This window comes from Wyeomyia smithii, chromosome 3, assembly GCF_029784165.1.
Source record: "Wyeomyia smithii strain HCP4-BCI-WySm-NY-G18 chromosome 3, ASM2978416v1, whole genome shotgun sequence".
Taxonomy (NCBI): Eukaryota; Metazoa; Arthropoda; class Insecta; order Diptera; family Culicidae; genus Wyeomyia; species Wyeomyia smithii.
This window is the reverse complement of record NC_073696.1, coordinates 182,193,715-182,337,893: the sequence shown is the minus strand read 5'-3', so window position 1 is coordinate 182,337,893 and position 144,179 is coordinate 182,193,715. Positions and strand designations below refer to the sequence as shown.

General features: G+C 37.7%; 1 protein-coding gene and 2 long non-coding RNA genes across 5 annotated transcripts; 1 reads left to right on the top strand and 2 right to left on the bottom strand.

The window, feature by feature from the left end:
* Nucleotides 1-81,878: 81,878 nt before the first annotated feature.
* On the bottom strand, nucleotides 81,879-126,527 carry LOC129733076 (mitogen-activated protein kinase kinase kinase 11-like). 3 transcript variants are annotated; one of them, XM_055694640.1, is made up of 11 exons: nucleotides 125,595-126,527; nucleotides 106,172-106,334; nucleotides 105,939-106,105; nucleotides 105,637-105,812; nucleotides 105,359-105,379; nucleotides 104,534-104,731; nucleotides 104,320-104,467; nucleotides 100,499-100,678; nucleotides 86,772-87,228; nucleotides 86,346-86,683; nucleotides 81,879-85,764 (listed from the first exon to the last, which is right to left on the bottom strand). In XM_055694640.1, the coding sequence occupies exons 1-11, from the start codon at nucleotides 126,265-126,267 to the stop codon at nucleotides 84,791-84,793; spliced, it is 3,495 nt and encodes a 1,164-aa protein (XP_055550615.1). In that variant the 5' UTR covers nucleotides 126,268-126,527; the 3' UTR covers nucleotides 81,879-84,790. The 3 variants fall into 3 exon arrangements, with proteins under 3 accessions (XP_055550615.1, XP_055550617.1, XP_055550616.1); XM_055694642.1 differs by lacking the exon at nucleotides 100,499-100,678; XM_055694641.1 differs by lacking the exon at nucleotides 105,359-105,379.
* LOC129733077 (uncharacterized) lies at nucleotides 86,350-105,562 on the top strand. The gene is made up of 2 exons (XR_008729427.1): nucleotides 86,350-86,606; nucleotides 104,575-105,562. It is a non-coding gene; the product is annotated as an uncharacterized LOC129733077 (long non-coding RNA).
* A 1,449-nt stretch (nucleotides 126,528-127,976) lies between the features above and the next one.
* Nucleotides 127,977-143,339, bottom strand: LOC129729512 (uncharacterized). Its single transcript, XR_008728684.1, has 6 exons — nucleotides 143,200-143,339; nucleotides 142,968-143,145; nucleotides 128,899-129,015; nucleotides 128,586-128,827; nucleotides 128,381-128,527; nucleotides 127,977-128,326 (listed from the first exon to the last, which is right to left on the bottom strand). It is a non-coding gene; the product is annotated as an uncharacterized LOC129729512 (long non-coding RNA).
* Nucleotides 143,340-144,179: the final 840 nt, after the last annotated feature.

Below are 144,179 nucleotides of genomic sequence, written 5' to 3'. Positions count from 1 at the left end.
GACGATTACTACTTCTTCCAGCAAGATGGCGCCTCATCCCACACCACAAAGGTTGTTCAGGCGTGGTGTGAGGCAAACTTGACCGATTTCATTTCGAAGAATGAATGGCCTCCGTCGTCTCCGGATCTGAATCCACTGGATTATTCCGTGGGGGGATACATGATTTCGAAGCTGAACGACTATGAAATAACAAATTTGGAGCAATTCAAGTGAGTTATCACGAAAATCTGGGACGAGATGCCGATGAAGCACGTGCGCGCCGCTTGCGACGACTTTCCGAGACGTCTGAAGGTGGTTCGATCAGAGAAAGGTGGTGTAATTCCGAGATATCGTCTGTGAAGTATCTTTATGAGCAGACTTGGCATTTCTCTGCACCAGGTGTACCCGTCGACTCGCACGAGGAGCAGACTACTCGATTCGCGCGAAGAGAATTTTTGTCGCCCGCCGTGAACACGCATTAGTTCAGAGGTGCGCGTGTGTTATTTCTAGAGTACACGGCGGGTGCACCGTGTAGATGAATGAAACCAAACGAAAAAACTAATAACCTACGCTTTGTCTATTTTATATTGGAAAAAAAATGTTGAGTCACACATGTTGAGTAGTTGATTTTTGTGCCATAATGACTCGAAAACGAAAGTATCACAGAGATTTTACGCTGCAAAAAATGCCCACGGACCATTATTTCATCTTCACGAACAGTCTCAGTTCTATTTTGGCTTTTCGTCGATGAAAGTTGCAAAGCACTCTCCGTACAGGAACATCAGAATGTTTTATCCGAAAAATATTCTCAAATTATCTTAGTGTGGATCCCTTTTCACTGTTCCATTCCGGGTAATAAGAAGGCACTTTAGCTTAGGTGGGCGCAACAAATAGTGATATTTATGGTAGGACGCAGACTTCGCAACGACCGGCTTGTATGACCATGAATGGAGCTGGATGGTGCATCAGGATAACTATAACAGTCTCTCCCGAGCCGGGATTCGAACACGCGACGACTGATTTTTGAGACCAGCACCGTATCTCGAACTCTTTGTACATACATAAGCCTAATAACGAGCAGATACACTAAGGTCTTTTTTACGCGGATTTTGGAATTTACGCGGTTTTTTACACGGATTTCGAAATTTACACGGATTTTCCAGAACAGTCGTTTTCTACGCGGCATGTTTTTATTGATTATTCATGTTCAAATTGTTTATTTGGAGTATCCGATGAGGTTACCTAATCCATTTACTGAATATTCACTGATTTTCCCTAACGTTTTTATATTTTTCCTTGACATTCAGCTCTATTCGCATGAACTTATAATACACTGCTAATGATTTTTTTACCTTTAGCCTTTAATTACAATTTACAATTAGTTTTTGCATTTTTCTCGTCAGAGTACGCCTTTAAACTGGCAGACCTCGTCCTTCTACTACGGGTTAGACGCACATCTACTGCGAATTAGGCTCACGGATAGTAATCATTGCGTTTGTGGATTGAACTATCATGACAATGAGTACGTTTTGGTGGTGCTGAACTCCGGGGCCCAGATCGTTACTTTTGGGTACCTATCTTCCAGTTTGTGGTATCCTGGATCAAGGGAACAAGGCAAGGAAATAAGTTTCCTTCAATATTTAACCAAGAAAGACTAGTCTTCTGGGCAGGAAGAGATGGCTGACAAGTTACGGGTTAAAAGACACAATCTCACAATCTGATCCTGCCTGACGGTACTTGGAAAGCATCAAACAACAACTCGAACCGCGCGCTCATTGAAAAAGAATATGTTAGTTTTAGTTTTAGATTTAGTTCTAATTTGTTCAACCTTCATAAGACATCCTTGAAACAATATTTATCTGGTTTCTGCAGGAATTAGTAGAGTAAATTTAAAAAAAAATTTTGAAATAAGTTGCAATTGGGAATATTCAATATTGTTCTAGTGGATGAGCATCTTCCAACGTGGACCATACGTGCTAACTTCTTCGTTACTCTCACTATTTTCTTATTCATACCACCAAGTTGTCACACTGACCTCAGGATCCAAGAAAAGGACGTCTTGAACAAAATAAAAGATGTGAAGAACTGTCAAAGAAAATCTGCGATTGTTTCCAAAAGGCTGTTAAAAGCTGCAAAACTAGAGTGGCTAATTAAAGTTCAGTACCTATTTTTCATATAAACATTTATTGTCATATATCAGTTGCATTTGCGGTTAACAAGTTATGTCTGATACGCTTTGGTCAGGAAATCTCCGGGCTCGTCTCGTCAGGCAGTAAAAATGCTTGAAATATTCATTTGAATGGTGGGAAAAATTACCTTGGCTTCGGAAGTCAATCACACTAGCCATGGCAATTATATGACGGACGCCACGTGTCATCGTTCGGCTTTGCGGAGCAAAACTTTGGTTTTAGGTGTAAAACTTCGGCTTTCTCTTTTGCTGAAGTGTAAACGATTCGTTTTTCCCGTGCAAAATGCATAAGAGTGGGCAGTTGCTTGTCAGGTGTAGTGTAGATCGCGCGCGCGGAGTCCTTTGATTCCCGCGTAGTGCAAATGTAAAATACACCTTGCTCTTCGGTCGCCCGGAGGAGAATACCAAGTCTGTTTATGAGTTACTGAATAAAGCTATGAAAGCCAGATTCAGATTTTCTTCTTATTCTTTGAAATATTGAGATTTTCCTGTGTGACCGGACTTTTTTGTCACCCTGTATACGCGTTTTCGAATGGCGTTTCAGAAAAATTTACTTTGCCGTGTTTACGATTGCGGTAGGACTACTGAATCTATTTTCTTCATTATTTTTTTAAATGCTCGTTATTGAATTCCCCAGTTGTTGAATAATCATTTCTCGATATGCCGAAAAAAATATTTTTAGGCAATTAGCGCTCAAAACAAGTTTTTTTCTGGAAAAACGTTCCCGTTTACATTGAAAACAAAATGCTTATGAAAATAATCGTTCGGATACCCGGCACACTTCTGAACTAATGAAATAATATGAGTTTTTTTCATTTCAGTTGATCTGCTGGATCGCTATCGTAAACACCGCAAAACTCTTCAAAAAAGCATTTCGGGCAAACGGGTGTTACTCCACAATCAATTTGTTACTTCTTATGAACAAACGTGTTTTTTTGTTGTTGAGTAGCTGAACTTTCAGAAAATTACTACTTTTATGCAATAAAAAAGGTGCTACATGCCTAAAAACTACCTCAAAGTATACAACCCTAGGGTTGTATGAAATGGTGACGTGGGACTAAGCACTGTAATTACTGTAATTACAGACACAATAAATTCGTTTGTTCACTGATTTACGCATTATAATTCTCAGCCTTCCCTTCATTTTTTCAGAAATATATTTAATTACACTCAAAAGAACTTTATCTACACTTGGTGATGTTGTGCCTGTAGTGTTTACTTTTTGCAAACAACATTTAACAATTACAACGAAGTTAAAGTTTAAAAAGATTCATATTTGTTTTTTTTTCACTTTACAAGTTTGTTTAACTGCCAACAATTACATGCACTGTATTACGAAGACAGCTAATATAAGTATATTGTTTTATTTTTGAAGTTAAAAATAAAAAAAATATCTAACAATGTTGAAATGTAAAAAAAGATTCTGAATAGATCTTAGTAAATAGACAAAAAATTCATAGGCACTCACCGGCTCTTACTCTTCTATAAATTAATATTTTTATGGAACTTACTCGTTCGATATTATGTCGGTCACGTCGGTCATTTAGTGAATCTTATAACTGTTGCAAAAGTGTACAATTCTTGTTAAGAAATTTATGGTTTTTATGGTAATCATATTCAGTAGATAAACTTTCAATCACCATCAGTAGCAGCATTGCAGTTTTGATTGCACGCGAATAGAAGTCGTGCCCGCTACAATGATAGACGACGAGAAACTAGCGGCACTCTGCTCAACATATACTCTACGTTACTGTTGCTTTTGCCAGCATGTTTTCTTTCAAGACATCAGTTTCTATCACGCTCTAACTGCAGAGTTAGAATTTGTTCAAGAAGAGGGGTTGTTTCAAACTTTGCGAAAAACCTTTACCTTCGAGACATCAAATTAGTCTAGGTTCATGGAAGCAAACATAAATTATTGGGACGGGGAGACTGTCATTTTATTTTGGATATTGATACAGAGAATCAAGAGAGAATGGTTGGTGTCTATTCATGTCGTTTGTGCTAGGAATGCTCGCATGAGATTGGTTCATTGTTCGCGTAAATTTGTCCTTGATACTTTTTATCGATTTTTACCGCTTTGTAATGAGAAAATAATGATAACTACAAAATTGTTCGAAATTTTATCTATCCAACAACATATTGGTTATTGTTGTCCATCATGTGGTTATGCTGTTATTATCGTTTGAAATCTGACGCAACATTTGCCAGTTTCATTTCCAATTTTACAGGATGCATACCAGTATAGAGAACAAAGACGTAGTTCCACGCCAAAATCCAAACATTTTTTTTTCTCGAGCAAAAAGGTTAATAACCCCTTAAGTTAGTTTAGTTTTATAAGTGGGCGCAGTAGCTATCCAAAGTTGAAAAAAGTCAAAGTTTCACAAAGAAATCTGAGCTGATTCGGGTTAACATTGGTTCGGCGACTACAATTTACCTCTAAAAACGGAAACTCGGAAATAACAAAACCGAAATATCTCATGTGTTAAAGAGATTTACAGGATAAATTTGTTTTTTGAGAAACTTTCAGTAGTTTTCGTAGAAAATGAACCAAATAAAAAATGCATCGTGGGCCATTTGGTTTTTGCAGCCGGGAAAATAAGATGTTTCTAATTTCATAGTTTAGTTTGTTTACATGCAGAAAAGACCACAGAAATATTTTAGCCAGGATCAATGAACACCATAGAGGTGCGAAGTGTCGAGTTGAATTTGATTACAGAACAAATTTTTGGTGAGGTAAATTAATAACGAATTGTATCATAAAAGATTTATAGTATGCAGCTTACGCGAAGAATTAAATTCATTATTTAACAAAATAGCTAGAACGTTTTCAAACTCTTGCCAGTCTCAAAAGTTAACACCGGATCCATTTATCATCATCCATTTATCTTTCAATGTTCAGTTCAACAAATGCTGAAAATAAATTCCAATCCGCAGATCGGGTGACAAATAGATATGCCTCCGAGCAGAATCAGATCTCAACTCGTGGTAGAGGGAAGGAGTTTTGATATGTGACACTTAGGGGCTGAAGATAAATAATTAAGAAGAATTGAATAAAAATTAACTTTATTCAAGGGTTATCGCAAAAACGCCTCTTAACCAGCACGAACTTCTGCCTCGTATGTGGAGTAGAGGGTTACATTTAGTTTTTTTTTTTCAGAATATATCGGACTTTGAACATAATTCGAAAATACGCTTTGAAGGCAATAGATTGACCAATCCAAACTTTTTAATATTTTTCATTAGTTTATAAAATTTTATTCATTCTTGTGTTAACATTCCAAATGAATTATTTGAATTAATTTTCTTCATGGTTTAATCTAAAATTCCATTTTGTGTTTTCACTTTGCGCTTCGTTTCTTCTTCAACCAAACTGTTTTAAGTAGTTATGATGTAATTGATTGAAAAGTATCACACGAATAATCTACTGCATCATTCGATACGGTTTCACAAGCCATAGTATAATTACGTTACTTACCCATTAAGTAAGCAAGGTTTCCGTTCAAATTTCTATTTTAACTCGGCCTGAGTGCGAATACATATTGCAGATGACAGATGATCACTGCAGCAGAAGGATTTGGCTAACTCTCTTACCTATCTTTCTGCCAACATCTGCACAGCAGTATATCTCTGTAGTACATACATTCGACACCAAACCGCAGTCCTGTATCACTAACGCACAGAACACTGTGGCTAATGCATTTGTGAAATGTATCTCAAAACCAGTCGTTGGTACTGAGTGCACTCGTCAGCACACGCACGATCTCAATGACTCAACTTATATCCGCATCTCATTTCTAGCATTCTAATGCGAAAAACCTAACACTTCTTATCCCTATGCAGCGTATGTGTCATCCAACAGTATCATGTATTATCTGGCCGGCAGCCAGACCTTGCTCTAAGTGATCCGGTCAAGCTGATACTTGCCGTCAAGTAGACGGCGATTGATTGCATAGAAACATTTTCAATATTTTGAAATTATGTGAACACGGTATGCAAATTTAATGAGTGCCTGAATTGCGCCATAAGGTAGGGCAAAATTAAAACAAGCGAAGTAAGTTCACCTCACGATGCGGCAGAAGATTCCGAAAAAGTTGACTGTAGAAAGCGTCCCTTGCTTTACTTTCATTCACAGCAGGTTTCCACAGTTGCGAAGCGTTAATAATATGATAAGCAATTAATTTGCATGACGTACATGCAGCATGAGATATAGTCTATGCATTGTGGAGGTAAGTATTCGACCCACACGCTAGTCTTCTTCTGGTAGGATCGTACTATCAATCCCGAGCATGAATAGTAAGCAAATACTTGTTCAAATAGTTTATTGCAATCGAATAGAGTCTTGCTACTAATATCAATAGCTCTACTTTTTCAAATTTTTCATAAATAAGCTACATTTTCTTATGAACCACTGCAACAACAGTAATGATGATTTACAATCAGAGATCAATACTTAGTGTAACATTCTTCTCTAGCAAACGCAGAAGTAGGAATATTTGTAATAAATACCCTAAATATTAATTACATATGTTTTATTCGATATTGAATGTACATCTATGAGTCACAAGTATTTTAGTTATAGTTTTGAACTCAGGATACGACAATATAACCCAACTTCCTACCGTTCATATGCGGGTTTTATTACGTGACAAATGATTGAGGTAATCATCTGGTAAGGGTTCCTGATTGAGAAATATGATTATATTGTATGCACTATACTGGTTTATTCTCAAAATTCGTAATAGAAACAATTAAATAGAAACACGCATCGAAATAGTGATCACCTTATTCTGAGCAACTCAGTAAGTAAACAAATTGTAATTTTTTTCACGACAAGATTTTGCAACTTGTTGACAATAACAATGCGTTAGTCAATTTGCGAATTCAATGTGAACATTTACTCTTTGATAAAGTATTTTTATGGAGGTATATCTAATTTTAATTTAAGGAGTAAATGTAGTAATGAAGATAGAAAATTAAACTAACTGAAAATATGATTGTAGAAACTACGAAAAATATAGTTCAGCAGGTGGGACACGAACCCACAACTTCCAATATCCGGTCAGATGTGTTCCCGTTACACTACCGCAGAACGTTAAAGACGTAGTTCTAGAATCGAGTTTTGTATCGCTTATCCAATTCTCGCACTTCGTGCATTTACTGGAAGTTGTGGGTTCGTGTCCCACCTGCTGAACTATATTTTTCGTAGTTTCTACAATCATATTTTCAGTTAGTTTAATTTTCTATCTTCATTACTACATTTACTCCTTAAATTAAAATTAAAAATAGCATGACTTTGCTTAGAGTCGGAAAAAGAAAAGTAAAAAGGTATATCTAATAAAATATTTTCATGAAGACTTTCTATAAACAACATTTTCATAAAACTCAAACAGTTGAATTCAATATATTGACTCCCTAAAGGCTCTGCGACTGAGATTATTAAAGATGTCAACATTATTATATAAACTAAAGGTTAGAAAGAGTTTTTTTTAGCAAACTTCAATTTTATAAATCTTAAGTTCCATATGCGTGAATGTGTGGGTGCATGTATGTGTACGCATACTTCAATTCTGTGAAATCGCTCTATTTGGCGTTAAATTCCTGTCCTATCGAATCTTTACCACATAAACACACACTTCTTTTCAATAACAACATACCTCAACTTCTTCTTGAATTCGATTATTGCATTGTAAACAGCATACTTATAGCAAGTGACCACTGAATCAAGAAATGAAAAGCAGGTATACAGTAACTTGTCTTCATGCTCTCCACTTGATACTAAACCACAATCCGCAGAAACCACAACCAGAGGGCATTTGCAAGTGGTGTTTCTATATCACTTGGAAAAGTGTAAAGTATAATAAAGCCATGCCGTTTTAAACAGAACTACATAATCAAATCAGCTCCTTAAATGATTTCTACAATTTAGACATCCGAAACAGTGACATTGAGAACAAGAAGACCAAAAGTAGTTAGTTTACAATACATTTTAAAGAATCTAAACAGTTATTGTTTTGTTTTTGTAATCCAATGGAATACACACCATAAAAGGTGATTTTTCTGTGTTCTTTTGTATAAGACAAAAAACATCCATCTTGCAGAACAATTATGACACTGAATTATTATGTTAATGGAGACGCATGGTGGTTAACAAATCAAAACAGAGAAAATGTTCTGCTACAAAACATCAGATATCAGTTGTAGCCACGAACTTATGAGTTGCTGTATTTTATGCATTTTCAATAAATTTTTCACATAAAGTGTTTTTGTTCTTCATAATCAATGAGAACTTCTCAATTTAGTGGTGATTATTTACAATTGAAATACGCTGTAATTTATTCTCTTCCTTTTTTTTATGAAATATGTAGGCACCTAACTTGTAATTAAAATTTTATTAGTAATTTCAAAACATTTATAGAAATTGCTTTACTTTTTATTTGAATGCTGGTTTTTTACGAAAATTGCAAGTATGTTTAGAACGGACAAAATCTTACATTTAGCTCTGAGTTCGTTGTAATAGTGCAATTCCACAAAAAATGGGCAACCAATTTAATCGATAATTGTTTATTCCGCTGAAACTTTGCATAGACGTTTCTATAGGCAATAGATGCCATTTTGTGCCATTGCTTTAATTTTTTGGAACACGACTCAGTTTTGAGAAGCTATTGAGAAATGCTATTCTGGGAAGGTATTGATGATTAGAAATATTTTTAGGGCCAAAGCGATTTGTTTGATCGATGTGACGTCTTCGGCAAAGTTGTAAATAATAATTTTGTCTTTCTGAAAAAAATATAGGGTAATCGCTCCATTATTCATCTCAACAGCTTGGTGCACCTATATTCATCTTATTTCTCTCATTTGTCCAATTTACCGTCAAATTTCTATAAATTTTTGAAGGTAAATCTGTTTGCTTCTCGATTTTTTCAAGTGGCTGAAAGTTTTACGTTGAAAATATGGTGAAACTTGACGATAAATTGATCAAAAAGGCGTGATGAGATTAATATAGGTACTGAGATGATATAGGAGCAGTTACCCTACACTTTAAAAAAAAAATGTTTTGGGAAAAAAAAAGTAAAAAAAAAATCTAAAATTAATTATCTAAAACAGCTCATTTTTTGAAATTCAATTTTTTTTTATAAAACTACAAAAAAGATAACCTAAACAATGGTCCGATCATGGAGAAATCAAGAAAAAAAACTTATGATTTTTCGAAAAATAGATTATAGAAATACAACAACAAAATATTCTTGTTCAAGAACTTTATGAAAAAGTACTATGTTAGAGGTGTCGTTAAAACTATTTCCATCAGTGTATAAAATTCAGCCTACAATGATTGACGCAAATAAATAAATATTTATAATTCGAGAAACCAGAAGTAGCCGATACTGGCCTCTGGGCACCATCCTGGTTCAAAAAATATTCATTCTACAGTCAAATACATCTCAGAAACGAAGAGAATGATATCCATAGGATAGGGGCCATCCACATACCACGTGGACAGCTTTGGGGGGGGGGGGTTGGCTAATGTCCACGGTCCATACAATTTTTTTAGAATTTATTGTCCACGGAGGGGGAGGGGGGGGTGTTGGTTTGGTATACGAACAACAATCAATGCTACTGCAAACCATGTGATTAAAACTGATAATGATGCAATTATTGCGGAGGTCTTTCTCTCACGATTGTATCATGTGTTAGCGACAGTTATTTATAAAAATTCGTTTTAAACTTTATCGTTGTCATAAATAAAATGTGAAATTTCTTTTTTCATTTGAAGGAAGTGCTACTTTGTAAAAAGATGTACAGATAATTTTTGTTAGGGAAATATCCAGATATTTTATAATATTGAACCATGAAATTTCAAACAGGTTTCATCCTGTTATCACACTATATCACATGTTTTATCAATTAACCAAGATTAACTCTTAAGGTATATGAGTTTTGAACTTATTGATGCTATATGCGACAGCATAAGGATAAGGTTAAGTAATTTTGGATAAGCTTCACAAGTATAGAATGAACACATAACCGCTCTCTCTCTCTTTCTCTCTTTCTCTCTTTCTCTCTCTCTTTCTTTCTCTCTTTCTTTCTTTTTCTCTCTCTTTCTTTTTCTCTCTTTCTCTCTTTCTTTCTCTCTCTTTCTTTCTCTTTATCTCTTTCTTTCTCTCTCTATCTTTCTTCCACTCTCTCTCTCTCTTTCTCTCTCTCTTTTTATCTCTCTTTCTCTTTCTCTTTCTTTCTCTATCTCTCTCTTTATCTCTCTCACCCTCTTTCTTTCTTTCTCTATCTCTTTCTCTCTCTCTCTCTTTCTGTCTCTCTTCTAACTATTAATATCTTGGCAATACTCTGCTCCCGATGCGGGTAGCTTTGCAGCTCGGCAACCTATACCGTCACGTCGACGATACCGCTGTGTGCTCACTATTTCCGCATATCTCCTTCTCCCAGGCTGCAACCATTAGGGAATTCAGCGAACCTTCGCCGTCCCACGGCCCGTTCGCTCGTCTCGCTTATCGGTTCGGATCCAAATGACTTCGCTGACTGACGTACTGTCTACGCTTCGTGTTGATGGTAAAGATGGCGTAGCTTGTAGGTCGATCACTCGGAGGGCTTGCACGTGGCCAATGTACTACCCCTGCGACTAAACGATATTCCAAATTCTGGGTCCTGATTCACTATCCTCATTTCTCGCGTAATTTTTCAAGGCGACCTATCTAACATTGAGAGACTCTCTCTGTTTACTTTTTCTTCGATCAATAATTATGTTATTTTTTCCATATTTCATAACATTCAATGTAGCGGGGGCCTAGTGTGGTTGGTAACGTCTCCGCCAACCACGCTCGACGCCTGGGTTCGAATCTCACCGCCGACATAGGTGTCGATGGTTGTGAGGTGGCGTGATCCACTCACAACCAACCCAACTGATCTAGATTCAATCCTAGCCGACACCGGGAGATTTTCTAAGGCGAAAAATCTCTGGGATCACGCCTTCCATCGCATGAGGAAGTAAATTCGGTGATTGGCCACAACAGTGGCGGAACTAGACCGACGGAAAATAAGCGAGAATAAAAAAAAATAACATTCAATGCATAGTAAGCATGACAGTATTACTATCTCTCGATTAAGGGGAAGAAAGCTTAGAAAATATATATAATGAAGACGTAATTAACGGAACAAAGTGTGAGAGGAGAGAATCTGTCATTGTTACTTAGGTCCCTTTGAAAAATTACGCGAGATTTGGTCTTTGAGGTTCGCGTGCTTAAACACTAGTTTTGCCTTTCTCCTAGAAAGGTATAGCAATCACTGGGAAAACCAAAGGTATAAAAGTGGTCCCAATGGCCGAATGTCATATACCACTCGACCTCTTTCGACGAACTGAGCATTTTCTGTGTGTATGTATGTATGTGTGTATGTGTGTGTGTGTGTATGTGCAACTTTTTTTTCTCACTCATTTTTCTCAGCGATGGCTGGACCGATTTTCATAAAATTAATTGCAAATGAAAGGTCTAGTTGCGCCATAGGTTGCTATTGAATTTCATTGTAATCGGAATTTTAGTTTAGAGGTTATGTATCAAAATGTAAAAATCACGAAACATCAATATCTCAGAAACCACATAACCGATTTTAATGAAACTGGTTTCAAATGATCGTGCTGTCTCCAGAGCCCTTAACTTTTAAATTTCGTTATGATTGAACAAAGTTATGCAAAGAAAAGTTATCCTGAGGTTGTTTAAACTCACTCATTTTTCTCAGAGATGGCTGAACCGATTTTCACACAATTAGTGTCAAATGAAAGGTCTAGTTCCCCTATAGGTTGCTATTGAATTTCATTGTAATCGGATTGTAACTTTGTCCGTTGTTCATAAAAATGTGAAATCACATAATGAAAGTAAACATATTGACTTCCGCCTAACGAAGTGATCCAAAATGGCAGAAAAGTGATCCAAATGGCAGAATCTCATATACTACTTGACTCAGTTCGACGAATCGAGCATTTTCTGCATGTATGCATGTATGGGTGTATATGTTTGTGTGTGGGTGTGTACGTGTGTATGTGCACCTTTCATTCGCACTCACTGTTCTCAGGAATGGTCTGACCGATTCTTTCTACCTTGGTGTCAAATGAAGGGTCCGTTTAGGTTGCTATTGAATTTCATTGTGATTAAACTTTTAGTTTCGGCGCTGCGTCAGAATGTAAAAATCGCTCTTATATCTCAGAAGCTATGGAAATAGTTGAATTCAAATTAATGGACTTTCAAACCCTTAAACAATGAATTACATAATGTTTAAACATGTGGTTTGAAAGTTATAGAAAAAAACGTAACCCGCAGACTGTTTAAAACTATAGCTACGATCAAAATATGTCATTTAAATTTAATATTGTACTATTTCAATGTTTGCGGCCTTGCTAGTGATTGAAGTTAAAAATAAAAGCAATTTCTATCATTTCACTTTTTGCCTTTCTCCTAGAAAGGTATAGCAATCACTGCAATAAATAAAGGTATGAAAAAGCTCAAAAGGGCCGAATGTCGTATATCACTCGACTCAGTTCGACGAGCTGAGCATTTTCTGCATGTGTGTGTGTGTAACGCTCTCCCAATCTCACTCGATTTTCGCAGAGATGGCTAAACCGATTTCAATGAAATTAATTGCAAATGAATGTGGTTCAGAAGTTATGACAAGAAACGTGTTCTGGAGACTATTCAATCTTACTCATGTTTCTCAGAGATGGCTGGACCGATTTTCATAAAATCAGTGTCATATGGAAGGTCTTGTTGCCTAATAAGACCCTACTGATATTTTTGCAAACGGATTATTACTTTGTCTGTTATGTTTAAAAATGTGAAATCCAGCTATGAAAAGAAACATATTCCGAAGACTACTTGGACTCACTCACTTTTCTCAGAGATGGTTTACCCGATTTCCACATAATTAGTATCAAATGAAAGGTCTAACTGCCTCATAACACCCTATTGAATTTTGCTGTAATCGGACTTTAATTTCGTCTGTAATGTATCGAAATGTGAAAATCACGAAACTTCATTATCTTAGAAACTACACAATCGATTTGAACAATATTGATATCAGATGAACGGGCTAGTTAAGGGTTAATCGATGAATTATGATTGAACACGTGATTTCAAAGTTTGGCTGCCCTATACGTTTCCTATTCGTTTGATTGTAATCCAACTTAAGCAACCGTTATGTTTTAATTTGTAAAACAACGAAAGTCTATTATCTCAAGTATTACACGACTTTTTTTGAACACCAAGTAACAATATCAGTTCTAAGATGTACTTGAAGAAGTTTTAATTGCTTGTTTTTCAAAACAGGGCATAAATCTTATTATTCTCACAAACTGCTACAAATCAGCCGTAAAATCCTCATAAGATCAAGGAGGCCCATGCTAGAGAAGGTTCTCAAGAATAGTTCCTAAAGTTTGCTTAAAACTCTATATTTTTATCGATATGTACTTATGATAACATTCAGGAGTTGCTCACAACCATGAAAAAACTGTAAAAAATTTCGAGAGTTTTATAAATCAGGTTCGCATCTCTTCTTTCTAGCTTATTTCGCTATGAACAGAATTTATTTTTTATTTACATAGATCAATTTATGAAACAAACCCCATCGATCTACGCTTTCTCCAAAATGAATGTCATCGCAGTCGTTGAATAAAATAGGTAGATAAATCTACATGTATTTTCAAGTTCATATTTGTAAATTTTTAATTGCCACGTTTATACGTTTATACGTTATATGACAAAAAAGTTTGTAATTTTCAACGCGCCATGATATTACTGGCAAATTAGTAATTTATTTAAAAAATAAAACCTAAATTAATCCACTTAGCGGTCAGACTCAGCCTTTCTCATTCAAACTTATTATTTGTAAAAATAGATTTACATGAATGCTTAAATCCAATAAAGGGGTATATTCACTCTTTAAGTTCTAAAATATTGATGTTGTAATTAAAGCATTAAATGTGAAATTTGACGTCATGTTAGTGCTAAAGACATAGCGAAATAAAATAAATGACTCTTAATTTCGAACAATTTAATAACGAGCGATAGCGGGAACGTTCAAATAGTACGATACCACATTCAAATTATGTTGAGACCACATATATTGATCAAAGCAGGTATAGTGTTGAATAGTCTTTGAATTTCTTTTCTTTCTAAAACTTTTGAAATACATATTAAATTGTTATGAAGTTTGTTATTTGTAAATTTGAGAGATGACTCGTTTGTATGACACTGGTTATGTTCAAATTAGTCGTGTAATACTTGAGATAATAGACTTTCGTTGTTTCAACAATTTAATACATAACGGTTGCTTAAGTTTGATTACAATCAAATGAAAAGGGAACGTATAGGGCAGCCAAACTATGAAACCACGTGTTCAATCATAATTCAACAGTTAACCCTTAACTAGCCCGTTTATCTAATATCAATATTGTTCAAATCGGTTGTGTAGTTTCTAAGATAATGTAGTTTCGTAACTTTCACATTTCGATACATTACAGACGAAGTTACAGTCCGATTACGAAGCAGCTAAACCTTTTAGTTTACAATAATTTTGCGGAAATCGGTTCGACCATTTCTGAGAAAAGTGAGTGAGTCCAAGTAGTCTTCGGAATATGTTTCTTTTCATAGCAGGATTCACATTTTTAAAAATAACAGGCAAAGTAATAATCCGTTTGCAAAACAAATCAATACGGTCTTATGGGCAACAAGTCTTTCCATATGACAATGATTTTATGAAAATCGGTCCAGCCATCTCTGAGAAACATGAGTGAGATTAAATAGTCTCCAGAACACGTTTCTTTCCATAACTTCTGAACCACATATTCAATCTTCATAAAAATTCAAAAGTTAAGGGTTTTTTAGCGTTACACTCACACAAACACTCACACATACAGAAAATGCTCAGCTCGTCGAACTGAATCGAGTGATATACGACAATCGGCCCTTTTGAGCACTTTTATACCTTTAGTTTTTGCAGTGTTTGCTATACCTTTCTAGGATAAAGGCAAAAAGTGAAATGATAGAAATGGCTTTTAATTTCAACTTAAATCAGTAAGGCCGCAAACATTGAAATAGTACAATATCAAATTTAAACGATGTTGAGGCGGGTTACGTTTCTTTCTATAACTTTCGAAACCACATGTTCAAACATTATAAAATTCATTGTTTAAGGGTTTAAAAGCCTATTAATTTGAATTCAGCTACATGGCTTCTGAGATATAAGAGCGCTTTTCACATTCTGACGTAGCGCCAAAACTAAAAGTTTGATTACAATGAAATTCAATAGCAACCTAAGCGGCAAATAGACCCTTCGTTTGACACCAAGATAGAAAGAATCGGTCAGACCATCTCTGAGAGAAGTGAGTGCGAAAAAAAAGGTGCACATAAACACGTACACACCCATACTCACACACACATATACACCTATACATGCATACATGCAGAAAATGCTCGATTCGTCGAACTGAGTCGAGTAGTATATGACATTCGGCCATTTGGATCACTTTTCTACCTTTTAATTAGCCAGTGATCGTTAAGAGAAGGTCAATATGTTTACTTTCGTTATGTGATTTCACATTTTTATGAACAACGGACAAAGTTACAATCCGATTACAATAAAATTCAATAGCAACTTATGGGGCAACTAGACCTTTGAACTTTGACACTAATTTTGTAAAAATCGGTTCAGCCACCTCTGAGAAAAATGAGTGAGTTTAAACAACCTCAGGATAACTTTTCTTTACATAACTTTAGAACCATATGTTCAATCATAACGAAATTTAAAAGTTAAGGATTTTGGAGACAGCCCGATCATTTGCATCCAGTTTTATTGAAATCGGTTGTGTGGTTTCTAAGATATTGATGTTTCGTTATTTTTACATTTTGATACATAACCTCTAAACTAAAAATCCGATTACAATGAAATTCAATAGCAACCTATGGCGCAACTAAACCTTTCATTTGCAATTAATTTTATGAGAAAAAAAAAGTTGCACATACACACACACACACACACACACACACACACACACACACACACACACATACATACAGAAAATGCTCAGTTCGTTGAAAGGGGTCGAGTGGTATATGACATTCGGCCATTGGGACCACTTTTATTCCTTTGGTTTTTCCAGTGATTGCTATACCTTTCTAGGAGAAAGGCAATAATATATCTGAATTTTCGTTAAGTTCGGGTTTGTTGGACTACGGAACATTTTACTAAATTTTGTGTTCAGCATGGTCAACATTCACTACTGAACTGCCAGAATTATTAGTAGCATTAAGAATCTCGGCCTTTTTTACCGTTTAATTACAAACGGCTCTTATTTTGACGTAGTTAATCACAGTCTGTTCGCCATATTTGTCGTTGGTTTTATTTTTTTCCCTCATAAGATGGCTTCTAACTAAAACTTCTTGAGCAAGACTAACAAGATTTTTTGAATCGAGATACTAATATCTCGACAAGTTGGCATTTACTTGTTGCATTCACGGAGAAGAATACTTGCGCTTGAATAAAACTTGCTTGAACTTTTCAAGACAAACAAATTTTATCTAAGATAGCCCCCTCTCCCGTTTGACAACTGTTTGTTTACAGTCAAGCACCATTTTTGTGATCATTGCTGTTGGAAAAATGTTACTTGTAGCGATTTTTGAACAAGAAACAATAAATGGTTTAGAATAAATATCTGGTGTATTTTATAATTAGGGCCTAAACAAGAGCAAAATGAAGAAATGCAACATATTGCGTGAAGCAGGGGAATGAATACCATTTCTTTGTCATTCTCAGGTACAAGTCGGACTCGATTATCCGGAATTTCATTTTTTCGGTGATCGTTTTAATTTTTATTTCGAAATTTTGCCTTTACCACCCCTTCTGGCATATTTGTTACCATTTATGTCATTTCCGGCATGTTTGGGGAATGTTCGATTTAACTGAAAATAATCAATGTCCAATTTATTCTTTTTGCTTCTCAAGATATAATTTCTAGTTACGCCACTGCATCATACACGTAAAATAAAAAAAGGAAATACCTATTTATTTATGTTCGTTAATCGCAAATTTCAATATGATTCTGTGATTCGATTATCCGGAAAATCAGATTATCCGGAATAAAAAATGTTTTTGTAATCGAGTCCGACCTGTATTGAAATTTCTACCATCTTATATTTCATGTCCGTTAGTGAGTATTGAGTTTTTGCTGTTTTTAACACCATAGGTGTCGATGGTTGTGAGGTGGCGTGATCCACTCACAACCAACCCAACTGGTCTAGATTCAATCCTAGCCGACACCGGGAGATTTTCTGAGGCGAAAAATCTCTGGGATCACGCCTTCCATCGCATGAGGAAGTAAAGCCGTTGGCGCCGGTCCGTTAATAAACGGGTCGTGAGTTAGGGTCCTGGGTGTGGAGTCGCCTCCCTGGGCGTCGGTGATTGGCCACAACAGTGGCGGAACTAGACCGACGGAAAATAAGCGAGAAAAAAAACACCAAAAGTAATATACCCTTAAATGACTTGATTTAGTATGAGTTAGTTGCTTGAATGAGCTAAAAATTTACTTTTGTTTATTCTAGATCCTTTTCTTTCACCAATTTTTTTGCTCTTTCATGAGACAAAATGAGTTTAAGGAAATTTTATGGGCACTTTTTCAAGATAGATTCATCTCAAAGATAAGTACCATAAAACCATCGTAAAACTCTAATGAAGTTTCATGGAAGTTTCTCATAGGTATTTTGAAAGGGATATTGAGTGCGTTTCAAAACCGGTCCTCAGGCTTATTACACTTATTGATGAAGGAGTTTTATGTAGGACTCTTCAAGTGTTCTTTAATTACTCTTGGGAACTGTTGATAAATAAAAACCACAAGTACTTAAATAAATTTATGATAAAACTCGATAGATTTAGTAATGTTTTGATAAAACTTCTATAAAATATAAATAAAACTAAATCGTCTTTGGATTGTCACTTGGGTAGTGTCATACAAACGAGTCATCTCTCAAACTTACAAATAACAAACTTCATAACAATTGGATATGCTGTTCAAAAGTTTTGGAAAGAAAAGGAATTCAAAGACTATTCAACACTATACCTGCTTTGATCAATATAAATGGCCTCAACATGATTTGAATGTGGTATCGTACTATCTGAACGTTCCCGGTATCGCTCGTGATTAAATTGTTCGAAATTAGGAGTCATTTCTTATATTTCGCTATTTCTTAAACACTAACATTACGTCAAATTTCATATTTAATACTTTAATTACAACATCAATATTTTAGAACTTTAAGAGTGAATATACCCCTTTATTGGATTTAAGTATTCATGTAAATCTATTTTTACAAACAATAAGTTTCAATGAGAAAGGCTGAGTCTGACCGCTAGGTGGATTAATTTAGGTTTTTTCTAGGCTTTTCTGGTTTTTAATTAAACTGAACTCAACTCATCAAGCGATTCATTTGCAATGGCTGACGATAGCTCGCCAAAATCGGATGTGCTTGATGATCTGCTGATCTTCGACACTGCTTTGGGTTATGGTTATAGCATCGCTGTTCTAAATCTAGGTGTTACGGCAGGCCCGTTGAGAGCGTTGAAGATTTTCCTGGTAGTTACGCAAAATCAATTCGCGACGTGGCTTTTCGGGTAACGGCATGTTTTTCAACTTTCGACACACTGGCAACGATAAAAACACAGTGCAACCAATACACTCCAAACTACTTCTATCCAAGTTTCAAGGTGAAATACCGAATTGGTTATTTACTACAGTGTTTTTCCCTTGATGCATTTTGATGTGGGACACACTTCAAGCCACTCCGATGTAGAGGGACCATCGCAAAGTTATTGGCAAGATCACTTTTTCTCTAGTTTAAAAATTGATTAGAAAAATTAATATGATTAGAAAAAATAATAGGGGAACTGCTCCATGATTCATCTTAGCCCATATATTCATCTCATACAACATGAAAACACAATTGAAAGTATCATCAATCAGCTAATCCATGGAATGGATTCTTCTTGGTTCACTTTAGATTCCTAACAAACTATAATCCTCAAAAACTCACTTAAAAGCACTAAATGTGATATTATAGTCGGGCATCTGCACTCGAAACTCATTAAATTCAATCACCTATCTCAGAAAATAAAATCCGCGCATTGTTCTATACGGCTACAACAGGACTCGTTGAGCAGCCAACCAAAGTTTTCTCATCACTAGCGGACCATTTTTTATTTTATATACTAAACAGAAACACTCACTACACTAAAAATACGTTAATCTTTGAAATGTGCACTTCAAATTTCCTAAAACAAGCTTGAATTAGCAGAAATATATGAGATAAATTTCTACAATTCCTAAATTTCAACTGTAATTATTTTCATCTATTTTCACTGCGTTGAAGGAAATCAAAAGTTGCCAAATCAGTTTCTGTTAATACGAACAAATCATACGAAAAATGTTGATTTATTCTAGGTGACCTACTACGACGGGCTGCGGCTACGTTCATTCATGATAATGTGATTCATTCATGATTAACAGTGTGATGAATATGGGGGCGTCGTGAGATGTATAATTGAGCAGTGATTCAAGTTTTGAGATGGATATGGAAGCGTTGGTTCGTTTTACAAACCTCAGGATTAATCTAGCTAATTTTACTAAATATACAATGCTGAACGATTCCATAAGAGCACGTAAGCATATTTAGTTTATTTGTTCAATGATTTCGTAAAAATGTGGTGTTTAATCCGTGCATTCTTCGTGAATATCGGCCTAATGAGGTAAATAATGGAGCAGTTCCCCTATGTTTAGGATAATAAGACTCAATAGAGTCAGAAGGCAAATAGATGAATCCCATTCGATTTTGATAAAAAAAAACCTGACCTTCGAAGTTTCACTACCTGTCATATGTTTAGAATGGTTTCACGGAGTATTGCCAGTTCGAATATTGCAGGAACCTGGAATAGCTTAACATAACGTACAATGGGCAGAATTATGGAACTCTATCTTGTGATTTCGACAACTTAGAGAGTTATGGTCTTCAACAAAGTTGTTCAGGAGATCAAGGGCTTATGGCTGGCGAACAGTATGGTTCAGAATTTAGCCACAATGCTAGTGTGCATGTAGTTTTGATTATTTTGAGTTGATAAAGAGCACAACTTTCTAGGAAGCAAGACTCGCGGGATAATTTAAAATCAACATTCGAACATTCGAGTTAGCAACTTTCTAGGAAGTGGAAATTGTGAGTAAACTATGGTCAAAATACAAAGAATTGCCACACAGCCATGGGATTCCGTATTGAACAGTCCAGATGGCCTTAAGCTTCTAACAACTTTGGTGAAGACCGCACCTTTCTAGGAGTTAGGAATAGTAAGTAAGCTGATACTTACGAAACAATTGCAAGCACAATAGCAGTAGAATTTTGTTCTAACCTGTCCGCTATTTAGAAGCCATTCTGAACAACTTTGGCGAAGGACGCAGCCCTTTGAGAGGAATCGTAAGTATATAAGTTTAGGTCTGTTCCGGAATAGCAGAGTTGTATGAGGAACCGAGTTCTTTTTATCAGCACGCAGTTTTTTAGCGAATTCAGCTTTTAGCTGTGAAATATTTATATTTAGTTGATTTTTTTAATATAATCTAATGAGACTTACATAAACGGTCTTTCCTACAGTAATACAGTCAAATTCTGCTTTTCTCCACTTGGCGGTAATCTCTGCTCAGACACAGTTTGTTAGGTTAGATTTTATTTTAAATGACTTATTTTTACTTACGTATTCGTACTCAGTCCTATTTTTAATCTACTTTAATTCTATTATGTGACTAATTTTTCTAAACAAATTTTAATTTATCTTTAGCTGTAATTCATTGTTTAAATTTTGACAATAAGTTGTGGTTCGCAAATTCACTCTTTCACTCGACGTGTATGCAGTTGGTCTCTGACAGCTCCACTTTCGTTTTGGGTAACAACTTCACTATCGGAGATATTGGTAGCTGGCATAGCAACAGAGCCAACAAGGTCAAAATACTAAAAATTGCACACTAGCGCCGCGTAGTAGAGTTTGCAATATTCCCGGAAATCGATTTCCCGGAAAACGGGATTGAAAAATCTCATTTCACGGGAACTGGGAATGACAAATTTCTCAGCAAAAATGAGATTCAAAATAAAATTTGTTTATTGTATCGTTCATAATTTCATTATGAAATTATGAACGATACAATCAAATCATGCAAATATTTGCAAAGAGGAGGTTTCAGGGGTATCGTGTCGTCAAACAATCGCATTAGATCTGGTGACAATTTGCCGATAAACTCAAATAATGTAATTTCCTTCCGTAAAACTTTGCTTAAGTCTGCTGAATCACTCTGGTGTTTGATTTCTAGAATACTTCCAGCTCATGCTTAGACAAAGCAAATATTTGTTATATTTGATATTGACTTTTTTGGCAAAATATTTCTTCATACTAATATTATTTCTATATTATTACATTATAGCAAATATTTGCTCAAAACTCTGTTTGCTTGAGCGGTAGCAAATCCTCTTCGCTCATTTTTTATGAAATATATTTGCTCTCGCATTACACGATGCGAATTAGTTTCAATAAATAAACTGCGTAAAGCAATTATTCACCCAGTAGTGACCTAACTAGCAAAAAACGACATAAGATAAGACAAATATTTGCCTAACTTTTCGTTTACTGAATAAGACAGCAGAGATTTTTGACAAATGATTAATAGCAAATATTGACACGGCAAACAAATATTGACCGACATTTCAACCAAATATTTGCTTACTTAAGTATTGCTATGCATATTGACGACGTCAATATCGTTTCGATAAAGCATTAAGTTGTATTGCACTATTGGAAAATATAATAAATCTTGCCGAAATTTTCCAAGAAACTCGGGATTCTGGGAATGAATATGTCTGTTCCCGGGACTCGGGAATACCGGGAAAAGGTATTTCCCGGGAAATCGTTCCCGGGATTGCAAACCCTAGCCGCGTAGCAGTGGGATTCCGAACTAAACTGTCCACCATCCAAAAGCCTTAGACAAGTTTGCCTGAGACCGCAACTTTTCGAAAGTCGGAATCGTGAGATAACTCAAAGTTAAATTAGAATGAATTTTATGCTACCTAGCGCCACGTAGCAGTGGTATGGATAGTGGACCACAAGTTACTAGGTCACCGGAAACACGAGATATTAACCTATACCAGGTGATGCTAAGCTTTTTTAAGAGTGCTGCAATATTAAAAGTGGGTGTTGCAATACTCAGAGAAGCGATTCCAAGCTTATGGTGGGTAGTGTATATTAGGACGCCAATGAAAAAAAATACCTTCGAATTTCGTTCAGCGATAGAGCAAAAGTTTTGAAAAGTCCGACATCAACAATTTCATTAACTGCGATTCTCCATCAGTCAAAAAAATGAAACTTTGACCGCTTTGAGGCACGTGTTCGCGAAGTCCGATTGGCTGAAATTTTGCAAGGAGCCTTTTTTCAAGAAGGCGAAACTTTTAAACCCTACCGCTAAACGAAATTCGAAAAATCTATTTTTATTGGCACCCTACTGTACCTATACGCAACGACATTGATTATTTAATTCGACTTCAGCTTTAGTAGGATAATCGCTCTTGTATCGATCTCAAGACCTAGATTCATCCATCGCTCTTATTTGTTCAATTTACCATTCAATTTTACTGAGTTGTTCCACTTAGAGCAGCATTTCTGGAAAATTTTTATAACTCTTGATGCGCTTCATGTGCCGTTTTCTTCGAATGAAATGAAAAAAGTAACACTTCCTGCAAATGATGATTATTTGGCACAAAATCAGACATTTCTACATAACTGAAAGTATCAGACGCCACAAAAAATACTAACGTGTCAAAACGGTTTGTTTACCATATACCGGAACTGGATTCATCGCGCTTTCGGTATGTCAAAATCGACCAGCATTCTCTACTGACGCCATCTATTGACTAACGAGAGCTTAGCTGCATATCTATTATTTTTATAGGGTATCACTCCTATTACCGTCAGAGGTCAAATGATATCTTCGAACTTCAAGTTCTTGCATGATGGTTTTTTATATGACGAAGTAGAATAATTCTGTATGACTTCATTAACTCTTCTGACGATAATAGAACTGATACCCTACTTGTATTTCTAATAAAAACAAGATACTCCGAAAAAGGACAAGAAAAATGCGAATTCGATAAAACTTTATATATAAGATAGAGAAATCGAAAGTAACTTATCCTGCCCAACCGAAAACAAAAACGGTGTTGGTTGTTCGAAACATAACATATAACAAAACGACATGATCTGGCAGCCAATTGGCAACAAACATGCACAAAAAACACCTGGCTTGTGAACATTCGCCCAGGCAGAGAACCGATTGTCTCTAGTAGTGAACGAAAAAGCAAGTCACTATATCAACCTTCTACAGTTATAAATTTGACATTATAAATTTGACTTTTCGCCTTGTCATAGAGACGGTCCTAGTATAATATCCTGTTCTAGTGCTATGCTTACGAAGCGTCTGTTCACATATGTTTTCCAGTAGATCACACATGTATGCTCAATAAAAAAATCGAATACGACAGTCATTTCATTCATCCATTCGCAGACACCAGGACAGTCACGTGGTGAAAGAGATTTTGTTTAACTTTCTCTACGCATAGAGGCATAAGCAAAAACAAATGAAATTACACATTATTATAACTGCAGACCCAAATAATGGAATCCTTTTTCTTAACATTGAAGAAGCTAAACCAGCAAAACCCACTCCGTGCAACGATATTTATAAAAAGGATCCACGCGTGGGATTCACAGGTAAAAAACACACTCCGACCGAAGATTATTCCCGGTATTGTTTTGTAAATACCCATTCAAGCATTTTCGGTCGTGTTCAAAGTGATGACGGAAAATGTTTAACGACGATTGTGATACAATTGTGATACAAAATTTGGTTCATTTGAAGGTTTCCTGCGCTGCAGTAAAAACATAAAGTTGTTTATATTGACCTTTTCTGTATTTGTAATATAAGTAGGTTTTAGTTGAAACTAAACGTGGCAACATTATATGATAACGATCAGAAGGCGCCGTCATTGTATTGCGCAATCATGCTATAAAGCTTATACGAATGATAAATTTACTTTCGTCGTTACGCCGACATTCTTCTAAAGCGTTATTCAAATGAGTTTCTATGCCTAAAAGCCAATAAAAATACAATGTAAGTCCTCAAGCTCGAAACGAGCCGAGGAAACCTCTAGTTGACAATTTGGCTCTCAATATTTTTACACCGCACGGGTTTTATTGTACGCGGAGAGCAGCGGAGTCAGCAAGTCGGTTCGTAACCCAAATCGTTTCTGTTACCAACCGTACAAATTGAATGTCGATTTCATGCGAATGAGGTAAATTACTGCCTAAACGTGCTTGTCGTGTTTATTTTTTGCCTCTGGCACGAGACTCAATCTAACCAAAAACGTTTAGGTACCGTTTCTGTTCCGTCAGCACTTTTTCGCAAACAAAATAAGACAAAAGCGACATACGTAGAAAGTCACCATCAAATATTCATGGCCTTAATCTCCGCCTGCATACCGGTGAAATCGCACACATTTTGAAGCAGACGCAACAGGAAAAATCAATGAAACATCTTTGAAGAACTGATTGCTCGAAAAGTAGAGAGATGGCAGAAGGTTGTGAAACTTTTGGGTACACAAACTCTCCCAGGGCTCTTTGAAATCGAAATTGAAAAGTTCAAAAGACCACCCGATGTAAGTTTAAGTGGATTCCAACCGAAACTTCCATTCATTTAGGCTTAATTAATATACCCAGGCCCGGGCACTGTTAAATCGAAGTGGAACATCGAATCAGCCTCGTGTGAAATAGCTTAACACAAGCAAAGAACCCCATAATCGGATTTTCGCAATACACATTAGGGGCCATCCATCCACGTGGACAGATTTTAAACGATTTTGAACCCCCCCTCCTCCAACCCGTGGATAACTGCTCATATAAATTTTAAAAATTTTATATGGACCGTGGACATTACACATACATCCCCCCCCCCCCCCGAAAGCTGTCCACGTGGTATGTGGATTGGCTCCTTACGTACTTTACACATATAAATTTCTCCCCTCTATGCAAGATTTTAATTTAAGGTAATTAATCTTCAACTCGTTAATTATATTTTATAAAGCTTAATAAACTCAGTATGCAAACCATCGTTATTGGTCACGTATTAGAAAAATCCACTATAACATAAAGATTTTTACCGTTTCACTGTTAACACTGTGTTTGACTTAAATACTTGTACTAGTAATACTGAAAGTTTCGAGCATGCCTCTATCGCTAGCTGACTTGATTGTAACTTAAATATGTCGTTCCAACCTATTTTATTTAGACCGTTGTTTGTCAGATAACATAATAAATTGATGATTTGGACAGAAGAAATGATTCCGGTCACTGATACATTGTTTTGTTTTAGCACAGAACAGTACTAAAGTATACTTAGTTCAATATTTTATCAAGTGTAGAATAAAAAACCGCCCTATAAGTAGGGGATAGTGTGAATTTGGAGACACACACCATCGATGTCAATATGATTAAATTCCCGTTCACCTTCACCAAGGCTTGATCAAGCAAATAAATTTGATTGGCTGCAAAAATTCAATTTAGTTGAAAACGAAAGCTTCTATTTCCCTCGAACAGTAAACAACCATGGGCAAGCTTGAATAAATAATACCCCATCCGAGATTATTTGAAAATATTTGGATTCATCGGTAAACACGTAGACCTACGCAAGCTGGCATTCAGTCGCATGTCTCATGATATACCGCCAGAACAAACAGGATGATAGCCTGGTTTGCGGCAATATATTTATCATTTCATTTCCCCGCAATCTACATCGGTCGTTAACAACTCGCTACTCAGTACACTACATTTGGGGAATATATATGTTCCCGTTTACTATATGTAATAGGAAAGTTCATAAAGCATGAAACCAATATTTTGTGCAGACAGGAAAACATTGACAATCATATTTTTTAAACATACGAGTTTATTTCATTCTTATCCATTTTTTATTGAATAAAAATGCATTTCGTTAGTACTCTAATTACTTTAGAGCAAAACCTATTTACAATCGATGTACATATCGATGGTACTGCTAATTACTTAATTTTATTCTGTTTATTCACTTTCGCGGAAATCGTTTTCTGAATGACAAGTGAACTTGCTGTTTCGAAATGATTGTTAGGCCTTAGTTGTAGCGTTCTATAAACACGAATTGATAGATACTGTAGACTATCGTGAATCATTGTGGGAAAAAGTTTACTGGGTCTCACAGCTTCTTGTTCATACACGGCGATGGAGAAGTAAACTCTTCTCACTAAATTTCCTGAAGGAAATATACAAACTCGAAAAAATTCGTTGTTCAAGCATGGCATGGCATTATCTTAATTAGCGAAGTCGGATTCTCGAAGCTTCAGTTGTAAGCGGTCTTCACATATAGTGCTACAAAACTTTCCAAATATTACAGGACATATGGTTGAATAGCCTGTGTATGATACCGATTATCTTGACAGATGTAGATGGACCGACAGCAACTTGACCTCAATTCGGATGATAGTGTGTTAAAAAAAATAAGTTAAATAAAGCAACAATTTGATTTGTTAATCTATTTTTGTATGTTTTCTAGCTTTAGAGCAGTTACAGTAATATGATATTTACATGAATAATTTTTAGATTTTCACTTACGGTGTATAAAAACGATGAAAACAGTGGAACAGCTTTGCAGCCGCAAAGTTTCAGAGTCCGCTTTGACGTCATGGGTTTGAATTCAGTAGAATCAAGCCGTTCGATGTCAAAAGATTTAAACATGGGATTCCTCCACACGAAAACTTTTCTCCAGACTATTTAAAACTCTAGTTCTAAGCCTTCGAAAATTTTATCGACCCATTGTACGTTGAAGGTATCTCTCGAAAACTTGCTTGCGGCGATGATAAGATCGATGAAAAAGATAAGAGGAAAGTAAGTCGGGGGAATATAACCCTATAATACGTAGCAAGTATCTTCTCAATAAGTAGGGGAACTCCATTATTCATCTCATTAAGCCGATATTCACGAAGAATGCACGGATTAAACACCAAATTTTCACGAAATCATTGAACAAATAAGCTAAACATGCTTACGTACTCTTATGGAATCGTTTAGCATTGTATATTAAGTAAAATTAGCTAGATTTATCCTGAATTTTGTAAAACAAACCATTTTTCACAACGCTTCCATATCCATCTCAAAACTTGAATCACTGCTCAATTATTCATCTCACGATGCCCCCATATTCATCACACTGTTAATCATGAATGAATCACATCATTATGAATGACCGTAGCCGCAGCCCGTCGTAGTAGTTACCTAGATATCCGCTGCAGTTGTTTACGTGCAAAATAGGTAACCTAGGTAACCACTACAGTGCTGTAGATTTATGTCATTTATGTCGGAATAATTCAACATTTTCAGTATGATTTTTTCGTATTAACAGAAACTGATTTGGCAACTATTGATTTGCTTCAACGCAGTGAAAACTATATTTTTCACCAACTCAGTGCGAAGTATGGTGAAACTCAACTGGGATGCCTTAGTATCCAAAATATCGCAACTCGTATGGATGCATAGCATGCGTTCTCTAAATTTGCAGCAGAAAATTATTCTGCTGAACACCTTCATCACGTCGAAGGTATGGTATATTTCGCAAGTGATTCCACCACAATGTGCGCACACAGCAAAGCTGACAGCGAGAATGGGAACTTTCTTATTTCGTGGGCTGCCAGCACGAGTTCCTATGCATCAGTTGGCGCGCGACAGAGAGCAGGGTGGTTTGAAACTTCAGCTACAGGCAATCAAATGTAAAGCGCTGCTGATCAACCGTCACCTGAAAGAAATCGTTTCCCTTCCCTTCTATAATACCCTACTGACTCAAAATATCCCTACTCCGGCGGACCTACCGTGCCTCAAAATAATTGCTCAACAAGTTCCGTTGCTTCCACAGCAGATCCAACAAAACCCCTCCAGCGATGAAATTCATCGCTTCTACCTGGATCGAACCGGATTACCAAGGGTTGAACAAAATCAACCAAACATAAACTGGAGGAAAATATGAACAAATATCTCTTCAAGAAGACTCAACTCTCACTACCGAAGCGACCTATATTTGCTGGTCAATGAAAAAACAGAACATCGCCGTCTGATGCATATAATCGGTCGGGCCAACGATCCTAACTGTCAGCACTGCACGGTAGGCATAGAATCGATTCAACACAAATTCTCCGAGTGCACCCGAGTGGCTGAAGCGTGGGCGTATATACAACGGAGAATGGCGACGATGTTGGGAGGGTGGTATAGGCCGTCCTTCGATGATTTACTGCGCCCAACCCTGGAAAACTTACCGATGACCACACGAAACGGAATATTACACGCAAAAGTTGGATGGTGTAAAACCAGTACAAAATTGTGCGTTTTCAGCGCAAAAGTTGGTGTAATTTGGAACCAGTACAATGATTGCGTGTTGGGCATAACGCAATTACTGCTCTAGCGTTTTTTCAATGTATTTGGCAGCTCCCAACTATTACACTTAAACAGTTTCAACTGGTATCAAGCAGCATTGCAAAGCGAGCGAGAAGCAAAACCTTTCTCCTCATTTCTGCTCGAGAACGAGACATATGCTACGCTTCTCAAGTCTTTTGCACACACGCTTTCGAGATACTCTTTCTTCTTCATGCATTCCCCGCAGCAAGCACGCACCGCCAGTATGAGTGACACTAACACCACTGGTATCATGTATATACAGCACGGGTATCTTGCTCATTTCGTAAAGCGACGAGACCTTGCGCGTCGCAATACGAACCGAAAGAGAATCGAAAGAGCAACCAGCAAATTTCTAGTCTTGTCGCACGTAAATGGAAATTCTACGAGCGAGAGAGAAATTTCTCTCGTCGCTTGAGAAAAAAGCGCGTGCAAAGGATGACAAATAATACTTATTCACAATTTACAAGTGTTGCCATAAAAAAATCGGCAACGCTTTTGTGGCTTGATTACTGTGGGTTGATTACAAAATGTTGTTAACATAATTTTGTTTCGTTTTTTTTTTTGCAAATCATTCAATGGTACTTTTTAATGACCAAATCCATCGAGATAAATCGTTCGAGTTTTATAGCTATTTAAATCTAGTGAGTTCACAAGTCGTTGTTTGCTGCTTGCACTGCTCCATGAGTAGCAGTCACTAATACACTCGACGTGAAAAATAAAGTGTCGGTATATGATACATATTCTGATTTCATTCCTTGTCAATGTATTCGCAGTACAACTGTTGCGTTATGCATTTCACACATTTATTGTGCGATTTCTGTGCAACATTTGTGCGAATCGGGAAGACACAATGATTGTACAAGACTTCAACTTTTGCGTGTAGAAGCTTAAGTTAAATACATCAACTTCATTAATACTGTTAATAATAGAATCGATGTAAGCGAACTAGAATTCATATTAAATATAACTATTTAATTGTTTTACAATATTTGATGTAATATTTACAAACAAGGATAAATAAACCATATTATATAAAAAAAAACAGATGAGAATACATACATTTGAAATTTAGGAATTGTAAAAATTCATCTCATATATTTCTGCTAATTCAAGCTTGTGTTAGGAAATTTGAGATGAACATTTCAAAGATTAAGATAAACTTAGTGTAGTGAGTGATTTTGTTTAGTGATTAAAATAAAAAGTGATGAAAAAAACTTTGGTTGGCTGCTGAACGAGTCCCGTTGTAGCTGATAGAACGATGCGCGGATTGTGTTTTCTGAGATAAGTGATTGAATTAAATGAGTTTTCGCAGATGTCCGACTATAATATCAAATTTAGTGCTCTTAAGTGAGTTTTTGGGGATTATACTTTATGAGGAATCTAAAGTGAACTAAGGAGAATCCATTTCATGGATTATCAGATTGGTTTAAGAAAAAATATGCGTTTTTTTCCTGTTTTCAATTGTGTTTACATGTTGAATGAGATGAACATACGGGCTGAGATGAATAATGGAGCAGTTCCCCTAGGCTGACGTTGAACGGAAAAGTCAATTTTTAACCATCCCCGTGTTTTCACCATTTTGTACCGAGTCCATCCACTCTTTAAAAAAATTCTGATATTTGCATAACAATTTTTCGAAGTGAAATAAAACTTTTTAAGCAACCAGAAATTTGTTAATATTAGGTACTGAGTACACTTTGTGCATTTCTGGCCGTAACGCGCCACTGGAAAGGACATTTTTGATCGTGAACGATATATGTATTGAAGAAAAAGTCGCATTTGCACGTTGAAACCATGAGAGCCATGATAATCACTGGTCGACAAAATGAAAAAAAAGTGCATTCCATAAGCTTTTGGAACCAGAAAAAATAAAAGATTGTATATTCAACCATTCCTATGAATTTTGGTGCCCCTAGCCATTACCAAACTCCCCAGCTGGTCTCGAGGTACGATACTGGCCTAACAAGCTAGTCGTCGTAGGTTCGAGTCCCGGCTCGGGAGAGACTGTTTGTGTCAGTAGGATCGTAGCGCTAGCCCCGCAATTGTCCTGTACACTTAACGGTTGGCTGCGAAGTCTGTGTATAGTAAACAGAAGGTCAAATTTCGAAGCGGAATGTTGCACCAAGGCTTTGCTTTGCTTTTTTAGCCATTACCGAAACGCGTCAACTTACGCGAGAGTGTCGCATCCAAATTGCTCGCCGGGTTCGTCGCTTCAACGTTATGTTTACGATGAAACTCATTTCAGTCTCTGAAAAAAAACGGTAATGGCTACGAACACCAAAATTCACTGGAATGGTTGAATAGCTATAATCTTTTTTTTCGATTTGAGCTTTTGGAGCACACTTGTGTTAACCAGTGAATCGTTAGACAACGTTTTGATTTTCCATGCGACGAACTTCACGACCCTGTTGCCACACTCTAATATGTACAATACCATGAAACATTTAATATTTTACAACTTTTGACATTTTTACGATATGTTTAAAAACCAGTCCCTTATTTTCTTTCAATTATGTCTACAATTATATTGTATGAACAAAACTGAAATATTATTTTTAAAGAAAATTAGTCGAGTAATCTAACAAGAAAATCTCTAACCGTCGAAATCAGTCCCAGTTTTGCCAGATATATTCTTTTTTCATATGAAAAATTCAATTGCATTTTTCGGCAAATGAGTACAATTTGACTTCAAATTTGATAATTTCATCGTGTTCCTGAGAAAATTTCACAGCGTAAAACTGTTATCCCTCTGAGGTACAGTGGGCAAAACTCGAGTTACAGCATTTTTAAGAAATAAAGTTAAATTTTTGAGAAAATATTTATCATATGAATCACACTGTTAATCATGAATGAACCACATTACCATGAATGAACGTAGCCGCAGCCCGTCGTAGTAGATTACCTAGATATCCGCTGTAGTTGTTTATGTGCAAAATTGGTAACCTAGGTAACCACTGCAGTGCTGTCAATTTATGTCAATTATGTTGGAATAATTTAACATTTTCAGTATAATTTTTTCGTATTAACAGAAACTGATTTGGCAAGTTTTGATTTTCTTCAACGCAGTGAAAACAAATGAAAATACATACAGTTTAAATTTAGGAATTGTAGAAATTCATCTAATATATTTCTGCTAATTTAAGCTTGTTCTTGGAAATTCGAGGTGAACATTTCAATTAAAATAAAAACGCTAGGTCCGCTAATGATAAAAAAAAACTTTGGTTGGCTGCTGAACGAGTCCTGTTGTAGCCAGCCGTATAGAACAATGTCCGGATTTTGTTTTCTGAGGTAGGTGATTGAATTAAATGAGTTTTCGAGTGCAGATGCCCGACTATAATATCAAATTTAGAGCTTTTAGGTGCCATCCACATACCACGTGACAGCTTTGGGGGGGGGGGGGGGGGGTGAGTTATGTGTAATGTCCACGGTCCATACAAATTTTTTAGAACTTATATGAGCAGTTGTCCACGGGGGGGGGGGGTAAAAATCGTTTAAAATCTGTCCACGTGGTATGTGGACGGCCCCTTAGGTGAGTTTTTGAAGATTCTACTTTATGAGAAATAAGTGAACTAAAAAGAATTAATTCCATTGATTAGCAGATTGGTTTAGTTTGAAAATATGCGTTTTTTACTGTTTTCAACAGAGTAGGCAGTGTGACTTTGCCCTCGTATCCAAGTGAGTTTTAAAACTTGCTTGCACATTTATTTTCGGTTTGCACGTAAACCCTACTAAAAGTGCATTACACTTGAGTTGGATTTGAGTTTTAATCCTGCATAACAACAATTGCATAAAAATCGAAATGCGATGATATTCGCGCCGCGTCTGCTGCAACAGTTTATTGCATTGTCCTTTGAAAGCATAAATTCGCTCTAAAAACAAAACTCATCGCGTTACATCATCGCCTGCATCGCTGGATACATCGTGCACTGCATGCATTGCACGCATTTAAACTCAATCGATCAGTGTGTGCGGTGCAAAAAAACTCAAACTATCGAGAGGAAGCAGATTCAAGTTGGATTCAAATCTGGAAAAGTGTTACTCAGTTCAACTTTGCACGAGTTCATGCCATCACTGGTTTTCAATTGTATTTTCATGCTGTATGAGATGAATATATGGGCTGAGACGAATAATGCAGCAGTTCCTTTATTCGTATATCCATTCAGCTGGAGATCACTGTCAATTGTGAGTGACCGGTTAAGGTCCAAGCGACACCAGGTTTAGCGCGCCGCTTCGCAATACAATGCGGCGTCATTGTGCCTGTCGGTAGAACGGCAGCTATAAAAGACGCATCTGCGACAGCGCCAGAACTAGTGTCCATTCTTTAGTTTATTATATACCACCCTTGCGGCTGGTCGCTGTGCCAGTCGGCCGTAAACCAGCTCACTGACTGTCGCGATCGTTTCCCTCCGTAGCCAAAGAAAAAACCCGAGACACTCTAGAACCAGTATTTAATACAGTATTTAATTGTCCTCTTTGACGGTCATTCCGGATCTTTTGGTGGGTGGAGAGTATTTTTTGGACTATGTCTTTTACTAGATAAACACTTAAACGTTTCTGGTTCCAAACCCACGTTAATTCGGAAATTCGTAAAATTTTTTTTGAATTAGCGCGGTATCGCGTAAAAAAAACCGCGTCAATTCAAAAATCCGCGTAAAAAAACCGCGTAATTCAAAAATCCGCGTAAAAATAACCACGTCAATTCAAAAATCCGCGTAAAAAACCTCGTAAAAAAACCGCGTATAAAAAACCGCGTAAAAAAAACCTGACTGTATACGCATAGCAACACGATACGACGTGTCTAGACAGATGGCACGAAGGGCGAAACTTGAAACACTGCAGCCAGTTCCAGTGTTATCGATCACCGGTGCCTCAAGCTTCGGCAAACAATGTGAAGGAATAATATCAACGTTTCGCTTCGCATAAGGCCTAGCATATGATAAACATTTTTTCAAAATCACTTCTTAAATGATACATAAAAACTGATATAGCTTTAAGACTAATTTTAAACAGACTAACAAATCTGGTGCTGTTCATGTTTTGAAGCAAAAATTGCAGCAAGACGACAAAATAACAGATTCTATTACCATGGTATTCGACATTATATTATATTCGACTAAATAGGGTCTTGCTTCGAGAGGACACAGAGAGAACATGAAGTCCAATAAGAGAGACAATTTTTCGAAACTTTCCCAATCTTTTGTCAAATATTATATCTGTACAGTTTAACCGTAAAATAAATCATACAATCATTCAATATGAGGTAATAAAAATTGTAGCGTCAGAAATCAAACACAATCGCGAAAGTAGACGTGTATAGCGCTATTGTTGATGAAGCCAGATATTTTAAAGAAGAGCAAATGGCGATAGTTTCGCGCTATCCGGATGGATTTAGCTTCAAAGAAAGTTTCATTTGCTTCGTTGACTGTTCTACAGCTAGAAATGCTGCCAATTTAGCAGATACTATTCAGCGAGTTTTAACTAAGCTAGGCATTATTGTGGCTGTGCGAAGTGCGCGAGGTAATTAAATGGTGTACAGAAGCTGATAACAGATTTACATTCTGAATCCATTTCTGCCATAATTATGTTCATAGGTTGAACTTGATCTTCCAAAATGCTTGCAATATTATTGAATCAATTTATATTCATTATACTAAACCAAGCACTCACGCCGCTTTCGTTGAAATTCAAAAAAAAACTTGACTTGGAGGTTAAAGAAATCGGGAGTCTAAGTACCTACCACGAGATGGGATTGTCAGTACTCGAATTGTTGATATTCGAATTGTCGGTGCCTCATCGAAAATTTTGAGACAGTAAACCAAGCGTTGAAGAAAGAAGTTTATGATGCCGCTGACAAAGATGCCGTTGCAGCAAATGGTATTCTAAGGCGATTTACAAAGCCAGATTTCATCATTCTTTCAGTTCTTGTGACCATGAATGTACTTTCAATCTGTTTCCCAAAAGCTGACTCAACGCTTGGAGGATCAGCTAGGTTGCTTACAGGAACCTTTGCGAGTTTAAAAAAACAAATAGAGGAGATCGACGAGATCTGACTGGAAATTACAGCTTTTTTAGATAAGTGCGAGAGCGGCTGCAATCGAATGAACATTTACGCTCCAAAATTAGGTATCAATATTGTTGATTTAGAATCAAAAATGCGAGCTAAAGAAAACTTTCTTCGGTCACTGAAATCTGAAACAGACTGGGATGCGGAATTTATATATGTCCCATAAAAAAAATGCGAAAATCCACATCCCAGTTTCAAATAATTTTTTTTCATAGAAAATAATAAAAAATCATAATTTTATTCAGGAATCATTTATTACGCCTGTGGTCCCCGTACTTCTGTGGTTGCGATGTCGGTCGGCTAGCTCTCCCACACGGTTGTGATATTGGGTTCGATTCCCGATCAGGTCGAGGAACTTTTCGAACTGGAAATTTTCTACTCGACTCGACACTGGGGCACGGTGTATCGTTGTACTTATCCTACAACATGCAAAATGTGCCGAAAACAATATTGATAACGAATTCTCTCAACTAATCTAGTTGTTCGAGACCACATCAGCCCTCAGGCTATCGTGCGATATTGTTGTTGTTATTACGCCTTTCATGATTACATTACTCTATGCCCACCATTTTACGCGATCACCTTCTCCAAACAGGGACGGAATCGAGACCATCCCATCTCAATGTATGAGTCAGTTATCGAGTTTCATGCCTTGGTTATGGAAGCTTTCTGGCGTCCTGAAACCCTGGGGTGGGAACGTTCACAGGACTCAGCCTGAACAAATATTGAGTAATCCAAAGGAATGAAGTCCAGGCTGCTAGGAGGTCAAATGTCCTTTGGCCTAAATTCCATGTTTTCCCTCAGCCACGCTTGAATCCTTCTTGAGGTATGGCACGGTGCTCTGTCCTGTTGAAAAATGATGGGTTGGCGTGCTCCAAAGTTGGCTTTCATCTATGGTAGAACGTGGTCCTTCAAAATGTTCATGCAAACCTCAGTATTAACTTTGAATCCAGCTTTGATAAATACTGGAGGCATTTTCAAGCCATTGGACGCAACTGCCTCTAAAACCATGACTCCGGCCGGCCCACAGTGTTTTAAGAGCGGAAATTTGTGAACTTAATTATTTTGTGACGTTTGTGTGCATTTAAGCCTTTCGGTTTGTTCTGATGACTTTTAACATTTTTGATTTCACAACTTATGGAATATTCGCCATTTTGTTTTTTAAGGTGAAACTGTATTTAGAAAAATTAACTTTTTTATTTGAACCGATGGCAAATAAATGTCTTCTACAATAAAACAAACAACTTTGCTGTAGACACTTATTCGTTTAGATCTCATCTGTAGAAGATACTATGATTTTTATGTTAAAAAGGGCTCTTTTCAAAATGTTATTACTAAGTAAGCTGCAAACGGTTGCACTTGCAATAAGTTTCGTCTGATAGCTCGAAGTTTAGTCTTTAATAATTGTGAAGATACTCAGTGGTCTGAATTATGTGGTGGTTTTTAGTTTATTACGATTGTTGATTCCAAAAATCAGTTTTTCAGGTTTTTCCTTATTTCATCTACGTAATACCACTTGGGTATGTTCAGCAAAGTTTTAGATAATATTAAAATAGGCAACTTCTAAACCTGTCTGTACGTGTGTTAGATACGGGATCGATGGTGAACATTTTCTCATCGGAGAATACAATGATGGTATGCTTCTTTTTAATGCTGATACCAAATGTTTCGGGCGCTCTAGCCATAGTTGTTCAATTTGGTTCGTTAAAAGGTGGCACTTTTCTTTTGCCCTGGACGAACATTTCAAATCATCTTTGACCAACCGCTTTGCATGGTACAGTCAGATGAATACATACACGCATCAAAACAGTAAAAATAATGTTTAAAGCTACCCAAAAACGAGTATTGAAAACTTTCGCATTTTTTTCTGGGACGTACTGTAAAATATTTGTGTTCTAATGTTTTTGACATTGTTCAAGTATATAGCTAACTCTAAAATTAATATTCAACTTGCTCATTCTTAATTGCCAGAAGAGATGAGAAGCACTCCATCAAAAGCCCTAGATGCAATACTTCACCTACTTTCACTTCATCAGGTGGTTCAACTAGAAGCGGAAAAAGTGTTCTAAGGCTAAATCGACAGTACAACCTAAAAGAAGGAGATCTAACAGTGCACCTGAGAATACTGAAAGACTTCCAAATGAATAATCTAATAAAAAATGAAGAGGATGGGCTGGAGAGGAAACCAAATTTCGAAATTCCCTACAGTATATTAGAGATAGAACGAGAAAGTTGGCAACAAGGTGGACCCACAATTCGGAACGGCTAACTTTGCTTCTACACAGACGGTTCTAATATGAATGGCTCCGCGGGTGCGGGATTCACAGGACCAGGAATTAATAAATTTTTCCCATGGGACTGGCCAACAGTAACTGGTATAAATGTGCAATGTAGCAAGGACATCAACAAACAGTGATGAACCTGCTCGTACGCACTTAGAGTAAGTTGGAGCATACCACAACAGATCAAAAAATAATCGCAATGGTTCAGTCTTCTACAAGGGGAAAAAATGCCAGAAATAGTTTTCCAAACCTCTATAGAATGCAATAAATTTCGTTGACGATTCCCGTGAGCTAGGCAAGTGCGGAAAGAAGCTTCTCAGCAATACTACGATTGAAAACGTGGCTTCGTACGATCAGCACGATTCTTAAACCTAGCTCTCCTCAATAATAAATCAACGCTGCTTGGCGTTGGCGTTGATGCTGCGGTCAAGATATTCAATACATCTCTTCGGAGATTTAATCCCGATTTAAGTAAGTTTTTCTACTGTTATGACTTAATTTTATACGTTATTAAAGCGCATTTTAACTTCCCCTAGGTATTTTCCTTAGTTGCGCCCGTGGAAGAAAGTACTAGTTAATTCTATATATATATATATATATATATATATATATATATATATATATATATATATATATATATATATATATATATATATATATATATATATATATATATATATATATATATATATATATATATATATATATATATATATATATATATATATATATATATATATATATATATATATATATATATATATATATATATATATATATATATATATATATATATATATATATATATATATATATATATATATATATATATATATATATATATATACATATATATATTTTGCCTAGTGTGTAGATACAACAGCGTTAACATTCAATGTCCGCACGATTTAGAAGTGAGATGTTGGAATGTGCCTTGAAGTAACCTTGTGTTCATAAACTTTGTCCGCCCTATTTTTGCTGCCCTATTTCACTGCTCGCATAATTCATCACGAGAAAAATAACTCATTATAATTTTTGTTTTAGGTACAATTGCCCATTATACACGTTGGTTGTTATATGAAGTTTAGCTTGTATTTCACTACTTATACTCATTAACTTGTGAATAAACAAAATAACTAATCGAGATAATCGATGGCTTTGTTGTATCGTACCATTTTGAATACTGTTTCAACTTCTAAACCACACGAGAGTGGTCTAGTAGAACACCCATGCTTTGTTTGCTTCAAGTAAGCCTTCTCTGCTTTGTAATGTGGGATTAGTCTAGCTAAAAGAACTTTTCTGATAATGTTGGCTGAGCGCATACCAAGATCCTTTGACATACAAAAGAGGCAATTTCTACTTCGTTTCCGTTTTCTAGCTAGCTTAGTCGACCTTCCCGTTATGTTGGCAATCCCGTTATATATTTCTGCGAGGTCAAGGAAACGCTTGTTATTTGTGCGCACTGATCTGAAACGGGTTTCTTCACACATTGGAACTCGATGTTTTTGTTTTCGCAAAAACCGAAATTACAAAAATGAATTCTCTAATATTATTTTCAAAACAAGGTCGATACAAATTTAAAATTGTTTTTATGTTCAAAGTTATCAAAGTAAGCCCAGGCGGGTAACATAATCAACACCGAGAAGAGAATAAAAGAAATACTTTCAATAAAAATTTTCATGTATGCAAATTAGTGTTGAAAAATAGCACAACAAGTGCAGTGCGAAACAGAAGGAAATATATCACTTTATGCATGTTTTGCCAAATGAACATATTAGTTGTTGGAAAACTAGTAAAAATAGCATAACAGCTTGGATTTTTCAATCTCCTTTCCACTTTCAACATTTTTGAAGAGAAAGGGGGTGACAGATAATGAAAATAAAATTTGTGAAGACCTAACTTATGAGATTATTATATCAATATAAAGGTGTTTAACTAGGCTTTCAAAAAAACCTGGTTGAATTCTTGCTTGTAACAAAAAAATGAGTAAAAAATTGAGATTTTAACTTTATTGGTCGGCATCTTTCAACTCCGGTCGGATCCCGGATCAAGGTCGAATTCCGGATTTTTGTTCAAATTCAAGAGACATAATAATCATCACTTATCTGATAAAACGACTAATCAGCAATATTATTGTGCGTTTTAAGATCGATCGAAAAAAGTGCTCTTCCACTAGGACAACGCTCCCGCTCATTCTCCTCGCGATATGACCGATAAATTCAAAAAAAAAAAGGTTAGTGGGCCGCACTCTAGGTAACCCGAAACAGTTTTGTCATACATTTTTTTATTAAATTTTTATTCTTTCATAAGCAGGCCAGAAAATTCTCAACTCATATAACAAATTTTTCTGTCCCAAAATTTTGTGTATTCAGCTATCCAGATAAACATTTAAACCAGCTAATAGTATTTTACTTCTGCTCCGCTCAACGTTACATTAGAATGCAGAAAATTTAATATATAGTTAAAACGTCGAATGAATCGACAAAAAATGTTTTGAAAAATAATCTGATGATGACTGTTTGAACATGTTTTTTATACTTTGCCCGAGCAACTGCAAATATTAGGGATCTAATCTTTAAATAGCATCTTCAGAGACACAGTATTCGCTATCGGAGTAGTCCTATAAAAACATTTTAAACCAAAAAAAAATGTATGAGTAAAATTACTGGAACGCGATTTTTATTCAATTATACTGTATTCCAGCCTACCTTTTATTTTATCGCAACCATATGTTTTGCTCCACATCCGCATTGTATCAATGGTAAATGGTAAACTATTTGAACAAAAAGTTAGTTGCAGATACTATTACCCCAATCCTACTCCATGCGGCAGTTATGGATAGTCTAAACATGTCATATTTTTACCACCGATTGTATGACAGCTGAGGCAATCGATTTGGTCGAAAACCGTCACACAACACAAAATGATGACGGATGATTTGCTATTCACGGTAAAGCTCACATTATTCATTCGGATGATAGCGTGTTTCTAACTGACGACCACAGAGGATCATCATGTGATTGATGGCGCAATTATATCACTGTAATTCAGCAACGAAATAATATACAATTGCATAAAAAGTTAAACAAACGGTTGAGTAGTGTTATCTGATTCGTAAATTTCTTCTTACGTTGCGGAATACATTTCAGAAAAAAAAACCCACACGGTGCGATTCAAACATCATCGCTCGCGTGATTAATTTCATAACTAAAATTTCTGTTTATTCAACTGTTTAAACTTCACGAATCCCTTTGTTATGTTATTCAAAACTATGTTTATCCGATACGTTCACGCACGGATTTCACACAGGTAAACAGTGAAAATAATTGGATAACACGTAAGGCTGTCGAAACATTGCCGAATGCAGAAATGACAAACATGAGCCGAAATTGTGTGCAGTCGACCGAATTTTCCGTTCGGCCGTGGCCGTACAATAATGACACTTTTATTCCATCCGATATGGTTTGATTCAGAATTCGACACAATCATTGCGCATTCTATGAGGAACCCGACGGAACCATTGTCGGACCACCAGGAAGCGTTTGTACAGCTGTTACTCCACAAATCCAGCCCCAAACTGCACTCGCTAGGCTGATGAATTTGCAGAGCACAACAATATATACCCATATATGTATATCGGCAATGCAAATGTTTTCTCTCACAAGATCAGAGTTTTCAATCACATGTGAGCCGGCCTTCCCTGATGAAATTGTACAATATAACGCCCCCAGAATCATTGCAGTGTTTGGAAATGAAGGGGATCAACTACAATTCAATTTATTGCATGGCAATACTGTAGCATATATGCAATAGGCCTCCTTTGGACAGTGGGTATAAATATCAGTAGCATAAAATTGCAGTAAAACTTATTTGTGTGAATGTCTTACCATGACGCGGTTCAGAAGTGTATACAAGAGAAATGGAAAATCCACGAAACAAGTTCAATCAGTTTGCTGCATGAAATCGGTTACTCCATTATTTATTTAGGCCCCATGAAAGAGAAATTTCCATCATGACTTGTATCGATTCGTTAGTTAATGTTGCGAAAATCGAGCGTATCCCAATCGGTTTTATTGAATTAGAACACACTGGCGGGTGGAGAATTGATTAACCATTGAGTAGGGAAAGGAACTCTGCACTCCACATACCGGTTTCGTGTAGTACCCTCATCAAGCTAACCCACGTTAATCCGAGGACCTAATTGGGGGTGGAGGATTCATGTTGATTGCATGAAGTATTGTTTGTCTGCGACTGGCATAGATTTTATAAACAGATCCTTGTAAAAATAATAGAAACGGAGATTGACAGTGGCTTTCTAGTGAGTAATCCGTTCACCATAAAATGTGCGAGTAAATTTAAGGTCTACGTATCCCGTTACACTCGTCGGATTAAAGCTAGATTAGGGACTTGTATTGTTGTCTTAGCTTTAGAAAAAGGGTTTTCAGTTGACATGTCGATATTCATTAACAAATCAGTTCTATAAATTTATCATTCAAGCAGGTGCTCCTTCAGTATATTTCATCTTGTTTGGAAGATACATTACAAAAAATCATGATTACTATGGGTACCAGCTTCCTACTCTGGATTAGCATCGCAACTGCTTTATATATAGAACTCAACTCGCTCAGGTAACCAGTTTGGGTAAATTGAACACAAACATGAATTAGTGTGACAGCTACTGTCCCTAATGACAAGTAAAAATAAGTTCTACAGCTGGATGAAAAACTTCAAATCTCTTTGTTGGATCTATGTATATGAATTTGATAATCCACATCACTAAACTTGTTATGATCATGCATGGTCAATCCCGAAATAAAGTGAACATACAATCTTTGTCGTTTTGACATATCGGTATAGGATGGTATTTCATGGTTTGATAAACCATTGGACAAGTAATACGTAGCATAAGTAGTACTCGTAAATGCAAAATGAAACTCATTTTAAATGATGAAAAATAAAACGTCCGCATCTAACCTTTGGCAGAATAATTTACCTCATCAAAATATTAACACCGGACTTTCTTGAGATTGCGTCTTTTCCCCTTCGAGCAGCCTAGCCATGAGGACACAAAAAGGAAGGATCTACTTCATGCCGGATGATTCCGCCCAGGGGATTAACAAACCCTTCTCGTATTGCATGTAAGCTCACTTTCGAAATTGTTTGTAGGTACGTAATAGCAACCGAGATCAATATTTACCCTCAACTTTGCAGGGACCTTCTGCATTCTCTACAGGATTGCCTAGGAAATCTAAAGTATTAGGGTGACCATTTATCCTCATTTGCACGAAGTTTCTTAAATTGAGTTAGAAAAGCCCTGCGGAAAAGATTATTTTCCAAACAAGTACGTAACAACTGGTCGGCTTGCGACCAGACCGAGCCAAGCGTCTTTTTTTTTAAATTGAGTTCATAACACCAGTGGATGTTAAAATTATTAATCTATCTCTCATGAAAAAACGAAATTATTTGAACAGTAAATAATGGTATTATAATAAAAATATTCTGTAGCAGCTTGCGGGAAATATACGGGATGGGCAAACTTTGAACGCCGATTACTTGAAATAATGTTTTTGGCGCTCGGTTCGGCTTGGCTACACGCCGACCACTGTGATGTTCCACAAGGAAGCAGCCTGAACTCGCTGCCTCTTTTCAAATGTTTGTGAAGTGTTGATTAGTACCATTAGATGGTAAGTGTGTTAAAAGAAATTCAACTGAGATATTGTTCGATGTTGTTCTGAATCGCATTACCTTAGTAGAATTAAACTGGTCATCCTAAAAGTAAAGCAAATTTGCAATACATTTCGTTTGCGAAAACTAACACAGGCACAAGTTGCATCATACGCAGCACTGCAGTAATTATTTAATTGTTACGCGAGAGATACGCAGCTTGTGAAAATATCAAGTTGAAACCACATCTGTATAAGTTCTGAAATTCGCAAAAAAAAAGTGCGAAAATTCTAAAATCAGTCGACAAATTTAAACTTTTAAAACTGTGAAACTGCGAGCGAAATTGATAACATTCCAACGGTGAAACTTTCTTCAGCTACGATGCGACGGATGTAAGATCAACCAAAAGGTTTTTTTGCCTATTTGAACAGCTCATACATCCAATTTAATATTTCGGGAGAGACACAACAACTAAACTACTTACTTTCCTGATGAAACATCCCTCAGTTTTTCACCCGCGTCACAATGTCACAAAGGGCCTAGTGCCTTCATGTCAATTAGTGTTCACTTTAAAAAATCTTTCACGTTATTCATTCGCAAAGCCACAGTTTGTGGAATTGAAGCAGCACAGGACTGGTTTAGTGGTTTCTATCACAATAATTTCAAATTTCTGACCCAGTGAGGGATGAAATTGGTTTTATAGAATAAATCTCGCTTGATGGAAATGTACTCCCTTGATCAATTTTGCAAGTTTTGTTGATACATTCAAATCGGAAAAATCAGCGAACGTCCCGCCTGAAATAAATTGGTACTAAATAAAGCATATTCCCAGTAGGAATCAAAATGGAACCGGAATAAAGTCCAATCGAAATGCAATCAGGTTCTCGGAACGAACCGAAACGGAGTGTTCCGGAACAGGTAATGAACCGAGTGACGCTTCCGGGTTCTGCATTAGTCAGGTTCAATTTAGTCAATTTGCGCGTTCAATTCAGCGCTCTCCCACAATTTTATTGAACTGTCTGGGCCAGCGAAGAAAAAAAATCACCTCTAGCGATTAATGAATAGACATAAAACAAGCCTAAGATACGTTGAAATCGTCGTCAGTATGCGAAAAACAAAGTATCGGTGCTGGTGCACTCTCTTTGCTTTCCTCTTTACGATATATTTCTATTCATAAGTGTACACCACAATACGTGGTTCTCTGTGCACAACTCGGTATATGAAGTTATTCGTCTCTGTTACACAGAGGGATCAAAACTTGTTATATCCTTATTCATTTGACTCATGAATATGATTTTTTGACAGAAAAAGAAAGAAAATGACAGTGTATGCTCTCCTACTCTCGCTTAAACTCAACCGCTGCCGAAGTAGTTCCTTCCCCCACACATTCCCTCTCACCGCACCACACCTCTGCTGCTGTTCAGGCGACATGATTTTCTCCTGTTGCTATCCTTTCTTCCCCTAACTACCGGCCTATGGAGAGACAAACGCAACGATCGAATCGCTTCTCAGAGCTGATGTAGTCTAGTCATGTGTTTTTTTCTCCCAGAAACCTATGCACCATATCATTATTTCATTATGGGTTGAGAGGAATCAAGTTTAGTCCCGGCCTGTACACTTCGTGAAGTGCACAAGTGATGAATAAACGACGATTGCATCATATTCGTTTCGTTTCCATCACTGGTCTGGGCTAGAAAAAATGAAAGAATGAATATTTCAAGTGAAATACTGTGGCTGTATTTAATACAAAAAGTAAAAAGGTTATAATAATAATAATACAAAGGTTGCGGTTTTCTTTAAAAATCTAAAATCTCAATAAGATACCGATTATTTCTTCACTTTTTTGAAGCAATTCTGAGAATATTGCATCTACACTTGCTACGCCACTTTTAACGTAGGACTACGTCTTTGTTTTCTATACTAGATTACACTTTGTGAAATTGAAAATGAAACTGGCAAATGTTGAGTCAGATTTCAAACGATTATAGCGAACGAACGACTCAATGCATCTTAGTCATTTATATGTTGGTGGGAATTTATGTAATATATGCAACAGTCATACCTTGACCTTTTGGGATCGTAGCAAGCTGTGATCAAAAACGGACGTGAAAATGTTCCTCTTCGGAATTTTTCATCGTTTTTTCAAGTTTCTATAAGATTTATTTTCTATCCGGAAAAGGGATGTGTCTACGTTTATTGAATGAAGGCCGCTGTTGTTTCGGTGTGAATTCCAAGTGTTTGATTTAAATCGCGATGAAGTGTTCCGAGGGTTGTCGTGTACGGTTGAGTTGAGGATAGTGCAATAATGTCGACGTATTTTATTTGGCCTTCCCGTCGCGTAATCGTTATATTTTAAGTGCAAAGGGTGGAGTAAAAGGTAATACGAAATGTGGCGGTTTCGTATTATCGGTGTTAGTGACGTCAATGTTGAAATCCGTGAATGATTCGTGCAATTTTGTGACTAATTTGTGAGAGCTGCATTTCTTTTTCGGTGGCGGAGCACGTTTCCCGCTAGCCCTTGCCTTGCCATAAGAGTGTGTGAGTAAGTGCAAGGTTGCTCTTGCGTGCGGCACGTTCTCGCACCAGCATGATGGTTCAGAGAGGACGCGAGAATTAAAAGATAAGTATTAGTGTTGGTGACGTTTTGCCTGTGTTTTTTTGTTTGATTTGCATGGCAAAAGGGAACCAATGTTTTTTTTCTGCTTTTCACAATTCCTTTTGTGGGGATGCTACATTTCTGTATATTGAACATCGAGAATGTTTAACAGATTTCCAGTATAAAAGTCTGTATAAAAATTTGTAAATTTCGTAGAAAATCGTAGGAATCTATATGGCTTTACAAATCTGCAAACTGTAAACTGTATGGATGAGAAATTTGTAATTCACAGATAAATTTAAATTTACATATGTGGCATCTCTGATTGTTATCGCGGTTTCTTAGTTGCCGGTTTTGGAATTTTCTCACTCAATCGTTTACAGTAGGTACAGTGCGTACTGGGGCCGATGCTGTTCGGGTGACTGCGTCGAAACAGTTCGGGATGTGTTTTAACGCGCGTCAGTTTTCATTGTTGTTTTTTCTTCTCTCGTGAGAAAGGACGCATTTGCAGTGTGGCGTCGGCCTAACATCGGCCTGTATTTTGAAGGGCGCGTTTGCAGTTCTGTATGTACATATACTTGTGTGGGAATTTTGTTTTGCACAGATTGGTCTGTGTTTGTGGCATCCCTGCTTGTGACCGCGGCATCGTGGAAGCCGGTTTTGAATTTTTTTAATCTACCGATTGGGCCAATGCGGCGCTAACTGCGTCGAAGCCGTTGCGCGTCAGTCTTCATTGTTGATATTATTTCCTCAGGTGAACGGAGACGCTGTCACGAAAATTTTGAGCAGTTTTATGCCCTTGTTTTATAATTTTTCTAGCTTTTGAGTAAATACTGAAACACATAGACAATTTTTAATTTGATTAAGTAGAAATCTTGTCGGTCAGCATGGCAAATAAATTTTGATTGCGATTGTTTTGGCATTTTGTTAAATCTAATTAGCAACCGGTCTTGTTAGATATGCATATTTGCATTTTTAAAAATTTTCTAGCTATGAATGCATGAAACTTTGCCAGTTTTTCATACTCAGTAGGTATCTTCGCTTTATTATTCAAGAAGTAAGTGGTAATCAACGCGAAATACCGTGTCTCCGCGCGTATGCGTCGGTAAGAGGGAATAGAGCGGTTGCGCATAACTTTCCGGGGTAAACGTGTTTTCGACCCAGGTGAGCTTTGCTGAAATATAGATTTTTGGTGTGTTGTGACTTCCGAGGTGTACCAAACCATTTATTCGCAGACTGTCCACCCGTAGGTTCTATTACAGCACGCAGAGATTCAGAGTAGGTTCCGTTCGTTCGATAAATATCGTAAATAATTAATCGCGACAAAACATGGTAGGTAATCGCCACCAAATATCGCAATTATTTGCAATTAATATCAGGATTATACGCGACTCGTCTGTCAACGCACACATCTTTATTTTTTCTTTTTCTTTTTTTTTCGTTCGATTCGAACGGCGATGGCCAAGCAAATAGGCCGTTTTTGAAGCTCTCTTGCTGACCGCTTGCAGTATGTGTTGAGGGTCTATATATTTACTTTTTTCTTGTTTTTGGTAATGCATATCTGGTTGCTTCGTAACATTGTGTAGTCAGCTGAGATAAATCAATGAGAGATACGTTTCGGTAGTTGCATATTGACTTCATAAACATATTTTCGAATATTGGAATCTGTCTTGATTAGGTTATAGGTCCGGTATCCTCGCGTGCGCTTTATTTTTGCGGTGTTACATCATCAACCGGAATGAGTTCGGATCGCGTTATGATTTCCGTAGAAGATATAATAAACTCGTACGCGCGCTATTTGTTATTATGAACCCGGTATTAGAACTCAGCGCATCGTTTACCAAAACAAAACCTGCTGCAAACCTTACCCTTTTCTCCAACATCCCAGTGATTTCTCGTGGAAGTGCAGAGGTGTTCTCGGCTTCCAATAAAGCGAGTATCACGTCAACATATTCCCATACACACTCCTTCTTTGACCTGCATTCGGATGCGGCCGGCGCTGGTATTGCCTAATATAAAGATTAAGGTCACCAGTTTTTACACATTGAGGATGAATGTTAATCCCAAGCATCATCCATTGGTTCTCTGTGTAATTACAGCTGATCTGGCAATAACGGAGTAGCAACCGCGGGCGGTCAATCATGCTCATGCTCATGCTCATGCTCATGCTTAGTCATTTATATGTCGGTGGATAAATAAAATGTGTAACAATTTTTTGATATAATGTTCAATATTGTTGCTTTACTGCTTAATAGTGGAAAAAGGTGAAAAGTTCCAAAGTCAATCTTTCCCATATATTTCCCTTGTTATAAGCTTGCTTCCCGAGCACAGATAACAATAACATGGACGAAATAAATTCCACTGCCTACATATTTTGACTCAACAAAGTGTTTTGGTTTGTTCCTCTTTCTCTAAGCTGTGTGGCCACAATATTGTATTGACGTTGGGTGACTTTAACCTTCCTAGTTTGAGGTGGCAATTGGACGACGAGGTTAACGGTTACATTCCTTCAAATATCTCTACCGATCATGAAAAATTTCTTCTGGACACGATGTTTACATGTGGCTCCCATCAAGTCAATTGTTTTGCTAACAGTAATGTAAATCTCCTTGATCTTGCATTCACAAATTCACCAGAGCACCTGGACTTAATTGAACCGCCCACGCCACTGTCACGGCTTGATCCCCTGCACATGTCATTTATATTACTGCTTGACGTAAGCCCCGACAATTGCATTATGCTTGAAGACTGTTTAGACAATTTCAGTTTTGACTTTAATGCGTGTGATTATGATTAAGTGAAGCTGGCGTTAAATGAGATTAACTGGGATTCTGTACTGCAAGCCGATTTAGTTGACAGCGCTTTAACATCTTTCTACGACCAGCTCTACGCAGTTCGTAACGATCTCGTTCCACGGACAAAACGATTGTTTAATTCGACTTTTAATCAATTTTAATTCAAACTTAGAAAAGCACGCCACAGTTTCTTTCTAACGAAATCTGACAGCGACAGACTAAAACTGCACGATGTTGAATCTTTGTACAAAACGGTTCTACAGGCCACTTAGGATAATTATATATCAAGGATCCAGGCCAGTGTGAAACAGGATCCCTCACGCTTTTGGGATTTTGTTAAGAAGCGAAAATCATCTTCTCGCATTCCATTCAACGTATATCTCAACGATGTGCAGTCCAGCTCTAACTTGGAAGCAGCAAACCTTTTCGACCTTTACTTCGAAAGTGTTTTCAGCAAGTCATCACCAGTACCACGTCACAGCCGTTTCGCCCACATTCCCTCACAAGACATCAACCTTCCCTTAATCCAGTTCACATCGGATGAAGTGAAAATTGCCATCGACAACCTCGACTGCAAAAAAGAACCCGGAACTGATAGCATTCCACCGCTGTTCTTGAAAAAATGCTGTGCTGAACTGTTAGCTCCAATTATATCTTTGTTCAGCCGATTGCTACGCGAAAGGACGTTCCCGGAAATGTGGAAAACTGCATCTGTCACTCCAATTTACAAGTCCGGCAACGTAAATCGAGTAACAAACTACCGTGGTGTCTCCATTTTGTGTTGTTTGGGCAAAGTCTTTGAGAAACTTATGCACAACGTGCTGTATACAGCATCAGCACCTCTCATATCCGACAGCCAGCACGGTTTTAGAAGACATCGTTCAACTACAACAAACTTTATGTACTATGTTACTACACTATCACGGAAAATGGAAATGAGGAGGCAAATCGAAATGGTGTACGTTGATTTTGCGAAAGCATTCGATACCGTTCCTCACAACCATGTCATCGAAAAAATGAAGCATATTGGCTTTCTAGGATGGATTTTGGACTGGATTCTGTCATACTTATCCGACCGCACCTCACATGTTGTAGTCAACTCAGCTCGATCCCGCACATTTTGTATTACGTCTGGCGTGCCCCAAGGTAGTGTTCCTGGGCCGCTGTTATTCAACATCTACGTGAATGATCTGTACCTGCTCATATCCTCGTTCAAACTCTCTTTCGCCGACGACCTGAAGGTATTTCGGGTAGTTGCGTCTACGGATGACCACACTGCCCTTCAGGAAGATATCAACATTCTACTGATTTGGTGTGATGATAGTGGTATGCGTGTCAACAGTACGAAATGCAAAATTATATCTTTTACTCGCTCTGCCAATCCAGTTCATCACCAGAACAGTATAGGAACTGAAGCGCTCCAACGTGTCTCGTCTATCTGCGATCTCGGTGTGACCATTGACGAAAAGCTCAACTTCAATGACCATATCGGAATTATGACTGCCAAAGCTTTTTCTGTACTTGGGTTTATTCGTCGTCACGCTTCTGAGTTCACGGACATTTTTGCTATAAAGTCCCTTTATTGCACGTTAGTTCGCAGCATTCTGGAGTACGCCTCGCCTGTTTGGTCTCCGCACTGCCTAGGACAAAACCTCGAGGTTGAGCGCGTGCAGAAGAAATTTGTACGATTTGCGTTACGGTCACTCCCTTGGAACGACCCGCTCGAGCTTACCTCTTACCCTGATAGATGTCAACTTATATGTTTGGAGTCGCTGTCAGCCAGACGTGATAAAGCGCGGTGTCCCCTCGTTTTTGATGTGCTCCAAGGGGTGATTGACTGCCCTGCGTTACTCGAGCAAATGCAGATAAATGTCCCTCCTCGTCGTTTCCGAAACTATACTCTACTGGCTACCCGCTACCACAGAACCAATTATGGATACTACAATCCCTTGGAGAAATGCATTCGCTTGTTCAACGAAATGTACGACAAATTCGACTTCAACATGGCTAGAAATGTTTTTAAAAACCGCACTATTAGACTAGGTTAGTTGGTAGGATATTATAGAATAAGTTTACAGTCTGTGCGATATTTTTGTCGAAGACGGTGATGTTAAATAAAAGGTTTGTGAACCACCAGTTAAAAATCACTGTGCAATTTTGCAGCATTCTCAATTCATTGCCTAGCAATAGAACATGAGAAACGTATGAAAATAAAAACATCCTTTATTGTACCTGATTGCCACACCTTCTAAGGCGTCGTACACAAATTACGTAACGCATGAAGGGGGGGAGGGGGGTTGAGTCTGCGTTACTTATCGTTACGTAGGGGGGAGGGGGTAGTAGAGATAGTTACGTAACTGTGATGTTTGCTTGAAATTGAATATTTTGGAGGGGAGTCAGGTTGTTCAGCGTTACGTAGTTTCAGGGGGGACCTATCGTTCCATAGGGGGGAGGAGGCCGGAAATCTAGATTTTTAGCGTTACGTTATTTGTGTACGACGCCCAATGTGTTATGTTGCTTGTTCGTTTGGCTCAGATTGGACTTGTTCGTTTGGCTCACAACTTTCTCTCCGCATATCTCTTCCTCTGAGTATTGCTAGTTGAGATGATAGCCCTTGAAGCATAGCACGATGTCAGCTACCAGGTAAAACTGAGTAAAATTTCGGGTTAAATTAGTTTAGAGAGCAATATTCACATGTGAAAAGTTTTGTCACAATGTGCCAAGTGGTTATCGAGATAGCTCTCAAGCAAAAAGTGCTTTGACAAAAAAATACCATTCGAGAGCCAGGTGACCCCTCGCTGCTGGCAGTGGAAGACGACTAACCCCGTGAAGGCGAGGAAGTCCTGCGCCAAGAAGCGGTACCGCGAGTGTCTGGTGCTGCAGAAATACATTGTAATGGAGACGTAAAGCGGATGCCAAGCAGATCCCCGTCTTGGAGTTATTTACAGCAAGTATCGCCTGGATGTTTCGAAGAAGTTCCAGAAGAAGAAGGTCGACAAAAGTACTTGGTGTGGCAGCAATCAATTCAGCAATCCGTACTCAACGACCAGCACCATCAACGGTCATATATATATAACAAAAATGTCTCCAGAAGCACCTGTGACCTTTCGTCCGGTTCCACAAAGGTTACACTCTGTTTTGGCCGTATCTAAGCATCATGTCGAAGGAGGTAAATTCGCCAAACTCGCCAAAACTTCCACACCTGTCTCATAAAAAGCAAAAAGCAAAGCTCAGGTACTACATTCCGATTTGGAACTTGACCTACTGTTTAGTATACACAGGCTTAGCAGCTATCTGTTTAATTTACAAAACAATCGTGGGGCTAGTGCTACCACAGGCTCTTCCGAGCCGAAATTCAAACCTACGACAACTGGCTTGATAGGCATAGTACCCCAAGACCAAATGGAAGGGGTCTACACCTGTCTCATACAACTCCCAACACAATCACACCTCATACAGTTTCAAAAAAGCTGATCACCAGCTGTTCAGCATTACCAGAATTTTTGCCGCTATCGATTGGTTCGGTGTTCCCGATGGCTGTGATGCCATCAACGTTACGCCGACCAGGGCTCTACATTTTCGAAACAAAACAATGAAACTGATATACTCGCGCTGTCATTTCGCTTCGAACAGTTTCGTTTTCACTTGATTCCTTCCGACTACTATCAACGAATCAATTCTTTCTCTCTTTCTTCTTCCGGATCATTTCAAATGAAACTAATGACTATTTCAATCGACGGAGAGAGTGACGGAGGGAGAGACTCTTTCCTTTCCTTCAGCGTCTCAATTGAAATTAGCACTGCATCGCGTCGTTTGATGGTAGTTTCCTAATACCGCAAGCCGTAGCTAAAACGGCAATGGCATCCAATAAAAACGTTACGCAAATTCCGATCAATATGTCCTTCCTCTTTTCTATATACATGCGTGAAGTACTGTATGGAAGCCTTCTGTTTCCGTCAGCGCTCATTGCCATTTTCAATTGGTAATCGTCATTTGAGAGTGATGGGGATAATCTCCGCTTTCAATTGAAAAGCGTTTGTATCAATTCCAAGCCCTTTAGTTGTCAGAATCACCGCAAGAGCTTTCGACTGTGTGTCATGTAACTCACGAAGTGCTCGAAAATGATACAAAAGCTTTCCAATTGAAAGCGACGGGTCAAAGCGTCACTATAACCTGATAATTGTCAATTGAAAATGACTTTGTCAGGCTCTGACGCCGACTTTATCGCACATAATCATGCAGTTGACCGACATGTTCCCAAGACAGTTTGTTCATTCGATAGTTAGCCTTGGATGATCTGCGAACTCCCTTTGTTGAATACCCAAAAAGGCTGCGCTCAGCGCTTATTTCAGGTTTGGTGCGGCTTTGCAGCGCGAGCACTACAAAAAGTTGAACACAGCGTACAAGATGAAATGAATGAAAATCACTTCTATGGTGGATGCAATCTGCCTCCTTCACCTTTGACACCTTCATGAATTGGTGCAATCTGAACTGCATGCTTGTAAATCTTGAGAAACACTCTGAAATTTCATTCGCTCGTATTCATCATCCTGTCATCTTAAACTATAAGCTACATAACTATGTAAAAGATATCGGCGTTATCTTGGATAGCCAACCATCGTTTGAACGACATGTTTCCTAGATAGTAGATAAGGACTCACGGATGCTAGATTTCTCTTGCCTCAAGGCATTATATTGTTCGCTCGTCCGTTCCACTCTCGAATATTGTTCCGCTGTTTGGAACCCATAATACCAGATCGGGATGATAAGGATTAAATCGATTCAACGCCGCAGTTTTGTTTACCGAGTCATTAGAGCCGATGGCGACTAATTTACGTGGAGACTCTCCAAGCACAACGAAACATCGCAAGCGTTTTATTTGCTGCCGATACGTTGCAAGGAAAAAAACTGTTGTCCTTCTTTTTCAAAGGCAATCAATCTGAACGTACGATCCACAGCTCTCTAGAATAATGCTATTCCCTTTCAACGCACTAACTACACACGGAACCAAGCCACAGTTATACATTAAGAAATTTGCTGTCAACTTGACGCAGCCATTAAAACTGCACATGAAGAACATAACCGTAAAATAGAACATCGAATCAAGTCTTGCCCTTAGAGCTACGTAAAAACCAAACTAAAAAGTAACAACTTTCCATCACGAATGCATCTTGACAGTAACGTAGGACAAACTAGTAATGAAATATGTAGTCGTATTGCCACTTTTTTCCAAGAAATATACGCCCCATTTGAAGAAACAGATCGCGAACGCGAATATTTCTCGTATTTTCCTGAATTTTCGAATTCCTTATCTGTGAATCAAATATCTGAATTCGAAATTCAGAACGCATTCAAAAATTTAAACGCTACGAAAGGTCCTGACAGAATAGCTCCAATTTTTCTCAAAAACTGAGCTGTGTACACCTTTACAACACCTCTTTAATATGTCTCTGAAGAATGGAATTTTTCCACTCTGGAAAACTTCATACTTAGTGCTAATTTTCAAATCTGGCACTAAATCTGACATTCGTGATTATCGTGGATTTGTCATTATTTCATGCATTCCAAAATTATTTGAATCAATAATTAATGAAAAAATCCTTCAGCAAGTAAAAAACCAAATTACAACTCAACAGCACGGTTTTTATGAAGGCCGATCAACTACCACAAATCTTTTGGAATTCATAACTTTCACTTTGACTGTAAAGGACAACGGCAACCACGTAGAAGCTCTTTATACGAACTTTAGCAAGGCATTTGACAGAATCGACATACCTTTATTACTCCTAAAGCTCCAAAAATGCGGAATTGAAACAAATTTTTTGGAATGGCTGCAGTCATACTTAACAAAACGAACAAAAATAGTTCGCTTTCAGAATTCCTTTTCAAACCCAATAGAAGTAACTCCCGGAGTTCCTCAAGGTTCTCACCTGGACCCTCTTCTTTTTATATTATACGTGAGCGACATTTCCTTTCTTCCTAAATCAATACATGTGCTTGTATATGCTGACAAGACATGAAGCTCTTTATAGAAATAATCAATGCAGAAGACTTCGAAATATTCCAGAATGAAACTAATGTATTCTACACTTGGTGCAACAAAAGTCTATTGCAACTCAACGTTAAAAAATGTAATTCAATAGCCTTTAGCAGAAAAACAGTAACACCACCAACAGACATTTTCTTAGGAAATCAACCAGTAGAAAAAAGCAAAATCGCAAGGGACCTAGGCGTAGTCTTAGACTCCAAACTTGCATTCATAGAACATTATAACACAATAATCAATAAAGCAAATAGTATGTTGGGCTTCATAAAACGTTTCGGCCATAATTTTTAAGACCCATATACAATCAAACTATTATATATTACACACGTCCGACCAATTCTGGAATACTTTAGCATTGTATGAAATCCCTATATTGTAACACATGAAGAACGCATTGAATCTGTCAAAAAACAATTTCTTTTGTACGCGCTTCGTAAGCTAAATTGGACAGCATTTCCCTTACCATCATATGAAGCACGCTGCATGCTTATATACAAACAAGCACTTAAAGAATGCCGCGAACTTCCAAAGCTTTATTTTATCAAAGACATTATTTCTCAACGCGTGCAATCTTCTAAATAATTATCGTAATGAAATTATTATGCACCCAGTCGTCAATTAAGAAATCGTAAAATACTTTCGGAAAACTTCCACAGAACTAACTACTCAAAAAATGGCCCAATAAATCGCATGATGCGTCACTATAATCAGCACTGCGAAAATATCGACATCACTATGGGCAGAAATCAAATCAAAAAACGACTAACTACTGGAAATAATGTATAGAATATAAGAAAACATTGTATTGTTATAACTGTACTGTACATTTGCTTGACGAAATAAATAAATAAATCAAAGTTCGGAAATCGTATTTCCGAATTCCGAGCTTTCTTCCGAGTTTACAAACACTTGGAACAATTGCGTATTCACACAACATGAACTGCCTGAATAATTTCAATGTATTTGTTTTTGTAGACTCGACAGACAGCGCTTTGGCGACTGAGATGGTTGCAGTGTTGCGAGAACAACAAAAAACCTCGGAAGTGAACATGACTGCCAGTGCCAGTATATCAGCGACGTTTTGATAATTTTTATTCAAATAGGGTATCGGCTCTATCATCGTCAGGTTTTACCTATTATCGTCAGGGCGGTAAATGATCCAATAAAAACGTTACGCAAATTCCGATCAATATGTCCTTCCTCTTTTCTATATACATGCGTGAAGTACTGTATGGAAGCCTTCTGTTTCCGTCAGCGCTCATTGCCATTTTCAATTGGTAATCGTCATTTGAGAGTGATGGGGATAATCTCCGCTTTCAATTGAAAAGCGTTTGTATCAATTCCAAGCCCTTTAGTTGTCAGAATCACCGCAAGAGCTTTCGACTGTGTGTCATGTAACTCACGAAGTGCTCGAAAATGATACAAAAGCTTTCCAATTGAAAGCGACGGGTCAAAGCGTCACTATAACCTGATAATTGTCAATTGAAAATGACTTTGTCAGGCTCTGACGCCGACTTTATCGCACATAATCATGCAGTTGACCGACATGTTCCCAAGACAGTTTGTTCATTCGATAGTTAGCCTTGGATGATCTGCGAACTCCCTTTGTTGAATACCCAAAAAGGCTGCGCTCAGCGCTTATTTCAGGTTTGGTGCGGCTTTGCAGCGCGAGCACTACAAAAAGTTGAACACAGCGTACAAGATGAAATGAATGAAAATCACTTCTATGGTGGATGCAATCTGCCTCCTTCACCTTTGACACCTTCATGAATTGGTGCAATCTGAACTGCATGCTTGTAAATCTTGAGAAACACTCTGAAATTTCATTCGCTCGTATTCATCATCCTGTCATCTTAAACTATAAGCTACATAACTATGTAAAAGATATCGGCGTTATCTTGGATAGCCAACCATCGTTTGAACGACATGTTTCCTAGATAGTAGATAAGGACTCACGGATGCTAGATTTCTCTTGCCTCAAGGCATTATATTGTTCGCTCGTCCGTTCCACTCTCGAATATTGTTCCGCTGTTTGGAACCCATAATACCAGATCGGGATGATAAGGATTAAATCGATTCAACGCCGCAGTTTTGTTTACCGAGTCATTAGAGCCGATGGCGACTAATTTACGTGGAGACTCTCCAAGCACAACGAAACATCGCAAGCGTTTTATTTGCTGCCGATACGTTGCAAGGAAAAAAACTGTTGTCCTTCTTTTTCAAAGGCAATCAATCTGAACGTACGATCCACAGCTCTCTAGAATAATGCTATTCCCTTTCAACGCACTAACTACACACGGAACCAAGCCACAGTTATACATTAAGAAATTTGCTGTCAACTTGACGCAGCCATTAAAACTGCACATGAAGAACATAACCGTAAAATAGAACATCGAATCAAGTCTTGCCCTTAGAGCTACGTAAAAACCAAACTAAAAAGTAACAACTTTCCATCACGAATGCATCTTGACAGTAACGTAGGACAAACTAGTAATGAAATATGTAGTCGTATTGCCACTTTTTTCCAAGAAATATACGCCCCATTTGAAGAAACAGATCGCGAACGCGAATATTTCTCGTATTTTCCTGAATTTTCGAATTCCTTATCTGTGAATCAAATATCTGAATTCGAAATTCAGAACGCATTCAAAAATTTAAACGCTACGAAAGGTCCTGACAGAATAGCTCCAATTTTTCTCAAAAACTGAGCTGTGTACACCTTTACAACACCTCTTTAATATGTCTCTGAAGAATGGAATTTTTCCACTCTGGAAAACTTCATACTTAGTGCTAATTTTCAAATCTGGCACTAAATCTGACATTCGTGATTATCGTGGATTTGTCATTATTTCATGCATTCCAAAATTATTTGAATCAATAATTAATGAAAAAATCCTTCAGCAAGTAAAAAACCAAATTACAACTCAACAGCACGGTTTTTATGAAGGCCGATCAACTACCACAAATCTTTTGGAATTCATAACTTTCACTTTGACTGTAAAGGACAACGGCAACCACGTAGAAGCTCTTTATACGAACTTTAGCAAGGCATTTGACAGAATCGACATACCTTTATTACTCCTAAAGCTCCAAAAATGCGGAATTGAAACAAATTTTTTGGAATGGCTGCAGTCATACTTAACAAAACGAACAAAAATAGTTCGCTTTCAGAATTCCTTTTCAAACCCAATAGAAGTAACTCCCGGAGTTCCTCAAGGTTCTCACCTGGACCCTCTTCTTTTTATATTATACGTGAGCGACATTTCCTTTCTTCCTAAATCAATACATGTGCTTGTATATGCTGACAAGACATGAAGCTCTTTATAGAAATAATCAATGCAGAAGACTTCGAAATATTCCAGAATGAAACTAATGTATTCTACACTTGGTGCAACAAAAGTCTATTGCAACTCAACGTTAAAAAATGTAATTCAATAGCCTTTAGCAGAAAAACAGTAACACCACCAACAGACATTTTCTTAGGAAATCAACCAGTAGAAAAAAGCAAAATCGCAAGGGACCTAGGCGTAGTCTTAGACTCCAAACTTGCATTCATAGAACATTATAACACAATAATCAATAAAGCAAATAGTATGTTGGGCTTCATAAAACGTTTCGGCCATAATTTTTAAGACCCATATACAATCAAACTATTATATATTACACACGTCCGACCAATTCTGGAATACTTTAGCATTGTATGAAATCCCTATATTGTAACACATGAAGAACGCATTGAATCTGTCAAAAAACAATTTCTTTTGTACGCGCTTCGTAAGCTAAATTGGACAGCATTTCCCTTACCATCATATGAAGCACGCTGCATGCTTATATACAAACAAGCACTTAAAGAATGCCGCGAACTTCCAAAGCTTTATTTTATCAAAGACATTATTTCTCAACGCGTGCAATCTTCTAAATAATTATCGTAATGAAATTATTATGCACCCAGTCGTCAATTAAGAAATCGTAAAATACTTTCGGAAAACTTCCACAGAACTAACTACTCAAAAAATGGCCCAATAAATCGCATGATGCGTCACTATAATCAGCACTGCGAAAATATCGACATCACTATGGGCAGAAATCAAATCAAAAAACGACTAACTACTGGAAATAATGTATAGAATATAAGAAAACATTGTATTGTTATAACTGTACTGTACATTTGCTTGACGAAATAAATAAATAAATCAAAGTTCGGAAATCGTATTTCCGAATTCCGAGCTTTCTTCCGAGTTTACAAACACTTGGAACAATTGCGTATTCACACAACATGAACTGCCTGAATAATTTCAATGTATTTGTTTTTGTAGACTCGACAGACAGCGCTTTGGCGACTGAGATGGTTGCAGTGTTGCGAGAACAACAAAAAACCTCGGAAGTGAACATGACTGCCAGTGCCAGTATATCAGCGACGTTTTGATAATTTTTATTCAAATAGGGTATCGGCTCTATCATCGTCAGGTTTTACCTATTATCGTCAGGGCGGTAAATGATATCCAAGATCGTTAATTTCTTGCATGATAGTTCTTCATAATGTAGAGTACCTCTCTGCAAAATATTAGTTCTCTATGACTTCATTAACCCCCCGGACGATAATTGGTAAAACCTGACGATAATAGAGCCAATACCCTACATCATACTATCCGCAGTGGCTTTCCACTGTTTTTTTGCTAGTAACGAATAAGGAAATTGTTATTGTATTATTTTATGTTGTATTGTATTGAAGCGATCGTTACTGTTTTTTGTTCAAGTTACTTTATCATCATTGGGACATCTGTTGTCTGGTGATGTAGATTTCATATGAATCAAGTCGAAATCTGTCTGAATATGGTGGCAAACTGTCGGGATTTCTCTAAAATAGATTTATCAGTGCCAGACGAACACGTTTGATTCTAAAACTCCACAAAACCTGATGCGGTTGCCACACGGTTAACACATTTTCTAAAATTGGACGGACGAGAGCACAATACAATGACTTCCAGCAGTAAGGTTCTTAAAAATCTTACGCAATCTTTGGTACAAAACCTAACTGCCGCGTTGCTTCGAAAATGATTACCACTCGGTGTGAGCCAAAACTCTTTCTGAAATCCAATTTAACTTTGGTGACTCTGGAAAGATTTTCTCCAATATTATAGTTGAACAAAATTGAATGTGATGTGCGGTGAAACGATATGGCTTAACCTTTATTAACACTAATTAGGTACTAGTTTATTCCAACGGCATCGATCAGCAAACGCAGTAAGCGGTCAAAATTTCCCAGCAACAAACGCGTACTGTATTTATATAAGCAATGTGTCGTACGCAAATTACATAAAATATGAAGGGGGAGGAGTTTGGCTTTGCGTTACTCATTGTTACATATGAGGTGGAAGATAGTCACGTAATTGTGATATTTTTGACGTTGGACTAACGTCTATATCGAAGTTAGGTACCTGAATTTGAAAAATTAGTAATTCAACCAGGGAAAACCAGGGAAAAGTGGTCAGGTTTTGAGCGCTTATATATCAGCCATTTCTTTTCAGAATTTCGAGGTTTTGGCATCAACCCATCAGAAATTCTTTTACGGTTGAATTTATGTAACAAAAATAACCTATTGTTCGAGATACACTATTGAAAAATTGATAAATCACATCGATTGTCTAAATCATACCGAGCAGCCAATCACCACTTCTCTTCACAAGCACAGTCGACACTAACGGATACAACCGATCTGATTTTGTAAACAGTCTCGCAGCTTTCAACCAATAAGGAGCTCGCTTTCGGTAGCTGCAACAGGTGTTTCAACACCGTTTTGAAATGCTTCTTTTATCATTACCACTGAACAGATTCTAAACACCAATAGCCTTATTGATAGGGGATTTATTGTGCAAGATTGTCATATAATAATTTAAATATGTTTTCGATACTAAACTAGCTAAAAGTTGTGTTAGAAGTCGTGCACATTCAACCAATCACAAGCTCGCTTCTCCTTTGCTCGCGGATGGATTTTTGCTTTGGGCTATATAATAGCCTGCGTCGTCTCATAGCAGTCATTAGGGACGAATGACCGTTTGGGGTTAAAGTCCCTTCAAAAGCAATCAATCAATCAAATCATAGCAGTCATCAGTTAACAAGTGGAAGGCCACTAGAACGGTACTGAATAATCAGCAGCGGTGGCTGATTCTAGTGGCGAAACTGAGCTGCAGCAGAACCAGAGCGGTGGTATCAGGCAGCAGCGGCGGAGGTAGTGGGCAGCTGCATTTCTTCATTCAGTTCGGTTCCCCTTCGATCTGAGTTGGACCCCACCAGCGGTAAACCAATTCAGATATCGTTGGGTGAAAACAGCCAGAAACTGCACGAGCCAGCACCGCCACTAGGAAAGCTACCGCCATTTAGTGTGTGTGCAGTGTGCACATATAGCGTATGTGCATCTCGTGCATCTGCATAGCTATGACATTTGCGATGATAGGGATGATAGCTAACCAACCCATATGTATCGATAGCTAGAGCTGCTGCGCGTGTATGGCTAGCTATAGCGTGTGTAAGACATAGCATGTGTAGCATATTATGGCTATTGCGTGTATATCTTCAGCGTGTGTACGGATGGTTATAGCGTGTGTGTGGATAGCTGCTGCGTGTGTAATGATTAGTTATAGCGTATGTATGGATAGTAATAGCACATGGTTGGATAGCTTATGCGTGTGTATAGATAGTTGTATCGGATGTATGGATAGGAATAGCGTCTGTATGGATAGCATTAGCATGTGTGTAAAAAACTATAGTGACAGCGTGTGTATGAATAGTTTTAACGTGTGTATAGATAGTTATAGCATGTGTGTGGATAACTATAGCGGGTGTTTATCGAAGATTATTATTGTCATTAAAAATATTAAAACGTCTTAAGGAACACAGTTGTGAATTTGATTTTACAGCAGCGATTTTAACTTCTTCAGCCAGTCTTTATTCATCGAGGAAAAATTACTGCCTATGAACGATCAACACTTTTTTACTAGAAATTTCATTTAGATCAAAAAAGGTTCATTTGAGTATCATAAATTATTGGTAAAAAGAGTTGCAAGTTTTTTCAATGAACATTCATTAAATTTTCGTTTTCGTTTATCGGTGCGCGGTTTTGATTTTGTTTCTCGCACACAGATAAAGAAACAAACTTGTCGCTAACGTGAAAAATAACAAAACAATTAGAAATGCTCTAAATCACAATTGAAGAAGTTAAGATATTTTCCTGTCACTCGCCAAAACCTTGATAACAACTACCGAAAAACGTGTAATTGAGCTCTTGCTATATTAGGTTATTTTTTTTACGTATTTTTTTTTTTTTTTTGAATACATGAAGTTATATGCTGGGCTGGAGCTAAAATAGCATGAGTTTTATCGATTTGATGTCAAACAATTTTTAAATTTAAAATTTTCGTTTGAATCATTCTGGGCTCCAATTTCAGATAGTTTCGTTAAGTTTGCTTTTTGCTTAGATAGGAAAATTTTACCAATTCGCTCAATTAAATGATTGTCTTAGTAGTGCAGCTATGAACAAAGGTTTGATTCGAATATGTATGAAATGACAGCGATCAAAAAAAGATATCCATTCTTGTAGTATATATTATTATTTATAACGTTTTAACGTCTCAGCATTCATAAATGCACTGTTAGATAAAATTGCAGCAAATACTAGAGTTGCAATTCTCTCTATTATTTGTTTTAATGGAATATAAGAATACCGTATTCCAACGTCATGCGGTCGTGTCTTGAATACCACCCTCCTACTTTTTAAATCGAAAAAAAATGTTTGTTTAGCGTTACGTAATTTTAGAGATGGGGAGTCAGATTAAGCTTTACTTATCGTTACATTAGCGGGAGGAGGAGGTGGTCTGAAAATCAGATTTTTGGTGCTACGTAATTTGTGTCCGATGCCTAGATAGAATTAAACATTCTTATAATCTTATGTTTTGTAATTATTAGTTTTTGACTTCAGATCCTTCAGTTGGAGCCTTTTCAGTAATAACGTCAAATTTAGCGTGCATTCAAAAATATTAATGCAGCTTAATCATATTTAGCAAATTACCAGTTAAAAATTTAACTTTATTTGAAAGTTTATTTCTATTTCAGCTGAACAACATAACAACCAAAATGCAAACGTTAATTTTAACATACAACAAGTTTTCAAGGAAAGGTTTCAAATCACATACGTGTATTTTATAAAGATTCAAAACTAATGGCACTAGAAAACATTCAATATTAAACATTATTAAATATTGCATTAGTGCCTTTAAAAAAAAATCCAAAACGGCAGTACGTGCGAATTAGTCTGTGCGCCAGTCACGAACTTAAGCTCACATGTATGCAAATATTTCATTCGCCCAATAACGAAACTCAACAGTTTTTTTTTGTTTACTTTTTCCTACCATAATTGCACAATTCAGCTGAATCACACCATGGTTATAAAATCAGCCATTGTGTTTGTGTTCGCTACTCATCTCAACCACGAACTACGAAAAAATATCACTTAATTTTGGTTCCATTATAGCACTCCGAAAACAGCACTGATGGTATGCGCAAATGAGTTTGGTTTACCGGTCCCGTGTGACAAAATTTGCAACATCCGACAACGGCGTGAAGGCGAAATTAATGTGCTAATTGTGTGTGGCTCTTCATTTAGAAATTTAATTAAAAGTTGAATATGCCTGAGTCATTATAGCTAATGTGGTTCGCTCTCTCACTCTCACTCTCTGTCTCTCTTCCATTTGGTCCCTACATGATAATGTCTGTAACAGCACGCGGCTACTGTCCTACACTTCCTATTGATTTGAACCTGCTGACTATGTTGTTCAATCCTAATTGAGGTTATTTTTATATTCCAAAAAATGCCTCATTAGAATGCCTTACTGTTGCTTGCAACGTTTTCAGTTTTGAAACAAAATTGTGTGTTATTTCAGCCAAAATGGGATTTTATCGATTTGATAAACAAATGTTGAGTCATATTCCGTTGCATAAAATATTGGGTGTGGTTTACAAATAAATTTTTGCTGCTCATTATATCACATGCAGTGTAAATTTTTTATCTCGAAACATAGCCGCGTAAAATACCGTAAAAAGTGACTTTATTGTATTATGATATTTTTTCAAGACACAGCAAGTAACTTTCGAGCAAGATTCTGTCCAAAACCTAAAAACATTTAATGAAAATAAATATCAAAAACAAGAGAAGACTGACAAAAGGCGCTCATAAAACCTCACATAAAATGTATCGGATAGATTATCTCATACCGAAATAGGTCATATCGTCTTTCTTCTCGCCGTTTTACGCCTAGTTGAGGGAATAGGAAAAAACAATTTGCAAGTTCGGTATAGTGGAACTCAAATTTCATATAATCAAAAATCACGCGCCCACATATCCAAGTTATGCCTTTATGCATAATCGAATATAATATCGTAATCACTGATAAACACTCCAAATACAAACTTCAATCAGTGTCATATATAGAATAATACTTCCACAACATTAACATCAATAGCCTGCAAACAAATAATATGATAGTTACGTTATTCCATATGAATAACCACATACACAGAAGTAACACCCTCATCCACACTGGCCGTAGGAGGAAAGTTGAAACTTTTGCTCCGTAGGCGTATTCACAACTGTTTAACACGGAAATGTGGAAGTGGTAAAAAATTTGCATACCTATTATTTGCGAGCAGGAAAATGTCGAAGAAAACATTTTACAACCACGAAACACTCGAAAACAAGTACCTGCAAAATGCGGTTACTTTGGCCATAAAGTATGATTATTTACAGCATTTTTTGAAGTGCAGACTCATGTTGGCCGCTCGTACATAATGTCGGGGTGATATGTGCGGCGAGAACGGAAAAGAAAACCATCATGTGGTGCGATTACACTTATGGACTATTGCTCTCTACTGTCAAAGAGTGTGTGGGTGGTTAGTTGAAGAGGCATTTCGTTGCCAGCGTTTTCCGTACATGGGCGATCTTACACGTTACACGAAACCACCGCAGAAAAACTCATCCGGCTCTGGAGATGAATTTTGAACAGAGAACAACTAATGATTATCTTTATGATAATTGATCACATTAAAAAACGCAACATGTTTCTTAGAATTTTGGCAGACAAAAGTGAACAAAGTTTTCTTATTGCTCGGTTAGAAGTATTTGCACTTCAGAAAGAAGAAATGCTTTACTTCTTTAGTATATTAGCAGCAAACAGAGTACGTGAAATAAATCAACTCTGCGCTCCAACAAATGACGTCAAGCACAATTTTCACCATTAATCTTCTCCCGTTTCCCAGCGGCACCGGATAGTTTTCCACACATAACATATTCCCAGCTAAGCGTTCATTCAAAATACGATAACTTATACGAGTTTCCGGAAAAACCATCAAAGTCAATATTGACCATTGTTCATTTGACGTACGAAAGAAAACCTGGAGCTGTTTTACGACCGCACAGATAAGCTCCAGCTACATACTAAATTAAGGCAATTGCGAATAAGAAGCTTCGGCCGTTTGCTACTCGGTGATGATTTTTTGGACATTATTCATGTGTAAATAATTGCCAGTTGCGATAGCTATTTAAAGTTTTTCCTGCTTAGGTCTTCCCATTTTTCCACACCGGATGTGTTATAAGCCAAAGAAATTGCTGGCAGAATGGTAATGAACCACAACTAATAGATTCGGTAGCCAAATATCCATGTCCAACTTTTTTAGCACCGTCCCAACGTTTTCGTCAGTAGAATTTTATGAGGCGGAAAATCTACATCTACAACCAACTTTTTCTTTTCTTGTGCGCGAATAAAGTATGCTACGCTGTGTTTTTTTTTTGTATGATAATTGACGATTGGTTGTAACATGCACGTGGATGAAAAACATGTAAATTTGGTTGATAACGCATTTACTTGACGCTTGAAAAATCATGAAATTATTGAATTTTCCATTAGGCTAAAAGGAAAATAAAACAAAAAAGTTAAAATATTGTAACAGCTTTTTTGCTTTTAATGCTGCGAAACTACATCGGTGTTGCTTTGTGATCGAGTGATATTTTTTTTTTTTTACTGAGTTATCGTTTCTTTGATTGAAACATACTATAAAATCAACTCGAGTACCGGGTGATGCAAAACTGGTTCTCTGCATTGTGTTACATTGTAGTTCTTGTACATACTGGGTAAAACCCCAATTTTTTGTGTGCTCAGGTGACAATTTATGGGCAGGCGACGACAGAGGTGGCAATTAATTGTCAATTAAACCACGTTTGATGCCACATCAGCCAAATTTGGTTGACGAGCGCACTTTTACGCAAAACGAAAGACACTCCGGACATGTCAGCTGACATTGAACCCAAATGAGATTTACTCATTCTTTAGTTTTGAAAACGCTAATGAAAACATTTACCAACAGCACGATACAGAAAACAAAAAGTAAAGCATAATGCTCCAAATGCCTAATGATACGAAATAATGTTGGTTTCTGTTTCGCCAAAAAGTGCGTATTATTTCACATCAGCAAGCACTGACAGATGATTGTTAATGAAGTATGATTTTGTCGCATCATCAGCGAATATGAGCGTTTTATCAAAGAGAAAGCCATTAACTCTAGCAGCTGATGAAACTCAATGAGAATATAGCTGATACACAATTGGTCAACTATCTAACTCAAACACAACAGATTTCTTCATTTACACCATTGGTTCATCAACCTTCTTTAGTTTTTATTCATGTTCATGTCGGTTTTTCGCTGTTTTAAGGTAATCTATTTGGTGAGTGTACTTATTTTCTGCCTGTTGAAAGCTTTTTAAGTTGAGCAAAAATATTGCAATGCATTAGGACTGTGAGGTGCTTTAATATGAAATAATGTTTGGTCTCAAATGGCGTAATACTACATAACTTAAAGGTCTTTGGCCGGACACAGAGATGGCGTCGCAAACCTTTGGAGTTATCCAACCATAACTAGAATGCTGTCAAAACTTCATGACCGGATTCTCGAGTTAGGTTTCTCGAGTAGCTTTCGAAGTGTTTTCGTGTTTAATGACGCATTGCTTCTCGATGAGCAAAAACTAATTTAACCATCAATTATTGGTTTGTTCAATTTCATTGTTACCGTACCTCTACAACCGATGCACTACTCTCCAGTAGAAGCTAGTATTTTAGGGAATTCACAAAGCGTATTTTTCATCGACTAGCTTGAATATAGTCAAACTAAGCTTGCCGGAGAGCCACATTTTCAACCGGAGAAACAGGAAAGATGGCTTCAATACAGTTTCACCTTAAAATCAAGTCGAAACGACAGCATATGGCGAAAAAATAAATACTCTTTCACCAAGACAACGCTTCCGTTCGTTCTGTTCGCAATACGACCAATGAATCGAACGAGTTGCACTACAAAATGGCTCCCCCATCCCTCCGTATTCGCCAGATTTAACCTCGAGCAACTGTTTCCTGTTTCTCCGGTTGAAAATGTGGCTTTCCGGCAAACGCTTCCAGTCGAATAAAGAGGTATACTGCCGGTAACCGCAAGTCAGTCCCATCTGTGATTTTGTAAATTTTTTGTTAGCATCGGATTTTGGCCTATCTTTGAGTGTATTTTCAGATGTACCGATAAAAAATTATGGTTTGTTCAACATAAGTGGGAATCAATACCATGTCGAATTGTCCCATTATCAAAAGTAACCGAAAGTCAGTCGCAGAGGAAAAATAATCGACAGTCAGTCCCAGTTTAAAAAAAAACATGCATTAGATTATGGATGGGGAGTGGAGAAGAGAAGTTTGATATGACCGTTTATATGAAAATAAGTTATCTAGTAACAATTATCAATTGTTGGGATAATTTTTTAGTTTGAATTGGTGATGAATTTATGTGCAGCAATTTCTTGCTAATACGAATCCAAGTCCATTTTATTCTTGGTTCACTTCTTCGTGGATCTATCTGGAAAATCTCCAGTAACGAAAAAAACTTTCATCAGAATTCAGGGAATCGTTCCAAGATATCTCCAAAGGTGACATTTGTTGTCGGATGAACCAACTGCAATCCCGGCTTCAGTTTCTTCATCCGAATCCTCACCGGATGAGCTTTCAACGATTCCGTACATCAAGAGCTTTTACAATGTTGACATTTTTTAAACTGTTCTCATGGACATACAACTGTTCTCATGGACTTTTCACGGTAACGAATAACAACTCATCAACACGCACTATAACATGCACACGGCAATGTAACTGACTTGCAGTTATTTTTCTGTTCGGTGTAGAATGTAACGGCAAGTCAGTCACACTCAAGGTTTTTGTCATGTCAATGATTTCAGTGGTTTTACAACCTTATTAGTGCAGGCTAGTATGCAAACTATATTTTAGCATTAATATTGTTAAAATAAGTCATCTTAAATAAGTGATAACTGAGCATAAATAAAATATCTTTCGAAGCTGTTTTCTCGATTTCATATTTCTACAGATGGGACTGACTTGCAGTTCCCGGCGGTATAGTATGATACAAACGACTATTCTGAAGGACTTGACGCGCAGTGGCGAACGAAGAGTTTTTTGAGTCACAGAGTCTGGAAAAGCAGTTTCGAAGTTCGATTCGATTTCGAACAGAATCGAAACAAAGCTGTTCGGACCTGGTAATACTTTCATCGGAAGTGTACAGTGAAAATCAGACACAACTTGTGATTATAATCACAAGCAGCACATTCACATTGCAAGTTTCATTATTTGCATTTTTTGTAAGTTTTGTAAGTCAATTGACAAAAGACAAATTTAAATGACATTTTTTAAAGTAAATATTTATCAAACATTTCCGAAAACTATGCTCGTTTTCCTGTGCTGACAAAAGGAAAAACTGCTGTGGAAAAAGGGAAAGAAACGGGTTTTAAGTATGTAATAACCTTGAAAAAAAAATTGGTTTCAATCTAAGGAAAATCAAGCGTAAGGTAAGTTATCCTATAGTGTACCACTTTTCAATTGTGAACCATCCGCCATAATAACTCAATTTATTCAAAATTTCGAGGAATTTTCATAAAACTTCCATCGGAAAACATTTAATCCAGCCAATATGCATTACAAACATTCATAAATTCCAATTTGTGTTGAGAGAAATTTAGTTAATCTGACAGGTACTACAGGTCCACTGTAGTTTAATAAAGCAAAGGGGTTCATTATGGGTTAATTTACCCTATTATCCAGCTTGCGAATGTAAAAATGTTGTTTTGAGAAAACTGCATTTGGAGATTCTATAGTACATTAATCTATATCATTATATCTCTTTTTACGCAACGGAACGTAGCACGTAAAAAGACACAAAATTTGTAAAAAAAAAACAGTGTAGGGTAATTAACCTATAGTGGACCCTTTTCCTGTAGTGGACCACCCGCCAGATTGTCTTAATTTAGGCGAAAGTTTGAGAGGATTTCAGAAAGCTTCCACCGGACACATCTTATCCAGCCAATCTGCATCACAAATATTTATAAATTCCGATTTTCGTTAAGAGAAATTAAGTTAATCTGAAGGGTCGTCCATTATAGGTTGATAAAGCAAAGGGATCCACTATAGGACAATTTATCCTAATGATGTAAAAAATTTCATTTGTGAAATGTTTTTGTTCATGTCTGCCGAATACCTACTTTCGAAATAGACAACAAAATTGTGTTATTTCCACCAGCGAATCAAGATGAAAATCAAAAAGGAGGAGGTTGTATCCAAGACACGACCACATAACTGACGTAGAACTACGCACACTATTACCAAATGCATTGTTGTAGATGTTTCATTAATGAGTAGAGACAGTGGTAATTCGCGGCAAAAAAATTGAAAATTCGCAGGGGACAAAATAGAAAATATTCAAAATTCGCGGTAATTTCGCGCTAACCTTTCTCCTCAGCGGATACTACAGAGGTGATTTTTTTTGGTAGAAACAAGAAACAAATGTTTTATTTAATTTATTACACGGTCATTTAACCGTACGATCCATGATTTCTTTGTATTACTGACTAAAAGTACATAGTGTGTCAAATTGACTTCAGTCATATTTTGGTATCTATAGTTTCCGGAAAACGATTGCTAACCGGAAAAGTACAGGAAAACGTCCACGATTCGAATACCCAGCAATTTAATAATACCAATCTCCTTGTCAGGTATTGCTTGTTTGTACTTTGTTGATCTTGCATCTTCGATTCGACTGCACACTCTGGAATTCTGTCGTGCAGGTCACAACCGTAAGCGAACCGTCCGAAGACAATTCAACCCAGGCTGACAAATTCGCATTGTAAGAGAGTAGTAGTACTGTTTCATCTCCTTGGTTACGTAGGAAAAGGCTTCCCGTTGTCATCGAGATGCCCATTAATCTTCAGTTTTGTGTGTATTGCTGGTTACTATGAATTTCGCAGGTTTCAAATTGGTATGTTTCATGATGAACATAAATTGTTGTTGTTTATCATTACTTTCGCGGCATTTTGCTACTTTTGTAAATTTCGCGGCCGATGCTGGATTTCGCGGGATTCGCGGCTTCCGCGAAATCGCGATTTACCACTGTCCCTATTAATGAGTCATAAAATCTACTATTGCTTGCTTTGTGCTGCCTCAACAGTGGGGGAATAAAGACACTGAAAACACGAGCTGTAAAAGCTGTTTCACATTCTGTAAATTAGACGGCTGCTACAGATTTAAATTGCTACTATCCAGCACAGATCGCTCGCTTGAGTTGTCAAAAAATTATTAACCTTCAAATATTTGATTATTTGCCTTGAGAAAGGCATTTTGCTGCTCAAAATTGGATTTTCTGATGGCAACCTTTATGCTGCCTCAGCCTACGCTGAGAAGCGAGAAGAACCGCGCTGCTCCTGAGATATGGTGACCAACCACCGGGCAAGTGATTTGTTTGATTTAAAGGCAGCACCAGGCGCAACCCGCTGCTATCCACTGCAATCTGCTGTGCTGCCACAACAGTGGGGGAACTAACTAAATAGAGTAAAAATTAGACAACTACAACAGAATTCGACTGCTAGGATCCCGCACAGAATGACTGCTTCTGTTGATGCCAGAAAATTATTAACCTTCAATAGCTTGTTTATTTGCCTTGAATTTATTTGCCTTGGCATTTTGCTTTTCCAAATCGGATATGCTGATGAGGGAATAACGGCAATCTAACCACACACATTGAGAGGTAACGAACTGCTACTTCTATAACCGAAGGGTGCTTAGAAATAAGCCACGCCTTTCTGTTCAGTTGTCTAATTCTCTAATATTCTTTAGACGAACTATTCCAGTTGATGTCAGAAAATTATCAACTTTCAATTATTTGTTTATTTGTCTTGAAAAAGGCATTTTGCTGTTCAAAATCGGTTACTGCTCTCACAGTGGGGGAATTAAGATACACGGACAACATGCACTGTGGAAGCTATTCCACATTTAGTAAATTAGACGGCCACGACAGATTTGCTAGGATTTAGCACAGAACGTTTGTTTGCATTGTAATAATTATTAATATTCAATGACTTGTTTATTTGCCTTGAAAAAGGCATTTTGCTGTTCAAAATTGGATTTGATGATGGCAATCTGCCCCAACAGTTGGGATAATGGCAGTCTGGCGACACACGCTGAGAAGAACCGCGCTCCGGACCGGACCGGACGGTCCAGCCAGCTTACCTTCCGACTAATGAATGTAGCTGATTTTACCAGGAACACTTTTTATAGCCGAAAATTGCTACGAAAAAGGCCACGCCTTTCTGTTCAGTTTCAGTATACCCAGCAAATAAACACCGATGGTGCTCTCATGCACGCAACGATTTTAACCCGTATCGTATTACGGCTTGTAATCAAGCAAGCGATTTCGTTTGCTCGCTGTTGCGTGTTGCATCATGTTGTAACTGGACAACTGGTATACGACGAAATTCTATTCATGCTGATTGATTGAATCGACTACATATCAATTCTGTATAGTCTAATTAACGCCTTTGAAAATGCGTTCTAACAGTGCAGTTTGTTGCTTAAAATCGGTTATGCTGACCGCAGCTTCTGTGCTGCAGTGGGGAGGATTAGGTAAATAAATAAGGGGCCATCCACTTCCACGTGGACAGATGTTTAACGATTATTAAACCCCCTCCCCCCCCCCCCCCCCCCCGGTGACTAATGCCCATATAAATTCTTTTTTTTTTAAGGGACCGTGGACATTCCACAACCCCTCCCCCGAAGCTGTCCACGTGGTATGTGGATGGCCCCTAAAGTAACTTTTTTACCGCGACAGAATTTGATTGCTAGAATCCAGCATAGCATGATTGTGTTATTGTCAAAAATTATTAACCTTCAATTACTTGATTATTCGCCTTGAGAAAGGCAGCATAATAAGACAGCCGCGACAGATTGTGTTTTTTTTGGTATCTGCACAGAATGTGCTGTTGCCAAGATAAAGCAAAACCTAATTGCGAGCAGAAGGCCGAAGCCCTTAACTGGCAAATCGAGACGTTTGGTGCTACCTTGCTGCTGCTGTGTACTGTGATTTGTGTACTGGCGCAACCCGCTACTGCAGCTAACTAGTTATACTATTCTGTCGACCTTTTTAGGGAAAGGCAGCGAGTGACCAATCAGAGAACATAATTTTCGTTTAAACAAGGCTTCACAATTATAAATAGTACAATAGTTTGCATAATCAATCAACAATTTTCTACATTAGGGTAGATGCATGTATATTTTTCCAAACAATTGTTGCAAAAATGAAGGAAATCGCTTGAAAACAAACCGATTTATAAGCATTTAAAAAGGGACATATTTCGTCCCCCTTTCGTTAATAGTTTTCCTATTTACATCCCTATGTGGTAGGCTAAAGAAGAATCAGAGAAAAATCACCCGACACACTCATTAAACGATTTGAAAATGAAAAACCATTAAAAACAACTTCCGAAAATCCGCGTAACTTTAGTGTACAATATAGAGTAGAAACTGGATTTCTAGGGTAAATTAACCTATAGTGGACCTATGGATCACGAGCCGGGGGTGCAGTAGTACATAGCTGTACCATAAACATCGCACGAAAACTACCCGACAGCTGCTCCGTATTATCATCAGAAGTAGCAGCCATATTAGTGGCAATCGAGAACACCGATAAGCAAGACAACCCAATCATCATACTGTCTGACATCCACGTACAAACATTACGTACACCTGGCTTTCAGGTCATTGCGGCATCAGAGGGAATGAAGAAGCGGACAGACTCGGAAACCAAGGACGAAATGCTCAAATATGGTGGCGCAACGTACCTAGTGCTGACATCAGGATATACATACGGAGAGAAGTACAACAGGCATGGAGCGTAAGTGGTATACAGAAGACAACCTCTTCACACGAAAAATAAAAGGGAGATATTGAAGTGGACGGACAGGTAAAACCACAAGGAATAACGAATTTTGTCCAGACTCCGAGTTAGCCACACAATAGTGACTTACCCCCACTATATATCGTCAGCACCGAAACAGAAGTGTACGCCTGCCGAAAATAACCTGCTTTCATTTGGTCGGTGTTTAGTCAGACCGGACCAAGTGACATTTTGATCATTTCGAGAAATACGAATTTAAAGTTTGTTGTTCTGTGAATTTCGAAGTTTTGAATATTACTACGCAATTTTAATGTTATAGGTTAGAGATACTCTTTAACTGTATCATGTGATGTGACAATTAAAAAAAAACGAACGTTATGAGTTCAACAGAGACAATTTTATAACTGGTTAGGTGAACTTGGTTCACTCTGACTGAACCAAGGAAGAATCTATATTGACTTGGTCCATTATGACTGAACAATTGAAAAAATAATTTTAGGCAATTCATCGTCGAACAGTCCAGAGTTTTGAAATTGTATCATTAGCTTCTGCGACCCTATCCATGCGAAGAGAAATCTATGTCTGCCTTCAGACTCTTATTACTCATCAACTATATGTACACTTGTCACGAACTGTATTGCGTATTAAAGATCAATCTGTTCTCTAAGCGTACTGAATAGATTCATCGTGCAAATTTTCAAGTGTAATTGTTAAACTTAAATCAAAGTTTAAATGTCAGGTGATGCCATATGGCATCTAACTTGTTTCTGAAATTGTGGAATTATGCATCACCCACACTAAAGATTGACATTTCTTAGTTATGTGTTCAGTCAGAACGGACCAAGTACATTTTTTTCATTTACTGGTAAAGTATACTTATTATGTTAACGGGTTTTGGGGCTTTTCGATAAGTTACATGGAAGCTTCAAAATCAACTTATGCTGACTTTACACTAATGCCGAAAATTCCCGTAATAACCACGTTTTTGTATTTGACACATGGTCCACTCTGTCTGCACAATATGAGGCATGTTATCTGGTCAGTCAAGTGATAACAATAAAACACCAAAAACACATTTAAATAGACGGCAAAATGTTAAACTCACCAGATTCCGACGATAGATAGAAGGAAGAGTCCTCTGATACAAAAAATCTGTAAAATCACTTGAGAGTTCTTCCATTTTTCTTGCTTGTATCAACGCGTGAACGATTTGCAATCGCATAAGCGCGAATACTTGGTTCATTCTGACTGGTTACTATAATCACTTTTCTTCGATCGTTCAGAAAAAAGTTATACCGTTATTGCTGTTGTTTCTGAGATAAACGAAATCTGACTGATGTGTAATATAGCGTAAGAAAATCTTGGTCCAATGCTATCACTAACTCGTTTTTTTCATTTTTGTGACTTGGTCCGGTCTGACTTAACACCGACCATTACTAAAACAAACAAGTTCTTACAACGAAATCTTTTCTTCTTTTCCCTTAGAGGCGAACCAGCCAAAAGCTGAAAGCCTCTATAATAACCCAATTTCTCCTAACATTTCTCGGAATTTATAAATGTTTCTCGTGATTTTGATTCAAATTGGTTGGATAATTGGAATTCGATGCCTTCTACTATTAAACTCTCGACTATGGAAGTAAATTTCAAGAGGCTGTTGACAATTGATCAGGTCCAGGGCCTTTCGATTCAACAATTGTTTGAAGCTTTAGCAGGACTTTATTTGATAAATGCCCGAGGCATGTTCAGATCATATTGCGGTATACTGGTCAGGTGTGTTTCAGTCACAGGTGGTATGTTATTACTTGGAGCACTCTAGAGGCACTCTTTCCATGATAGTTTTGTTATAAGTGGAACTTATTTTTGTTAGGAGGAAAGTCAACAGAGGACAGAGGTACTATAAAATTCAACTTCATTCCAAGAAGGAATGAGCTTTAGAATAAACCCATTTTTATGTCGGGGCGCTCTGTTTGCACCAACTTATTAGAGTTCACGTCATCGTGAATTTCGCGAATGAAACAGAAAGCTCAGGTAGATGCGATTTACACCGATATCAAAGCTGCTTTTGATCGTTTGGACCATACAATACTCCTGTGTAGAATCTCGCGCTTAGGTGCTCCCCATCAGTTCGTTGACTGGCTCAGCTCATATCTTCGTGGAAGAGTTCTACGCGTAGAGCTCGGATCAAGTATATCATCGCAATTCACTAACAAGTCAGGAGTTCCCCAAGGAAGTAACATGGGGCCCTTTTTATTTGCATTGTTTTTCAATGACGTGACTGCTAGGTGACGGCTGCAAGCTGGTGTATGCAGATGATTTGAAATTGTTTTTGGAAGTTCGGACTATCGAAGACTGCCGCCGTTCACAAGAATTCTTGAATGTGTTTTCCTACTGGTGTCAAAAGAACTGGCTCGTGGTTAGTATTTCTAAATGCGAACTTATAACTTTCCGTCATATCCTAAAACCGGTTATCTTCAACTATCGCATCGACGGTTTGGAACTGAAGAGGGTCGATCTTGTGAAAGACCTTGGTGTTCTACTTGACAGTAGACTTACATTCCACCTGCATCACGCTACTATTATTTCAAAAGCTACACGCCAGCTCGGCTTCATTTCTAAAATCGCCCGTGATTTCAAAGATCCACACTGCTTAAAGGCCCTGTACTGTTCATTAGTGCGTTCACTGATTGAGATTTATAACTTGGTTTGGTTTCCCTACCAGCTAACCTGGAACCTGTGGATTGAAACGATTCGTCCGCATTGCATTACGTGAGCTTCCTTGGCTTGATCCCGCTAATTTACCACCGTATCCAGACCGCCGCCGTTTGATTGGTATTGATACTCTCGAGCACCGCCGGAGATTGCATCAAGCGGTGTTCATAGCCAAACCAAACCTGTCTGTGGAAAAATCGACTCACCGAAGCTTTTGTCTCTTGTGAACTTTTGAGCTTCACAACGCGCTCTGCGTTCAATTGGATTTCTGCAGACCCCATTCCATCGTACATCGTTTGGCTATAATGAGCCCGTCACCACTTGTATCTGAACTTTTACTCGTGTTGAGCATCTATTCGACTTCAACGAACCCTTGGATAAATTCGTGCAGAAGGTTAATAGAACGAACATTTTATAAACTTAACACTCAAACATTATTATATTGATTAAGACTTTGGTCATATAAATTATAGGAAATAAACAAATAAATAAATAAGGTGTTTTGATCCCTGTATTTCTTGCTTCTTCAGTATCACGAAGTTATCGATTTTTTTTAGAAAATTTCCTGAGTTTTCTCTCATCGATATGTTCTCTCCATGTTAGTAACCTTTTTATTTATCGTTTCGTGACTTTGTGTTTTCTTAGTTTCTTATTTTCGTTATTTTCCCAGTATACCAAATTTAAAATTTTCTAAGATTTTTTATATTTGTATTTCTATGTAAACTCACTGTTTTCACAGATTTCAGATTTTTTTTTATATGTTCAGTTTTTGGAGAAATTTATATTTTATTCAATTTTTTGAAGATATTTTATCTGAAATCTATTTCAAGAACAAAAATTTATTTTACTTCATTCTGACGACCGCACCTATTGTAGTTGCACTTCCGTGATTGATCTAAACTAGTGAGGTTGCACAGAGTACTGCATCAAATTTCGAACATTTATGTGATTAAAAAATCAATGGAAAAGGTTGTTTCTTGTTGATCTTGAAACTTAAGCTTCTTGATCATTTCAGTGTTGTTGCAAAAAAATACTATTAATATAGATTGAAACATGCTTTGTACACGAAAATAAGAAGTATTTAGAATTCAGTTTCGATCAAATTCCAAACAATATTTCGCTTGTGATTCAAATTCATTTCTGAAAACTTTTGTCTCAAACTCAGAAGCAGGTACCAAAAAAAGAAAAATTATAGCTATTTAATGTTTCCTGTGAATTTAGGTGCCCCTAGCAATTAGTTACGCGACAAAAGCTCCCACCCACTCCAACGCGAACGTTAATCGTGCACCCTCTTTCACTGTTGAATCGATGGAGACGCCATGTACATCGTTCTAGGGAACGAGTTCAGAAGAAAATTTGGATAGTAAGCTCGATAGCAATATTCTAGAGCAAATCTTTTTTTTTTTAGTTATTGCATATGATAAGAATACTCACTCCATTTCACAGCCATTTCAAAAAAAACGCGTCAAACGCTCCCAGACAATCAAACGAGAACGTTAATTGTGCACCTCCTTTCACTTTTAAATCGATGGAGCCGCCCGTGCATCGTTTTGAAAACGACTTTAGGGGGAAATTTGGAAGTAGAGCTCGATTGTTATATTCTAGTGAAAAACTTTCTTCTACAAAGTTGTGATGAGTCGGTTATTTTTATGTTTTCACGAAATAGAGTAATTTTCTTTCAAATCAGATATCTAACTTTCGTTTCTTTGTAGACAGAATTGAAGATTGTTCTCAAGGCTTCTCAAGGTATACCTCTGGTATAGTTGACAAACGAAAGAATTCACAATGTTTGCAGGATCGTAGCATCAACCAGAAAATTTTCTTGCTTAACCCTCCATTGCCCAAGTTAATTTTCAGACGGACTTCGAAAAAATCAATATGAAACTTCATAATTTTTTTCAAATATTGATTGAAGTTTTTTAGAGGTTTCATTGAAGACCGTCTAAAGGTGGCACTAGAGGGTTAAACCGTAAATAGTTCCAGATTCGTTGGATTGTTCAAATCTTAAGTAAGAGAAAAAGTAAGAATATGTGTTTAAATAAGACGCACAAGTAGAAATTTATTCAATGTGTTTACTGTTAAATTCATTTGAATTTCTTATTAACAGTTAAATAGATTTAGGCGAGGACGTTAGATGGTCACAACTTATTATTGATTTGAACCTATGGTTCGTTTAAAAGTTACGAAAAAAATGTAGATTATTATAATAGCACAATTGCATCAACAACGGCTGAACTGAACGATATTGGTTGCATTTAAAAGGTGTTTACAATATATATTAACTTTTCAGTTGGATGTACAGTTTGAAGATTTCATGAACAAGGAATACCTAATACGACTATGGAGGCGCAAGGACAATCAGATTGATTTTGTGTGATAAGAGGCATGCATTTACTGAAGTGATTCTACATGTTTTTTTATATCTTTGATTTTGAGGGGAATGGTCGGTGCTACGATCCTGCAAACATTGTGAATTCAGTTGGTGTTAATTATACCATAAGTATACCTTGAATCGACTGCACGAATATTCTTGACAATAGTGGCACACAGGTTCTAAAGGAAAATAGTTACATAAGTTTTTCAGGAAACGTGAGATAAAATCGATAGAAGAAAAAAATTGTTCCTTTTTAAATTAAACAATGTATTGTACTTAAAATTCATAACGGCAAAAATAGTTCCATGGTCACCGTGTTATGATTTATGAATTATAAAGTATCTCTAAGTCGGTTGTTTAGAAAGATAGAAAAAAACTTTTTCTACAAAGTTGCTTTGAAGTAACGGAACAGCAACATTGCAGAACAATTTTCGTTTCTATCTACGAAGATACGAAAACTAGATATCTGATTTGATAGAAAATTTTGGTCACTCTAATTTGTGATAACATAAAAATAACCGCCTCATCATATGTAACAACTTTGTAGAATTTTTTTTTCTCTAGAATATTACTATCGAGCACGGGAATGAGTGAATAGTTGAAATCTTTGGTTTATTCCAGTTTGAGCTTAAGGGCCGCATCCGTAATTTTCTTGTTGTGATTTAGTAAAACTGCTTTATACCGGTTAATTAGAAAATAGAAAAAAAACTTTGTTCTACAAAGTTATGCAAAATTGACGAGGCTACAACATTATAGAACATCGCTTAACTCTATCCGCAAAGATAAGAATGTTAGATGGTGGATTACATAAAAAAAACTTCGGGTCACCCTAATGTGTGATTACGGTAAAATGAGCGCTCCATTATATGTAACAAGTTTGTAGAAAAAGTTCATCTCTAGAATATTACTATCGAGCCCTAAAATTTTCCGCTAAGCTCATTCCCTAGAAGGCTATCGAATAATTAACTTAGCGTCTCCACCGATTTAACAGTGGAAGGAGACGCACGGTAAACGTTCGCGTTGGAGTGGATGAAAGCTTTTATCGCGTAAGGAACCATACTTAAATGACGTAGCATAATGGGGGTGGGAGGGGGGATATCGTCGTTTGTGACAAGCTGAGAAAAAGGGGAGGGGGGAGGGTTGGATTAAAATCGACGTAGCAATTATTTTGAAAGACCAGTTTATTTCGCAGGAAAAATGCATATAAAAAAATACACTACAACATTACACAAAATTTGCAGCGAGCGCTGTCGAAATCTTTCTATCTGTGGCATACTGAAATTTAGTGTAAACACACAATCTGTTTTGAGAACAAAAATCGTTGGTTCTTTGTGGTTTTAATAGTTAAAATTACAAGATACTCATTTCTGTTCTAAGCTGGTAAGAGCAGCGGTTAGTTTATTTCGCGAATTTCGGAATATTTTCTGTGTTTTTTACAGACATAGATCATACGAAGTTGTATAAACATCTTTCCTCCTCGTACCAAAACACAATCTCTTTGAAGCAGAAAACATTAATCCATAGCGAAGTTAATATCCAAAGGAATGCTGTTTCCAGTGTATAAGTGATAAATAAATTGAATTATACGCGGTGTTTTTTTTTCAATTTTTTTTTTATGTTGTCACTCGTATTTTTGTGTTTTCTCAAAACCGGGGGGGAGGGCTAATCGAGTGCTACGTTTTTTTCAGGGGGGAGTTGAAGTTTTGTGACCAAATGCTACGAGGGGGGAGGGGGGTTTGAAAATCATGAAAAAAATGCTACGTCATTTAAGTATGTTCCCTTACTGAAATGACTAGGAACACCACAATTCACAGGAATGGTTAAATAGTTATATTCTATATTCTATATTCTATATAGGGAAAAATCTGTGTTGACCAGTTTTACCTTTAACACGTTACTAACGGTATTAGTTTTGACCAGCATCAAAACACACACGATTATACACTGTGTCGACCTCGCTTTGCTAAGCAGCAGCCATTTAAGTCACCGTTATATAGTCGAGTGATTTTCATATTTAGGATAGACATATTGGAGTTTCGTTTTTGTAACCGTTATTTTTATTCACTTATGAGAATCATCATGCATGTTATTAATCGGAACAGCAGCAACATTTCGTTGTTCATGAGAGAGGGATGGCAATTATTTAAGCCTTTTGCACTTGGAAATGGTTGTCATTTTATAGAATTTAGTTCACTTTGTCGCCCTTATTTTGTTTATCACGATAGGCATATTCTTATTTCCTCTTTGTAACCGTCACTATATTGTTTACAATTAATAACACCGCGAAAAATAATAGCACCGAGAGGAAAAAAAGGAAGATCCTTAATAAAAGTTTGGGGCCATCCACATACCACGTGGACAGATTTTTGACGATTTAAAAAAAAAAGGTTGCCGCGAAATTACCGCGAGTTTTGAATATTTTCCATTTTGCCACCCGCGAATTTTCAACGACACTCTCAACTGTAATTGGACTTGCTTGTTGCTAAATTAAGCATATACGCTGCCGATAACCAACAAAAATTTGCAAAACGGCTTGAACTTTTTTCCCTTTTTAATTTTCAAGATTTTTGAAGGGGGTAAACATAAAATGAAAATAAAGTTTGCAACGGCCTTAGGCCTCGTACACAAATTACGTAGCGCATTAAAGGCGGAAGGTTAAGTTTGCGTTACTTATTGTTACGTAGGGGTTAGGGAGGGGGGGGGGCTTGTGTGTTAGTTGAGAAAGTTACGTAACTGTGATGTTTGCTTGAAATTGAAAATTTCGGAGCAGAGGCTGAACAGCGTTACGTAATTTTAAGGGGCGGAGTCATGTCGAACGGGGTGAGGGATTCTGAAATTAGGATTTTTAGCGTTACGTAATTTGTGTACGACGCCTTATTATATGTTATGACCGTGAACCACCATGAGTCTCCATTGCTACACAGACTTGTTGTTCAATTGTATTACGTATTGAAAACAAGAAAAAATCTAATAAGAACAAAAAAAAGTTTTCAAGTGCAAAAAAGAAGCCGTCACCGGCAGATTACCGAGGAGAAAAATATCTGGAACCATGCCTTCTATCGCATAAGAAAGCCGTACTTAGGGACCTGGGCGGAGTCGCTTGTTCGCGTGCCGATGATTGGCACAACAGGAAACAAGCAAGATCGAAAAAAAAAATATATGGATGATGAAGGCAACACGAAATTGTTTTTGACGAGAATATATTTAAGATAGCAAAATTCACACGAATTCCGTAATAGCATTGACCTCCAAGAATTCAGATAAACTTTTTTGGTACCTATCAAGACTCAAAATAATTAAGCACAGTATACAATTTTTCTTTCACTCTTTTCTAGAAGCACATTCGGAAAACGTCACACGAATTATCAAGTCAATATAAATAAATGAAATTAAAGCATTTCACCACTGATGAAAAGCGAAAACATTACGCTGTTCGGCCCATTTCTTTCCGTTACGCTGCGTTTTACCATGTGAATTGACCAGAATTGAATAAAATGGTAAATAATAAATAGCATCGATGATAAATGTTGAACAATTTAATTGCGAGGAAAAACTGTTGATTCTTATGTATTTTTGTCATAATAGTCACTTTACCGTGTTTGCATACTTACCACGTTGGTAGCTGGTGCCAGTAATTGAACACCAATATTGGCCATGCCTCAACGACTCGTCAGCCTAATTGAAAAACCACCTCATTATGTGGGCTTTATTGATATCAACTCTCATTAATTAGCGTCAATAGATAATCTGTGCTACACTATTAAGTACAGTTAAGCTTGCGGTGTCCTACAGTATCTCCTATATGTAAGTGTCGAACCTGGTTTTCGAAAGCTTACAGCGAAAACACAAACCAGTGCTAATCCAAAACAGAGCTTCTTACCGCTGACGCTCACGACAAATTGCCGACAATATTTCAACCAACCGTACTGAACTGCCGAGGGATAATTAATATAATCGTTTCGTAATTCCACGCTGCTCAACAAGTTCAGGAGATGTCATTGACGAGGCGGTCCATATTTTAGGATAGAATTTGCGACAACAACCATAGCGGGTATATATTATACCGCACATGCCAGAAACTACTAGGAGAAATGTCTCTTATAGCTTTGCAATTAATTACGAGTACAACAAAGAAGGGAGAAATATCAATAGCAGGAAGGAAGCATGGTTCAACGAACAGTATAATTATCGGGAAATTTATGTGACAGAATATACAGTCTTCGCTGATCCAAAACCATTTTTTTGCTGGAGAGTCAAGAGAAATAAAACTCAGGATATAATTCATTATCAATTTATTTCATTTTCTGCAGGATTACAATCATCGCATTCATTGATGGAGGCTGGCTAAACTGCTCTTGGTGTTTTTTTCGCTACCATTCGCTGCAATTGCTGGTATAGCAACGTAAAATGCAATATAAAATCTATATAAAAGATTTTGGACCTAGCCTTCCTAATGACAATAAATATAAATTAATTAAAAACCAAAAAATACTGCTACCAAACTTTAAACGACTAGAGTAAGTGCTTTTTTGCTTCATTGACCTCTCCCGCCTACGACTTTCCTATTTGTAAGCATATAGCGTTCACTATTCGTCTCCACTTAGTGCCCGCTAGAATCGAATTTAATTGGATAAAACTAATTACCAGCGGTTCTTCTTGTGTTCATTCATAGGTGTATGTACTAGTATGTTTTGTGTAACACGTGTGCACGGTCGTTTTCTGTAATGGCTAATATAGAAGTCGGCAAATTGCAATAAATCTGCAAAAAAAGCTGCATTCTGTGTCACCGTAAAGCGTCCCCGGCGGATTAGTTGCCGACACTGGACTAAGCTGCCGTAAAATGTCGCATTCTAACCAGTGCCACCTTCCCTGGCAGAGTTCCAGGTTGGTTTGAAGCGCTTAAAAGGCGCTTTGTAGAAATGAGGAAAAGGAAATATGGTTGGAAGTTAACAGACTTATTCAATGAAGCCAATTATGTTATTTCAAATGGTCAATCACTATTCTGTGTCGCTCAATAATTTTTGAAATAAATCAAGAAAACTAGAATGAAAAAAAACTTGTAATTTGAAAAAGTTAAATTTGACATATAACTATTTATAAACGCGTGTTTGTTAGATGAATTAGTTTAATAAATGAATATAATAAAAAGTTTAATAAAATATGAAACCATACTAAAAGCAAAACTTTATCTAAAAAATATATAAAAAACATTTATTTCAAATCTGAGACAGTTCGAACAGAGAAACGCAAATAAATATAACACATAACTAAATAAAATAAATCATTGGAGAATGTTTCCAATGGTTCACACTGGATATAAATACTTCAAAGGTATCGAATAAGTCTGTAAAAAACATTCAAATAAAAACTTACTATCCCGTTCATTTCTTATTTCACAGTGGATGATAAGCGAAACCAACATCCCTCTCTCAAGGCATATACATTCTGTAACGCAACTTTGTAACAGCATTACATTTCTTCCAACATGATTTTGCACATTGTCATTTGGTTAGAGTTTTTACCTCGAGATTAAGTAAAACAGATTAATTTAAGTAACTCAAAATACAGCATTGAAAATTTGATGATTCATTTCGTTATTCAATTTTATGTAATTATTCATGGTCCAAATATATTTAGATAGAAATTTGAAAAACAAATCTTGCATGCAAAAGCTACTCAAAAAGCTTATGAAGTGAAACAAAAATATAAATACCGTTGAGGTGATAATTATAAAATGTACAATAATACGTGATTTCAAAACATTGTGAGGTTTTGATAGGGTGTGGGACTACTTCGGGAGGGGTTTTCTTCGGCATATATTTCTCATTACAATGAAGCAAAAATTATGACGAAGAAAACCCCTGACGAACTAGTCCCACACCCTATACGAGTTCTTCGCCCCCTCATCGATATTTTCGTTGAAAGTTGCACTACAGAAAAAGAAGACGTAGTCCTACGTTGAAAGTTATAGCTTGGTTGGCCTTTCTCATTTTAATTACTATCGGCCTATGAATTTAATACCAACCAAGTAAAAGCAAAAACAAAAAAAAACTTTCGCTTCAAATCATCTCAATTGAAAAATAAACAGCACCGCAGATACGGATCAGGGCAAGAACTGCAAATACGCCATGCCAAGTGTGTTTGCAATTCGCTAGCACCCGAAGCTGACCCGGCTAAAATATAAATACGAACCGTTGTTGCTGGCAGTATCAAGTTTCTCATCTGGACTTTTCCGCGTATCACATGTCATCATGGCATCGTTCTCAAATAGAATGGAAACCACGGAATAAGCAACCGAAGAAAACAAGTTTTCAGAGTGGCCAACAGCACGTAGCACCATTAAATCCATAAAACAAAAGTGAAACGAAGCTTAAAAGGGCTTCCGTCTGTCCGCTGGTTTGCACTTCTCCTTCTTCCATTCACAGTGCCAAAGCGTGACGCCGATGAACGGTTCGTGTCATGTAACAATGCAAAGTTATCAAATACTTTGACGGCGAAGGAAACGTGTTTTAACTAATTTGTTGATTACAAATGAAAACAGTTGCAGTTTGCCTAAAAATGTTATCGGGTACAATTATGCTTTGCATTTCATTGAATTATTTCTTTAACATCATTTCACCAGTCTGGTCTCATTGGAACTCACCTTGCAAAAGCCAAAGCCAGAAGCCTCAAGATAAGTGTAACATTGTAGAGCATTCGCAAACAGCAAATACTAATGAATAAGTTTAGATAAGTTGAGTTGCGTACTTAGTTGGGATGAGTGTTATATAACCTCCACAAGGGGTAACCGAAACATGAAACGAACGGGACAGCAACTCTGCACGTAAGACTCACAAAAGACAAAGATGAATGTGAATTGAACTTGTAGCTCTGAGTGGGTGAAAGCTGCGCTGCACGACTTCTCACAGAAAGCTCAAGTGATACCGCAATATTGTCGAGTATTATACGTTTGTATGCTTCAAATTATTATGGCCTTTTTTCGAGTATTAGCGTTGTTTTCCTTTGAATACTGCAATGAAAACGGTAAGAACACAATCTCCTCTGTCTGTTGGAAGCGATATTGCTCCATCTCTCTATTGTAGCATTTAATCTGCTTATTACCCTCCGCCCTGGCCGTAAAGAGTGCGCGGATCAATAAGTGCACCAAGGAGAAAATCGAAAGTTACACCATGTAGGTTTTAACGTAATGCTAGGATTGCCCAGATTCACCCATGTTCGAATGCCGTCCGGTTGCGAGTGAAGCACTACTAGGGGAAGTTGTTACCCCGGTTGGGCCACCGGATGATTTACGTCCAAGTGGCACGTGTGAGATAATTTCATGCGCGGAACCATGCCCCATTTGTACATGATGCGATGACTGGTTCTGGCGTTGTTGCATGTCCAGGAGCAGTTCAGGAGTAAATCGTACGCGGCTCTGCGACGACATCGAAGATGAGTTGTCCTTTGCACTCAGATAAGAGCTGTCATCGCTGGTCAAACTATCCGGTGGCGTGGGATTAGTTGTTACGGGTGTACCACAGCTTCCACTCGAACCAGTGCTGTACTTATTTTGCTGTTGCTGCGTCTGCGATTGTTGTTGCTGTTGTGTATTATATTTCTTCAAACTAGATCGTAACCTAAACTGGCTACCCGTCGCGGGGGCTGGCAACCCGCCATGCTCTAAACCTATGCTAGCAGGCCGTTCATGATTGCTGATATTGATAAATTCATTAGAAAAATGACCCGAATAGCCTGCGTTTAGACTAGTTTGCCTCTTAAAGTAATTTGGAATGTTTTCGTACTCGTGAATGCGATTGGAAATTATGCTACTTTCCGGCACTTTCACAGCATTTTGGTTGTTATTAATGTAGAAATGGTTCAGATTATAAATGGCATCGTCCACCAGATCGACGTCCTCGCTATCAAAATGAAACCCTTGATTGATATTGCTCGCCGTTGTTGATACGTTCGATAGCGTCCTTCTGTGGCCGGCTGCATTAACACCCATCGTGGGCACACGGGGAGCGCTAAATCGATTGCTCATATTACTACCCTCGTAGGCGTAGTCATGATAAGAAGCACTATCGTAGTGGTGATCCTCGTACACCGGCTCGCCACCGTACGACTTTGTATCGCGCTCGAAAGCGAAGTTGATCTCCGGTCGATATGGGAAGTAGTTGGAACCTGTGGAAAGTAGACACAAAACAGAAAGCACTGTGTGAATGATTTGTCATCTTTACGTGTGAAAGGACTAAAGCACTAGCAAAGGAAATGTTTAATACGAGCATTACAAGATTATAACCCTGGATAAATGATATTGAAATAACATTTTGCTAATATAATGGATACCAATCTATTGGCTGTTAAAAATATTTGTTCTCGTCAGGAGTAACTTTTCAAAGATATGTATTGGGAAAAAAAATTTTTTTTCTAAAAATTTTAATGTGAGATCATTTTTTATCTTATAAATGAAATTCATAAATTTGAATCTATCTATCAATATTATTTATCTCACAGATAAAATTTAAGTTTTTTTAATCTTCTTTTTGAATACATACGCTTTTTTGAAAAGTTATTTTCGACGAAAAAATCGTGCAATGGATTATACCAGAAATCTTTTTATCCCCAATGAAACTGCAAAAAACACGTATTGTCATCTTCCACAAGCTTCCCAAGAATTGTACAAAAATAAATAAATATAGTTTCCGCAGCTTTGCTCACAAACACCGAAACACTAAAATTTTAACTTTTTTTTTCACACTTACCAAAATAACCGGCACTGGTTCCGATGGCAAACATGGCATTGTTCTGTTGTGGATAATTGGTATAATCGCCAGGCACATAGAGTCCAGCTCTACTTTCCTGCTCCTCCGGTAGTTCGCCATAGTCGATGAAAGAAGTAGTGCTTGATTTTCGTCGCGGTGACGGTGTCGGGGGTTGCGTTCCCGCTCCGCCGCTCAGCGAAGAGCTTGGACCGGAGGGTGTATAATTGGATCCCAAACCGCTGGTTGTCGACATCGTGGAAGGTAAATAGTGCTGAGGTGAATCGGTAAATCGTAAAGGACGGTCATCCTGTCTGGGACTAATTGAAGACAATTGCGTCCTGGGAAATAGAAAAAGGTCGCATTAGTCGTCCGGTTTTCAACGGGCTCGTGTGCTGCTAACCAGGGCACCCGCAGTCAATTACTCACCTGTTCTGCTTTACCGGTCCGTGGTAGGTGTTGTGAGCGTGAAGCCTTTCGTTATACACATCCGTGTATTCTTGATCTACATTACTATCTAAATGCTGTGGCAAAGGTAAAAGTGGCTGTGACGGGTGATGTAGCTGGTGGTAAGGACTAGGCTGGAGCTGATATACGTCACTCATTGCTGATGTCGGATGAAAACGGGGGTGGAGGGGTGTGACGTTCGATACTCGAACGTCGTACCCAGAGGCGACGCCCGCCAACATCGAGGCAATATTGTACAACACTAATTCTATAATCGATAACTTTGGTTTGCGCTGTCCTTCGGAAGCATACAGTGTCGGCATCGGTACCGTACTAGGGAGTCCTCCGAACCTTGTTAAACTTGTGCAAAGTGGCGTATTCAGCGACGTGTCACCAGAAACACCCAGATTTGGCGGGTACCACTCATCAGTGTCGTAATCTAGATCAAACATGTTGCCACATATTACAAGAGTGTTATTGTTCACTCGTAATCTATTTTCATTCACTACTGGGTTAAGGAGCTACAGAGGAAATTATTATATAGCAGAGAAGTTGGGTAACAGAAAAAGCATACACAAAAACTACAAAAGCGCTTAATCAAAGTCAAAGAAGTTGCCAAATATTGCAGGGGGGAAGGTAAATCTTACAGCACGACTAGTGATTAAATTTATGGCATACAAGATAAGGTTGAGCTAATTAGTAGTTCAACATGCTTTTGCTGTGTTAATTGGAATCATTAGAGGGATAATAGAGAGAAAAAAAGTGTGTTCTCACGTCTTCACAGAACCGGATGGCCATTCATTTCTAGCAAATGATTCGTCTTATGTGAGCACGTTCACTTAAACTGTAGAAAACAGCTGATGCCATCCCATACACAGGTACTCCGGTGTGATAGATTGCCCTAATCCTCTGAAATGACAACAGAATACTCCTTTCTATTCTTCTGCGCGAGATGCCACCTGAATTGACCCCCCGATGGGAGAGACCGTCAGTAGAACTTGTTTGCAGCATTACATACATTACAAGCGTGACACGTGGGATTTCGGCGCTTGTTATCAGTATTACCGCAACTGACAGAAACGCAGGCGGTCATTTAACAATGGGATGTTTGATCCTGTCCGAATATGATGTGCAGTTTTCGCTTCACGGTGAATCTTTTGAATTGTTCAAACATGTTATTTCTTACTCTAGAAACTGCCTAATTCGTACATACAAAAGAAACACACATTTTGGATTAAAATTTGACACGAAGGATGATCTTTGTACTGGAAATGGATACTATTTTATCCGATTATTGATTTGTTGTTGCATTTTTTCGATTACGAGATATTTCCAATTAGTTTTTTCTAAACAAAAAAATGAGACACAAGCTTTATTGTGTCTATTTTTTCCAATTTGAACGCACTGTGCATTGAACGCTCAATGGAATGGTAAATTCGAGTTTTTACAGAATTAATACGGTAGATATGCACAATGCAAAAAATAGCATACATTGCACAATATTTTTCGTTGATAAATAATATGCCTAATCGGAAAAATATTCAACAACTTTTTATTAAAAAAGTATAATTTTATTCACCTCATAAGAGAAAAAAATTAAGATTTACCATGGAACGGGGTGAAATTGATCAATTTTTATAATATTTTCCAATTAACTACCCGGACAAACACATACGATTCGCATAGATTCTCTGAGATTCCTCACATTGGATTCGTGAGCGTCCTTGAAAAGGATTCCTGAAAAAAGAATTCGGGAATGCCCTGTATATGGCTCTAGGATTTTTGAATAAGAATCCTGAGTGGGAATCCTCCGGATCGTGTTTGCGATTCCTTTCACGATTCCGTCACCGAGTTAAAGGTATCCTGGGGATTCTTACTCAGGATTCTCTGCGTGTTAGTAAGGGTAGCTTCATGTATATTTTTCCCGAAATAGTATGTGTTTAAAACAAGTACTCATATATGCTCTAGAAAACCTCTATGGCTATTGGTGAAATTTCTATCGTCTACTTCATGAAATAAATTCTAGAATTTAATAAGGTACTATGAGATGAATCGGGGCGAAACTGATCCCCTTGAGATCCATACATTCTATTGGAAATGTGCTTTTTTTATATGTTCATGATAAATGATGATTTCTGAACTAAAAAATATGAATCACAGCTAGTTTGGAAACGAAAATAACGATATTTCAGGTTCAAATTTATTCATTTTGGTTCACGAGCATTTAGCAAACTAAAATTTGCTCTCATTTGATCTTCGTTAGATCGATTTCAATTTGGTTTGTTGCAAAAGCTTAAAAACTAACTCTGAAATTGAAATCTTTGTGGTTTCCTGCGAATTCATCAGTATTACTTTAATTGTATGGAATAATCATTGTTGAAAATTATATTTTTTTAGCTTTTATCAAGCTTTACTCACTTCTACAAATTTAACGTAATTAACACTTAGTTAAGATTATTTTAAGGAAATTCAATACCTTTTTTTTTTGTTATTTGAAAACTTGTTTGATCAAATTTGATTGAGTTTTGACTGAGTTAGAAGAATTTTTCGACAGTATGTAAAACTCCACTCCGTTCACCTACAGTAGGTGTTCCAAGATCTTTTGCTTGGTGAAGCACTTTTTGAAACCAAAATTTCCGCAAGAATGAGTAAATTGATTCAAAAGTGCAGGTTGATTATCAAATTTGATAAGTGTAAATCAAGGTACCACTGCGACCTGTCTTTAACGAGAACCTTTTAATCCTAATCTCTTCGGGGTGCGAAGGGTATTCCGAGTAACAGTAACCTTGGGGAAAATCGGGTCTTGATTCCAGAGGGAATATTGGTAGTATGCTAACTGAGAAGAGTTTCCGTTATCATTTGTTTTTCCATATTGGGCGGCGTATAACTGCATCTGGGTTGGCAAATGGTTGGACACGTGTAACTTGAGACCCGAATGTGGTCATTCACCTCTGTCCAGCAATTCCTTTCCCAACCTCAACGAGGTGCCGACCGGGATACAAGAACCTTAGCGGAGATCAGGTATCCAACCCCCGGTGGAAACTATGGTCGTATGCTGATTGGGAAGGGGGTCATGCGCGGCTGTATCCCCATATTAGGGGCGGCGTACAACAGCGTCTGACTCGGAGCTGGCGGCTGAATTATGGAATGCTGTATCCCGCCAGCTACACCTAAGATGGCAGCCCCATCAGCAGGATGTAGGTATCGCGACCCTGGTAAGGTAGCATACCGAAACCTTTTTTTTTTCAACCACGAACGAAATTAGAATTACGGAACGGATCAATCGGCAAAGACCTAGGCTATGAACACGGAAAGAGATTAAGGTAAACGATTGTAACTTGGGTACTTGGAACGTCCGATCTCTCAATGAACCGGCACGGGCTGGTTTGCTTGCTCGAGAGCTACAGCGGCAGGAAGTCGAAATCGTAGCGATTCAGGAGGTTCGGTGGCCAAATTTTTATTTTGATCTCGATTATTTTTCAACTGGTTCTTTATATTTTGGCCGTTTCTAAAAAGTGAAAAAAAAACGAGCTTTCAAAATATAGAGGTATGTCTATAGATTTTATTTATATGTAATGAGCAGTTTTGAAATAAATAAGAAGGTTTATATTTTTGGGGAAAACCAGCAAGCGACCAATCAGCTAAAAAATCTAAAATCGGCTAAAAACAAAACCGGCTAAGGATTTAAAAGGGACAAATTTCGTCCTCTTTCCGTTAATAGATTTTCAATTTACACCCCTGAGCGGTAGGCTAAAGAATATCGTAGTTCTACGTAAAAACCGGCGCCAACAAGTGTATTTATATAAGAATTACTTCGATTTACGTTTTTTTTTATGTCATCTACACAACTGTGCGCTCCGGTTTAATCGATATAAAAAAAAATCGACACCGCAAATTGCATACTTTTTTTCAATAGTTCACTTGACCACTTTTAGGCACGACTTCCGAAAGTCGGATTCTCAGGGCTAGTGGTGGGCACCGCTAACCGAAAATTTAGCGCCGCTAATCGCTTAGCCGCTAACCGGAAAATTTAGCTCGATAATCGCTAAACGCTAAACGCTAAACCCACATTAGCGGAACTTTCGCTAATCGCTAATCGCTAACTTCCCAAGGAACCAAATTTGTTTCAATTCGAGCTTTGTGAATCACAGCAAGAAATTATTATGTAGTTTCACAGTAGTTGCAGCTACGTCTTAGTTTCTTATACAATGACAAAAAAGCGCAGGAGGTGGAGCCAATTCATTTTCGTTGTTTCATCACAAGTTTCAAGAATGAAACAACAATGTATATGAACTTATGCGCGGAATTTGATAACAACATGGTGAATGCTGCATGGTCAAATTGCAGCAACGAAGGTGTATCGTAGCTGCAACTATGGTGATATAGCAACTACATGGCGTTGTAATAAGATTGTCAAATGGCAAATGGTCAGAATGGAAAAATATTGTCTGTATAGCGATTTATCTTTGATTATTTCCAAAAATTTGATTAGGATTCAACCCCAGTTATCAATGTTTATTCAATTTTCTCGTTTTTACTCGTCATTTGCTGTAGAAACACTTGCAAGTTTATGACTCAGTTTTCAATTTTGCTTCCCTTATAATGCTCATGCTCATTCTCAGTTTTATATTTTGCTTCTTTAATTCATCAGCACCTCAGCGTGATAATGAAATTCAAAGCAATTTATTTAATTTCGTTTTAGAGACCCCCACTGCTTGGACAACTTCTAATCCCAGTATCCAAAAGTTACAACGCAGTAAATAACCTTTGACAAAAACAAATATAAGGCAAACGATCGAACAAAAGTTGCTGTTACATTCAAATGCCGTTTACACGTTTCAACAACAAATCCAACCTCGCGAATTACGTTGTTGGTGTGAAGTTTTTTGAAGCAGCGATGCAACTTTAGTTGTTGCTTGTATCTTTACAATTTAATCGTAGTAATTAAAAATGTTACTGAAAACCTCGGAATTTAATAAGTGCAACAAATAATCACAATTTATCTTTTTATTATGTTTCAATTGTTGCCTGGGTTATTAATATGTAAATAGTCATATCGCTACTTTCAATGCTCATGTTTTGTAAAATCTGGACCACTTTGATCTTCTGTGGTAAAAAAACGAAAACAAATACTGTTTAGAGCTGTTTACAATAAGAGAGTTCATGGTGTGCCGAAAATTCGATCTAGACCTCGAACCTTGATAAACTGGACTCCATTCTTGAGTAAAAAGACTGACTTGCACTTGTGTCGTGAAGAGAGGAACTCTAGATAATTAAAACAATTGAACGTTGTTTGAATGAAACACACGTTCCAAAAGTAACTTTCGCAGTAAAGTATGTTCATCTTTCGAAGCAATTTACGTACGCCATCAGTTCTATCTCAACACAATATAGCGAATTAGCGATTAGCGTTTCGAAGGCCAGAATTTTAGCGACGCTAACAGTTTCGCTAACCAGCTCAAAAATTAGCGGAATCGCTAAACCGGTAACTGAATGTTAGCGTCGCTAATTAGCGATTAGCGAATTAGCGGAATGGTGCCCACCACTGCTCAGGACTAATTTATTTTTTAGGACGCTCTTCCAGGGACTTAAAATACATAAGTCTCCGTACGTGCGGAGAAAATAACGACCGCCCAGAATGAAATCTGTTGCTAGATTGATTTTAATAAACAAATACTGCTTTAACATAACCAACTGAATTCACGGAGATAAATATTTCTCTTTTCCGAGTCGCCTCTCTGTCGTTTTCTACCTTTTTAATTGGCTTGGCTTTGTACCTGAAAATTTTATCTTGCCTACTGATTTCGCTGTCTACGGCCGTCGCTGTTTCTCCCACGAGAAACAAGGTGCCTGATATCAGCACTTTATTCAAACGAAGGAATGCCCTTACTAACACGCAGAGAATCCTGAGTAAGAATCCCCAGGATACCGATTAACAGGTGACGGAATCGTGGAAGGAATCGCAAACACGATCCGGAGGATTCCCACTCACGATTCTTATTCAAGAATCCTGGAGCCATATGCAGGGCATTCTAGAGGATTCTTTTTTTAGGAATCCTTTTCAAGGACGCTCACGAATCCAATGTGAGGAATCCTAGAGAATCTATGCGAATTGTATGTGTTCGTCCGGATGTCGGAAAATATACTATTTCAGACTATACATTGAATGTCTGTCTGTCTTTGAAAATGGAGTTTTGTGTCTATTCCTAGTTCTGAGAAAGAGGCGGCTGCACGATTGAGCAATAATATTGCATGGGAACTTTCTCGAGAAAACAAAGCTTTTGAGGCTTACCGTTGGGCGAAATTTGAAAACAAAAATTGACACTTCACTGTTTATGTATTGCGATAAACAACAACTCGATTGAGCGCGATAGGATTTGTATAGACAGGAGCGTAGTAATCGACGGAGATGAACTCGAGGTGGTGGAGGAATTTGTGTACCTCGGATCTTTGGTAACGTCAGACAACAATTGCAGCAAACGTATAGTAGCCGTCGTGCTAAGCAGCGATGGAAAAAACTCAACCTCTAGCGATTATGAATACATATAAACCAAGCCTATGATGCGTTGACATCGCCGTCAGTATGCGAGTAAATATGTATCGGTGTTGGTGCGCTATCTTTGCCTTCCTTCTTACGATATATTTCTTGTTGTTGGTGCACACCACAAAATGTGGTTCTCAATATGCACAAGTCGGTATATAAAGTTATTCGGAAAATGTACTTCTAACGAATTAACCCGAGCAACTCGTAACCATTTGGCTGATGATCGTGATTTGTTTTGTCAAAAAAGAGAGTAAATGAGAGCGTGTGTTCTCCTACTCTCACTGAACTCAATCGCAGGTTGCGATTCGCAGCCGAAGTAGTTGCTTCCACCACTCTTTTCCTCTCACCACACACACCACAACCTCAAATGCTGCTTAGTCAGCATTATATTCTTCTGTTTCTATCTTTTCTCCCCCTAACGACGGGCCACGTATAGGGATGGGAAATATCGACTAAAATGGCTATCGATAATTATCGATAAATCCCATAATATCATCGATAACTATCGATAATTATCGATAGCTTGACAACTAGAACCAGATGAAGAAAAACAACAAAATGTTGCTCCCGTTGTGGACAGGAACAATATTTAAAAGTTTATTCACACATATAATTCGCACTTAGGCGAAATCTTGTCGTTGTCCGTATAAGGTAGGGATGGGAAACCTATCGATAATTATCGATAGTATCGATAGTTGCTGGCTATCGATAGGATTGTTAAGCTTTCCGCGTTATCGATAGTTATTGATATTTTCCTCGCATTGGCATTTATACTCCACAATGATGCCAGAACTGAAAAAATATATTGGCCTAGACTTTGTTTACAGAGAATTCGATGATTGTTTGCTTTCACATGAAATCCTCTTTAAAATTGTTAGAAAATTGAGGGATACTCATTTTCGCTCACTCTACCTTATACGGACAACGACAAGATTTCGCCTAAGTGCGAATTATATGTGTGAATAAACTTTTAAATATTGTTCCTGTCCACAACGGGAGCAACATTTTGTTGTTTTTCTTCATCTGGTTCTAGTTGTCAAGCTATCGATAATTATCGATAGTTATCGATGATATTATGGGATTTATCGATAATTATCGATAGCCATTTTAGTCGATATTTCCCATCCCTACGTATAAGGTAGAGTGAGCGAAAATGAGTATCCCTCAATTTTCTAACAATTTTAAAGAGGATTTCATGTGAAAGCAAACAATCATCGAATTCTCTGTAAACAAAGTCTAGGCCAATATATTTTTTTAGTTCTGGCATCATTGTGGAGTATAAATGCCAATGCGAGGAAAATATCAATAACTATCGATAACGCGGAAAGCTTAACAATCCTATCGATAGCCAGCAACTATCGATACTATCGATAATTATCGATAGGTTTCCCATCCCTAGCCACGTATGGAGAGGCAACCACAGCGAGCGAGATACTTCGCGTCGACCTCGACTTCGCTGGCTAATATAGTCTACTCATGTATCCGTTTTCTTCGAGAAATAATGCGACAAACAAGTATTTCGTTACGGATATAGAGAATTCAAGTTTATTCGTAATGTGAAAGCCGAAAATAAAACGACGGTTGAATCTTCATCGTCCCATTTCCATCACTGGCCTTCAGGTTTAGTAAGCTTCGCCCCCGTATCAAGTGCAACATGTAGGTACAAGACGCGTGTAAGACCGGTTGTCCTCTATGGATACGGAACATGGACAATGCTTGAGGAGGACTTGCAAGCACTGGCCGTTTTCGAACAACGAGTGCTTGGGACCATTTCCGGCGGAGAGTGTGAGGATGGCCTATGGAGGCCAAGAATGAATCACGAGCTAGCGCAACTGTACGGCGAATCCAATATCCAGAAAATCGCTGAAGCTGGAAGGGTACAATGGGCTGGACATATTGTGAGAGGTGAAATTCTGAGGTATGTTTCACCTGGAAAATGAGCATCATACAGTCGAATGCCCCTTAGAAACAAATGGAATAGTATCAAGATTAACTACGCTATATAGTTTCGCATTTATCTATAATAAAATGATAAGCTTCATTGAGATCTATGAGGAAATTTGATTAAAATATTGAAAAATGTTTAGTTAGTCGGCAAACTCCATGGTCTGAACGTAAAGACGCTTGAAGCACGATTGCCTAGCCTTTACTGAAAGATAAAACAACAACAACGGTGTAAATTTCTATTTTCAACAACGGCTTTTACCCGTCAACATTCAAGTTCATTGAGCAGACAATGTGTGCAGTAGGGAAAGCGAAAAATAAGCGAACTGGAAATATGATACGGATTTGGAAAAATATACCGCATCCCGACGGGACTTGAACCCGCAATTTCCTTATCTCCGGCATGGTGTTTTGACCAATGGTAGTGTTCCACAACCTATATGCGTATCACATTCCACTGCCCACTTATTCTATTGCTCATCCCTAACTACACACACTGCTGTGCCAGCGTTATTTATAGACTGAAAGGAATGTCTCATCACACACAGAAGAGTCAGCTGCTGCTGATAACTCTTATAGACCTGTGTGATCGAGACCAAAGTCAGTCTGAGTCGTGCTTACAAGTGCAAGTTTGGTATCGATCACACAGTTCTAAAGAGTTATCAGCATCAGCTAATGCCAATGAGCAGTCAGAGAAATAGGTTTGGGATCAGGCTTGTAAATGATCACGGTAGAACAACTTTTTATTGCGATAATTGTCTTCTTTTTAGAATTACTAGACCAGTGGTTCCCAACTGGGGATCTGCGGCCGGCAGGGGAGCCGCGAAGCTTTTGGTAAATTTGACAAGTGATTAAAATTTCTTCCTAGATAATTCAGTCAGAGCGGATGTTCAACTCTTCTGCGTATTAGGACCAAGACGTGAAACAAATTAGATTTGCATGACGATATAAGACTGGAAAAGGCAGCCTCGTATTATAAAACTTGTATCTGATATTTTTTTTAGGTGCTTCGCAAAGAGGGCCGCGGAACTCTTTGTGTTAAGCAAAAGAGGCCGCGCGTAGCCAAAAAGGTTGGGAACCACTGTACTAGACGAACATGTATTGTCATTCACTACCTAAATTCTTTTGATAGTCCTTTAACACGGCTGTAATTTCCATGATTAATTCGTATTATCAGCTCAGAAACAATGACTACGCTTTGTTCTAAATATCCCAGCACTACATTATTGAACATCATACTTCGTAGTCTGTCGAATCCTTTCGCTTTTTGCGTTTGAATGAATGGCCATCCATGGTGTGAACCTAGGCTACAGGAGAAAAGAAAAGGATAAAGCAAATACTATTACACACACACATAAAAAAAACTAAACCAAATTTTACTTACTAAAACGCCAATCGTACTATGAATAGCGAAGCTCTATTCACCAAATAAATATATGCAACCAAAGGAACGCTACAACTTACTGAACCTAACGAAACAGCAAATACCAAAATGGACTTGTTTCAAACAGATAAATGCTAGGAACACAAATAAAAGGACAATTTGCTTTTTCTCTCTGCTTTTCGTTTTATTGTAAATGAAATTAGGTGTACGGCTTGAAATAATCTTTTTTTTTTGTTTGGAATTTTCATCTATGATGTCAAAACTATTTAAAACAAACATACAATCAAACTGAAGTAAAATCAAGCTTACGGTTAAATCGTAACTGAAATTAAATATTTAAATAAAATCTATCGTTTTCATCTAGAACTGAATGACATTCATATAGCTACTATCGATCTCGACAAACAAAAATATTTTGAACAATCTAATCCATCAATGTAGTGTTATGATGCAATATTCTCTGTTCTTTCATATTTTTTTCACAGAATATGGATCAAGCAAATATTACAAAATTTGATGGGTGATCTACACACTGAATTATACTGAGCATCAGATCTATATGTATTCAGTAGACAATGATTGCTTTTATCGATGTTTGTTCCTATATCAATTGAGTACGGGGGGATGTTTGGAAATTAAGAGATATGGCATTCCTTCCTCCATCACCGCATTAATTTAACTCGTTTAGTTTTAAAATATAGTTGCTATAGCGATACGTTTAGGACTTTCAATCGCAAGATTACCATCCTCAATGACTTTCGATTGTTATTTACAAAAACTCCTGGCAAACCATCCGACTTCATGGACATAATGGATATGAATGATTTGAGGGGTAGTACTTTTACTCAATTAATTAGCGGTTAGGTAGGCCAATTAGAGGATAAGTATAGATAATGCATAAAATGCTGCCATCGAAAAGCTCGTTCTAGTTTGCAAATTGCTAATCGTACAGCTTTTCACCGGATCTCGTAGCTCAGGAAAACCAAGGAACGACGATAGCTAAATATCACAGTACCAGGCGACGTTCGGACCGACTTACTTCTATGTGGCTTTACGATGTACGTGTATTCGAATGGAGAAAAAAAAAAGGCAAAAACTAATTAGCATGAACAGAGGGAGCTTAGCATTCGCATTCGTTAAATCAGTAGGGACGTTCAGAGAGAAAGACAAAAAATAAAACAACCGGCACCAACTGATTCAACTAGGCCAGCATTGTGTTTCCAGAATGCATCTGAAATTAAATGAAATGATGCCGTTTCTTGGCAGCTCTATTGATATTATCTAGCCACGCACCCAAACGAAATCTCAGTTTGTGCATGCTAAAAAAATAATTATACTAAATCTTCTACCGCACGTTTAAATGTTTCTTTTTTCCTGAGACTAGTTTTTGTGTTGCACTACACTTTATATGAGTGATCTTTTTTTTAGAATTATTTGTTTTTATATATTTAATAGAAGAAAAAATGCAATACAAATATCCGTTATGAATGCATCGAGTGCAGCTTTTAGCTGGAGAAGTATAACCCAAAACGATGCCTTAAAACTCACAAACGCTGAAATTCTGAAAGTTTCACAGAGCGATTCTAGATATTTTCTCACAAATGGTGTATAGGATACGAATAATGTAAGGTCAATATGCGACACAATCGATATTGCGGGGAATGAGTAATAAGTAGCATATTGCGCAAAATGTAGCCGTAGTAAATTGAAATAATGATTTTATGATGAAACTTTAGGATTAAAGAAATCTATTGTAGAACTAGTCATGTGGTTTTATAATCGAATCGGTTTCTACATGAAATGAAAGAATACACACTTTTGGCGTAAATTCACAGGTTCACAAATTATTACAGGCAGTGTCAAATTCTTCTGTTGTACAGTTCAACATGCTTCGCAATAATTGTAAAATACAGCGTTACCAATATGAAAGCTATTACAATATATAGTTGTTTTTCATTTTGGTCAATATGTTAGAGACTGTTTTCAGCACAACACTTTTAGACAAAATCGGACTTTTCTCCATCGATAAATGAGTCACATCAAAATAATCAAAAGTTGATGAGTTGGAAACCATCTTGCTGCTTACTGAAACGCCATTACTTGCGCCCATTCCACAGAAAAAAACTCATTTGAAATAATTCAAATTTCTTTTTTGTTAAATTTTCGTTTGCGTTTGAGAGTACTCAACTCCAATGTGTTTACTCCGTACAGCCCATCATACGAGAGGTCATCGCGCTCTTTAACGTTGCACATTAAGGTGAAACTGTATTGAAGCCACAAATGGCCGACTTCGAGCGAATTTTCAAAGACACATAAATTTCTAGAAAACACCATATTCTGCAAAATGAGGTGAACTGTATCAACTCATAAATAACGCCTGAAATTTGCATCCAGAGCAGTTTCGTTTTACCCAAAAAACTGCTTCTATCCAGGAACATTCATTAAGTTTTCTGCGAGCAAGAGAATCCTCAAAAACCACACAAAAAACATTCACTGCACAAGCGATCCTACAGATACACACACACACATTGAGAAACGAACAGTAAATAAAACTGGAGTTAAACATTTCAGCAAGATATTTTCCAACACCCTGCCACTTAAGGATGAAGGGTAGAAATGAACAAAAAAGGCAAAAACAACCTATGTACTTTCAACTTTTTGCCCCTGCTCGTATCATACCACTGCACAATATTCAGCAATCAGAAGCTTCTCAACTGCATGTATGCACCTCGTTGTGCAGAAGTAATGCAATTCGGCTTATTTCAAAACCTCGGACTTGCAGATTGCAATCCGATTAAAAGTGCAACGAATGAGAAGCAGGATACTTCAGAGGGAAACTTTGTTAGGAATCAAATGTATCGTTATTTTCTACTATTAAATAGTTTTTCGTTCTTCTTATCCTAGCATATGGCGATTCGTTCTCAATCACATTACTATCCGGTTCACCCACCAGCAATCGTTCACGTTCGCTATGACTTCCGGAGTTTCGTTTCAGATAAATACTATTTGTGTGCTGGACCAATTTGCGAGATTTTATCTTTCCCTTTTCTTTCTTCGAACCGAACAGCTTGGTGAGCTTAAACTTTCGCTTGGTCCGATCAAGTTTGCTGCGGAATGAGTTGGATCTGATAGAGGCATTAGTATTCGAGTCATACTCTAGCATTGCCGTGCTGTAGTCACTGTAAATTTCCGACGGACGAAAGAGTGGCGTCTCGGGGCACAGATGGTCGTAGTCACACTTAACATCGACCTCCGTACGGAATGTGACAGAACTTTTCCTGGAGGAACCGACATCATTGCTGGACTCACTAAGCTCCATATTGGAGAAACTTTCATGCAAATCGCTGTGAATATCTGTGCTAGTGCTGTGACTATCGTCCACTGATTTGGACTGGGACACCAAAAAGCATTCACGTTTAAACTTGGACTCGGCCGAACCGAACCGATGGAATTTGTAATCTGTGTCTTCCACTATGGTGGAATCAGATCGACTACTGGCATACATTGTGAGGTTATCACTGGACTTTGAGCTACTAATGCAGGAAACTTGCTCATCAAGCTCGCTTCCCCTGGAGAAGATATCATCCAAACTTTTTTGAATCGTACGGTAGAACACGCGATCGTACACGATCTCCCTAAGGTCGGTTTGCTCTGGAACGTCGCTGGTACGTGGAGTTTTGCTATCTAAACTATGGTTACGCTTATCGCTAGTACGGCTCGAGATTGAGGAATTGGTACTATTACTACTAACGTAATTTTTAAGATTAGGAGTACAGGAAGTGGTTTGCTGATAGTGTTTACTGTTATTGATAATGTTCAAGCCATCATGACTTTTACCTAGTATTTCGTTACGCGACGAACTGGCGGAGATCGCCATGCGAGATTTGTCCAGATTCGGTGCACTTTTACTGAAATGCGGCGTCCGGACCGTCGTACGCAGGGCTGTCAAGTGACCTCGCTCGCGCTGATGCAGAGTCGACGGTCCCCAGGTTTTACCTTTCATGCCATCGGCCGGAACTGTATTGGTTGATTCAAATATGCGTTGTTTTACTTATTTATGATTATCTCACATTCGGGATGAGTGATATGATAGTGTTAATTGATGAGTCATGTATTGATGATTACAGCTAATTATCGAGATTTATGATTATCTTTCGTTTTTGATTTTCTTTCCACACCGGTCATTTGATAGAGGTGACAATTGTTTGTAGAAAAACGAATAAATAATAAAGGAAGTAAAAATTGCAACGGAAAATCAATTTCGTACAATCGTGGAATTCTTTTACTACGTATGAAACAAAGATCAAGGAGCTAGAACATAATTGTAAAAAAATTCTTTAACACAGCAATCGTTGGCTTCAAAACGTTCATTAATATCATTTCTAACTGCTCTGGTACAACAATGTTTATTGAATTATCTGTATTATCTGTAATTTGTGAGAAATTTTGGCTAGTTTAGGTTTAAACGGAAAACTCTACTGATAACTTCTAATAGATAGTAACATAATATGTATCTGTATGCATGATTTCGTGATATAATTCTCATTCCTATCAAATCACTGAGCTTTATCCTATACAGGCCCGGATTTGAGGGGGGGCAAAGGGGGCGAATGCACCGGGCCTCCCGATTCAAGGGACCCCCCTAATCCTGAGGCGACCTTTTTTTTTGCTCGTCACCTTCCAGAACGTTACCTCTAAATATTTTAAGAAAAGAGGGCCTCACAGACAAATTTGCCCCGGGCCTCCCAGCGTCTGAATCCGGCCCTGATCTTATACATCCGTTCTTTATTTTAAAGGGCTACAGTCGCTTACACTACAACAAAATAATGTTTCATTATTGTTCACACTCTTTCATGCATTATTATCCATATAGGTATTGTTGTATCTTATACTCTTAATAATTTAACACACTCAGTCAGTCTACTGATGGATTTTACATCCTATTTTAACCATTAATATTCTGTACAAGTTTATAAATCAGCAATAACAATTATTGTTAATCATTTATCTTGCGCCTTTTGACGACACTCTCGCTGTCACTGGACTTGTTTGTTGCTAAATTTAGCATATACGCTGTCGAAGAACCAATAATATCAACAAAACGGGCTTTAGACGGGCTTCAATAAAATCACTATGAATCTATAATAAATACTTAAAAAATGTTTATAAAGATTTATAGTGAATTAACCGAAGTCCATCTGAAGGTGGGCTTAGGTACCTGCATTGACCTTTTTAAACGCAAAACATATCATTTTTTCTCGCTTAACTTTAGTTAAAATCAAATTTATCTGATATATTGGATACTACTATAGATGGGTGAAAACTTTATATTAAGGATTTTTTTTATTGAAATCGCATGATGCTTAAAACTTTAAACTGTCAAACTTTGAAAAATCTGTCAGTGTCATTTGCAAACCAATCGCCTAAATGAGGATTTCAATTCGTAAAACAATCGCGTAACTTTATAAAAGGACATTGAGAGACTCTATTTGTTAGCTTTTCCTTTGATCGATGACTAAGTTATTTATTCATTATTCATGATACTTCTCGCATACTGGGCTAGGCAATACTATGAACTTCCGATTTGTGACAAGAAATCGTTGATAACTTTTTAATGACACCGTAATAAACGAAACGTTAACTCATAATTGTAGAGTGGCTGTAAATATCCAAGTTCATTAAGCAGACAATGTGTGCAGCAGGGAAAGCAAAATAAGCGAACTGGAAATATGATACAGATTTGAAAAAATATACCGCATGTCGGCGGGACTTGAACCCGCAATCTCCCTGTCTCCGGCATGGTGTTTTGACAAACTAAACTACGGGGGACGGTTGTAGTGTTTCACAATCTATATGCGTATCACATTCCACTGCCGACTTATTCTATTGCTCATCCCTAACTACACACACTGCTGTGCAAGCGTTATTTAAACGACTGGGAGGAATGTCTCATACACACAGAAGAATCAGCTGATGCTGATAACTCTTACTCCTGTGTGATCGAGACCAAAATCAGTCTGAGTAGTGCTTGCAAGTGCGACACAACAACGGTAGGGCTAAATTATTTCAAACTAAATTTCTATTTTTAACAACGGCTTTTACCCGTTATCATTCAAGTTCATTAAGCAAACAATGTGTGCAGCAGGGAAAGCGAACTGGAAATATGATACAGATTTGGAAAATTATACCGCATCTCGACGGGACTTGAGCCCGCAATCTCCCTGTCTCCGGTTGTGACCCGGCTGTAAACATGTACATTTATTTTCTACCAACTTATACTTCAATATAATTTAGTTTTAATTCTGCTAGTTTGCGAAGAACTTCGAATAACTCACGATAAAGGTGTATTTTCATAAAATAACTTAAATTTTCCAACCTAATCTAGAAATATCTCAAAAACAGTTGCATTTAGAAAGTAACTTGCCTAAAGTAACTTGCCTATAAATAATTTCTAAGTGAATAACACCCACACAAACCGGTTAAATAAGCAAAACACAGGATAATGTTACTAGATTTACCTAATTAGATGAAATGCCTACAAATTTAAGAACAAAAAATCCTACTTTCAACACAGAGATGAGTTTGCACGTTTCTACGCTTTGACGATTTGGTTTCTATGTCCTTTATTTAAATTTTTAGCGCATCTTTAGTTATTCTCGGATCATCTTATAAAAAGTTTATGATTTTCTGACTAGTTCTGACTAGTAAGTGCCTGCTTGACAATTTCAACGTGTTAAATTCTTTTCAACGCTGCAATTGTAAAGAATTCAACTGCTTTTTATGTTTGCAATAAACTATGAGAAATTACAAAAAAAAATATTTTTAAGCCTAATTGTAGGCCTGTATTTTTTCCTATTTTCTATTTTATCTAACTGGTATCTACATTTTATGTTTTGTTTTATTCTTCTTAGTCCGAATTTAATTTATTTCTGTTTAGTGTTTTTGTTTTGCTTTTTCTCTTTTTGGCTATTAGCCCCACGACGAAATTTCAGAAATTGCTCTGACTCAACCGTTAATCTCATTTAAACATTATTGAAACTATTTCCTAATCCTAAAGATATGTGAATTTCTAACTACTAGCGTCCTGATAAATTCGTGGTTTGTTGACACGCTGTTTACTTTTCAGTATTATTTTTGCATCTATTGCTTCTTTGTAACGACTTTAACCCAACAATTGCAGTGATTTTCTCAACAAATCATACCGAATGTCATGTTCTATTTCTTGATCTTTTCAAACACAAATACTCAAAACGTCAGAGAGACAAATGAACGAGAAAAAATCCAAATCACAAAGAGAACTGATATCACACTATTCGTAAATTAGGAAAGGGAATAACGCGAATCGATTCAAAGAGCAATAAATCTATATACGTGATTACTGTAGAAAAAGCATGCATACTCGTTGGCAATTGAAAACTGTTCTGTCTGAGGTTCACGTAACCTGGAACCGTCAGTACTATGGAAAAATTTAAAACGTGTTTAAAAGTAGCTCTAGAAATATTTTGCAAGTAGTGTGTTCGCAAATCTTTGTCGGTGTATAACACTAAGAAAACAAATGGAACTGTAATTGAATCGAAAATAATGATAACTGTGATCATAAAGGATAACACAATGTAAAACAAGGAACACATTGTCAAAAAGCAAATCCATGTACTCACGTGCGATGGCTCTCAGTCGGGTGGCGGGCGAACCAGGAGGAGTATCCGTGTGCTGTCGAGATTCGTCACGAACGGTAGTGTGTTTCACAGTTATCGTGTGACGAAAATCGAGTGGTGACGAAATCTGTCCCGGTTCCCGCTTCAGTAGCTGAAAAGAGCACACAAACAATATGAGAATGAATGTACAGCAGCTACATGTAATCTAGATGCATACCTTTAATTTACTTTTACTGAACTTTCCTTTCCTCTTTTTAGGGGTTGGCGTAGTCTGAGTTATCATGATATTCAACTCACGTCCTAAGAGTTCAATTTCACGTGCGTCCAGTTCCTGCTCACGTTTGGCTAAATCTTCCTCCTTGCATCGCTGTTCACGCTGTACTCGGCTAAGTTCTTCTTCTTTGCTGCGTAATTCCTGTTAAAATGAACAGAGGACATTGTTTGATTACAAGAGCGAACTAATCTACTGTAGAATTTTTTTCTAGCGTAATAGTGAAAAATCTGTTAGCATGAGCAAATTAAAAAAAACTGTTCAAATTTTGTTTCTTGACATCTCGTTTGCTCGAGTATTTTTAAGACACCCTTTTGTAACACACATAAATACCCCGAGTGATTATTTAACTGGAAAAATACTACGCAATAGTAAATTGAAAATTTAGGCAAACTGATATTTTTACTTGACATCCAAAGAAACCTAAAACATGACACATGATAGCACACATTATTTTGATCAAACTACTACAAACTATGCAAAGTGATAAAGCACAGCGATGTTTGTCCTTGAAGTTTTTTATCAGAATTACGAAAATAATTGATTCCCGCAGGTATTGATAAAACAATGTTACATACGGTTTATCGCAAGCTCAGATTTTATCAAACCCATTAGAAATCGGTACAACTATCACTAGGCAGTTCAACACGTACGAAAAAATAAATGCAAGCTGGCGAGAAACCAGGCAAAATAAAACCGAAATGCAACCAAACGTTAACGCACGCTGTCAATCAGAAAAAAATCATATTAGGATTCTTTTTTAGATCTTACCTCTTCAAAAGACTTAAATGCCTATTAACAGTGAAAGGCGGCCAAATGATGATGAAAAAGAACAGAAACAATTAGGATAAATGAAAGGGAACATCAGCGCGGAAGGGAGAGTCGATAGAATTATGTAAACACATTCAACGTTCTGCCCGATTAGCTTCCTGCTGTACAGTAGCAATAAACACCTACTAGATAGTTTTTCTATTATAGCTATTGTAATTAACGAGAAAAGTTTGCCACATTGTGTCCCAAAAGAAACTATATTCAACACCCCAACTCACCTTTTCCTTTTTACGCAGTTCCTGAAGAACCTCTGCGATTTCCTTTTTCCAGCCATCTTGCATCGTATGGAATGATTCGTGAGGTGTTTGCGCAAATCCAGATCGAGTGATAATATCTAAATCCTTTTCAATATCTCTAAACGAAGGCCGCCGATGGGGATCCAATTCCCAGCAGGCTAATTATGTTGTGGGGGAAAAACGATAAAAAACAAATGTAGTTTATTGTTGCCATATAGAATAATTCCACATTCGGCTGCCAAACTTCCGCAGCCTATCGCGATAAGCAACAAAAGGAAACCTACATTTCATTAACTTTCCCCAAGCTTCCGGGCAAGTCTTGGGTATCGGCAGGGCGAGTGTGTTGACGGCAACCCCATACGCGACCATCAGGGAATCAAATCCTTTATAAGGCGTTTCACCGGTAAGCAATTCCCACAGAAGCACACCGTAACTCCACACGTCCGAAGCTCTGCAATGAATAAATAGTTAGCTTGAGTACTAATCGATCCCAAGCGGGATGAAAATAATCGCTCACTTCGAGTATGTTCCAGACTTGATGACTTCCGGTGGCATCCAAGCAAAGGTACCGGCAGCGGACATTCGTGTCGTTTTGTAAGCCTCCCGAGCAAGGCCAAAGTCGGTTATCTTTAGCGTTTTGGCTTTTAGATTGTTGTTTAAAATCTTCTCGCTAATGAGAACTGAAAAGAAAGGATAAATATTTATACTCAAACTTGAAATAAGTAGTATTTAAAGCACTTTTAATTTGATATAATTTTTTGACAAATCGTATTTTTTTAATACCAGTTTCATCCGAACGCGTAGTGCATGTATTTTAGCAATTATTGGTTGAAAATTGCTCAGCACCTCATAATAAATTTATTCTATATTATCAAATTATACAAGTCATATACAATCAAAATATGCATACCGTCCTGGTGAAGCACAACATTTATGCTTCATCAGAATGATGTGACGATTTTACTGAATTTTCGATAATTTTATGATTGACTTTCGAAATATGAAAACATTCTGGCTTTTATAAATACTCGCGTGACATTATGACATATCAATTCGATAGATTGATAGTAAATTAGTTGAATGTTCATTTTAAGTTGTTGTCATTAACATTATCTAACTACCATCAGTTGAAACGATTTAAAAGAAATATTTGTCAAAATTTTTGAGAATTTGTAGTAGCGATCTGGTAACCACCCGTCAAATAAAATCATTCAATAATCTCCGTCATCAAGAGCCATAGGAGACTGTTTGTCCCATTTCATCTCCAGCAGAGTCAATTGAAGCCACTAGATCGTTTGACCTAAACGATAATGTAAATTTGTTTTCTGTCAGCAGCTTAGGCACCAATCAGGCCGTTAACAAACCGAACGGTCTTGAATATGGCAAATTGATTTCGGTATCAAGAATAAATCCTGTATATTACAGGATTTTTTTAATATTGTGCATTTTTTACAATTAAAGTTAAAAACAAATAATTTACCTGTCACCGCCGCGCTTTTTTTATAATTTTCCCATGTTCATTCTAATATCGTCAGTTGAAGTCAATACTGGCACAACTCAAAATTTTGCAGTTTTGAGTTATTGATGGCAAGCGATGCCAAATATTATAAAGTTTCATCCCACAAAGACCCGTTTCAAAATTCACATTAATTCCAGAAATATAAGTAGATGTGCCTTCATAGCACAAATCTGAAATATCCCTAAAAGGACGGAAAAATAAGGTTACAACTCTCTTAACTTGCTTATTTCATGCATATGATAGACCCAAACAAGTTCAATAAAAAAGGGAGGTCTTACAATTCGAATATTTTCACGAAAATGAAAAAAGAAATTTTTAACGCAAATTTTCGAACGCGTTTTTCTCGAAACTATGAATTTTGAGTTGTGCCAGTACTGAATTCAACTGACGATATGTATTTAACAATACACTTTTTATAAGGAGACATACCACAATATATCTAACTAATGGTAGCAGTGGTCATAGGCTCCTACAGGAAAGGAGACATTTTTTATTAATTTTGATCAAGAATGATGAATGTGAAAATAATTAAATCATGGTAGATAGGGGACCATTCATTAATGATGTCACGCGTTTAGGGGGGGGGGGGTGGTTTCAATTATTGTGACATTTTGAGACATACGGTGGAGGGGGGGTTAGCTTGAGTGTGACATCCTATTTCAACTCAAAAAAAAACAATAAATAAATAAAAAAGTCACATACCTAACCATTACGATATTTGCATCATTCATTTATAGTTCTACGATCCCTTTTTTGCTTGAGATTTGCGTTAGATAAAATGAATGACAATTTATTTCACGCTGAAAAAGCATAATGTTCGTTAATTCTGTTCTACCGTGCATGTTCATTAGGGTGGGACAAAAAATAAATATTAGCTCTCATGCACTTTTCGTGTTTCTTATGGGTCCCATAACAACTGTGTAACTTTTCAGATCGATCGGTGAAACGCTCGATTTGCGTCCGATTTTTAAAGTTTCCATACGATTTTATATGGGAAAATCCACTTTTTCAATACTTATTCTCTGGAGATGTCCAGTTGGCTGTTAAAAATATATCAATACATTTCCTGGGAAAAACTCTTCTGAAGACCGTAAGGCGCTACGATGCTTGTAGAAACAGCTATTCACCCCAAACTGATTGAATGTCTGACGGACGGCTCACCTTTGAAATTTTCCAGCAACACTGATACAGCATGCTGCTATTGCAAACTTGCTTAAGTATGAGAAATAATTTCGCGTGGAATTAATTTTCAAAGTGTGATTTTTGCTAATAGTATCTTCGGGGAAGCCTCCAAGATAAATTTAAGCGATATCATTTCTCGTCACATGGTTGAATTTGCAACAGCAGCATGCTGCAGCAGTATTGTTAGTAAAATTCAATGGTGAGCCGTTCGTCAGATATTCAATCAGTCTTGGGTGAATATTATTTTTCACAAGCAAGGTAGCGCCTTGCAGTCTTCAGAAGAGTTTTTCCCACGAAAATTTCCTATAAATATCGTGTATTGATATATATATTTAGGAGCCAACTGGACATCTCAATAGAAAAAGTTTTGAAAAAGTGGTTTTTCCCATATAAAATCGTATGGAAGCTTTAAAAATCGGGCGCAAATCGGGCGTTTCACCGATCGATCTGAAAAGTTACACAGTTGTTATAGGACCCATAAGGAACACGAAAAGTGCATGGGAGCTAAAAAATAACACCATCGCTATTTTCCCATATAACCGTGTCCCAGTCTAATGTTCATTTAGGAATGACAGCGCAATTTCATTTATTTTTTGTGTCTCTCAATCAATACAAAAATTGTGACAAAACGTAAATAAAAATGCTTGGCTATTGTGACATGTGGAAAAGATTTGGATTGCGAATTGATTGAAGAAGGGGGACTGAATATTGATGGTCTTTCAAATATCAGCAATGATGCTGCAGTTACTGTCTTGGCCTTCTATGTCGTCGATATGCGACTCCATCAGCAGCATTCTTGGACTCAGAAGTAAATGCCTTTTATAGTTATCTTCGATAATTTTCTTTTCCTATTATTTTCAGTTTTTCTTTCAGTAAAATCGTTTTTTTTAAGAAAAAATGCATTCCTAACAAATTTCTCGATTTTCAATCAATTATTATCAAAGAAGGGGAAGGGAGGTATAAAAACGTGACGTAATTAAGTGGGGTTGGGTCAAGGAAGTTGTGACAGCTTGTGACAAGGGGGAGGGGGAGAGTTAATTTTGTCCAAGTTTTGCGTGACATCATTAATGGATCGTCCCTAGGTAGAAATAATCATCATGAAAAAGTTGGTTTACCTTTCAGGTTATTGGACACTGACTTTGGAGTCAACTATTTGTATGCAAGCCAATTGCAAGGCTAACGTTACAACTTTGCTAAGACCTACAGTCACATCGGAGCTGGGATTGATACAAAAAACTAAAGATAATGGGAATTCTCTCAAAATTAAAGTTAACTATAAGTTTAGTAAAGCGGGCAATGTATGTAGTTTCGCGGGAATGCGAAGATGAACGGGAATAAAAGGTGTGACTAGAATTAGAAAAATTTTTCCCTCGTCCAGACGGGACTCGAACCCGCAATCTCCGTTGTCTCCGGCAAGGTGTTTTGGCCAATTAAACTACTGGGTAAGGGTAACTCTTCCTAAGACCAATGTCGAATCACCCTCTACTATTGTGTTCCCGCATCTCAGCACGCCGCGATGAAACTGCACACACTGCCCTGTGGAGTTTATTTCTGTCAACTGAGAGAGTGGTCTCTTTACGCACACTATGTATAATGACTTATTATATCTACAGCGGCGCAAGCGATGAGACACGTCAGCATTCCCGCGAAACTACATACATTGCCCGCTTTACTAAACTTAAAATGTAAGTCAATATGACAAAAAATGAAATTAGTTCGTAAAGTAAAGTTAACTATGCTACCATGTATCTAGAAGGTAACTAAGCTTCGAGAGTTTTAAAAAAGCCAAAACATTCCGATTCGAAGTTCGACCTTCTCTTTATTTATACACAGACTTCGCAGCCAGTAGTTCAAGTGTACAGTACAGGACAATTGCGGGCAAGCGCTACGAGACACTAACAGTCTCTACCGAGCCGAGGCTCGAACCCACGACGACTGGCATGTTAGGCCAGCATCGTACCTCGAAACCATCTGGAAGAGTAGTTGTTTATGCACACTATTGTGCATCGTATTATATATTTAATGATACTTTGTGATATTAGATATTGCGTAAAAGCTTCTAAAAACGTAGAAATGCTTAGAGCCTATCGGAATACCCTGCACAAAAATTTGACCAACAGAATTTTTTTTAAAATATGATAGTTTTTAAGAATATTCAGTTTTGGTAACTTTAATAGATTGCCAATGTAAAGATAAGTTGTCAATGTGCTATTATGCATAAAAAAGAAATCGGTAAGAGGACATACACTTTCCACGTGGCCAGTTTTTTTACGATTTTGACTTTCCCTTCACCTTCGTGGACAATCGCTTGAATATATCAAAGAAATTATATGGACCGAAGACACTTCTCTACGCACCATAGACCCCCCTCCCCCCCCCCCCCCCCCACCTCCGGCCCTTTTAGTCGTGCACGTGGAGTGTGGTTTTTAATACTTAATACTGATTTGTCATGAAAAAAGAATTATCAAAATGGCCGCCATTTTGGCAATTTTTGAAATTTTCAAAACCGGCTATGTAGCAAGTTAGACAACCCATTTCTACATGCTGAAACAAAAATTCAGTCATATCGGTCCTGTAGTTGCTGAGAAAAATTTACCACCAGTTAGGTACTGATTAAGAAGAGCATCAGCTTACTACTCACTATATTTGCATCCTAAACATGCTAAATACATCTTCAAACATACCTTAATGAATAGGCAAAAATTCCGAACACTTCACTTTACTCTAAAACTTAATTTCAATGCTTAAATTAGTTTGCGATTTGACCACAAAGGTTACACTATGATGCCAACTTCTTTCTCTCACACGCTAGCGGTGTGCGGTCTTTGACAAAGTTGTAGATGGGTTGGAGATGTTGGAAAAAAGTTGGAGATTTTTTTGTGATAATACTATTTGTTTACTTGAATCAATTTCCTAAAAAAATTCTCGATCCTTCCCTCCAATCTTGTCTACCGAGTATAGAAGTTTTTAGGTAGTTAAATAAAGCTGTGACACAAAATTTGAAAAAATACACAGTTTTGTAGATTAGTTATCTTTTTTATTAGCAAGTATTAACAAACCATGTTTTTTTTAGATTGTCCATAGGAAAGTCTTCATTCTCTGAAGTTTTGGAAGATGTGTTTTCTGTGGGTTGGTTAATGACTGGACCAAAGGCGCATAAGAGTTCCCACTAGTGAACCTCAGCCTTCCAGCTACCGTACCCCTACCTTCTCGTGGTACCAACTGATGTGCGAGTAACCAGTGGAAAGATCGGGTAGCCAATACTGGTGGGACTGCTGGTCGCATGCTGACAGGGGGCAGGGCTTCCTTCCTCGGAAGGGAGTTTCCTGTGATCGACACCAACAGAAGCGTTCTAAGTAACGCAGTGTCCTTCTCAAGTCCTGGTAGTGCCCGGGACACTAAACAACGGCACTACGATGGCCCTCCTGCGACATAGTGGGGTTGGTCGCTGGCCTTGCAAGCCCGCACCATTAAAACACTACAGCAACGAACGCAATAACGTTAAGTACGGACCGGAACAATCGGCTAGGACCTAGGCAACGAAAAAGGACTAACGATTGGATTCTCGGAACATGGAACTGCCGATCTCTCAACTTCCTAGGAAGTACCCGCGTGCTTTCCGAGGAATTGAAGACCTGCAAGTTCAACATCGTAGCGCTGCAGGAGGTATGCTGGAAGGGGACGATGGTGCGCTCGACGTGGACGCTCGAAGCTGCACTGCCAGAAGAAGGAGAGCTTGAAGAAGCCCCTCTAGGGGATCGCTGGAATGCCGTGAAAACAGCTATCAGCAGTGCTGCGGAGAAAGTCCTGGGACACGTGCAACCGAATCGACGTAACGAGTGGTTCGACGAAGAATGTCGGCAGATTTTGGACGAGAAGAACGCAGCGCGGGCAACAATGCTGCGTAGAGCCACCCGTTAGAATGTGGAGCGATATAGACTGAAACGGAGGCAGCAAGTCCAACTCTTCAAGGAAAAAAAGCGTCGCCAGGAAGGGGAGGAATGTGAAGAACTCGAGCAGCTGCACCGCACACACGAAACACGAAAGTTCTACCAAAAAATCAACGGATCCCGCAGAGGCTCTGTCCCACGAGCCGAAATGTGTAGGGATAAGAATGGAGGCATTTTGACGGATGATCGTGAGGTGATCGAAAGGTGGAAGCAGCACTACGATGAACACCTGAATGGCGTGCAAGCAGGAGACCATAACAGGAGCGGAGAAGACGTGGTCGGAGCAACGAACGACGAAGATGTGCCACCCCCAACAATAAGCGAAGTTAAGGATGCGATCTGGCAGCTCAAGAACAACAAAGCGGCCGGAAAAGACGGCATCGGAGCTGAGCTTATTAAGATGGGCCCCGACAAACTGGCTAGCTCGCTGCATCGGCTGATCGTCGAGATCTGGGAAACAGAACAGCTACCGGAGGAGTGGAAAGAAGGGGTTATCTGCCCCATATACAAAAAGGGGGGTATTATCAGTGGAAGTCGTGCCTACTATGGGCTCCATAAAAAACTACGGTCGCATAATCCGAGTCTTCGCACCAAGTGTATCCTGTACAAAACGCTAATAAGACCGGTCGTTCTCTACGGGCATGAGACGTGGACAATGCTCGAGGAGGACTTGCGAGCACTCGAAGTTTTTGAACGTCGGGTGCTAAGAACCATTTTTGGCGGTGTGCAGGAGAACGGAGTGTGGAGGCGTAGGATGAACCACGAGCTTGCGCGTCTCTACGGTGAACCCAGTATTGAGAAAGTGGCTAAAGCTGGAGGGATACGCTGGGCAGGGCATGCCGGATAGCTACCTTGCGAAATTGGTGTTCGCTTCAAATCCGGCGGGAACGAGAAGGCGAGGGGCGCAACGAGCGAGATGGGTGGACCAGATGGAGCACGATCTGCAAAGTACCGAGTGCCCGCGGAACTGGAGGCAGGCAGCCATGGACCGAGTGAATTGGCGGAACCACGTTATGCAGGCCATGTCTTAGGACGTACGGCCATCTAAGTAAGTAAGTAAGTAAGTAAATTTTCTGTGTTTATGTGATCCTATTTCAATTTGAATTCAGTCATAGGTTTTATGTAAAACTTTGTCTATTACATAGGCCAGTACTCTATCCAACGGATTTCCAGTCTTCAGCAACGTTTCTCGGTGTATAGTACGGGGTCCAGTTTGATGCTTACTGTAGTACGTGATTTGGCCACAAAGATGGAGCTTCGACGTCAGTTTTTCTTTCTTATATGATAGAGATTTGCAGTTTTTAACAAAGTTGTAGAACATAAAATTTTAAGAAATTTTGTCGCATGCACGAGATTTCAGATCTTGGAAATATGCAAGAATTAGTAAAATTTGGTTTTCTTAGCACCTGTTATTTGAAAAATCGTCGGTTTCGATATCGGGTTCGATTCCCGATCAGGTCGAGGATCTTTTAGAGCTGAAAATTTTCTCGACTCAGCACTGGGGCACGGTGCATCGTAGTACTTTCCTACAGCATGCAAAATGTGCCAAAAACAATAACAATAACGAAATCTCTTAACTAACCACTAGTTGATAGAGACCGCTATTATCCCCACAGACCAGCGTGCGATATTGTTGTTGTTGTTGTTGCAAGCTTTGACTTTTCTGCAAAATTTCTTGACATTTCATGATCTACAACTTTATTGGAAACTGTAAAGCTAGCATGTAAGAGGTAAAAGTTGAAGAGAACAAAAAACCATATGTGTTTTACGTTATATAATACGAAAAAAAAACAATATTGGACAAAATATGCGGATACATTTCAAAAGTACTCGCATATGTCATCCCATCACATATAAATTCAACCAACAACCGGCGGTATCACCGGCAACGTAAATTGTACTACAGTGAAACAACATTATTAGTCTAGTTAATCGAATAACATACTTCTACATTCTATTACGAAAATTGAGTTACCTACTAGACTGTTGAAACACAAAGTTTCGAACTCTAAATGTAGGAAGTTCGAACTAGTATTATTCTTAAGTGCATTGCCGATGAACATGACACTTATCAACACAGATGTTCTCCAAAAACTCAAACCGGAAAAAAATGAAAGATTATAGCTATTCAACCTTTCCTGTGAATTTGGTGTCTCTAGTCATTACCGTTTTTTTAAAGACTTAAATGAGGTTCCTCGTAAACATAAGCGACGAACCCGGCGAGCAATTTCTATACGACACTCTTGCGTAAGGTGACGTGTTTTGGTAATGACTAGGGGCACCAAAATTCATAGGAATGGTTGAATAACTATAATCTTCCATTTTTTCCGGTTTGAGCATTCGGAATACACTTTTTTCATTTTGTCAACCAGTGAATCCATCTGCTGAAGTGTTGATATTTAAGTTAATCCAAAGACGCCATTATGAAATCCAAGCTATTCCGGTTTAAAACAAACCGGTTAAAGCGGCCAAATAATATCAAATATAAGTATTTTCATGGTCGCGTTGATACTCAAAAATCAGGAGCAGAATCCAGACATCATTTTGAAATCCAAGATGGCGACTTCCTGTTACTGGAAAACGGCCTGGGAAGGCTGAATGAACCATTTTGGATTTCAACCAAGCTGGTTAAATAGGCAGTAAACATTAACAAATTGATTCTAAAATCTTTCTGAGTATGTTCCACTAGCTATCAATAAAATAAAATTATATATGAAAAGTAGGGATACCATCTGGTCAGAGGTAAAAATCAGGACATCTATTTTTTCGGCACAAATTTGATCCAAATTTTTTTTTATTCTGGTTTAAACTGGTGGTATGTGATTTGCACTTCAAAATGCTATTCGGTTCAACATGTATCTCGAACGATCCAATTTTATCAAGCAAATTACGTAACGAGACGAGCAATTTGTCTCGCCTAGAGTCACTGACGAGTAAATTGTTGTATTAGGAAACGCGAGTGAAACTTGGCTGGTGACAGCTGAGTGAAGCAGTTTCGCAGACGAGCTACTCGTCCGAGATCCAGCCGACTCACCATTTGTTATATATAAATTGATCAGGCGAGTAACTCGCTGCTCACCTCGTTGACTGTAATAGGCCTCTTTATTTCATTTAGCCTGTAAAACGGTCATCACTTCAAATTTTACAATTTTACTTCATAAAATGTTACTTTAAGATTTTTACTGGGCAATCCAACAATTTCTAATATCAGGCGAAATTCCCGTTTCTGTTAAAAACTTACCGACTTGTGCCTTGCAATATGAGCTTGGTGATTGAAGATAACTGCATGTCTTATAAAAATCAGGACAAATGCTAGAATATGGAAAATAAATCAGGACGCCCAAATATGATCTCAAAATCAGGACATGTCCTGCTAAATCAGGATGGATGGTATCCCTAATGAAAAGGAACGAATTGTCACTAAACCGAAATGATGTCAATGATAATTTGTGTTGTTAGTTAAGATACGATTAACGTCAATTGAGGTAACCGTGTGCCACACAGGAAACTTTATTGTCAAAATTTGTATTCACAAAACTTCCTACATGGAAATATTTCAATCTTCAAATCATCAATAACATTGATAATACGATAAATATTGTCAATAACTGCTCTTGTACCCCGCAAGCCTTCTGTAGGGGTTTTTTAACGAAAAACTTATTTAAGACTTTCAATAGAGCACAAATTAACTAACCAGAACCACCAATCTGATTAACAACATTCGTTATCCACACGGTCACACACACAAACATACACAAATCCGCACACACAATTATGTTCTACAACGTCTCCTAAAACACCATATGTTTATAATTATCCGATATACAGTAATCTGGAGCAAGGTTATAGGTTCGCAGTTTGTACCACTATACAGTGGGACTGTAATGTGGGTACTTTCACCATGGGACAAACACTAATTGGTATTTTTTCCATGTTTTCCCATACAAAAATATCACCTTCAGTTTTTTTTTGCGGAAAATATGATAACAATTAAGTCGATTCCCGGTGCTAACTCAAAAGTGCTAAAAATCAATTTTGGACAGTTATGCGGGTACCGGCAGCATGGTTGTATTCAAATTGAAGGATTTTGTGCCAATTCAACCAGATGTTGGCAGCACTTCCTCAGAATTCAATAAAACTTTGTGATTGTGTAGGCCTTACTGCCTAAACATATTTGCTTTTTTTGAAGTTATCTGTACTAACATTCAAAAAGAGCTGAAATATTTAATAAATCGATATTTTTGAATAATGGCAAACAAAAAGATCTCCTAACTGGTATCGAGATACGATGCTGGCCCAAGAAGCCAGTCATCGTACGTTCGAGTTTCGGCTCGGGAAAGACTATTAGTGTCAGTAGGATGGAATGTACACGCAAAAGTTCAAGCTTACATCAACCGATGTGTCCTCTCAAAACGCACATTAAATGCTCTGGCTTTGCACAACAAATGTGTCAAAAGGATAACGCAACAGTTGCGTAATGAATACATTGCATTAACAGAGATCGAAATCAGAATATATATATATATATATATATATATATATATATATATATATATATATATATATATATATATATATATATATATATATATATATATATATATATATATATATATATATATATATATATAATACGCACAAAATCGTAGTGTTTCGGTAGACTTCGGGTTTGGGCAAACGATCAGTTTTAGGGCGCTCAAAAATGCGCTGGTTACTTTCGCGGGTCGGTGCGTATCATATGCATCTCTAATCACCGTCAGCAACCGAAATAGCCAATAGCGAGCCTCGTTGCAACAGAATTTACTGACGCTGGTGCTAGTAACATGGAAACGAATGCATATGAATGAAACCAGAATCGTCGTTAAATGCCAAATGTTTTAAACAAATCCAATGTCTTTTTAATTGTTATTGATTCGATGATATTGACGTAGAACTACGTTTTTCTTTAGCCTACCACATAGGGATGTAAATAGGAAAACTTTTAACGAAAAGGGGACGAAATATGTCCCTTTTTAAATGCTTATAAATCGGTTTGTTTTCAACCGATTTCCTTCATTTTTGCAGCAATTGTTTGGAAAACTATACACGCATGCACCCAAATGTAGAAAATTGTTTATTGATTATGCAAACTATTGTACTATTGATAATTGTCAAGCTTTGTTTAAACGAAAATTACGTCCTCTGATTGGCCACTCGCTGCCTTTCCCTAAAAGGTCGACAGAATAGTATAACTAATTAGCTGCAGTAGCGGGTTGCGCCAGTACACAAATCACAGTACACAGCAGCAGCAAGGTAGCACCAAACGTCTCGATTTGCCAGTTAAGGGCTTCGGCCTTCTGCCCGCAAAAAAAGTATTGCTTTATCTTGGCAACAGCACATTCTGTGCTGAATCCAAGAAAACACTATCTGTCGCGATCGTCTTATTTACTGAATGCGGAAACAGCTTTTACAGAGTTTGAACAGCGAAATGGCTTTCTCAAGGCGAATAATCAAGTAATTGGAAGGTTAATAATTTTTGGCAATAACACAATCATGCTGTGCTGGATTCTAGCAATCAAATTCTGTCGCGGTAAAAAAATTATTTTATTTATTTACCTAATCCTCCCCACTGTTGGGGCTGCACAGAGGCTGCGATCAGCATAACCGATTTTAAGCAACAAACTGCACTGTTAGAACGCATTTTCAAAGGCAGTTAATTCGACTATGCAGAACTGATATGAAGTCGATTCAATCAATGAGCATGGAGAGAATTTCGTCGTCTCCCAGCTGCTTAGTTGCAACATGATGCAACACGCAACAGCGAGCAAACGAAATCGCTTGATGTTAGAAACCGCAACACGATACGGGTTAAAATCGTTACGTGTGTGAGAGCACCATCGGTGTTTATTCGCTGGAAACAAATATCGAATGCGAATTGTGGAATAATTCGTCTGGAGAATATTAGAGAATTAGACAACTGAACTGAAAGGCGTGGCCTATTTCTAAGCATCCTACGGTTATAAAAGAGTGTTTCTGGTAAAACTAGCTACATTTTTGAGTCGGAAGGCGAACCGGATGGACAGTCTACACAACATTGACTGATACTAGCGGCAGCAGTAGCAGCTGCAGCGGGTTGCGCTAGTAGCTGGGTTTCCGAATTTGCATTCGGATTGAACATACTACTTGAACGGTTGGTCACATGTCTCTGTAGCAGTTCGTTACCTCTCAACGTGTGTGGTCAGAGTGCCGTTAATCCCCCATCAGCATATCCGATTTGGAAAAGCAAAATGCCTTTTTCAAGGCAAATAAACAAGTAATTAAAAGGTAATATTTTTATAAAACACAAGCCAGCATTCTGTGCTGGATCTAAACAATCAAATTTCTTCGCGGCCTTCTATTTTACTGAATGTGAAAACAGCTTGTTGCGTGTTGTCAGAGTGCCTTATTCCCCATTATCAGAACAGCACAAAGGTTGCGATCAGCAATCGATTTGGAACAGCAAAATGCCTTTTTCAAGACAAGTGAACAAGTGATTGAAGGTTAATACTTTTCTGGCATCAACACAAGCAGACATTCTGTGCGGGATCCTAGCAATCGAATTCTGTTGTAGTTGTCTGATTTTTACTCTATTTAGTTAGTTACCCCGCTGTTGTGGCAGCACAAAGGCTGCGATCAGCATGATCAATTTTGAACAACAAACTGCCCTGTTCTGTTTGAACTCCTTAACAAAGGTGATTAATTCGACTTTACAGGAATAAATTGAAGTCGACTCAATCAATCAGCATGAACAGAATTTCATCGTCTCCCAGCTGCTCAGTTGCAAGACGATGCAACACGCAACAGCGAGCAAACGAAATCGCTTGATGGATACAAACCGCAACACGATACGGGTTAAAATAGTTGCGTGTGTGAGAGCACGATCGGTGTTTATTCGCGGTGTACAAAAATCAATAAAACTGAACAGAAAGGCGTGGCGTATTTCGTAGCAACCTTCGGTTATAAAAGAGTGTTTCTGGTAAAATCAGCTACTACATTCATTAGTCGGAAGGTGAGTTTGCTAGTTGTCAGCAGTAGCAGCAGATATCAGCACTCAGTAACAGCGGATTGCAGTGGATAGCAGCGGGTTGCGCCTGTGGCTGCCTTTAAATCAAACAAATCACTTGCCCGGTGGTTGGTCACCATATCTCAGGACCAGCGCGGTTCTTCTCGCTTCTCAGCGTGTGTCGTCAGACTGCCGTTATTACCCCACTACTGAGGCAGCAAAAAAGGTTGCCATCAGCAAATCCAGTTTTGAGCAGCAAAATGCCTTTCTCAAAGCAAATAAACAAATATTTGAAGGTTGATAATTTTTTGACAACTCAAGCGAGCAATCTGTGCTGGATAGTAGCAATTTAAATCTGTAGCAGCCGCATAATTTACAGAATGTGAAGCAGCTTTTCCAGCTCGTGTATTCAGTGTCTTTATTCCCCCACTGTTGAGGCAGCACGAAGCAAGCACTAGTAGACTTTATGACTCATTAATGAAACACCTACAATAATGCATTTGTTAATAGTGTACGTAGTTCTACGTCAGTCATGCGGTCGTGTCTTGGATACAACCTCCTACTTTTTCTGAATGACCGGATTCATGATAGTGAATCGATCAGTTCATATTTGAATTAACCTAGTCAGAACTAAGATCATCAGTATTGATTATTGCTTGCACTGCTTTAACGATAGCAGCATTCTGAAAAATATTACCAATACCAGTACAAATCATCATGGCAATACTAGCACCGGTTAATACTTCAAAAGTGTATTGATTTTGAGCCGTCCAATATATTGAACATTCGCAGAGCACCAAATGCGTCATGAACAACACACATTTGTTGTACTGGTTCCGAAACAGTACAAAAGATGCTCTGGAAAGGCGCAATATTGATGTGGTTACGCACAGTCCAACTTTAGCGTGTAGCACCAAGTTTTGCTTTACTTAATTTTTTTTTGTGTGTTTGTGATATTTCAACTGAAGGATGTCGCGTCAACTTCACTGAGGGGCTAGCAGCATCCTATCAGAATTCATCGAAACTTTGTGGGTGTGTAGGTCTCTAAAAGTCAGCTTTCAAAAAAAAATCACAATTTTTGGTGTAAATACTCAAAATTTAAAATATTGCATTTTGGTCTCTAAATTGGCCTTTATCATATTCAAACGAGGTTTAAACGTTTTAGGACGGTTTTCATTGTCATATTTGCAACTCAAAAAAGTCGTTTTTTACGCGGGCCCATACAAATTTGGAACGCATCCCCCGCGTAAAAAACGACCTTAGTGTATATGATTCCACGTTACTGGCACCAGCGTCACTAAGTTCTCCCACATGGATCGCTGAAGGTTGCTTTGGCTGCAGAGTATTATTTGGGATGAGTAAGTCATTCTTAAGAACCGGCGCACGAAAATGAAGCACGATTTTTCGAGCGCCCCAAAATGATCGTTCGCCCGAAACTAAAGTTTATCGGAACATCACGGTTCTCGTGTATATATTCTGATTTCAATCTATGTCAATGTATTCGCAGTACGACTGTTGCGTTATGCATTTCACACATTCATTATGCGATTTTTGTGCAAAATTTGTGCGAATCACATATTGATTGTACAAGACTTGAACTTTTGCGTGTATGAAACGGTTTGCTTCGTATTTATGATGGCATCGTCCTAAGAAAGAGGAGAAACGAAAGAGTGCGAGTCCAATATCATCGATGACAGTCGCAACTGATCAGCAGCTGTCAACAGCGCAGGCCAAATCAACAGGACATCCTCAAAATGAACAAACAAGACTGTCATGTCCAAACAAACAGAATACATGCCCAAGAATGAGCTGTCGTGTGCAACACAAGACGACTTCGTTGCCTTGTGTGAGCTTCAGCTTTACGTCACGCAAATTTTGATTAAATTTCTTCCATGTCCATTGTAATTTTTATGCAACAACTCGAGCTCGTCAGACTATTGATGCCAATTGTACAAATTGTTCTGGAACCGTATAGATTTTTTCGTTTTTCTTTTTGGTACAGATTCTGTACTATTTTTTTACTATTTTTTACAGATTTTTGTTAAAAAGTACTGATAAGTACAGATTTTTCAAATGACTAGAAAAGGTTAGACGAACCTGACTCCAGAGACCAGAGAATAGCTTCCTTAAAACAATGAACAAATGTCGTTAAAGTCGTTTTCTTCACAGGTTCACAAAATAAACAACTATGTTCGCAGCTCCCAGTACAGATGAAAATGTGGCAACACTGCGTCAGACACGTGCGGAGTCAGGACTTTCTGCTGATACCTCAAGGCAACCAGTTTCAGCAGAATTTTCTTGTTGTTTTTCTGTCTAATTAGTTTCAGTTTGATTGTTATTCAAAAGGAAGTGAATAAAAAGAGGTACAGTCGAATCCCTTTATAGCGACATCGCAAGGGACTGTCGTTATAGCGAAATGTCGCAATAAAACGAAGGATTTTAGTATAAAACAGAAGGGACTGTTGAGAATGTCGCTATAGCGAGATTTGTCGCTCTGAGAAGTGTCGTTATAGAGGGATTTGAATGTATACTATACAATATTTTTAGTCAATTTTTTAATTTTGAATATTTTTCATGTTGTCACCCAAAAATATACTCCTTCTCCCTCCTACGTCACAAATCCTCACGATTTTCTTAACCCGTACTTTATGGATGTCGGCAAAAAGAGTCGTCAGTATAGACCTTATAATTCAAGACGGCGATTTTCGGTTTTGGGTAACAAGCGTAAAATTTAATAAAATGTTGAGGCGAATGACCATCGGTTAAAACCTCAATAAATAAAATAAAGAAATAAATAAATAAAATGTAAGATGTTCAAATACCTTTCAATATTGGTACCTATTTCTTAAACCATAAGAAATGATGCACTCGAGACACCACCTCACTGCATAGTGTGGCGACTTCATACAAAGGCTGGCCAAGCAAACAAGTATCGATAAATGCAACAAAAATATAGTATTTTTATAATTTAGAGGTGCTGAACACGAATCCGGCATCCATTTTTGTGTTGGGCCGTTGATAAAGCGTGCGTTTGCGTTTTTTGGCTAACGGACCGTTCACCGGTCTAGGGCCGAACGAATTAGAGATGTCCAACTTCTTCTGTCTTGGGCAGCCGTTCTCCAGTCTCCCCGTACACCAGCAGATCGTACATCTTCTTCCACCGCGCACATCCACCGCGTGCGAGGCCTACCACGGAGTCGACGGCCTCTTCCTGGTTCTCTACTTAAAATAGTTTTGGCGGCTCTCTCGTCAGGCATCCTGGCTACGTGTCCAGCCCACTGAAGCCTGCCCCGCTGTATTACCTTCACTATATCAGCATGTTTGTATACCTGGTACCACTCGTGATTCTTGCGTCTGCGCCACACTCCACCTTCCAATATACCGCCAAGTATCGATCGCAGAACTTTACGCTCAAAAACTCCGAGCACTCGTCAATCAGCTTCCTTCAGTGTCCATGCTTCATGTCCGTAAAGGGCCACCGGGAGTATCAGCGTCCTATACAGCGCTAGTTTTGTGCGAGTTTGCAAACTACGGGACCTTAGCTGGTTACGCAGTCCGTAGAAAGCCCTGTTCGCAGCTGCAACTCGTTTTTTTACTTCACGGGTCATATCGTTGTCACATGTCACAAGCGTACCAAGATAAACGAATTCGTCAACCACTTCAAATCGTTCCCCATCTATCTCCACCTCAGCACCAACACCACGGGGACTCCCACGCTCTCTGCCAGCTACCATGTACTTCGTTTTAGCAGAGTTAATGACAAGTCCCAATCTCGCTGCTTCTCTCTTAAAAGGTACGAAAGCCTCCTCCACGGCCTTACGGTTGATACCGATGATATCGACGTCGTCCGCAAAGCCAAGAAGCATGTGAGATCTCGTGATGATCGTACCGTTTCTTTGGACGTTTGCTCTTCGTACTGCACCCTCAAGAGCGATGTTAAACAGTAGGTTGGAGAGCGCATCCCCCTGCTTCAGTCCATCCAACGTTACGAACGCGGCTGATGTCTCGCCAGCTATCCGCACGCACGATTTTGATCCCTCCAGTGTCATACGACTCAGCTTTATTAGTTTCGTAGGGAAACCGAGTTCCAGCATGATCTGCCACAGCTCGTTTCTTTTCACTGAGTCGTATGCTGCCCTGAAGTCCACAAACAGATGGTGAGTCGGTAAGTTATACTCCCGGAACTTATCGAGGATCTGTCGCAGGGTGAAGATTTGATCCGTCGTGGAACGCCCTTGTCAAAAACCAGCCTGGTATTCGCCAACAAAGGATTCCGTTAACGGTCTCAATCTGAAGAACAGGATACGGGAGAGCACTTTATATGCGGAGTTGAGCAACGTTATCCCTCGATAGTTGCCACAATCCAATCGATGGCCCTTCTTATAGATAGGGCATATGAGGCCTTCCAACCAGTCGTTCGACATTTGTTCGTCCGCCCAGGTTCTTAGTATTATCTGGTGGATCGCATAGTCCGTTGATAAAGCACGTGACCTAATTTTATATGATTTTTTGACACTTTCTCCCTCTACTATTTTATATTATTAAATAGAATTATATGATCTTTCACCACAACCACCGCCACATGACGTCCTCCTTACTGAAAAAGATTACGTAGTTTTTGCACGACCCTTCAAATCAACCAAATTTTGCGAAAAACATGTTTTTTCATTAAAATTAAAACAACACAGCTAATATAAACTAATTCCAAACCAAAACAATAATCATTTTCTACTCCTTCATCATCTTCCTCTTCTTTTTCTTCTTTTTTATAACTGTAATCAGATTCATTATCAGCTTTTCCTGATTCAACAATTGTTTTCTTCAATAGAAATATTACTTCATTTGGAAGTTTTTTCACGGTTACTTTTCACCTTTCCAACATAAGTTTCAACTATTGAATCTGTGGAAATAAAAAGGTGATTGAATGTATTATGATCAGTATTTTATAGACTATTTTTGCGAGTGAAATATTCTCGGGCAAACATAATTGTTTAAGAATCCTTCTCTCGAGCCTCTACGGTCATCCTTCCTATAGATAATATTGCGGTTTGATTGATATTGCTGACCTGAAACATCGATTTGATCTAACCTGATTTTTTTGGTAGTTTCATACTGTATTTTGAACCCAGATTTTCGACAGCGCTTGAATCCCAACCGATATGAAATAAAAAACATGCACTCAGACTAACGCATCCAATCATGAAGCGAAGATATTCCGTAGTTCAAATAATCTACGTGATGTTCACATCTTTTCAATTCAATTAAACAACGATATTGTAGCTTTACAAGCATAACAACGTTAAGCAGAAGTTGTACTTGTTAAGGAATTGAGGCATTTGCATTAATCATTGGACGAAAGAATGACAACACATTACCACAAAAGATCAAAACAATGGTCGCAGTGGTCCAAATCTTACAAAAATAAAACGACAACACGAATTTTAATATATTATATTAAATTTTATATTTATGGATAAAAGTCGACCACGCAAATTTTTATCGATGGAGTATTATGTGTTAGATAAAATTTAATTCCAGATAAAATTTCAAGTTTAAAAAAAAATAATAAGAAAATCTGCTATCGTTTTTTCACCGAAGCGACAATTTGCGCAGTTTTACGCTACAGCGGACAGTATCAACTACAGTCACAACCGCGGCATACTGCGGAAACAAAACTTTTAAGTTGCTTTTATACAAAAAATCACTTGTGCTACATTCCGATTCGGACTTGATCTTCTGTTTATTTATACACAGACTTCGCAGCCAACTGTTCCGTGTACAGGACAATTGCGGGGCTAGCGCTACAATCCTACTGACACTAACAGTCTTTCCCGAGCCGAGACTCGAACTCACGACGACTGGCTTGCTAGGCCAGTGTTGTACCTCGAGACCGTCTGGGAGATATAGCTTTTATTCTACATATGCAAAATTTAAAAAAAAGTGATTTTTTTAAGTTAACCGATAACAAATTCTAATAAATTAAACTGGAAAAATCGTTCAATAAACGTAACAACGTTCACTTGATTTGCGAAACCAAATCCAATTGGTACGTACAACTTCGATCTAGAAACTCGAATAATTTTCGACCAACGGAAAAAACAAAAGCGTAGTATCAAAAAACTGTATCAATAACGCTTTACGTTCGATATTGTTCGAAAATTTTATATCATTGTTCAACTGAACTGTTTGCACTGGTTACCTAAACCCCGATAAAAACCCGTCATGAAAAACAATAAAAGCAACTTGAACAATAAATATAAAATCTTACCATTCGAACTTTTTAAATCCCTATGGATAACCGAAATGGGAGCCTCGCAGTGCAAGTACTTCATTCCACGAGCTATTTGCACCGCCCAGTCTACCAACACATCCGGAGGAATTTTCTTGCCAGCCAGTATCCGATTCAGTGGTCCTCCCCGGGCGTATTCCATCACAAGACACATAACTTTCGGATTCAAACACACCCCCCGCAGGGCCACTATGTTAGGATGCTTCAGGGACCAAAAAAGTTTAGCCTCCTGCAGAACATTTTCACGTGTCACATCGATATCCTCATTCGGCAGGGAGGCTTTGACGGCGACCTCTTCACCTTTGAGAAAGGCACGGTGAACTTTACTGAAACCTCCCGATCCGATTACCTCCTTCATATCAAGCTCTTCATACTCGATCTCAACTGGCTGCACATTGAGTACCCCTGGGTCTTCATTGGTGACGAAATTAGATGGGAAAATCCCAACTCTATCGCCAATCTTGCCCGTCCACCACCCCTCATCACCTGAGATACTGCTGTCCATCGACAGGACGTAGACGATTTGGCCAACGCGCAGCGAGAGCTCATCGTCACCCTGAGCCTGATAGTCATACCTAGCAGTCCACAGTGCCGACATTACGGTCAAATTTCCCGGATTATTTTGATTCCGTCTACCCGTAACCATCAACATTCATTCGACAATTTTTTTATGTTTTTGCGACACCGATCAAAACAATGTAAGCATCACATAAACGCTTCCCACGCACAACACCGCCATCCAATTGAAAGGATTTGATTTGCACTTGCAATAACACACAAGATGTACCGATACACAATTTAAACTGTTGAAATAAGCGGAAATTAGCACTTTATTTGACTAAAACTACATCATTTGCAATATTTTTCTTGTTTTTAGCTGCCATTCATGACACCAGTGGTGCCATATTCTTTAATACCGAAGAGTGAGGATAATTCAGTTTTTGTGCTACCTACATTATGTTCTTGATGAAACCTTTCCTATAATATAACAAACACAATGCATATGAAGCATATTCTTTAATATGTTCAAATAATTAAAAGAGCAAAATAGCATTACCTGCATTGCGAAAATATGAATTATATTAAACTTAGTAAATACAGTGTGAAATGGCTACACTTCTGCATGTTGACAGCAAGTTTTCGCTCTAGCAGTTGGCAATTCTGACTTTTTTTGCAAATTAGCAGAGATGCCAGATATACAGACAAATTTGTATTATACAGACTTTCTGTGTTGCGATACAGACACGCATAAGCCTACAGATTTTATACAGACATTTAGTATAATACAGATATAACACAGACATCTGATATTCTACATAATGGTTTTACCAGTATACACAAAAAAACGAACACAAAAACCAAAAGTCACTGTAGCCGTTGCTGGAAAAAGTGAACTAGGAACTGAACACTTCGCTGAACATATTAATCTTGCGTTTTTGAGAGTGAAATCATGACAACGGGAATCGAGTCAGGCTATCAGGGTTTTTATCGGCCCCGTGGGCACTAATCTGCCTGTTTCGCCCCCAGTAACAAACAGCGGATTGTCTCGATCGATTGCCATGCAGGTTATATTGGTGAAAAGACCGTTTGTTCTATTCGGAGCAATATCCAACGTTGAAGAATTGCTTAAAATGTCCCAAACCTTGAAGGTACAATTTTTATAACCGCGAGACTTCTGCCATCATGTATCAGTTTAGCTACATTACGACGAACGACGGTTTTTATCACGGGAAAGACTCTTACTTCTATGTGTTACTTAGATTTAAAAGATAAATTAGTTATCGATTAATCGACCAACTATGATAGACTCGAAAAAGAACAATCAAAACAAGCAATAAAACAAAACAACCTGACAGGTCGACAAATAATTAGGTATCAATGTATCGGTAACTTTTTTTCGCAGCGGTATACAGACTTATACAGACATTTTTATGGATTATACAGACTTGCCAAAAAAAAGCCTGGCATCTCTGCAAATTAGTGACGGCTTAATGTTCAAGACATTTTCCTAATATATTTTAATTTCAAGCGACATATGCTGGTTTGTGTCTTTGCTGAATGCTATTCATACAAAGATTGCGTATTCAAACACAGAAAACTAAATTTACCCAAAATTAAGTTCTTTTTACTCAATTCGGACCATTACTGCAGCTACATAAAATTAGGTTAAATGCAGAGTACCCAAAATTGGGTAGTCCGGTATGAACTACAAGTTGGGTTAAAAGTACACAATGATGAGTTCAGGGTTTCTAGTAAAAATTACCCAAAATTAAGTTCAAACTACCCAACTCAAGCATTAAAAATTTCTGCAGAAAAAATAGAAAAATTTCGGGTTTTTTTTCTCCAATAAAAATCAAAACATTAAAAATAATAATTATACCATTATTTATTAACGAGTCAGCGATATAATTTAAATGAAATATAAACACTTCACTGTATTGGGCTGTTTTTTTTTCCTACTCATAAGGCAAGGAAGCATGTCTACGCAGGTACGTTAAATGTTCCAGCCATACCTTCACAGCCAGTTCCGGAGCCGGAGATTTCACCGTCGCAACTTCCTTTATAACCTTAAGTCACGGAACGACACTCGCGACATCTTCGTGCTTTTCGCCAAGCAGTTTGTATTCATTGTACGAATTCTCCATATTCTTCGAAAGAATTTCGACCACCTGCTGAACCATTTGCACCAATCTTTTTGAACGCATTAAAATCTAAAACGAAAACAAATTAGTAAATAGCCAGATTATCAACCTCGTAAATCCTACTTTTTAGTTTTCATCAAATAATCCTCGCAAAAGGTGTTCTAAATGGCACGACCCTTGTTGGTATGCAACTCGTACGCTGAATAACGTATCCCAGATTGAGTCCGATTGCCGCAATTTAGCCGAGTTTTATCCAGGCCGGACATTTAACTGCGAATGTAGGGATATCATTAAAAAGCATGAATGTAAAGAAAAACTACACACTTACTAAGCATGAACCAGAAATTTCACATAGTTATCGTAATTGTACTTGTCCTCTTGAATTTCAAACAGCAATTCCAAATACTGTTTGATCTGGCTGGCTTCATCATTGTACTCCCTGACGTCACTATCAGACGTGCAAGAACCGGCACAGGTGGCTTTTGATATTGATCCCTTCATTTCATATCGGCATCAAACAACGTGCGGTTCGGCGTTGGCAAACTTCTCAACATGAAAATGTATCGTAACCTGTTAAAAATGAAATACTATTAAAAAAAATTAAAGATAGATAAATAAAAGTGAGTTTTTTCGATACATACCTCTATCCATTTTATCAGGGGAAATGCGAGCATCCACGTTATCGCGTGGTTCAATCTGAATCCTGATTTCTCGGTTAGTAAGATGTTTTCCATTTCTTAGGGCCTCTCGTGCATGTTCTAAAAAAGAAAAAAAGGCAATAGGTTTAATAAAATCATTCATATTCGTTACAAAAAAGCAGCTTTCTAAACAGACCTCTCAGACCATCTAAACATATAAAAATGCAGTTCTGTCTGTCTGTCTGATCCATATAGACTTGGAAACTACTGGACCGATCGGCGTGAAAATTTGTATGTAGGGATTTTAGGGGCCGGGGAAGGTGACTAAGATAGTTTGAGACCCCTCCCCCTCCTGGAAGGGAGCGGTCCCATACAAATGAAACACAAATTTCTGCAAAACTCAAGAGCTAATCGAGCAAATGGAACCATATTTGGCATTTGAAGGTTTGTGGGAGCAAGAAATATTTCCATGGTGGTATGACACCCCTTCGCACAATTTCTGCACTTCTCGAGAACTAATTAAGCAAATGGAACTAAATTTGTCATGTGAAGGTTTTTGGAAGCAAGAAATATTTTCATGGTGGTTTGACACCCCTCCCTCTTTTTGAAGGGAGGAGTCTCATACAAATAAAACTCAAATTTCTTCACAACTCGAGAACTAATCAAGCAAATGGAACCAAATTTGGAGAGTGGAACTTTTTGGAAGCACGAAATAGTTTCGAGGTTGACACCCCTTCCTCTTTTGAAAGGGAGGGGTCTCATTCAAATGAAACACAAATATCTGCACTACTCGAGAACGAATCAAGCAAATGGAACCAAATTTGGCATCTGAATGTTTTTGTGAGCAAGAAATATTTCCATGGTGGTTTGACACCCCTCCCTCTTTTTGAAGGGATGGGTCTCATACAAACGAAACACAAATTTCTGCACAACTCGAGAACTAATCAAGCAAACGAAACCAAATTTGGCATGTGGAGGTTTTTGGAAGCAAGAAATATTTCCATGGTGGTACGACACCCCTCCCTCTTTTGAAAGGGAGGGGTCTCATAAAAATGGAACACTAATTTTTGCACATCTCGAGAACTAATCAAGCAAATGGAACAAAGTTTGGCATGTGAAGGTTTTTGTGAGCAAGAAGTATTTCCATGGTGATTCCACACCCCTCCCTCATCAGAAAAAGAGGGGTCATATACAAATGAACAACTTTCTGCACAACTCGAGAACTAATTAGGCAAATTGAACTAAAGTTGGCATGTAGAGGTTTTCGTGAGCAAGAAATATTTTCATGGTTGTTTGACACCCCTTCTTTTTATGGAAGAGAGGGGTTCTATACGAATGAAACACACATTTTTGCACAACTCGAGAACTAATCAAGCAAACGAAACCAAATGTGGCATGTGAAGGTTTTTGGAAGCAAGGCATCTTTCAATGGTGGTTCGACACCCTTCTCCTTCTGAAGGAAAGGGGACCTTTAAAAGTGAAACACAAATTTCTGCACAACTCGAGAACTAATCAAGCAAATGGAACCAAACTTGGCATGTGAAGGTTTTTGGGGACCAGAAATGTTTCTATGATAGTTTGACACTCCTTCCTTTTCTGGAAGGGGAAGGGAGAGGAAAGGCTCCCATACAAATGAAGCAGACATTCCACTTAATTTCTCCGAAAAACAGCCTAAAATAATCGGGATGATGCACAATCGCCAAAAATCGACGTCACACGCTATTTTTGAATGCAAGATGGAAGCTTCTGGCTTCTGGAAAATAGCCAAAAATGGCCGAAGACCATCCGACATCGGTATTTCTGGAACCATAATAATGACTAGGGCCAGAAACTGATACCACATGTCATTTCGAAATCCAAGATGGCGAACTCCAGTGTTTGGAAAATAGCCGGCAATGACCAAATACATACTAATATAGGTATTACCGAAATCGGGATGATGCATAGAAGCAAAAAATCGACCCCAGACATTTTTAATTTTGAGAAGGCGACTTCCGATTTCTGGAAAACAGCCAAAAATGACTAAAAACCACGCAATATTGGTATTTCCGAAATCTAAATGATGAGGAAAACAGCCGAAAATGATCAAATACCGTCCAATATACTGCCGCCCAAGCATAACTGTCCCATATTCTGTGCAAACCTTATGGACGCTGGGACAGTTATGCTTGGAGCAGCAGTATGGGTGTTTCCGAAATCGGGATGATGCACAGTAGCAAAAAATTGACCCTACATCCCGTTTCAATTCTAAGATGGCAGCTTCCGGTGTTCGGAAAACTGCCGAAAAATGACCAAATACCATCCAATATGGGTGTTTGCGGTATTTTAATGATACATATAAGCAAAACATCAACCGCAAGATCATTTTGAAGTCTAATATGGCAACTTCCGGTTTCTGGAAAACAGCCCAAAATGACTAAATACCACCCAATATAGGTATTCCTGAAACCTGAATGATGCATAGCAGCAAAAATCGACCATAGGCGTGATTTTGAATTCTAAGATGGCGACTTCCGGTCGATGGAAAACAGCAAAAATTGATCATATACCACACAATATGGGTATTTCCGAAACCAGAATAATGCACAGAAGTCAAAAATTGACCCTAGGCATCAATATGAATTTTAAGACGGCGAATTCCGGTTCCTGGGAAGAAGCCGAGAGTTACCAAGTATCACTTATTATGAGTGTTTCCGAATTTCCGGGATGATACATAGAAGCAAAAAATCGACCGCCGGTGTCATTTTGAGTTCTAAGATAGCGACTTCCGGTGTATGGAAAAAAATCGATCAAATGCCACCCAATATGGGTATCTACGGAACCAGAATGATGCACAAAGGCGAAAAATTGATCTCCAACACTACTTTAAATTCTAAGATGGCGACTTCTGATTTCTTAAAAACAGCCGAAAGTTACCAAATACCCAATACGGATATGTCCGAAATTGGTATGATGCATGAAAACCAAAAATCGGTCTAAAACACCGTTTCAAAATCTGAGATAGCGACTTCCAGTGTTCGTGAAACAGCCGATAATGACTAAATTGGGATGCTGCATACTGAAGAAATCGACCCCAGATACAATTTTAAATTTTAAGATGGCGACTTTCGGCTTCTGGAAAACAGTCGACTGACCGATTATCACCCAATAACCCCAAAACCAGAATGACGCCCATAGGTTCGATATTTACTCCACATCCCATTTTGAAAGACATGATGACGACTTCATGTTTCTGGAAAACAGCTTAAAATTACCGAATACCAATCAATATAGGTATTCAAAGAAATAATATGATGTACTGAAGCCTAAACGCGTGAATGTTTTTTTTATATGATAAAACCAATCATTTTAAATGATTTGTTCTTTTAGTTACAACCTATCTAATATCCGATGCGTCATGCGTTTGCAGACTATAAACATATCGCAAGGTCAATCTTTAAATGTATGAGGAATTAATTTAGAATGTTTAAAAATTTTCAAATAAAGAAAACAAATTGACGGGGCGAAGTTTGCCGGGTCAGCTAGTCTGTTATAAATATGAAACGACTCAGTTTCATCTCGTGAGCCAAGCCTGGACCGGTTTGAAAGCTTGCGGTTGCATTTGAAAGGTCTTGTGCTGTATTATTTCGATCCGAAGGGTCTTTCAAAAGTTTCGTAACAAAGTGTAGGTCGATATACTATTTCGATTTTTTCAGCAATAGCTGTATCGATTTTAGCCCCCTAAGGGCATCCTTAACAGTGCGGTACCATTTAAGTTGTTATGGCGGCTGTGTACAGCGCGGCTATTTTGCTCACTCACCCGTTTTCACACAGGTCGTTGCTAACGTTTCAATTTGACATTTCATCCAGCATAAACCTTTAGCAGCGCGGTTATCGGGCTGCTAAATTTGAGAGCGCGATGCTTCCCGGAAGCTCGGCTACTATTTCTCTAGCGCGTTTAGCAGCGACCGGTACGGTGTGAAGTGATGATAGAGCGCTGCCAAACGGGGTATAGAAGCGCACCGTTAAGGATGCCCTAAGTTGCATTTGTAACGTATTTCGATCTAGATATTGACACTAGAATGCACTTTTTTAATAGCGAGTTGAATTAATGAACTACAATAATCAATTAAAATTAACACTTCATCAGAGGTCCTTAGAATTATCATTTAGGAAATTGTTATCTGATAATTAGGGACAGTGGTTAATCGCGATTTCTCGGAAGCCGCGAATCCCGCGAAATTCAGCATTGGCCGCGAAATTTACAAAAACCCGCGAAAGTTATAAAAAATAGCAGCATGCTATGTCAATCACGACGCATTTCGATTTAAAAACTAGCGAAATTCATGAAAATCAGCAACACGGATAAAGCTAAAGATTAATGGGCACCTCGATGGCAACGCGTCGTCTTTTTATCAGCCTGGGTTGAATTGTCTTCGGACGGTACGGTTACTAGATCCGGTTCGAGCAATAATTTTGGCGATTGCAGGTCACTGCAATGCAGAGTATGCAGCCTTAAAATCGAAGTTGTAAGCTGAACCAGCGAGCATTTTTTTAAAATACTCGACAGTGAGATGATTTGGTAGGTATTCAAATCGCTGACATTTTGTTGTACTTTTACAGCTTGCAGAAAAATATTTAGCGATTCCCTGAAACTCGGTATATACGGAACGCAGCGTTAGCCAGTAAAACAATTAATACGGACCTGCCGAAACTAAAATAAGACTAAACGTAATTTGACACAGTTTGTACTTTTTGTTTAGTTTTACTTTTTGTAATGCAAAGAAATCATGAATCGTACGGTTAAATTACCGTATATTAAATTAAATAAAACAGTTGTTCCTCGTTTCTACCAAAAAAATTACTTTACATTGGGTTTTCCAGAAAAGTAGGTAGCCGCGAAATAACCGCGAATTTTTAATTTTTTGCCGCGAATTACCACTGTCTCTACTGATAATGAATGTATTCAAGTATTTACCTTTTTTATTGTTTCAGAGCTAATTGTAGTGTTTTTCCAACGAAGGAAATTCGCCTAAAACGCTTGCAGCCATTACTGTTTTTTATGCCGAGGTTGATTATCTTGATGTTGTGCTTCCGGGAAAATATACATTGTGAGAAAAAAAGGGTATCTTTTGGAAAAAAGACCCCAAAAATGTAATTAAAAATTATATACAGTCGAATCCCTTTATATCGACTTTAACAACGCAAGGGACTGTCGTTATAGCGAAATGTCGCAATAATACGAAAAATGTTTGCATATGTAGAACAAAAGGTACCGTTGAGAATGTCGTTATAGAGAGATTCGACTGTACTATTGTCGCAATAAAAAATGACAAGTATTAGTTTTGGTATGCCGTTATAGAGGAAGGTCGTGATAGCGAAATGTCGCAATAAAACGAAAAATTTTAGTATAAAACAGAAGGGACTGTTGAGATTGTCGCTATAGCGAGATTTGTCACTATAAAAAGTGTCATTATAGAGGGATTCGACTGTATCTCAAAACACTCGCTTTTTATAAATATGAATTTTTCTACAAAACTACACGTTATAAGCTAACTAAAAATATTTAACTAAATTTGGAGAAAATGAAAATAAAAAAATCAAATCAAATGAAACTGATTTTTTTTTGTCTTTTTTCAGTTCAGTTTTTTTACAGTGTATATTTTTCTAAGAACAAAATTATTATTTACAACTTTGCCGAATGGGGAGCGGGGGCCTAGTGTGGTTGGTAACGTCTCCGCCAACCACGCTCGACGCCTGGGTTCGAATCCCACCGCTGATATAGGTGTCGATGGTTGTGAGGTGGCGTGATCCACTCACAACCAACCCAACTGGTCTAGATTCAATCCTAGCCGACACCGGGAGATTTTCTGAGGCGAAACATCTCTGGGATCACGCCTTCCATCGCATGAGGAAGTAAAGCCGTTGGCGCCGATCCGTTAATAAACGGGTCGTGAGTTAGGGTCCTGGGTGTGGAGTCGCCTCCCTGGGCGTCGGTGATTGGCCACAACAGTGGCGGAACTAGACCGACGGAAAATAAGCGAGAATAAAAAAAAAAACTTTGCCGAATAAACTATACCGATCAAACAAACCGTTCAGATGCTAAAAATTTTTATCATAATTAGACAATCCGCGCGGAACACAGTCTCAAAACTTGAATGTCCCGGGTTTTGTGCTGACAGAAATCAAACGTCGCGACTATTTCCTTTTTACTATTTGCTATTTCCTGTGCTGAGTCTTTTTTCAATAAAAAAATATTTTTAGCATTTAAACGGTTTGTTTGATTGGTATTTTTTTGTTTTATTTCACAACTTTAAGTTTTTCTATTTTTTATTTCTCCATGTTCAGGTATATATTTTGAGTTAGCTTATAACGTGTAGCTTTTGTGGAAAAAAAATAGATTCATGGAGAGTGAGTGTTCAGAGATATTCAGTTTTAAATTATATTTTTTTTTTTCTTTCTAAAACGTACCCTTTTTTCTCACAGTGTATATTTTTTCTGGAAGCACAAAATTACTATCTACAACTTTGCTGGAGATATCGCACTAATGAACCAAACCGTTTTGGCTTTAATTTTTTTCCATTTTTTGGGAAACTTCACCTTTTTCGTTTCTCATTTCTCCATCAATGTTTAGCATGTCTTTTGTAGTTTTTATGAAAAAAAAAATCAGATGTTTCAAAAATGAGCTTTTTAGATAATTGATTTTGAATGTTTGTTTCAACTTTGTTTTTTTAATAGTGAATTTTTTTTTGGAGAGACAAAATTGTTTCCTACAACTTTGCCGAAGATGTCACACCGATCAAACAAACCGTTTTTGTTCTAAACATATTTGTAATCAATACCTTCCCTACATAGCATTTCAAAAATGATTCGTGGTTCAAAAAAAATAAACCAATAGCACAGAATAGCATCTTTTGCGCATACAAACTTCAATGCCAAATGTTTCAGCCAAATCGAAAATGACAATTTAAAAAATATATGAAAACTGGTACATTTTTGGTGGAATTGTTCCTTGGCGATATTGTGCCTGTAATGCTCTTTTTTGTTCTAGAAACATTCATTTGACACAGAACAAGCGTTGTTTTACTTCCTCAAAAACCAAATCCCAGAAAAATCTCTCAAATTCAACAATACCTACGCTATTATAATGAATGATTTTGTCTTATTTATTTCTAATTAAATCAAATTTATTATATGAATCTTTCTCTAAAAATAAATTGTCATTTTAGATTTTTTGGTTGAAAAGGTATTTCATTTACCTACCAACAATTACATTCACTATATTACGAAGACAGCTAATATACGTATTTGTTAATTTAAAAATGAAAAATACCATCTAAAAATATTGAACTATAGAAGTAGATTCTGGATAAACCTTAGTAAATGGACAAAAAATTTCACAAGCCGCGAATGCTTGAAAATTTTTTGTCCATTACTCTTACTCTTTTATAAATTTACATTTTTAAGAATTTACTCTTTTAATGTTAATGTTTAATGTTTGGTCACGATCATTTAATAAAAATGAATTGAAAATACATTTTTTAACGCGTTTTTCAACAATTTTTTTACATGTATCCGTTTTTAAGATATTTTAATATAAAGTTTTAAAAATAAGATTTTCATGAAAATACGCCTTTTCGTAAGTTATTTGTAGTTCTCCAGCAACAAACATAGATTTTTCAAAATATATAACCGATATAACACAATTTATTCTTTGACATCAAAGAGTTCATTTTTATAAAAAGTTGCCTTATAACTTCTAGTTTCGTTGAAAAAAATTCAACACTTTGTTTTTGTTAATTAAAATTTAATTTTTTTTTCGAATTTCCAGATCATTTGGCATGGAAACGCTCCAAATTAGATTTTGAATGATTGTATAACAATTCCCTGAAAACCATTATTCCGAAACCTGTTTCTCCAAAAGATATTTCCCCGAATGTACTGATTCACTGAAGATCATTTTTCTGGAAGATTTTTTTTAGAATGTCCTAAGTCCCCGGAAGTTATTCTCCGAAAATATTTTCCCGAATACAGTCAGGTTTTTTACGCGGGTTGGTTTTCTTAATAACTAAAAAACGGTACAGTGGTTTTTCGCTTTTATCAACAGTCGTTTTTATCACTACTCGCCAAATTCACGCTCGATTTTCTCACGTTTTCTTTTTCGTTTTTATCACGCTTTTTAAAAAAAACTTCAAATCAAGAATAGTGTACTTCCAGTTGCAGAAAATGTATTCGAAACATCATTTTAATTTGTACCTTGTGTCTTAGTTTTATGAACTCAATGTATTTGATCAATTTTCTGAGGCAACCAAGTGTCATATCTGTTACAAATAATTTGTGTCATAATTTTGAGAAAAATGAACCGTGAAATACGTATTTCATTGACTTTGAAGCAAAAATTACATGTTATTCGGGCAGTTTAGAAAGAAAATCTGTTAACTACTTAAAAATCCCTACAGTTTGATCCTCATAGAGCGTGGTTTCAAAAATTATAAAATCTAGCGGTTCCACAATTTCCACAAATTAGGCTCTGCTGGCTATGCTAAAGAATGAGCAGTACAAATCATATTGATATTGCATGTATAATAGTCGTGAGAAAGTCCGTAAAAATTCAATGGAGAAAAATATCAAAACCTAACCTTTTCTTGTTTATTCATTTGTTTCTTGAACTTATATTCCATTCAACTATGCAAGTGCATCATTTTACTCAAAATATCATAAATTTCAATTGAATCCAACACAAAAAATTCAATTTTTATCATTTCGCTAAGTTCACGGTTTTGCCAAATTCACGGTAATTTTTTTTTTAACCGTGATAAAATCGAAAAGGTACTGTACTACCTATCGACCTCATTTCAATCACGTTTTTTGTTTCGGGTCAAAAGTAATCATATATTAGTTTTAAAAAAAATCACAATTCTTGGTATAAATACTGAAAATTTATGATATTGCATTTAGGCCTCAAAAATGACCACTTGTTAGTTTTTCAACTCAATTTAGTCTTTTTTCACGCGGTTCCATACACATTTGGAACGCATCCCCCGCGTAAAAAACCTGACTTAAACTATTTTCCCGAAAACTACAATAGAAACGTTGTCTTAGAATCCAATTTTTTTTTCGTTCACACGAAGTAATGAGTCTAAGCAACTAAAACTTCGGCTCAAAACGTGCATTTCTAACTCTTATAGCTTCACCTGCGCTATGTGTAGTCTTTTTAATATATCTATTTTCAAAATAATTAAAAAGCAAAAAAGTTCTGCGGTAAAGCCATCTGGCAATTTCACATTCAATAACGCCACGCCCTGAACTTGTCAGGACCACTTTGTGTTTCTGTAGTAAAAATTTAAAGGGTATGTGCTTGAGTGCACAAACGTAGGCTGGCCGTGGGACTATTGGCCCTGACACAAGTAAAAGAGATTTTTAAGGCTGTTCGCACCTACGCGAATTTTCATATGCAATTGTTAATTTATGTGTGAAAAGAAAAGCAAAAATATTTCCTTCCTTCACTTTCGCAAGTAAAAACCAAACCAATATAAACAGAGTCGTCAGGGCCAATGGTGGGTGTTAAAATTTAAATCTGCCGTAGCCATAGTATATGACACACACCAAACGTACAAATACCATACACAAAAACCCATGAACATTTCACAAAAAAAAACACATAAACCTGCCATAAACCACAGCATAACAGTCCCATGTAATTTCTAATCACTTTTTGCTTAAACTTCAAGAACTTCTTCACATACCCGGTGCTCTCAAAAAATCGCAAGAAAGAGCTTTTTGTTGCTAAATTGATTAGAAAAATATGAATTTTGGTCAGTCCCATATTACAAATAAACGCCAAACGAGCTCAGTGCTAAAAATAACTAGCATAAAATTATCGTCGCTATCATAAAATACCAATTGAAGTACTTATAGGAAAAATAATTAATTTGTTGCCTATACTGCCGGTACCCGCATAACTGTCCCATAATGATTTTTGTCACTTTTAAGTTATCATCGGGAATCGACTTAACTGTTATCATATTTTCCGAAAAAATCTGAAATTGATACTTTTGTTGGAAAAACATGGAAAAAATACCAAGTTGTGTTGGTCCCATATTGAAAGTTCCCGCATTACAGTCCCACTGCATAGTGGTACAAACGCGAACAAATAATTTTGCTCCAGATTAGTGTATATCGGATAACTTTGGGCATATAGAAGTATATCATCCAATTAACTATACTAATGTTGTTTTTCTGTAGTACAATCTACGTTGTTAGTGATACTGCTGGTTGCTGGTTGAATTTATATGTGATGGGACAAAATATGCGAGTACTTTTGAAATGTACCCGCATATTTTGTCCCATATTGTTTGTTTTTCTCGAATTATGTAACGTAAAACCAATTCCATCCATGGTTTTTTGTTCTCAACGTTAAACTTATGGTGCCATGAAACTGTTCTGGTCATTGGTTTTGAGTGAAATTGCTTAAAATAGCTGGAAATCAGAAAATTCACGGGTACTACTAAATCGCCGTTTTCTCAACATGTTGTTTTTCATTATGGGACAGTTATCCTGGTACCGGCAGTATACAAGTATTCTGTCATAAATATATTTACGTCGGATAAAAGCATTTTTGCTCACACATGTTATACACACATACACGTAATACACACACACACAAACACACACACTACTCACACACACTACTCTCACACACACACACTGCTCTCACACACACACACACACACACACACATACACACACACACTGCTCACACACACACACACTGCTCACACACACACACACACACACACACACACACACACACACTGCTCACACACTCACACACTGCTCACACACACACTACTCATACGCACACGCTACTCAGACACACCCACGCTACTTACACACCCACGCTACTTAAACACACACACACACACACACACACACACACACATTTCCACAAATTAGGCTCTGCTGGCTATGCTAAAGAATGAGCAGTACAAATCATATTGATATTGCATGTATAATAGTCGTGAGAAAGTCCGTAAAAATTCAATGGAGAAAAATATCAAAACCTAACCTTTTCTTGTTTATTCATTTGTTTCTTGAACTTATATTCCATTCAACTATGCAAGTGCATCATTTTACTCAAAATATCATAAATTTCAATTGAATCCAACACAAAAAATTCAATTTTTATCATTTCGCTAAGTTCACGGTTTTGCCAAATTCACGGTAATTTTTTTTTTAACCGTGATAAAATCGAAAAGGTACTGTACTACCTATCGACCTCATTTCAATCACGTTTTTTGTTTCGGGTCAAAAGTAATCATATATTAGTTTTAAAAAAAATCACAATTCTTGGTATAAATACTGAAAATTTATGATATTGCATTTAGGCCTCAAAAATGACCACTTGTTAGTTTTTCAACTCAATTTAGTCTTTTTTCACGCGGTTCCATACACATTTGGAACGCATCCCCCGCGTAAAAAACCTGACTTAAACTATTTTCCCGAAAACTACAATAGAAACGTTGTCTTAGAATCCAATTTTTTTTTCGTTCACACGAAGTAATGAGTCTAAGCAACTAAAACTTCGGCTCAAAACGTGCATTTCTAACTCTTATAGCTTCACCTGCGCTATGTGTAGTCTTTTTAATATATCTATTTTCAAAATAATTAAAAAGCAAAAAAGTTCTGCGGTAAAGCCATCTGGCAATTTCACATTCAATAACGCCACGCCCTGAACTTGTCAGGACCACTTTGTGTTTCTGTAGTAAAAATTTAAAGGGTATGTGCTTGAGTGCACAAACGTAGGCTGGCCGTGGGACTATTGGCCCTGACACAAGTAAAAGAGATTTTTAAGGCTGTTCGCACCTACGCGAATTTTCATATGCAATTGTTAATTTATGTGTGAAAAGAAAAGCAAAAATATTTCCTTCCTTCACTTTCGCAAGTAAAAACCAAACCAATATAAACAGAGTCGTCAGGGCCAATGGTGGGTGTTAAAATTTAAATCTGCCGTAGCCATAGTATATGACACACACCAAACGTACAAATACCATACACAAAAACCCATGAACATTTCACAAAAAAAAACACATAAACCTGCCATAAACCACAGCATAACAGTCCCATGTAATTTCTAATCACTTTTTGCTTAAACTTCAAGAACTTCTTCACATACCCGGTGCTCTCAAAAAATCGCAAGAAAGAGCTTTTTGTTGCTAAATTGATTAGAAAAATATGAATTTTGGTCAGTCCCATATTACAAATAAACGCCAAACGAGCTCAGTGCTAAAAATAACTAGCATAAAATTATCGTCGCTATCATAAAATACCAATTGAAGTACTTATAGGAAAAATAATTAATTTGTTGCCTATACTGCCGGTACCCGCATAACTGTCCCATAATGATTTTTGTCACTTTTAAGTTATCATCGGGAATCGACTTAACTGTTATCATATTTTCCGAAAAAATCTGAAATTGATACTTTTGTTGGAAAAACATGGAAAAAATACCAAGTTGTGTTGGTCCCATATTGAAAGTTCCCGCATTACAGTCCCACTGCATAGTGGTACAAACGCGAACAAATAATTTTGCTCCAGATTAGTGTATATCGGATAACTTTGGGCATATAGAAGTATATCATCCAATTAACTATACTAATGTTGTTTTTCTGTAGTACAATCTACGTTGTTAGTGATACTGCTGGTTGCTGGTTGAATTTATATGTGATGGGACAAAATATGCGAGTACTTTTGAAATGTACCCGCATATTTTGTCCCATATTGTTTGTTTTTCTCGAATTATGTAACGTAAAACCAATTCCATCCATGGTTTTTTGTTCTCAACGTTAAACTTATGGTGCCATGAAACTGTTCTGGTCATTGGTTTTGAGTGAAATTGCTTAAAATAGCTGGAAATCAGAAAATTCACGGGTACTACTAAATCGCCGTTTTCTCAACATGTTGTTTTTCATTATGGGACAGTTATCCTGGTACCGGCAGTATACAAGTATTCTGTCATAAATATATTTACGTCGGATAAAAGCATTTTTGCTCACACATGTTATACACACATACACGTAATACACACACACACAAACACACACACTACTCACACACACTACTCTCACACACACACACTGCTCTCACACACACACACACACACACACATACACACACACACTGCTCACACACACACACACTGCTCACACACACACACACACACACACACACACACACTGCTCACACACTCACACACTGCTCACACACACACTACTCATACGCACACGCTACTCAGACACACCCACGCTACTTACACACACACACACACACACACACACACACACACACAAACCGCACACACATACTCATACACGTTACTTACACATACACACACGTTACTTTTACATACACACACACGTTACTTACACATACACGCCATTCACACATACACGCCATTCACACATACACGCCATTCACACATACACGCCATTCACACATACACACACGCTATTCACACACCCACACATACACACCCATACGCTACTCAGACAGACACGCTTAATATACGATACACCATACCTCCACTATCGGCAGCACCCAAACGGCTTCCAAGTCTTCCAATGGTCCCACCAGTAGGAACTGGTGGGGTCCAACTCAGATCGAAGAGAAGCCGAACTATTCGCCTCGACGGTCGACCAGGGAATGATCTTCTTTCAATACGGAATGTTCTTTTATTGCGTCACTCAGTGTGGGGAACTTGGGTGATTGGGGAGAGAATTTTAGTATTTTGCTGGGCCAACCGTTTTATGATAAATAAACCATCCTAAGGTTGTTGGCAAAGTTCCTCAACCAACACCTGATTGTAAACGTGTGTGCTGTCCATGACAAACCATTTCCGCACACTCATGGATCACGGACTACCAATTATCCGGATGGTTAAATAAATCAGCAATAAAAATTTTCAGTTTCCCGGCATCTGAGATCAGCTTGATATTCAACGTTAAAAAAATTCGGGTATTCCTCCGCTAAACAGTATATCAGGGTCCACCAAGTGTGTTCCGAAATCATCTCTGTTCGCCAAGCTGGCGTCTCACCTAATTCGGTGGAAATTTTATTCGCCCGCACTCCGGCTGATATAAACCATTCAATTAAATGATTTGACATTTAAGCAATTGCTGTGTGATTTGTTGATGGTTGATTAATAACTCATTCAGGCGTTCCGCCTGCTTAACACTCCAGGCAATTTTCCAGCGGCTCCTCGAAACCATCGGCCTACAAACGTTTATTTTTATTAGGGTTATAGTTATGAGTGATAGCAAAACTTACGTCGCCTCGCCGTGTTGATCCCGCGGTTCATCCATCCTTCCTTCATGAATTCTTCACCCGTTGCACTTACGTTTATTAAATAGTTTCGAATAAACTCTCGCGAAAAATACGGCAATAATATATAAACTGGAGTAACAGAATTTAACGGAGTGAAAAACAAAAAAAAATATTCACTTACGTTCGAGCGTCTTGATAGAAAAATTTTTCACTACACTTTTCACTTTTTATTCACTTTCACTATTTAATTCTATCACTTTTCACTTGCAAATACGTATTTCGGCACTGACATAGTGCCTTCGTCAGTGCTTATTTGGACTGTGGAGAAAATAGCGAAACCCCAAGAATTTTATACCTAATCAGGTAAACGACTGGGGCAAATTTTAACTCAGAAAACGTAAAGTGGTTAGAAGTGTTAGGTATTACCCGCTTAGTATGTGTGGGTTTCCTAAAGATTTCGAATTCAAAGTGGTTGGAGTTTTTAACAACGACTACATCTAAAAATGGAAGCCTGTTGTTTTGTTCAATTTCCAAAGTGAACTGGATATTTTTATGAAGACCATTCAAAATTCCCAAAAAACTTTCCAAGTCCCCCTGTTGTAAAATACAAAAAATATCATCAACATACCTCCACCAACGATCTGGTAAGCAGTCTTTTTCATTTAGTTTATTTTCCAAATCTGCCATAAAAAGCTCACATAAGAAAGGTGAAAGAGGATTCCCCATCGGTGCTCCTTTTGTTTGTTTGTAAAATTTCCCACGAAATGAAAAATAATTGTCTTCCATGCAGAGTCGAGTTAACTTCAAGTAACTGCGTACTTTAGTTTTCCAAGGGTTGTCACATTGTAGGGAAAGAAGCCAATCTTCCAAAAGATTTATAGCTTCTTTCACTGGAACACTCGGAAAAAGTGCTGTGACATCAAAAGAAACCATTATCTCGCCAGTGTTGATGCTCCCCGATGATTTTAAATTTTCAACAAAAA

Excerpts from the sequence above, each read along its gene's own strand:
- LOC129733076 (XM_055694640.1), bottom strand. The coding sequence starts at position 126,267 with ATGTTGATGGTTACGGGTAGACGGAATCAAAATAATCCGGGAAATTTG. Across the intron at positions 87,229-100,498 it reads GTCGCGTAACGAAATACTAG|ATTACGACACTGATGAGTGG; the intron begins GTAAAAGTCATG and ends TGTTTGATCTAG. Across the intron at positions 86,684-86,771 it reads GGACCGGTAAAGCAGAACAG|GACGCAATTGTCTTCAATTA; the intron begins GTGAGTAATTGA and ends TCTATTTCCCAG.